Source organism: Pholis gunnellus (assembly GCF_910591455.1).
Source record: "Pholis gunnellus genome assembly, chromosome: 18".
NCBI lineage: Eukaryota > Metazoa > Chordata > Actinopteri > Perciformes > Pholidae > Pholis > Pholis gunnellus.
In genome coordinates, this window is record NC_136545.1 from 7,005,695 (window position 1) to 7,149,873 (window position 144,179).

General features: G+C 43.2%; 1 protein-coding gene across 1 annotated transcript; it reads left to right on the forward strand.

The window, feature by feature from the left end:
* Positions 1–24,257: 24,257 nt before the first annotated feature.
* On the forward strand, positions 24,258–90,411 carry LOC306710437 (ephrin-A5-like). The gene is made up of 5 exons (XM_079178998.1): positions 24,258–25,194; positions 81,582–81,874; positions 88,780–88,845; positions 88,968–89,048; positions 89,324–90,411. Exons 1-5 carry the CDS (start codon positions 25,070–25,072, stop codon positions 89,446–89,448), a joined length of 690 nt encoding a protein of 229 aa, XP_079035124.1. The 5' UTR covers positions 24,258–25,069; the 3' UTR covers positions 89,449–90,411.
* The last annotated feature ends 53,768 nt before the right edge of the window (positions 90,412–144,179 follow it).

Consider the following 144,179-nt stretch of genomic DNA (forward strand, 5'->3'; position numbering starts at 1 on the left):
CATCCCCTTTTTAGTATGTGCAATAAAATCCCTTAATTTGCATTCCAGCAATTAATTTGCACCCTCCGTAGTTACAAGCAAGATAGTCTCGTCTTATTTTCTTTTTTTTTTATATGTTTATTGTTAATTTTACCTATTTTAATTTGTTTTTACTGCCATTACTTGTCATAAGTGATATTTTTTTATTCAGTTTTACTAATGGATGAGTCTGTTTTAATATGCTGCAAGCCAAATTTCCCAAGTGGGACGATAAAAACTGAAATGAACCAAGCTTTTACAAGCCGGTCATATGTTTTATATAGGAAATCTTAACTGCGAAATAACTACCAACTATAGTTGTAAAATAAAAGCAGTGGAGCAAAAAGTCCAATACTTCCTTCTGAGATGTGGAGTATAAAGCAGCATAGATATTTTTTTTGTCTCTTGTCCTGACTTGCTCCATAAAGACAAACTCACTTTGTTAAATAAGCATTATAATCAAGTTTGACTCAACTTGACTTTCCTCAGTCTCTTCTTCTCCTTCCCCACTGAACTTAATATAGCATTTATTTGAACAAATCACAGCAGAAACATTAATAAATTCCAAGGAAAGGTTTATTTTGCAAACCCTGCCCTGCCGCTTGCTTGTTTTCAGAAACTCAATCTTTGCTTTTACATTCTCTTGCACTGTTTGGATGTGAAAAGCTCTCTTTGGTTTGATCACCGTTGCAGATTCTGCTCGCACACCCATGAGCCTCGTGATGACATCATGTGGAAAAATCCCAACTAGCAGCCCAAATAACCGTAAAAGTCCTGGACACACAAGCAGAACCTCAGATATCACACTGTGCATCACCGAACCTGTGGGGTTTTTAGACTTGGTGAGAAAACGTTCACCTCAAGGTTCATCCGTTCCTGGCTGTAGACATTTAAGGAGGGTTATGATGAGCCAAGCTGTTTTTGTTTTCTCTATGCCCAGAATAGTATGGTCCGTTCACTTTAAGCTCAGTTTTCTGACCCTTAACTGTCCTGTGTTGGTTCACCCTCACTTCATAGTGTTGTTTCCAGAAAAAAAGCTCTTATAACCCTCTGTACACTATCTGCCCAGAAAGAAGACAACAGATAGACAAAGTAAGCACCTAGCTCGTAAACATAGTGGAGCATAACGAGCCAGATATTTCCCTTAGGAGTTGTAGGAGACCAAAAAGGAGCTAAAAGTTAATATTGGACAACTCGCCAGGTGGCCAGAAACATGCCGCATTATGACTGTGACTGCTGCACTGTATCTGCTGTCAAATGTCAACTTAAAACGTATCAATATGTCAGGGTGGGTTCACGCCTAAAGGTCCGGTTCCTGAATCAAACCAATGCAAGGATGAGATATTGTTTAAATTTTCCCAGAGCTATGGGTCCCAACAGTCTGTCCGTCTCTCCCCACCACCAGGAGAACAGGAAGTTAACAATCGCTCTCCTACTGGCAAACTTGTGTGCAAGCAGTGGTGAGTGAGACGGAGAGACCACAGTGTATGCTAGCTAGTTATTGATCATCTCATCTGTGGTCGTATTAACAGTAATTTCATCAACTTCTAGTTCACCAGTCACTAAAACAGGAAAAAGGTGCAGGGTTAAGTGTGAGACGATGGCGCTCTGCAGAACTTTCACAAACTGTAAAGCAAAAATATTGAACAAATTGAAATGTCAGCCTGTCAGGTGGTCACCGAAGATATTATCCTGACACATGAAATATCAGGCACAAATGAATCAAAAATGTCAAACTGCCCGTGGCGCTCGATCCAGCGGTGATCCAGGTATTTCAGTGCTGGCCAAACCGTGCAATCCCCACATCCTGAACGGCTAGCGTGGCTAAACTATGGTTACTCCAAAGGGGGTGGGTGTTAAAGGGTTAATAGAGGGAACAAATGAATTAGAAAAAGGAAAGGAAAAAGCAGTGCGTCATCCTCTCTAAAGCGCCCTGCTCAGGCTTGGGGTCATGCCCCTCTCTCTGAGAGCTCTTTGGCTCTAAACAGAGCTGAGTGTTAGGGTCGCGTAAACTCTCGGGGAGAAAAGGCTCTTTTGAAATGGGGATGAGCCACAGCTTCGGGTTCAATCACCAGGATATCAAATGTAGCTAGTGTCCTCTCACGGAGCTAACGAGAGCCAAGCCACGACCTCTGACCTTAGTGTGCGAAAGTTCACCACGCTCATGTGAAATAAAGAGCTATTAACAGGGAGGTCATTGCTAATGAGGACCCCTGTCTGGATGTCCGAGGCAAGCACGGCCTGTGGAATGTGGACCCCTCATGTGCTCTGGGAGAAGTTAGCACCTCTCGCTCTCGTGACGCTGGATAGGGTGACATTGCATTACACAATACATTGCTTTTTAGGAATTTAGCAGGAACTGTGGGAGCATTAACGCAGTAGCTCATTACAGACATCATTTAGGAGTGCGAGGAGTAATAGCACCATTTTGAGACAAAAAACCCCAAAAACATCTTGATCCAGAGCAGGAAATCTTGACAGCTTCTGGCCAGATCTCTATGACAGTTGATGTGGATGATCATGTTTCCCAGCAGATGATTCCTAAAGCTAATGTTGACCTTCTTACCTTTCCTGTAGCGATATCATCAGGTCGTATATTTCTCTTCGACATACCCTTTGGCCTATGACAAGTTATCTCAAAAGCGGTTGCCCAGATTTCCACAAAACATGGCGTTGACATTCATGGTCCCCTGAGGTTGACAGATTATTTTGATGGCCCACCGACAATTCCTGTAGCACCACAATTGAGCCAAAATATCAACGTGTTCCAGCACTTTCGACAGGTCCTGCTGACTGAGTCCTTGTCCATATTATCTTTGGGTCGGGTCTGTGCATCTATATGTCTAATAACTGAGTGGATCCAAGCGGGCTCTCTTTCAGCTCCAGTCACAAGGTGCATCATAATCATTGCAGGAGGCGGACTGTGCAGGAAAAAATACATTTTGCTGCCCTGTTCGTTGATTGCTGAGCATTATGCCACCGCCAATATTGGTATTTTCTCTCTTTTAGGGTCTTTTCGGTCCAGTTTTTTGGGGGGCACTGGATGCATGTCGGATTTTTACTGGTCATGGTCTTTGATGTGCACAAGACGTATCAAAATCTAAGGTGACCTGCTGCCCGAGAGGTTTATGGTGGTGGTTGATAGTGGTTCTCCTCCATTGTTTGTCATTGCCCATCTCTCTCCCCTCATTTCTGGTCATCTATATCTACTGTCATCTCTCTAATAAAAGGCATAACAAAAAGATAAATGCCATGCTCCCCATGGATGGAGGTTGAATCCTTTGAGTGCATTCACCTTTACAAAATCTTACTTAAGCTTCATCTTTAAGCCTGATGTCAAATTTGTGCTCAAGATATTCAATAATCTAAACAGGAAAATTGCCATGAAATGTGATACTCAACCTAATTGTGCCACCCTGTACAAGTACTACACTTTTGTATTGTGAGGTTGAATTAGCATTAGCGTAGCATTTTTTGTTTTTACGAGTGCATTTGTTGGAGGGAGTGCATGCATGACTCAACACATCCACATGTGCCGCCGCCGCTCCGGGCCTCGCGCGGTTATGATTTAATTTGCTCCATCTGAATGTGGCTTCTGTCTATGAGCTAACTGGATTCCGAGTATCTCGTCGTGATTATTAGATTACAGTTCATTATCCTGTGAACTCACACCATCCTGTGCTGCAGGCATTCAAGCACTAGGAGGCGACGCAGGTCACATGGGGGCCTATGAGGTCTAGGAGCAGTGACAACGGGGATGTCATCTCTCCTTAAGCCATCATGGACACAAAAGTGAGAGCAACACTTGCAATGTAGATTGCAAATCCCATCCATTTAAAACGGTCTGCTGAAACTGTTAATCACTATTAGCACATACAAATGACTATTTGCTTCTCTTAGTAACTGAAACCTAAAGTACTGAACTAACTCAGGGCGACAACAACAGCACATTGGCTTCCGAGAGAGAGATCCTGAAGATGAAAACTTAAGACGCTGAACTCTCGACAAGCTCGGCTCAGTGCTTATGTGTAAAGAGCTGCAATGAGCCGAAAAGATGACGACGATAGCCCGCCTTTAGGCAAAACAAACAGTGACGAGACGATTACAGTCAAGCAGGAGGCTCTTGTGCTAGAACTTTGACCAGGTCGGCCGTATTAACACAGAGAGAAAAACAAAGATAGCAAACTTCCGTCTTCACAGGAAACCACAAAGTTAGTTTCAGGCAACAAAACTAGGTTTAGAAGAGATAGTATGTATAGTAAGGTTTAGGAATAGCTCATGAAAACATTGTTGTTTGGCTTAAAATAACCACGGAAGTGGTTCTATATCTATATATATATATGTTTGTGTGTTTGTGTATATATATATATGCATATATATTTATATATTTTTTTACACACATCAGATACTGAACAGAGCTGCAAAAAGGCCAAAATAGTTCGTACTCAATCTAAAAAGTTTAGTTTTACTTTGCCCATGAACTCTGAACACGAGGTACATATGCTATGTGTTAGCAAGTTAATCAAATTAAAATGCATCCTGTGGAGAACATAAATATCTGTGGCCAGTTTCATGGCAATCCATTAAATAGCTGTTAAGATATTTCAGTCTAGACTGAAGCGATGGGCCGAGCAACTCTTGCAGTTTGCACGCTCACCATGCACCCCGAACCACCCCTCTGCTAATTGTGCGCTGTACAAGACCTTAGCAACGTGGACAGGAAAGAAACAAACAAAGACGTTGCTAAAATCCAAACGGCGCGTTTCATCCAAACCAAATCAATAATGACCTAATCTTTAGGAAACAGGTTTGCGTCTTCACAACCTCTGCCCTGTTGTTACACCTTCCAGATTCAGGTGTATTTAACAGAAAACCCACAGCAACAGGGGTCCTCCATTCAGCTTGTAATGCAACTTCCAAAAGCAATTGGCTGAATTAGAGAGTCTTAGATGTCCATCTCCACGCCCCAGGGCAACTCTGACCAGTGTATCATCCAGTCTGTCTGCCGCTGTTGCGTCTGACGGTTGCCACATAATGGATAGCCGGGGGCGGCAGAGTAAACAGGGGGCGTGAGCTGTGTGCAGGGGAGGTCAGACATGCTGATTTATGGCCTCTGCGATAAATCACCCCCTCTTTCAGGAAGGAGGTCACCATCAGATCCTCCTGACTGGGGAGCATCTGTGGATTCAGCTGTGGCCTCCGTGACCTGCAGGCTGTGCTGCCGACGCAGCCCGGAGCCTCAGTGCCAACCCAGCGCTCCTCCTACTCCTTCTCTCTCGTCTCCTCCTATACATTTCAGATTCCTTCTACTTCTCCCCTCCTTCGCCTCCCTCCCTCCTCCTCCTCCTACTGGAGTGCTTTTCCTTTGTCATTTATTTCCCGCTCTTCGTTCTCGTGTTCCTCGTTCTCCTCTCCCTCTGACATCTTTGTCCTCCTGCTTTTATTTCTCTTCGAGTTTCTCAAAAACCTCTTTCTCCTCTTACACGTTTTACCCTGGCCTCCACCTTCTCGTCCTTTTTATAGCAGTTTTCGTCCCCCTCCCCCACTCTCCCCCTCCCTCCCCGCATCCTCTTCTTACTCTATCACCTCTTGCTGCTCCTTCACCTTTCATTCCTCATCCTCTCTCACCATTCACAACTGCTCTCCTCTGTCACCTGTCACCTGCCTCCTCCCCCTCTCTCTCCCACTTAATTAGATAACATGCATTAAGGCTCACTCCGTCACCATTTAAGTGTCTGCGGCAAACACCTAAACAGGACCGGGTGAGAACAACCAACAAAGGGGGGATTTTTTACACAGCCTGTTGCCAATTAGGGGTGCATTCTTTTTCCGCCTGTGCAATTTCTTTGTATTATTTTAATATATTTACTAAGACTGTAAATAAATGAATATCAAGATAAATTAGCCCATGATGCAGTTCATCTTATCCGTCCATTTCTTTTCTTCAATAAGTCCTGGTGGCAGGCTGTTCTGACACTTGTTGCACATGTCTGGAAAACACTATTTGGGGATTGAAAGTGTGCATTCATCCCTCAAGAAGACGGCGTTGTGCATGGCGAGAAATATTAAATACCGTAGTCTGATGCTGCCACCTCAACAAAAACATCGCTGACTGAATGACTTTGGGAAAACTTCTAAACTTCTGAGATAAGATAATTTCTGTAATAAATTACCGCCGACTTCATTTGTTCAATCATATCGCGTTGGACTGGAACTAATGTGAGACGTTCAAAGGCGGGAAAGATAAGCAGGAGGCCACTGCGGCAGGCATGAAGAAAGTCTTGCGTAGAATCACACCGCTGCAATTGTGTCTTGTGTTGTGGCGCTTGAGTGGTGAGCTTCAGCTAAGTAACTTAATAATGCGTCTTTTAATTTGAGTTTGTCTCTGTCTCTGTCAGTCTCTCTCACGCGGCGTGTGTCCAATGAAACAGTGGCCTACTGCAGATTTCACACCTGCTTTTCCCAGATGTAAAATTTCAAAATGCAATTTGCTCTGCCATGGGGGTCTGTCTGCAGTGATGAATCAGTTGCTGAGGGCATTTGTATAAACTTCATATTTTGCACATCTGAACAGGAACGCCTTAAGATACATATTGAATGAGACCAAAACATTACGGCTGTGTTCCAAATCGCATACTAACGTAGTGCGTAGCAGATACTCCACCAGTATGAGAACGATTAAGTGTGCCATTACCAGCACGCTGCTCACACTGAATCATCACGTCACTGTGGTGATTACGACGGAAAATTAAAATGAATAAATATTTTAGTGTTAAATATGTGTTCTACAGTACATTTAATAAGTGAGCTCATCTTTTTCCTCATAATTGAAAAGTAGCGTCATCATTTGTAATTATTTTAAGTAACTCATTATTTAAACCGGCCGCCTCACAGTCTGTGTTTTTGTTTTTTTGCGCTGTAACCACTCGGCTCCCAAGGTGCTCAGCAACGGCATATGACGGGGCGTCCATTTCTGATAACAAGGGCACATCTGGACCAGCTGTCAGGTGGATTAGACACTTAACTTTTGTTGGTTTTAATTTGCATTTCTATCGTATACTACACAGATTTACGGTACAGGGGTGTGTCGCTCAGGTTAAAGTCTGGCCTCCTGTATCCTCGCTCATGTTTCACATCGATGTAAAATAGAAGAAGGCGCAGGATTCCCTCCTTGCGCACCTAGCTGAGTCAACAGTGGCATCAGTGCTGCCACAGGTGGCCGAGAGGCTACTTTGCAGATTAAAAAAGGCCGTCCTCCCCGAAGAGAAACGGCTGTGTAGGTCGTCTGTGCAAACAGCTTATTACCACCCGTAAATATTCCTTATTTATTATTTTTCATAATCTTTTCCTTGACATGAAGTCGTTTTGTTCCCGTTTCAATTCACAATGTTAACCACGTGTTTAATACTGCAACGTGTGCCCGCCGCTGGTCCCCTCCAAAGGGGGTCATATAAATATCCATTTGGGAGTCATTTGCAAACGACCTATTCTGTCGTTTAGATATGAGGACGTGTGGGATTAAAGCGGTTGTCTCATTTACGTTATCTTACATTCCGTGATGAAGTGCTGCGACGGTTCTGTAACGTTGCTGTTAAAGATAATATTCCCTTTACTCACATTTGTGGAGGCTAATTGGGGTCCAAATCAAGAATAAGGGGGCAGTCCGAAAAATCAGTTTGTAAACCTCATGGTGTGTTCAGTCCCAGCCACTCAGCCACTAACACATTGAAAGTAGCACTCCGCGATCAATGTCCCTCATCAGTATGTAGCGGGGTGATCTCTCTGCCTCTCTGTCCCATTCCCCACCTCTCTCATTATCCCACATTCAAACACATATGGACACAACGAGGCTGATGGGAAGCATTCGCTCGGTATTCACGCTTTTGTGTTTTTCCTGCTGGATGCCGCATGTCTGACAGTGCTGGTATGCGCATGTGATGTTGGGATACGGAAAAAGCCGAAATCAGTGTTTGTTTGTCTGTTTGTGTGCGTCACCAGACCCTGTCATTCCATTACAGGTCACGCTAATCTAATCATCCAGCTGTGAGCCCAGTGTGCAGGCGTTTATGAAAGGGACTGTGGTGCTGCAGCACAGACCTCAGTCTGTCACCACGTTACCTTTTGCTCTATGACAAGCTGTGTCTGGGCCGACTCTGATAGCCTGCAGCTGTTTCCCCAGACTGATTACTGTGGGAGTGAGCGGCCTTTGCTCACCATGTGGACACCTCACCAGCTCCGGTTAGGCATGCACGTGTAAACAAGGGGGTCACTTCGGGTTCTGTCTGAAAAACCCGGGGGGACGTCCAGGTGTGATGGAGGACAGAGGCGTCTCAGAGATAAAGCCGTTATCAGAGTGACTTACAGGACTGGACAGGCGACGCAGCTCTCCTCCCTGAAATCATATTGACAGGAAACGCGACTCCCTCGGATGAACTGTGAGGCGTTTCGTCTGGTTTATCATTCCCGGGCCCCGCTTGGCAGTTGATACAGATTTTCTCAGGCTCAATCAGCTGAGCGGCTTGAGGGTAAAAGAAATCAATACTTTTCATTTTTAACACAAGAGGCAATATCGACCGCCTGAAGCGGCCTCTTCAGTGGGCACGGAGATGCTTTCTGCGCCGCGATAAGAGGCGTATTATTTTAATCATCATCATCTTTCATCCGCTCCTCTCTTATCTGTCGCCGTTACACAGGAAGATGGGTGAGGAGAGGGGTGGCAAGGTGGAGTGCGTGCGGAGTCACGTTGGGTTGACTCATCTCTGATCTTTTTTTTTCTTTTATATGCTCTTTGTTGAATTAAAGCTGCAGCTAATAGGATGACATGCTATGCCAGGTTGTGAAAACTCAAAGCTGCACGCAAGACGCTCATTTTAAGTCACTGATGTGTAAGCAATAATACACAGCAAGGTGTCATGCTTTTGCATATAAAAAGGTGCGGGTCCATGTGCGTTCTTTTCTGGGTTTGTTTTTTTTCAAATGGAAACATCCACTCAGCAATTAGCAAAGAGCAGTGATGGGGAAGGAAGCAAATCAGTAAGGTTATGATTAATGTGAACAGTGTCACTAGCTGAGTCAAGAGTTAATTTAGATTTATTTTAAATCGGGGCTGTGCGTGTATGCTCCCGTGTTGTGCGTGGTGTTTTTGTGAATGGAGTCTGGTGGCTTTGAGGACAGCGATATAAGGTCTTCAGCTCCCCATAGAACAGGACTGTCTGAAGGCAAGGTAAAGCAGCTGTGGACATGAGCAGCAGCATAACCAAGTTTAGCAACCTAAAACACGTTCAATTGTACGCTGCATCTAGAATATGTTCAACTGCTTTACCTTGAAAGCCCTTTCCGACAGGGAATTGCAGCCATTATATCGCTGTCTTCAAAGCCACCAGACCACATTCGCAAAAACAGTCATTTTTACCTCGGAGAACAGGAAGGTTGCTGGGCTACCGCTGCATCGATTGGATCGTTTGTTTGAGTTATTGTGGGACCTTTGGATCCAAAGTAAAATGGCGCCCACACAGCCATTTCTTTAGAGCAAGTTTGTCCAAACTTTGAGCATGCCGCCGGCCATCTAAGTCACTGTAGGTATACACACCGACTACAGGTAAGGATATACGTATATATATATGTAGAACGTCGTCTTGTGGAAATCTAGTTTAGGTCACGTGGGAAAATGTTTTTGGAAGGACTTGTGGAGAATAGCATTGTTCGGCAAAATGTGATGCTCAGATTTGATTACATGAGGAACACCACTGGGAAGCTACTGAATGATACAATAACCTAAAAAATAAAGAAATAATGGACCTCCTGCAAGGAACCCGCCCCGCTGCAGTGCCGTTCAGCAAGGCATTGAATGCCCTCCAGGTGTGTGAAGAATACTTTCAGTGTCACCATCAGCTGTGCCGACAGAGAGACGTGTAAACACACAGAGGAGCCACGGGACAATGTAACGGCCTTATTATCATGAGAAAAACATCAATGTATGTATTCATGACCACGTCCATACTCACACGGTGATGAAGCTGTAATGTTAGAAAATGAATCATGTGATCTTGTACCCTGATGGAGATCAGAGCAGCCGCGTTCCATCACAGAGAAAGAAACAAACTGGATATTGTAATTTTATTCATTGACCAAATTGGCAGATGAAATACAAACCATATTCATAAAGTGGCAATAAGAGGCAGAGGCAATACAAAGCTAATGGCTCTGCTAGCGCAGCAGGGTTTATTATTTCACTGCAGTAATAGACTCTCAAGGACAAACTATTGTTCAGAACTGGCCATTATGTTTGCAGAAAATCACATAATTATTCTGAGAGATGAAATGATGTGAACTCCAGCCTGGATATTTCTGCATTTAAAGTTTTCACGGTCTTACAAGTACTGGATAAACACCACAATCCCATAAAACCCATTTCAAAACATTACTTTTTTTTTGGTCAAAAGGCAGCAGCTCTAAAACATGACGTTTGCATTGCCATAAACTGATGCATTGAAAATGTACAGAACACACGTGGCAATACTAATAGCCCTGAAACGTTGAAAATGGATCGATTGATTCAGAAAATGAATCTTCTACATCACACATTCTCTTGTTCCAGCTTCTGAAATGTGAGGATTTTCTGCTTTTTCCTCTGTTTTAAAAGATTGAAAATTGAATATTTTGGGGTTTTGGTCTTTTGTTATGTATTAAATATTTGACAAGAAAACATTTGATATTGAAATGACAATGTTTCGCCCAAAATACTAAGACGGCTGAACGCGTTTCATTTGAAATGAGTTAAAAGCGTCTTTGGAAAAAATATGAAAAAAATACAGAATACCAAAAGAACAGACTTTGGGAAGTAAACGTCTATGAGAGTGTGTGTTAGTATACAAATGAAATAACATTTCATGATAATGAGTAAAGTTTTTTCAGTTATTTTTCTAATTGTTGGTTTATTTTTATGCTTTACACAATTTAATCTGATGAGACTCTTTGGGGTTCCATACATATAGTTGGCCAGTTATGGTAACAATGACTACTCTGTGATCAGGTTGACAATGCTGCTGCTCTCCTTGAAATTCACAGACGAATAGTCAGTCGGCCGTACTGCAGCCTCTTTATTGTGAGAATGGGTGTCATTGAGAAACAGCTGAGTCCTCTCGCATTATCGAAAGACAAAGAAGGTACTTCAGCCGCATATAGATGTGGCTCAAGGGAGTTGTAACAGGAGAAAACAGATAAAAAAGATGACTCATTTGGTCCTTTGTTTTCCACCAAGTTGACAAGAGAGACTAATTCCATGGGCGTGATTGTCATCATCACCAGTTGATCGTGCCTTGACCTCGTCCTCATCGCTCCATAAGACGGAGCTTTCACCCTGGAGGTACAACGATTTGAAAACGCTGCAGTTACGATGTTTTAACAACAGCCAACCTTCCTTTGTAGATGAAATAGATTGAATTCTGTTCTCTGTGACCCAGTGAACTTCAGTCCATTATGGAAGTCTTTTGTTTTCTCATGACATGGTTACAATAACCAGGCACCTCAACGCTGTGGAACGCTGATTACCTTGAGCTATCACTACCAGCTCCCATTCAACTTTTCTATGAGTCACGTCAGCCGCATCCATTCTGTGACACAAACCAGGGCCTGAGAGGAATTTGCTCACTTTGTATACTCCTGCTGTCAGGTAAACGTCAACGTCAACTGGTCTGTTTCTGTTGTGTCATTTTCAGATCGCTGATTTGCTTTCTTGGGCCAAAACGTGGTGAAGGTTTCTTCAACTCTTAACTGTAATCTTTCTGTTGAAACATGAACGATAAAACCGCAAAGATTTCAGAGAAGAGGCCTCTCCTGGCCCCTGCTTCCACTCCAGGCAGCCCATGGCAGATTTACCCAATAAACCTGGCTGACAATTCACCAGTGAGGGCTTTCAGGATTCTAAAGGAGATTAACTAAACAAATACTTCACCTCTAGAGGCTAAATCTGTCTTCAAGGAGACTGGGGAGGGATGAGCCTCTGTGTGGGGAAATAAAGGCAATGAATGAGACCAAGGTGTCCGTTTGTGACAGCAGGGTGATCCGATAGCTACTGAGGGCATCATGTGACATGGAAATCACACACTTCATCTTTACAGCAATCAATGCGTCGCTCACTGTTGAAGTGTCCTTGAGCAATATAGCTGCAAAAAACTGATTTGCTGCCAGGAGCCTCCACTCCTTTGGTATGTATGACCTTTACTGAGTAATACATGAAAATAAAGTATTTAGTTTGCTTTGCAAAGTGCTATGAAACTCTAAAACCTCAAATTGTCATCTTTATACATTGATTAACGTGTTGAGCTTTAGAGGTGTTGGAGAGCCGGTGCTAGCTTCTTCCCCTGTTTCCAGAATTCATGCTAAGCTAACTGGCTGCTAGCTGAAGTTTCGTATTCAACGGACAGACATAAGATCTAACTCTCCCAAAACATTTCACTCGATTTCTTTCATTTCTAAAGTTGTAGTCTTCAACACAAACCAACGCCTTCTTCAAAATCACTTGAGGCAATTTATCAGACTATATTTGATGTGTATGATCCCCCGGAGCTAAATAAAAAAAGTAAAGCCCATCCTTACTGTCAGGAGCTAAGCTCATAATTTAGAGACTGAAGGCAAACACCAGTTCCCTGGGCTTCCTTACCTTCTATTGTCCCTGCTTAATTCTTTTCACAATCACACCTACTTGTATCACATTTTGTCACGGGCGGATGCTTATTCATGTTGTTGTTTTTTCCAGAGTTCACTGTAGAGAGAAGATGTTTCCTTTGGGTGTTTCGGGATTTGCTTTGCGATTTAGTTCTCTTTATATCTTTTTTTTTATGCCTCACTCCGATGGAGGCGTTTCATTTTTGTTTTGCGGAAGCTGTTATAAGAAGCTCTGCCATCAACTGTCACATTGCTCTTTCTTGAATACTTCACAGGTGCACAGTAAGCCGGAATCCTAGGAAACAGAGCCATTTGGTTCATGAAATAATTGGAGGCATGTTTGAAGTTCAAAACTTCAATATACACAGAATTATTTTAGTTTTTTTCAGGGCTCTTTTGGAGGCCCTTTGCTGGTTGGGGCCCCCGAGCGATTGCCAATGGATTGGCAGTAAAGTATGTCAACTCCTGCTTTTGCCATTTTTGCTTTAGAATACTATATTGATATATTGAGCTGCATTGGTGAGCGGGTAATTGCGGGCAAAGACTACAAGAATAAAAGTCTCACGATACTTGGATTTAGTTTCAGCCACTATTGGAGGCTCAAAAGTCTCTAGTTTACAAGAACAACACTGAAAGTGTATAACTGATAGCCTTGATCAAAACTCCATCGTACCGGAGTGACACATAAATAGACTTCCAACTTGACTCACAACCCACACCTTATTGAATTCAGACTTCAGAGAGTCTTTCAAAGAAAAAGAAAAAAGGGGCCAAAGAGCAGGAAACATCTTACTCATGGTTATTTAATGAACTCACAACCGGCTAGCTTGCACGATAGCCACATGATGGGGTGTTGATAACATTACCAATTTTATTGTTTTCATACGCATGGTTGCAAAAAGCTGAGAGACAAATCCAACAGTTTTGCCCTCCAGTTTTTCCTGTTAAAATACAGCAACGGTGCTGTTAAGTCTCCAAATGTATTAGCGAGGAAATGTAAACAGTCTGTGGCAGAACAGAAAAAAAAGTGGATACCATAAAAGTCTGTTTTGTTGCAGCTCACTTTGTCGTTTGTTAATGATTTTTTTTAAACTCTCTTTCAGAAGTCTGGATAATAACAGAGATCCCTTTACTCGCTGCAAGATGGAATCAGTGGCCAACATGCAGATATTTTGCTGCTCTCTCTCTCTCTCCACTGAGTCCTGGCTGTGCCGCTCTGCTGGGCTGGCACAGAGGCTTGTGATCCATCATTACCAGCCACGGGCAAATGCAGAGTCACCTCAGCACACTTCTCTGCAGGCCGTCTGCTAATTAGGAGAAGCAGAGAGTTGTGAAGTATAGCTGCGGCGCAATAACATCGACAAAGTTACGCATGCGTGCCCAACATGAAGCCGGGATAATTCAGATTTAGCTCAGTGACGGGACGGTTAAATCTGCCGTTATATCAAAAGTTTTGTCCTGAGATGAGACCACTGGGAAAAAACATCAAATTAAATGTTTAATCCAGGAGATGACATTGAGGACATGATGACACAAAAATGTTTTATGGGGGGTATTTGCCTCATATTCATACAGCCCTTCATATTTGTGACAGATCAACACTTACAAGCTACATCTCAGCAAACCCACCTGTCAGACATCCATTTGCTTTTCCTCAGAACAGGGAAATGTCAGTCAATGTTGATGACTGCTTTTAGGGGATCTTCGGAGTGACATTGTCTGTGTCGCCCGCATACCGATGTTTTCCACTCGTCCCACCAATGGCTGAAACGCCACCGCTGCTGCGCCTGGCAGCTGGTTTTTCTGTTGGCTGTTTGACAGTTTCATGATGATTTGGTCGCTCGTAAGATGCTGCGCGCCACGGATGTACAAATGAGTAAGAGTATGGCCGACAACTCAGATTTGGTGCTCCTTGGACATGATCAATCCACACCTGTCAGGTCTAAATGTTGTAATTTGATAGAATCCTGGGAGAAAAACACGAGCGGCAAGCCCTTCTTCATTTGCCAGCAGCAGCACTCTGAGGTAGTGCAGTGATGTATTTAGCAGCTGAGACTACCTACTAACATGACAGAAACCATTCTAAACATGCGCTGATTGATTTATGAATGATCTAAAGTTGTATATTATATATGGACTTTTTCTCTCGTTTTTGAAAAAAAGAATATGTACCTTCTCCTGAGGCGCGATGCAGTGCACGTGTGTCCACGTGATACGGCCAGCTGGAGTTCCGGATAAACTTGATCCTAATTGGTTGGCCTCTGTGTGATGTGAGCTCTACTGATGTATGACACTGGGCTCCTGACATCATCAAGTAGATTGCCTGGCCTTTCTGCAGCTCCAGTATCAGATTGTGTTCCCTCTGTTGAAACAGCAGTGATTACTGCTTGAGGGCTGCATTTTATACAACATGGCCAAATATATGTGGACATGTGAACTTCAACCAACTTGTTCTCAGACCCAACTCGTCAGATATCGAAGCATGTCGGCCGGCCTGCGCTTTCAAATTGAACACTCGAGGAACCCCACCAGCGTCAGTTTTGTCAGGAATGGTGTGTTACTTTCTACTCGTTACACTGCTCTCTGTTTCAAATAAAAACAACGTTTTTAGGTTTACTTATGCAACAAACCTAATTTCTTAGGTTCAGGAAAAGTGGAAGGTAAAGTATAGTAAATATGTTTGTTACATAACTGCGGTTGGTAAAGTACGGAAGTAACCTTTAACAAAACTACAGTAAAATAAGTCAACGTTGTCTTGGTTTCACACGGGACACAAACATTGGCCTCCTGGGTGAAAGTTTGTTTGGCCATCCCATCCAACAGGGATTTGCTCTCCTTGCTCCCAGGTTGGAGGATAGGTTTGGCATATATGTTGAATTTCAGTTCATGCCAAAGACGTTGAATTGGCTAAAAGGCCAGTCAAGTTCTTTATCACCAAACTGAAAAAACTATTTTGGCGTCGATCTGGCTTTGTGTTCCAGTGCAAGTTGAAACAGGAAGTTTCTTGCCCAAACTGATGCCCAATTAGAAGCCAACTGTTGTCTAAAATGTCATAGTATGCTGCATACTATACAAATTTGTGTGCCAAATCATGGAAAACAGTTAAATAGTGTGTTTTCACAGTTGTTGTTTTTTTGAAAATGTATTAATCTCATCTTAGTTTTTCACAAGATGCTTCAAAAAAACACAAACAAACTTGGACTTGATCTTCAAACCACTAAAGTCAATATTATATATTCACAAAAGGTAAAGAACAATTTCATTTTGGCTGCATTTTTCTAGTACACCAGGAAGCTGTAAGAAAAAGGCTCAGTCTTAGTTGTGTGTAACATTCTTTTTGTAACGACACAAAATTTAATACAATACAATGCCCTATATTGCTTCACAATACTCATCATTATGTCTTGGTTTGAGTTGGAGCTTAAACAATCAGTTGATTCATTAATTTGCCACTAGCTACATTTTATCAATTCAATTATTCGTTTAAGTTTTTTTTTAAGCAGGTTCCAGCTTCTCACGTGTAAATATTTGCTCTGTCCTGAGGCACTAAGTCATGACTTGCTTTAGATTCTTGTAGTCATATCTCAGTTTGAGTTTTGAACTGTTGGTTGAACAAAAAAAAGCTGATTTATTATTTCAGCTTGAGCTTGAGGAAATTGTTATGAGCACTTTATCACATTTTTCTGATATATTATAGACAAAACTAATACTCATTAGCCAAAATGATAATGAAAATATGTATTAGTTTTGAGTCTCGTTGGGAAAACCAGTTTGTTTCCAAATTGTATCTCTGGTTCTGTTTGACTCTATAGTCCCTTACATGAAAAGTATCACATACCTTCATCAACACTCCGTATCTCAATAGTTTATTTGTGTTACCGAGTGTCTCTGCATGCTCTACCCTGATTTCGCTATGTATTATAAGTTTCCATTATGATTTCGGTGGCCCTTCCTCAGGCTGACCGAAGCACAAAAAGCCCACCGGCTTTATTGAAAAGTGTCTGTTCAATTTTCACACAGATTTTCCCAGAGGGGGATCAGATATCTGTCGGAAGCAGAGCCAGACAATGTAGTCCCTCCTGTCCCTCCACAGCCCCCGTCACCCCTCCCCCCCAGCGCTTCCATGACCATGTCAGGTCAAGATCATAACCCTCCAACGCACCATCCCCCTGCCTCATTTACCCGGCAGAGACACATGAGCTGATGAGTCCTTTCGATCTTTGGCGTCGGATCAATTTGACCATGCGCGGTGTCATTTTGTTTTGCCAGGGCTGATCCAACATCTACCAGATTTTTTTGTTATTCACTTCAGCTTGAAATGTCTCAGATCAAAGGCTAATGGATGAAAGGCTACGATAATCTCCAGACCTTTTCATTCGAAGAACTAAAACGTGAAAGTGCTGCGAGTATAATTAATCACTTTTAAAACAGATTTACTCAGAGAGCAACTTCAAAGGGTCATTTCTCGTCACGCTGATTCCTGATTTTGTTTTCAGGTCCCTCGTACTGTGCAGGATGTTTTCCAAGTGGGGCTATGACCTGCATGGGCACTGGCTACAAAATACTCAATATATGTAAATATCTTTAGCAATTTTCCATTCCGTCTATATTACTCTCCCCAAATCTAATCTGGACTCCTACGGTTTTAGAAATAAACTAATTTCAGGCTGACAAAATTGTGTTATGAGAATGGGAGTGAGTGGATTGATTGAAAGGGCAATAAGGGGCCAATCAATGAGCAGATGAGCACTGGACATTCAGCTCCACAGCGTGTGACTCCCCGAGGCAGGTTTGGCTTCGAATAGGTTTGGCTTCGATTCGGATAACACCCTCTCATTTAGTCACCCACAGCAATGACTCTTCCTGTCTCTCCATTGAGGTTGCAGAGGTGTGATGTGGGCAGAATGAAAGAGGGGCACACCTTCCTCCTCGCACAAGTTAAGGTTTTTTATTCATCCCAATGTCATAAAATAAGGCATTTGAGATATCTACTGGAGCGCTTTAACAACGTGTGGTTGTTTGAAGGTTCACTTGGCCTGATCACAGGGACACTGACTAGGAGCACTGATAGATATGGGCTGACAAACTTGTGCTTACCAGAGGGGCATTCTGTAGAAATGTTGATCAACCAGATGGGTGTTTGGGCTGATTAAAAGGGACACTTGGACTGGCCAGAGTGTCCCTTAGGGACATTTTGCTTGACAACAGGGGCGCTTGGGTTAGTCAGAGGGCATTTAGATGGTCCAGAAGTGCACTTTGATCAACAAGAAGGTGTACAGACCCACACTAAATCCAACCAACTTTGGGGCATGTTGATTAACCAAAGCACTTGGGAGCACTATAGTCTACCATGTGAGGGCATGTTGGTCGACCAGCATGGCGCTTGGGTTAACCGAAAGGACTTGGTTGGCGACAAAGGCGCTTGGGTTGACCAGACCAGAAGGGCAAATTAATTCAAGCACTGTGAAACCAAACGAGACTAAATGGAAAACCAACCAAAAGAAACCTATCGTGATAGGTTCGGGAACATGATTGATGCTTTTTGCTCCAAAGGGGTCGAAGGGCATAAGTAAGTATGCGTAAAGGTACTTGGGGGCACTCAAATGAACCACAGAGACACTGTGGTTGACCAGAGGGGGCACATTTTTGGTGTGCCATTACGACAAAGACATGCACATGTATATAAATGCCACAAAAAAAGGTGGAGTTCACCCCACCACCACCACCACCACCCTCTGCACACTCCACTGGTATAAATGTAGAAATCTGGTGGGCAACCCCACCACCAACATAGCGAGCATTCCAGTGTCAGCAGCCCTCTGTTTGAATGACTTTAAGCAGGGCAGGCTCCACGGGTCACAGACATTACTTGCAGGGAAACATCACAATGAAAACACTGATGGAGAGAAGTTTTTCCTCCATAAAAAAACACATGAGGTGTGCGTCTGTGTGTGTGTGTGTGTGTCTTTGTGGGAGCTTCCACACGCTCGTTGGCTATTGTGTGCAAGTGTGAGTTTGTGTATTTGTACTTGCAGAGGTCATGTATACAAAGAAAGTTCAACCAGGTGCCACACACAGACCTACAAGTGCAGATCGGACAGGAATAAGTCAGACCTCCCACGACTTTCTGGCTCTCAAGTCAGCCTGTCATCGTGCATCTTCCTCACATCGCTCCTCTCTCAACCCCTGTTTCACCTTAATTTGTATATTTTTCACCGGGGTCAAATCTTTTATAGGACGCTGTTCTTCTCACACTGATGTTTTAGACCGAGCGATGAAGAACAAGAGACACAGGAACAAACCGCTCCCTTGGAGGAGAGATAAACATTTACTTTTCCATGAGGAGATGTCGATAGCATTATAAGCAGGAGGTAAGGAGAAAAGAGGTGGAAAGGAAGTCAAATGGGCAAAAAGAGTAGAAGGGATGGATAGAAAGGGACAATGTATTCATATAACAGTGGCTGACCCGTGTTCTTATTTTTTCCAAAAACTAGCAGAGAAGGGCTTGTAGAATGTTAAGTGAGCATAACCACTACCAGACATGCATCTGCAGGAGGAAGAAGCACAGCAAGATTTAATTTGTTTTAAATGGAAAATTGAAAGAGCAGCCCAGTCTGATCTCCCAGAAAATACATTTGTAGGAAAAAATGATGTTTGCAGTGTTTGCAACTGATGCACCAACGATTCTGGCCTGTAGAAACTCAACCAGGGCAGTTGTGACCTTACTTTATCCTCGACAAAGTGCCTGAAGTATAAATTACGGCGGTATACTAACATGTGTTCATGTATTACATGTGAATACAGTTCAGGTTTTTCTTTTTAGAATGGAAGAAAGTGATAATGAATGAACTCACTGCTTTGCTCACTGGATGTTGGGGCTACAGAATAAAGAGCAGGACACCAGAGACTGTGGTTTGCGTCCTTTGTCCCCCAATGTGGTTGTTAACATTTTTTGTTTAAGTACAATTTCTGTTTGTTACTTTTAGTCAACAAAAACTAAAAACCGTCTCATGTTTAGGTCTTCTAATTATTTTGAAGCTGAAGCTTTAGCCATCTTTGTTGTGTGCAGTTAACACGTTTAACACACTGTCGTTCTCGTCTGTCGTGCGGTTACTTCCCCTTCGTTTATGCTTTCTTTTAGTATCTGTATTTAGTATTCTATTGGCCTAATTCAACAAAACAGAAGTCAGTTAACCCGAAAGTTATAAGAAAATGTCAGAGAGCATTGGGTTTTAAATTCTGACAAAATTGTCAAGTCGAAGTGATAATAATCTGTTTCAGCACACTTATTATCACATGAACAGTGACATCAAGGCCTCATACAGTGTGTATATACGTCCAAAACGATGAAAGCCCCCAAAAACATATAAACGAGAAGGACACTAAGAGAACACTGGCCTCCACCAAGGCTGTTTCCAAAAGTGATATAATAATGTGCGTAATTCATGCTTTGTATCTGCCCCGTGATTCCGATCTACTCCTAAATGGAACGGGCTCTTCCTCGGCCCATCTTACACCCAATCGGGCCGCTCGGTTTCCTGTAATCCTGCTGACTAACAAACAAACCAAACCAAACCAAAATCATGACCTCATTGGCTCATAAAAAACACCTGAGAGAAGGCTGTGTAAATATTTTAAGGGAATAAAACAAGATAACAATCTTGAGAGGAAACCCCCCCCCCCCCCAAAAAAAACTAGTGATTACAAAAGATATTAACTGGTGTTAAGATAAAGAAAACAATAGACAGGAATTATTGAAAACAGGTTTTTCTTTGCAGAGCCAGGGCGAGATTACAGTGCGTTTGCCAGCTGGAAGAGCACTGAGGGGCTGTAATGCCTGTGTCACAACATAAACACTCAGTGGCACTTTGATGGCGCTGGTTTATTACAGATAGCATTCATAAACAAAAGCACACAAAAAAAAAAATACCTTGCTCTCGCCTCGAAGCACATCTGTGATTCAGCGCTCTCTGGCAAAAAGCGTGTGCCTGTGATATACACTTCACATGGGAGATCTCGTTCCTCCATGCATGTGACAGTCCACTCATAAGGCCACGAGAAGCATTAGGATGCGCCGCTGTGCTCGCAGCCCAGCTGACCCTAATTTATAATGCCTTCATTGTCTTGGCGAACACAGACGTATAGCAGGCGTAAATGAAGTAGGACAGGCACTTTAGCCGGGGAGATGAGGTGATTATAGCTCATGGATTAGTCTGCCTGGGCGAGGTGGATGATCAGCCTGACGTGCACGCACGCGCACACACATGCGCAAAAGTGTGTGTGTGTGTGTGTGTGTGTGTGTGTGCACGTGCACTTAGGCTCACGGCCAAAAAAACAACAACTCAGACCTGCATGTTTGTGTATACACAATTCATGCATTTACGTGACACACATGTGCATGCACACACACACACACACACACACACACACACACACACACACACACACACGGCTTCACCGCAGCACCCAAACAAACACGGTGTGAGGTGGGTTTACTGTAAACAACAGCCCACGGGGAGATGATCATGCTGCCGGCCAGTTTGGATGCAGGTCGCTCACCAGTGATTTGATGGTTGGTGATGTACAGCAGGTGCATGTCGCTGGGATGTAGGCCTACATGGTTTATTTTTTAGATGGGTTCTGGTATGGATGGGAATTGTTGCATGTTTCGTGAAGCCAGATGACCAGCGAAGCCAGGCTTCTTTCAGTAATTCAGCCTTATTTTTAGGAACTTGTTTTATGAAGGTGGTGAAGTCTGGCCTAAGATACATTGGAAAACCATCTCTTCAGAATAGCCTGGTCCAGGTCAGGTTAGTTTTCAGTTCCTCTTTACTGCTGAATGTGAGTCAGTTTGCATTACATGTCAAGTTTATCACATTTTGACATGAACTGGACAAAGGTTTTTTTTATATGATATTCAGAGGATTGACATAGCAGCAACCAACTATTAGCTATATGTCAATATATAGTGGGGTAATGTCTACCTGAGCAGGAAATGTAGTTACTCTCTTGTGTGTTATCTGAGCTTCTCTGTGCTTTGTTTACATAGCCGGGCCCGCAGCGCATGCTCGTCTTGTGCATGTGGGCGTGGATAATGCCCTCTCCACCGACGGCATCCACCCAACTGTCTGGTTCCCCCTCATGTAAACACGGTTAGCTCTGTACTTTTACCGTTGTTGGCTCCGTTTGCACTGTTAGCTACGTTAGCTGTTAGCCGCCGGCTCGGCCATCTCCATGTTGAGAGCCGCGTAGAGGCAACAGATATGCTCTGACTCTCGTGTCGAGCGCCTTTAAAATCTGACGATTCTGTCATGATGTTTCTTTTTCCGCCTGAAGTATCTGCATAAAACATTAGTCAAGTCATGATTTTAAATATGCTAAAATAAATACTATGAGGGGGCTATTATAAAACCGTCCCATGTATTGAAAATACAAAGGGGGCACCGCCAATCTGGTATGACTAAGGCTGTTACCAAATGAGTAGCATATCCAACTGATGGAAAATGTATAACACAAAATATCACCTAGTCCTTTATATACGTCAAAGCTGTATCGTGACATCTTGCATCTAAATGACTTTTACGTTGCAACACTCTTGTTGCATGAATAAACCGCTCTTTATAGCATGTGGCATTAAGGAGAAAGCCACACATTTGAACTATATAGGTCTTTTTTGGATACAAACCCACTGAAGTTATCTTGCTCTGAGGCAGCACTGTGAACCACTTAGCCCTTTTCCCACTCAGTCACAGCCAGTAAAACTTTTGATACGATATATATAAAGCATTGGATGTGATGTGCCCTTTCTATTTCACTTCAATTTGCAGGTGATTAACCCAGAGCTTGCATAGTGGTCAAATAAAAAAACCTCATGATTTGAAAAAGTACCCATCCATCTTTAGTGTTGCTTCTATTGAAGCGATTTAATTTGGTGCCATGAGAGCAGTAGTTTGGGAAATAAATGTACACACTGTGGCATCAGGGGCTTAATAAATGGAGAGGAACCCTGAACCAGGCGAGATGGAGTTCAACGAGCCCGTTCAGGTGGAATAAATCAGGCTGTTTGTAAGGAGCGCCAGCGGCGACTGTTCAGTGTCTCTGTAACGTTTACAATCCTCCTGTTGAGCCCAGCAGCCCTCAGACGAGCTCCCTCAGTGGTACTGTTGTTATGAGGAGGATTAGACGGAAGTCTGTCTGTATCTGCTCAGCCTCACTAATGGACTTTCTCCAAACTCCACCTAAATACTTTTTTTTAAACGGTTGAAATATTCTCTTCTTCAGTGAGCAGTGTGTTGAGTTCTTGCTAAAGAGACCCTGTGGATCCCCAGACAATTCCTGATGGTTTTCCCACGACCGCCACTACGTGGCGCACTGAGTCAGGAACCCAAACCACTGCACAGCTCACTGTAGATCTACAGCCCTGGAACGTGAAGGAAGCAAAGTCTGAAATGCCTGTGAGAGAAATGTGTGGCTGAGAAAGCATTACATATTATTTTGAGGTAAATGAGAGGAAATGAAAGCATTTTGCTTTTGTGCCGATATTGAAATGTGTGGCGTGTGTGGTAATTTAGAGCAGAATGGAAATGTTGCTTCTCCCCACAAACAAGTGAAAACTCACGCCATGAGACACTTATGTGGTTTCAGGGCAATGTTGCCAGTTAAAAAGGACGGTCTGGAAACCAGTTGGAAACCATTTCTTGTGGCGGGGAGCACTGCATTTACTGACAACACAATTCATTGTCAGTCAATTACAAAATAAAAGTGGTTAAATTGCATTGAAAACAGCTGAACTTTGGTTCAGGCCTAATTGAATGAACTCAAATATGTGCAAACGGTACATTGATTGAGATCAAGTGAAATTACGTTGAAGAGGAGCTCGTTGTGCAGCATGATCTGGGATCTATCTGCTGGAAGCACAGATCACCCCCCCCCAACCCACCGGGAGGAGGGATGTTGCTTTTATAAACGAAACGCCCGTCACTCAAACCCCAAGCCAATGAGATTGTGAGCAGCCGTGAAACTGTACTCTGCAAGAAATGTCAGCGGCAACAAACAAACCCCCCCCCCCCCCCCCCTCCCCCCCCCCCCCACACACACACACACACACACACACACACACACACACCTCACAAGGATAGAGTTCATGACAGCGGAGAACAAATTTATCACTTTCTACACAGACAGAACAGTAAGATTCCATTGCTTCCTTCCTCGTGGAGTGCTACTCGTGGACTCTGCTTTGATATAGATTTTCTGCAACTTGTGAAAACGTGAAGCATCTCAAAGTGGAAACGAGGCATATAACACACACACACACACACACACACACACACACACACACACACACACACACACACACACTTAAATACATTTTGCATAATTATTGAATTCGCCCCAGAAGATTCAACAGTCTCAACTGCAAAGACGAGCATTTTTTTTTTTGCAGTGTGCCCCGGCTGGCACAGTAGGAGGGAGGAAGGGAGAGAGAGAGGAAGAGAGAGAGAGAGAGAGAGAGAGGGGGGGGGGGGGAGGTCGGGTGTGGAGGAGGAGTAGGGGGGGATTAGTCCGGGAGAGCATGGCCGCAGAAGCCGGAGCGCTGCAGACTTGGTTTGCTTCCTCCACGTTGACAACACCGCGTCTCGTGCGCTCTCGGTGAGGTGATGTTGCGGAGCCGCTCGTCAGGGTGACGTTTTTTACCCGGAGATTGTTGCGCGTTTACGCAGAGAGAGGTTTGATTTTTCTATTTGTAATGCGTGCGTTTGTTGTTTTTCGGCGGAGGGGATAGAAGCACCCGGGCAGCTGCGGGTTCAGCCGGAGCTGAAGAAGCTGCCGGTTTGAGTCTTCTTCTTTCGGGCTTCTTCCCGGTTGAGTCACACCGAACAGGAGGAGACAGATCCTAAACCGGAGAGCGCGACGCCACAAGGACTGCGTTTCTGCTCTGTTTAACTGTAGTGTTAACATTCATTCTCTGATTTTAAATTTTTTTCCCCCCACTGCGCACCTCCTCTCCGGGAAATTAGAGACGAGTTGGAGAAACAGTTTGCTGCGCGGAGCGGAGTTGAGCCGGCTGAAGATTGTTCAGGCAGAAACGCTGTGGCGTTCTCCCTGCTTCAAGTAGAACTGGTTTTCGAGTGAAGCGTTTGGTGCAAAGTCATTGATCTGACGGTCAAAACGCAGAGGGAGCAGTGAAACGCAGTTTTAAAAAAAAAAAAAAAGGAGAGAAAGACATTTCATTTAGTTCCAAACACCGAGCGGGGAGCTACACTTGTAAAGCGGACTCTCCTCGCAACATTTCACCGCCACATCCGTCATCAGAAACCTTAAACCTGATCCACAGGACAGGGACTGTAACCCATTTGGCTTTCATCGGAGTTCCGGAGCCAATATGCCGCAGGTGGAAATGATCCTCTTCCTCTTCCTCGTCGTAGTGGTGTGCGTGTACGGCCAGGACGCGGCTTCCAAGGTGGTGTCCGACCGCTACGCCGTCTACTGGAACCGGACCAACGTCAAGTAAGTAACAACTCGCCCGCTCTCACTGCAGGGACGCGCCGGCACACAGGGGGGGCTCCCTGCGCCGACGTTGCCCGCTTGGAAAGCTGCACTCAAACCGGGGTTACAGTAGTGTAATCGTTGAGTGACAGCACGCACAGTGTGTACACACTCACGAGCCCCGTTTGGTGCATCACAAGAAGCCCCCCACATTGGAGAAGCTTAACAAAACGTCACTTTATATACTTAGAATTTAAAAAGCCAACCTGCCATTTCATCAATTTGTAACAATGCATATATAGAACATCTGCTTTGCGCTACCACCGTTATGAACTCTTCTCCGGCACACACAAGGTTGACCAAACGTGAGTGTGTGTGTGTGTGTGTGTGTGTGTGTGTGTGTGTGTGTGTGTGTGTGTGTGTGTGTGTGTGTGTCAGCTCCACTACATCATTTATGTGCTGTCTTCACTGGTCGTTGTATTGTGATGATACAGTTTAATAATCTTCCGTATCTGAATCAGCACGAATCCCGCTTTGGATGTGCGCTATTACGCGTTTATGTTCAGTGTCATGCTGCACGTTCGGGTCGAAAAAATGAAACGTATGAGGAGCGCCCGCAGAGATGCATTCGGCTGCATAATTTGAGTCTCTTCCAGTCTGCTGCCACGGATTCGAATTGACAGAATAGTTTTTGTGCCAAATGGTGATACATCCTGTCAGACTATGGATATATTTAGTCTTTGTCAAGTTAAGAGTTGATGTGGTTCATTGTACAGCGGAGCGCTGCTCTTAAGAGTGCTCATAAAGTGTGTTTTGTTGTTACGGGTGACTCAAAACACGCAGTTCAAAACTTAAGGTTGCGTCGTGTTTTTTATAAAGCCAGTCCGTCCGTCCCCCTAAAAAAAGTTTGTTCAGATGAGTCCAGATCCTTCAGTTGAAATACCAAATTGACATTTCTCTCCTGAGTGTGTCAGGGCACCTCCCTGGGTGACTCAGTGCTTCACTCTTGGCACTCCAGCACATGGTGATATAATGAGTGTGTGTCACTTTTCAGTTGGAATACTTTCGCTGCTGGCGGCAGTTTCGGGCACGAGTTTATTAAATCAACAAACAAAAAAAAGAATAGAAGTGTACATCCGCGTTTGGTCGGGGACAATAAACTGGTCTGTTGAGCTGCAGCAGAGGAGTTGAGCTGACGGCATGTTAATGATGCGAATGCAAATGTTGTGGTGGCTTCAAAGGCCGACAGAGTTCCTGCTCCGCTAACAGACAGAGATCAGAGTCTGATAACAGATTTCTGTCCCACAGAGGCTGCAGGTTGTTCTTTTCTCTCTCCTTCTCCCTCTCTCTCTCTCTCTCTCTCTCTCTCCTGGCTTTCAAACAGTTCCCAGTTCTCGAGTCTGGTTTCTTGGTTGCCATGCTCCCCCATCCAAGTCCCCCCCCCTCTCCCTCCTCAATCTCTTCCTCCCCCCGACCCACGCTGGGGCAGACAATAAGGGGGTACACAGGGGCATTTCAGCAGCAGCCAAGGCACAGCGTGGCGCTCGGCCCTGTGAGAGATCCACACATGCTGAGGTCACACACTTGGTAGTAACCAGGCAAGTTGTGGGTTAAGCAGCGCAGAGGGGACCGTTGTCAGGGTCAAAACCGGGGCAGTACCGCCGGCCATGGGGCCCGGTGGCGGCCCCGGCGCGGCGCCCCGCCTGGGCTTTGTCTCTGCAGAATGGGGGGCTAAATAAATGAGTAACTCCTAAATGACTGTCTCCTTTTCTCATTCATGACTTTAATCTAAACCTGACCCCGGCTGTATAATGTGTAGGAGAGGGCCGTGCTTAAAGCCTGCCCCCCCCCCCTGACCTGTAGCAGAACCTAACAGTATTCCGTACGAGCTTGCGGGCCCCGGAACCCTGCTGTTTAATGTAACCATACTCAGTATTGGAGCCCCAGGAACCTGCTGCGGTACAGTCCCAACTTCCAGATGAGCTTTCTTACCCCCCTCTTCTGCCTTCTCTGCTGCATATTTGACCAAAGTGGGGAGAAATGGCATCCGGAGCAGCAGTCCATACTCAGCCATTCATGAAATCCCCTACAGGAGCTCTGGAATTGAAATGGGAAGTGAGTCGTGAAAAATGGAAATGCGATGACATTTTCATGTTTTTCTATTGTTTGAAAGGGGCTGAAAGAAACCGCTTTTTTGGGGTAATTTAGATAAACATGCGTCAATGTTTGCTGGGCTTTCATCTCGGGAGGGGGGAGGGGGGGGGGCATCTTCCTGCGCTGATGCTTGTTGCTGATTAGGCTCAGACGAGCAGGAATCTGAGAGGAGGAGCAGGAGGGAGATTTACAGCCCCGAGGATGGCGCTCAGCTTCGCCTGGAGTTTTGAAAAAGCTTCCACTGACAGCGAGTAGCTGTGCTAGTATAAGCTACTTAATGAAATTAAATGAAACTCCAGAATCAGCGAGCCTCGTTAGCAAGAAAGTGCAGAGACACAGTTGATTGATTGATTGATTGACCAACAGGGCTTCAGATAATTGTACCATTTCGGTATTTATCCGTAGTTCCCTCAGTGCAGAGGCTGCAGTAAAAGCTTTTGCATTGTTCGCTCTACTCTGAGTCAGTCCATTAGTCAAAGTGTGCACATAGTTGCTATGGAGGTTTGGAAAGTCTGGGCACTCTCCTAATTTGGATATATTCCTGAAGAAGATGTGTAAAGAGTGTACTTGGCAAAGCACTGTTGTGACTCCTTTAAGTCGTAGACCCAGAATGATTTCAGATATTGTCAGAATAATGAAGAGCAATGCGGAGCGGCCGTAGCAGTATCTACAAAGTTTATAAGCCGAAAGTACAGTGCAGGGTTACTGGGTTCTGCTTACAAGCAGAACATTTATTCATGTTTATAGATCTGTTAGAAGCCATTTGTAAGAACAACCTTTTTTTGAGAAAAAGTAGACCCCCGCCAGTGGACGGTTCCACCGCCTACCGTCTGAGAAAGAACTGCATTGCGCAACATTTCCAACTGCAGAATTTATGATTTACTAGCATTAACATTAAACACCTGATGGCTCATTAGAAAGTGAGGAACCCATTTTCAAAAACAAAAAATGAAGGAATTAACAACAAATTGTGTACGTGAGGAATAATGTGTAGCTGCTGGTATGTTGTAGCCACTGTCCTATTGACAAGGATAGAGTTAAGTTGTAATAAAATGGTGAATGAATAGTTTAGAGAAAGCTCAGAGGCTGTGGTGTCAGTAGCTAGTTGTTAATGTCTGATCTATTTAGTATTAATAACTTATTTATTAACCCTTTATAAAGTATTTGAAAGTTGGAAATATAAAAACATTCTCTATAAAGGGATTTAATATGAACACAATCGTTAATAGCTTCTTAAGGACCTTTGAAGTTTGAACAAATGATATATTAACGTTAATAAAGCCATTCATTACAATTGATAAACCTTTTTATATTGTGCCTTATCAGATAAGATTCAAGCAAACCAATCATTTTCCCTTTTTGTGTGATCAATAAAGTGCTATTAACCACTAATAAAGACAGTAGCTACTGCTTATAAAGCCAGTATGAAGTCTGCTGTGTAAGAAAGTGGCAACAAGACAGAAACCTCCCAATAAGCACGAGAAATCAAAACCCGTAGAATAATGAAAAACAAAAGCTGTAGCGTTTCGTGGTGGAAAAGCTCATGTAAGAAAAATGAGTCACAGATGTTCCTTGTCAGCTCCGCCGTCTGTGGCGGCAAACCAAATGATGGCATGAAGAGTATGAGCGGGGTATTTACTGCTGCTCTGACAAGGAGCTATTAGTGAATTCCCTGCTCACCAGCTATTTAGCTGCTTCATTAAAACCCACCCGGGTCCATATGGTCCGCACGCAGGCGTTGCCGAGGCCCAAGGTGTTTATTTGCTGCTGATAGGTGGGATCAACGGAGATTCGGGGCCGAGTTCCGTCCCTAATCTCCCAAGCTGTTTGTGTCTCCGACGCCATGGAAACTGATACCCCTCGTCATCAAAGAGCCTCATTGGGTGGGACTAAGGACCTGACAGCTGGGGAGAGAGGGATTCCAGCATTCAGCGAGAGCACCGTCACCCCAGGGGTTTCCTTTAATCCTTGATAATGCCCATCCAAAGCTTCCCCCAGCAGATGCAACATATTTCTCCGTAAGACAATCAAAGAATTGTTTCAGAGGCCTGTTTGCATGTGTGATATAAGTGTGGCTATTGACTTTAGAAAAGGCCTCTGATGTTCTTAAGTACGTCCGGAAGCTGAGTAGAAAAGACCGTTTGGTTTGTGCTTTTGGTGGAGGTTCTACCTCAGAAAATGGGAGCAAGCTTCTCGACTTGACACATTTCTTCTCGCATGCAGAGCGACCTCCGCTATTTGCTTTCCCTCCTCTGCTTCTCTTTTTAATCTCCACTTAAAGAAACAACACTTGATTTTTCCCTCGGTGGCGAGCCGATGTTGTGATAGTTTCCCAGCGGCATTGTGAGTTGCCCCGTTCGCATTGTTCCCACTGTTTACCCTCGCTTTCCCCTCTCAGCCTTTTTCCCGGGCTCCCTGCCGCTCGGTTCCGCTCGGATTAAAAAAAAACGGGACACAAAAAAAAAAAAAAAAAAAGGCAAAGCACGTCCAAATATTGACTGGGTCTCAGGACCGCGGCCCTCTCCCAGCGTTGGCACCCAGCGCCTGAAAGGCCGCCATTGTTCCGCTCGTACTCAGTGGCCCGTAGCTGGCTTTTAGCTGAGCAGGGAGACACACTGGGAGAAGGAGGGGACGGGCGAGGTGGTGCATATGTTAACTGAGGTGGGGGTGGGGGGGGGGGGGGATTAGAACAGGAGGGACAATACAGTCGCGGGGGTGAGAGAAACTTCCTCATAAGAGGCCAGAGGCTACGACAGGGGGACGGTGTGCAGGCCGTGGAGTCCCCCCCGGGGTGGGGTCAGAATGTTTCCACCCTGAGGAAGTGTCAATCACGAAAAGGCATCAAAGAGAGCCGACAGAATGTGATTTCCTCCGGAGAGGGTTCAGAAAGTATCAATAACCTGAGGATGAGAGGCTTCTTATCTGAGGTTTACCTTCCATTTTATTACAAAGTGCGGGAGCATTAAGCCTCCTCGCAGCACTTCAGTCTCTCAGCGCCTGAAATGAAAGAGCGCCACATCCCAGATAGGAACACCTCCTTCATATCGCGTCAAGTCCGCTACCACTCGCTGGACTTTAAATCAGTGGTACCTTGCAGAATGCGCTTAATAAGTCTGAGCTCCGGAGACTCGGCTCTCTGCAGAGGGGGGGAACAGAGGTCCTGTGGAGACGCCCGTCATTCCCCGTGCTCTCTACGACCCTGCCTGCAGAGAGGAGCTGCCCCAGCCCTCCCTTTTACGCTCCGACTAACAAGGCGAGGGCCCTCGGGCTGCCGGGGCGTGATTGACAGGAAGTAGTGGGTTGAGGTTTACTAATAAGTGTGGCCGCTTTATTGGTTTACGGCAATGTTTCTCTCACAGCAACTGCACTGTGGTTACAATCACCGAATTGCAAGTCGGTGCATTTTTCTTTTCCGTGACAAGAATTTCCATCTTGAAAGGTATTTTATTGTCACCGTACGAGTCGCCAAAGTCTTGTTTTCCATTAGGAGCAACAAATCCGCCAGTGCGGCACGATTCCAAGGGAAGTCAACTTGTTTCAAGAATTTTCTAGAATTTAGTGTCGGTATGTTGATGCCAGAATCACTGAACTTGCCAATACAGTATTCATTCCCCCAGCTTCTAGAACTGAGTCTCTCTCTATCTTGAAAGAACACTGAATAAGGTAAATCACCAAATTGTAAATCAAGAAAAAAAATAACATTACAATGTAGCATTATAACTTAATCAGGTTTCTGATACAAATCATTTTGCTTCGAGATTTTAAAAAGAAGAAATACGGCAGACCACAGCCCTAGAATGAAGAAAAGTCACATTTATATCTAGATTTTTTTTTACTTACAATACATTAAACAAATCTAGCAAGATGACTTCTTTCCAAAGGAAGTCAACTTGTTCTCTTCTTGATCTTGAAAGGAGAGAGAATGAAAGTAAATTGATGCACCAGAGTCACAGAAAATCACTTGTGAATTCTACGCATAACTGAATGTCAATGTAGCACACAATCTTCAAACTGCTTTGAATGGAAGTCACTTGTTTCAATAATTGTGTGGAACAGAGTATCCTCTTGGTCTAGAAAATGAAAATAGGCATAAAAGTAAAAAAAAAAAGATATTATCTTGAAAAAAGGGAAAATGTCCCTAAAATCTTGAAAATTCACTGAAGCCGTTAGGCAGGTGGAAACAGCTTGAAATAATTCCTAGATTCTTTTTGAAGTATTTAAGATTTTTTTTTAAACTTTTATGGCAAAAGCTACGCGATGAGACTCACTGTGTGAGTTTGGCACCCTGTGTTTGATATGTGCGACAGTCAATGGATTAGTGGGGGGAACTCTTTAGGCCTAATCTCACAGTCTCACTCCGCTGCACAGAGGTTCACTTTTCTGCCGTTTTAATCTTGCCGGGGCTTTCTTTTCTGTGTACCCTGTTTAAATGTGAGTGGTGAAATGGCATCCCCTGTGTCTTTGTAGGCACCGGTGAGGGTATTAGCAAAGAGGCTCTAAGGGGCTTAAGAGGTCAGCCTTCCCTTTGTGTGGAGACACAAAACACTTCCTGTGGGACCCTTCACCCCTCTCTGTTCTCCCCTCAGAAAGCCAGGCCCTGCCTGACCATTCACATTAATCAGCCTTAGCTCCTAATGACTGCAGTAAAGCTTTTAAAAACTGCCTCTAAAAAAGGTCCTAAAGAGCCACTAAGCTGCTAACAGACAGGGCAAGGCTGCTGCTGTTTGTCGGGCATCACAGAGTATCAAAGACTGCAGGGTGGGTGCTCGGCCGTGCTAGAGTCGCTTTAGAGGCTCCTCAACAGCAAAAAAAATAACCAAACAGGAGTTTTCGTAGTTTGTAAAGACGAGAGTGAAGGCTGTTCATATGCGCTTGAATCTTTGTACTGTAAAATATACAATTTTACCAAGAAATCTTTGAGTGCTATTCCCTCTTCAAGCTATTTTGCTTGATTGCAGTGCAACTATAGCCATATTGTATGTTTTTTTTTTCTTACTAGTAAATCCTAGAAACAAATTGATTTGTGTTGAAAACAGGTTGAACTAATACACTCTCTGGTTCCAGCTCTAAAACCGTGACAAAAGCGGTCGCACTTCACAAATAAAGTGATTTATTAACCAAAAAATTAAGTGAGAATAAGTCTGTAGTGAAGGGAGTGCATGCGTGAAAACGTGCTGCGTGGATGTTGTTGTTAAAAACAAGCAAAAGAAACCCAAAAGCCCCGAGACGGCCATATACTGTACGTGTGTGAGAGGTATGCCAGCTGTGGACGGCTGCTGGCTCAGGCTTTATGAACCGGCCGGGCACAGGTGTGTCCAATGCTGCTGATTACACTCAATCAGGTCTGCAGCCCTGGAGAAAGAAACAGCAGAGGAACCAAACAGAGACAACATGACTTTGATAAAAAGGAGATTTTTTGCAGTGTAGACGTTAAAAGTGCGTTTCAACTCTGTACTTCAAAGTAGAGAACATATGAGGGGGGGAATGGAGTCAACGGGACTGAGGGAAATCAGCAGTGTTTTCTCTCACATGTTTGGATTATTTAGAAGTGAATGAATCCTCCTGTAGCGATTGCTAAGCTTCATTTTCGACTTAATGCTGTTATACGTCTGTGGTTCTGACTTGTTGGCTGCGATGTCTCCTCTGCTTTAGGATAAATGGGGGTAATGAGAGAATTGGCACGTCGGGTCGACTGAAATCAGATACAATCACAGCTGAAATGTCAATTGGCTCAAATGCGACCATTTTGACAGCGAGGGCCAAACCTCCAAGTAAATGTTTCGGGAAGTATATGTGGGTCGCTGTGGCTTTGGAGGGAGGCCTGAAACGCCAAAGTATGTGCACCTCCTCGTCGGGGCGACGTTTCCTGATTTGAAACGGCTGCTGACTCTTTGCTTTTTGTGTATCTTGGAACAAATTTAGACAAAGCGTGATGCGCGTTGCTTTTCCAGTCAAGATTTGGTGAATCACGCGTGATTCACAGAGTCAACACGTACGACAGACAAGTTTTTCTTTCAGACACACAGACGAACCAAAACATGCCAAATATGCTTTGGTGGGAGACACCGCCGCTGTCTAATTGCTTTTATCCCTCCGGTTCATATGTCTCCTGTAATTATTTGGGTGTGAGGGTTTATCTGATCGTGGTTTGGAGCCGAACCACCGCAGACGAGACGCCCGTTTCGCTGTTTTCAGCCTCCCGCAATTGTTGTTATTGTTCTGTATCTGCGTGTGAAGAAGAACAGTTGTTGTTGCATGAACTTGGTGTGACTTTGCGAGACCTTTCGTGTGGCTCCCAGGTCCGCTGAGACTCAAAAGTGTTTCCCCCTGTGTGATTTCAGCACGCTCGGTGCTTTGCGACACATGAAATATTAAAAAAAGCTGTTTGTGATCTCACGATAGAGCTCGGACAAACCTTCACACGCAACCATGAGAAATCCAGGTCAGGACTTTATTGGAGGGGTCGACATCATGTCGGCTTTCCTTTTTTTTCCCGGCCTGCGTTACTTTGGTGATGAATGGCTGCGATTAAATAGTTTTTTTTTTTTTTTTATCATCGCGCAACTTGAGTTGCCGGGTCTTTAATTGAAATCTCAGACTGCACTGTGTACACTTTCCCCACACGTGGCTGATTTCTCCTCCTCTTCTTCGCCTTTTCAATGTGGTGTGTGGCGGAGCGGGGAGCACACGGGCAGCCATTTTCCAAATTCGACTCCATTTTGTTTCAGGAAAAAAAAAGAAGTAGGTTACGAATCCTGGGACGTCACTTGAGTGTTTTCTGATCTTTTCTGATCCCACACTCCTACTCCTGCAAGTAAATCTCCTTCTTTTACAGACACAAAGGACTCCGTAGGAAGTGTTTTATGTCTTCTACCAAGTTCTTGAAGTCTGATTTTCCCAAAATGGAAAAGAATCCGTATGAGAAGTTAAAATGTGTTTCTGATATCATGTCTTGGTTATTTTTCTTGAGTCTAGTGCAGTGACCTGCTAAATTATTTTCTGGTTTTCGTCAAGAGATTTTCAAAATACAGACATTAATTTCTAGAAAATGTTGACTTTTTTTGTATTTGTATTTCTTTTGTACACAAGTTGAAGACAGCTTTGACCTTTCAGAAGAAAATGTTGATATGAAGCTGGAAATTCTATGATTCTGCATCGCGCTGATTGAAGGGATCGCCTGAATTTTGTTGCCACTGAGCCTTATTTCATCATTTTTATATTATCTGTGAAAGGCAGACCAATAAAGCTATTAGCAGCACAACAGAAGAAAAAAATATCCACCTTTACAAACAAACCAAACATTCTGCTTTTCTCTTCATAGAAATTTGCTGACGCCAAACAATATGATCTGATTTTAAAAGTGGTCCGAAAGACGTGATTCAGCTCAGTTGAGAAGTTGACAAGACAATCTAGTTTTCTCTGAACGGATGTTTGCGATATGAGTGACACACTGAATCAATCGAACAATCAATTACCTTAAAACAAGTTGAATAATGTAACCCAGTGTGAGACAATTCGTCTTCGTTAAGAGTCGGACAATCCGGAATTAAGGTTTTCCCGACTTTGCTGAGTCGGCAATTTCGCTGGGACGCCCGTCGCTGATTGACCTACTAACACAATAACGAAGCCGTGGTGTGTTTGTGCACGAACCCGTCGATGTGTGCCGTCCCTGCTGTCCCGTATGCGAGCTGGCACCTTGGCCCGCTCGTATCAGCGGTAGCAGTGCGGCAGCAGCGCGGCGGGGAGCATGCTGGGCAGACGCTGCGAGCGCTGATGATCCCCTTTTATGTCTTGGCTCCATCAGGGCCCAGAGTTATTCTAGTGCATAATTGATGGCGGAGTTAGAATAGCAGAAGTAATGCGATGAGAGGGTGCAGCCAAGCGGAGCGAGGGATCGCGTGCGTGGGGCTGCAAACATTGCAGGGGACGAGAGGAGGGCATCTGGCGTAACAGGTCCCAGCGCTGAGCCGACACAGAATGTGCCACCGCCTCAGCCAATCGCAGCGCTCCCCTTCCCGCCAATCAGACGTCTCCACTTTGAGTGGAGTACTACGCTCTCATGAATCGGGCAAGAGGCTCTTCGGTTGTTAGTGCTTCTCTGATGGTTTCTCCTTCTTATTTGTGGGATTTAAGCCGATTCTGATGTATAATTGAAATAATGACATTTTACTATGACTGGTAAAAGGAATGTTGTAAATCACCTCGGGGGTGTTTCACTTCCTTTGTCCCTGTGGTGGATTCTGACGACGGCTTTGCGCTATCAGCAATGACAGGGTGGATATCGCACCTAGACGAGCACCTACAAAGAGAAACTAATGGCCCGACAAGCCGGTATTGTCTGTTTAACAAAAGGGACAAGGTCACCTGTCCCGTCCTGCTTCAAAGAGACTGACGAACTCCAAGGGAACAATAAAAAACAGCAGTAGAGACGGGTTTCAGCCCCCCTTTCCTAACCCAAAGTTTCACTCTGATTTAACGTCAGAAAGTTAGTTTTCTCATAAGCACAGAATTTGTGTGAAATTATCAATATCATTTAAAAAAAAGACATTTATTCACTGTAACAAATATACATATGTGAAGGATTTTGCCAGAGAATGAGAAGATAAGTTAAGAGTTAAATGAAAACGATAAACACAAATTTGAAAAGAAACAAAAATACTTAATGAAGGACTTAATGTAAATATTTAAGATTTGATGCACTTTTCAGAAATAAGTTGTTTCAACACACAAAGAAAAAAAAGCAATCAAAAAACACTTTAAACTTAAAAATTCTAAAATAAAGAAGAAAATCTGGTTTTGAGATGAAAGCACTTACTTTAAGTTAAAGCTTGAATTAACACACAATTAAAATCAAGAAAATGAGCTTCAAGCGTACGAATTTGTGCTGGAAAGTGAAATACTTTTGCCTCATTAGCAGATTTCTCTCACTTGTTTTTGGAATTACTTGCATTGGAAAATGAGGAGTTTTTTTTGCACAGTAATCACCAGACCTCCAAACAAAAGTGCTGAAAAAAATCTGGTCTCCTATTACCCAGACCATATGACTCCTACAAACAGTGTGTGTTGTGTATCCATTTGTTTTATATTCGGTGTCTTAATATGCACCGTGTACATTAGACCCAGCTAATGGGAATTTATTGTAATTTCACGGGCAGTGAAAGTGTTCTTTTAATTATCCAGCAGCCAGCGTAATGAAAACAGTGAGTTGTGCAGAGTTTTGTGTGTGGCGGTGCAGACAGTAGCCGGTGGTGTCTGAAGTCGGCTCTGAAACACAGACCTGTCCAGCAGAGCACTTAGAGGCCACTGGACCGGGACTGCGCCTATTAAGATCATAAAATCCAGCTCATAAAGATGTTTTATTTGTTTCCTGAGTGTGCCGGCTGCTTAGGTTTCCATCAGAAGTCTTTATGGCTCACTGCTCATATTTCTGTCTCTGGATGGAGGTTACTATTAAGTTTTAGTGGACTTTCGTAAGTAGCAAAAGCGTGGTCACCAAAAGTTCACTAATTGTTTTTTCTTTTCGTTAGTGGACTTTTTTTTGTTCTTTTTTTACGCCAACTTTTGGAAATTTTGGCCATTTTTATGGCAGCTGTCGTAATATCTACATTACGGGGAAAACACATTCAAATGCAAGAAGAATTTGTTTAAATTTATAGATAAATATTCAAATTAATGTTAAGAAAAATCAGTTGTATCAGATTTCCTTTGTCTGCCTCTACATAGATATTCTATATTTCTAGTCATGGCTTATACACGATCTCTAAAAATGTTATTTGTATTCTAAGTGACTTTAAAATGTATTTTTTAAACGCAAATAATAGTTTATCCTATTTTATTTTAGCATAAACAATATAATGTATGATTATACTTTTCTTTGGAATGAAAATACAACACAATTTTCATTACATTGTGATATGCTTTGTATCGGCATTTGCTTCAATTTGTAATATTGTAACTTTTCCAGTTTTTAATACGATGTTACAGTTACACTTACTTCAACCTATAATTAATTCATATTTTGTTTAAATGTACAGATTCTATTCATTTAACAGCATTTTACCAGAAAGAAAACAGATTTCAAAATAAAAAAGAATTCTAGTAAATCTATACATTTTAAATTTGTCGTAACGTAGTTATTCTTATTTTTATATCAATGTCTAATGCAATTTAAATGTTGCGTAGTTGTAGCCATAGTTTAGGAAAATGAATTCTTAGTTGGGTTTGAACCTCGCTGTGATTCAGCCATTTTGTCGTTGGCTGTGGGTTCCGCGTCAGCTTCACTTATTTCGGCCCGTTTGATTATAGGCTGGAATATAAGGGAAGAATTGATCGAAGAAGAAGAAGAAGAAAAAATGGGCCTGAAGTGTGGACGTTGAAGTCCTGTGACTGCTCATCTGGGTCACGTGGTTCTTCCAGAAGTAGCGCTGGTGAGGTCTAGACACGCGATACACGGGGGGGTTAGAGAAACACGCCGGCTAAGACGTCACACACATTTACCATCCACCAAGCCACTCCTGTATGGAGGCAGGCCCGTTCTAAATTTTGCCCAGCAACCCAGCAGTGTAGTGGGATTTGTGGTGCAGCACCACCGCTTGACACACTTCTCGACTTTTCCAATCAGATATCGTATTATTTTCCGATTGTTCCAAAGTACGGCGAAGACGCATGCCGGGGTATGAAGTTTGTGTTGAGATGATTCAAACGGTTTCAATAATTAGTCCCGTCTTAAATTAAGAGGTTTTTTTACGAGCAACTGTGGCGGCTAAAGCTGAGAGGTCTTCTTATTTACTTCATTTTTATTCATTTTTGGTGATATTTGGCATTTGGAGAGAAAAATGCCCCTAAATTAGGTTAGAAATTCTCCACACAACGGTAAAAATGGATAAATATGCAAATTTGTTGCAAACCCCCTTCCCTCCCAAAAAAAAAGAAGGAAAACCGTGGGGCGTGTCCTCTCAGAAAGTCACCAATCAGGATTAACCCACAACCCCGCGGCAGCCAATGAGCCGTGGAGCAGCTGCGCTTTCATTGGCCCGTTGAGCACAGATAACCAAAACTGTGCCACATACACCAGGGTAGAAATAACCCAGAATTCCTGTTGCCTGGAGGGAGCAAAGCTCTTAATGCAGCATGTTGAACTCGTGCTGCAGCAGCATGCCTCTTTCTGGGGGATATAAACTGAAATGCCAACAACTATCTGAATTAATCACTATCTGTATGGTGCCTATTCATCGTGGCAAGGACACACACACACACACTCTTGCAGAGACCGCTACAGTGAAAATGTTAGAAGGTTACTGGGAGCTGAGTTAGCTTTCTCTCGTTCGTGCTCCCCTGCTTGCTCATTATCTCTTGCAGTGCTTCTCATGTCTGTCTTTTTCCCTTTCCTCTCAGGGAAGCTCACACGTTTTTGTTCGCCAACAATTATCTGAAACTCATGACAATTAAAATCAACTTCTTCAACCTGTAAACTATACACTCCCTGATTTCGTTTGAGTGAATTCCCCCGTATCAATAGGTATTCTTGATCGTCCTCGAATTCAGTATAGCAGTACACTATCCCAACTCTTAATTTTGTGCCAATACCGCGTCATAGTACTCACAAATCGACCAATTGTCTTTCACAAAACTTGTAAAAGCATCCAGAATTTGTAGACGTGGTGAAATGACCCCGGCATATAAAATAAATGTGTTACAGAGCCGTTAAAATGTTCTTGGCATAATCCAGAATGATGTCATAGTGCATGCAAATAACCCACATTTGCTATAGTGTGAAATGGTGTTATGTGAGATAATCACAAAAAATTGTTGCAGTTTCAGAATCCCAACATTTATCGAAACAGCCTCGTTGGCCTCGTAAAATATTAATTCATTTAATTTCATTTAAAAAATATTTTATAGTACATGCTTAACCCGGAAAATTAGCTTGATTGTCCCAAAAATGTGTAATTTGTGACAAAATGTTTTTTACTGTGGCAAATGTGGGGATCCTGCGGAATCATGTGTCATGATCTCAAAATTTGTTATAGGGCTTCTCAAATTCTCCCAAAATATACAATGCTGCACGCAGATTCTAAAATCGGATGTAGTGTCCCTGAAATTTGCTATGTGTGATAATCCCGCTATTTTTTACAGCGTCAGAATCCACGCCATTTTTGTGCGACACAAAATCCACTGAAATATATTTGTAATAGTACAAATAATACAAATAATTATAATATCTCAATCCCTAATACATGTGTATATATATATATATATATATATTAAACATTTGTATAAAATACAAATTCTTGACTCCCACTTATTGGGTTAAACAAAAATGTATATATCAATTCCAATTTCTCTTTCTTCATAACACATTTTATAGCACCAGAAAATCCCATAATGTAGGAGAGCGCCCTCAAAATGACTCAAGCTAGCACGCGTAAGCACAATCAAGACGCATAGCTTTCATATTTCATCAATGACAAACAATTAACTGGGAAACCCAGAAACGGGTCCGCATTTTCTGCACATTCGCTGCCCCCCCTCGGTACCCTGAGCTGCCTCTTGATTTAGCTCTGCTAACCCCGGTGTCCAGATGTTTTTCATCCCGCTGCTGACTCCTGCTGCTCCGCTATCAGATATGAGAAGGGCGATTAAAGCTTCTCAGACTTCACAGCTTTGTTCTTCTCCCTCCAAAAATCCCCGTCAGCTGACTCCTTCACTCTCTCCAGGTTTGAGTTGAAGTCAACTCCTCCATGTGTGGACAAGCAATGGCCATGCGGCCTCTTGACAACACTTAATGTTTCCAGTCTGTCTCAGAATGTGGGCCTGTTTTGAGAGTGAGGACCATTTCTTTTTCTTCTTCTTCTTCTTCTTCTTCTTCTTCTTCTTCTTCTTCTGAGAAAATGGTTTTGGTTGTGACCCCGTTCATGAAAAAGGTTCATAGTCTGCACAGATGAATGTCGGGGCATTGGTGATTTTAATTCGGCGGTGTGTAATCTGCTGTGGAAAATGAGTCTGCAGACTTCGGGGAGACGACGTGATCGCACTCACACACGCACACACATACTTTTACACACACTAACTCACAGGCCATGCATGCATGCACACATTGGCAAGCGCACACAGATGCAGACGCACACTTGTGAGCAAGGGTGTCAAATGTTTATCCTGTAAGTCAGCTGTTTGATCATAATTTGTGATTAATCAGCCATGAGAGCTTTTGAATTAAGAGCAGCTTTTCATGTCGGAGTAACTCCAGCCTAATCCGTCTGGCCTTTCCCAAATGCTTTATAGTTTAGCAGAGCAGATGACACGGAGCGGGGCGGCTCGGTGCTGGTGCTGGTTATGGAGTGTCTTAGAACTGGAAAGTCGCCGGATTTAGTCCCAGCCGTGTCTGGAGCGCGATAAATTCCATCGATTTAAAGGTGCAACGAGGAGGATATGTTATTACTCAGAAGCATCTGCTGCACACAATCCGAGTAGGTGAGGATTCTGCACTCTCTTTTGTCTCCAATGAACGTCTCAGGTATGCAGGTTCAAAGATTTGCAGCAGGGAAAAACAGAACAAAAGGAACCAAAACCCCTAAAGGAAGTGATTCCATAAAGAGGTTAAAGTCTGTAAGAGAGTGGAGAATGTATAATAGTAGAGTTACTCCAAAAACCTACCGAGGCGTATTTCCTGTTTACTTTAAAACCATCATCAAGGGCAACAACAGCTAATATCTGATCAATTAAGCTGATAATGTCCCAGGACTAAACTGTTCTTAGGACAGAACATCTATATTACTATCTTGCTGCTGCAAACGTGATGGTTCTGGTTTCCTCCATATATACAGGAGCAGTCAATACGCTAACATGTTGCTAACACGTTGCTAACACGCTGCTAACATGTTGCTAACAGGGCTAACAGTTTGTCCCGCTGGTTAAAGTAATCAGGCCAGTTTCCAGTCTGAAATAAGTGCCACAACTGCTTTATTTGCCGGAGTCCGGGTATCTCTCGGGTAAAAGACTTCGTTTTTTGCCTTTTAGTTTTAAAGAATACTGGAATTTATTAATTAGATTTTACTACATGAAGCATTTTTGGAATCGCTGCAAGAGGACGTTTTTCATTGTGAACGGGGCTTTATTAAAGCAAAAGACGTCAAATTTGTGTGCGTATAAGATCGGAGGTGAAAATCTGTTAAATCTGTTAAAGATCTGTGGATATATTTTTTGCAGGCTTAGACTCGCTTAGACAGATATTTTCTTCTAGCGACACGTCGGACAAACGCTTCTAGCTTTTGCATCTTTGATGGTGTTTGTGCTGTATTGCTGCCGTACGTTGCAGGTTCAACAACACCTTCACGTACATACCCGCACGTCTGCCCGGTAGCCTTAATTGTGCATGTTTCCCTCCGTATGCCTGAAAGAAACAATTCCGTACTAATCTCAAGGGTATCACTGCCATTAAAATGCTTGAAACTCACCCAGCATGGCATGCCCTGGGCACGCTGTTCCCTCCCCGCAAATGTTTCTCCTACTGCCCTTTTGTTCCGCTCCAGAATGGAGTTGACGCGTGTGAAACCGAACGTGATACCAGGGGCCCGAGAGTTCATTATCCGCCGCCGTTCTCACGGGGCGAGTGAAAAATCACTCCTTTGTGCCTGGGAAGAAAGAGCCTTCCTCTGACCTCATGGTTGCGCAGTGTAATGTCAAAAGGCCCCGAGGTTTGTGCGGTGTAGCCACACCCACTCTGTTGTGGAGCCGTCGTGGAATCCGACCAGGGTCCCCCGTCCCGGAGAGAGAGCTAAGGGAAAAAAAAGAAAAACAGCCTCTTGTAAACAAATGTTTGGATCTCACATTCTATACCGCACTAATTGGACTTTGGCTGCTCAGAGGATCGTTTTTTTTTTTTATTCCTCTCCTGAATCTAAATAGTGCATTTTCTGCATTCTCTGTCTACTGTCCACTTAAGACCACACTCAATCTCCAATTAGGCTCTCTCTTTTAACGGAGATTTCTTTCATGCAGCGCTGTGCAGAATCAGACTGGAGTCGGAATATATCATAGTTTCCTCGGCGGCGGCTCAGTTAGGAGCTCTCCTCTGCTTGTCACGACTCTCAAAAGAGTTGACCGACTTCAAACGCGTTTCAAAGCGTCTGAATGTCCTTACATTAAGTGCAGATCATGCACTGGTGATGGATCTGAGTAGGCGTTCTCAAAGCTGACATAATGAGGTGTTAAGTGATGCTGTGTGTGGTATGTTTATATTATATATATATATATATATATATATATATAGCACATCTTATTTTGCATGAAATTCAACCCTACACACACTTAGATTGAAAATTGTATCAAGTGATGCTTGTCTGTTGTTAAGAAATGGACATCTTTCATTTGCTACAAGTAAAAGACTGGTTTCATGTACAAATCAGCTGAATTTTGCGACATACACCTATGATTTTCCTTTTTTCTAGTGCAGCGATCTACCTCTATCTGTCTTGTTTTTAGATATTGATGTTCGAGAAACTTCTTTCAAGAAAACAAGACTTTTAGGGCTTAAATTAACTTGACAAGATGAAGATTCTTTTTTTATTTTTGCAGTTGCTGCACAATCCTTTGGTACATTCTGTCCCGCAGCCTTATTCTGTCTCGTGACACTCATTTCTAGAACATTTCCGTACTTATTTTACCAACAAAACTCTAATAATAAACCAATATGGCTTGCAAAAGAGTGATTTGTTTCGCGGCAGCTGCTAAAAGCTTTGGTTCATCCCCCCACTGCTGACAAATCCAGACTCAACTTAAACCACAGGCACTGTTGGAGTTTTCATAGCAAATCCCGGTAACTGCGTGATATATGATATAGCCTGCTTTAATCACTCATAATTATGACACGGCTCGACCAAGCCGGCGCTCTCGTGAGGTTGATTTTGGATGCAGCTCTGATGTTCCATCCAGCTCCTCCGTCTTTCCGTCGTCTCCCACATCCCCAGATAGCGCCGCCTTGTTAGCCAGGAATGTGGAAACGGCACATTTCTGCTAAACTAAACCTTCATGGGAAAACGTTGCTTCTTCTGTGGACGAAGAACTGTTAATGGATTAAGTGGCTGCTGTTCCCCACCCGGGGGCCAAGCCTCCATGGTATCCTGCTTTATTCAAGCTAGGTGCCCCCCCCCCCCCCTCCTCTCCATCTGCGTGCAGGCTAATAGGCATGGCTAGCGTAGCTCAGCTTTAGACCCTGGTCCTCCGCCATGAACTTGGCTTTCCTGCCCCTCTTCACCCCATTCATGTCAGCAGGTCCTGGCAGTCTTGTTGGGCTTTTTTGAGTGTGTTCACTTTGGACGGCGATGAAAGGAGTCGGGGGAACACGGGATCTTAAATCACTTAATGAGGGGAGACAGGCAACGCTTTTGTCCAGCTTGTTCTGGAGCTGTGTCCAGCCAAAGGCCTCTAACGGGCTCTGACACCTCGCTCTGCTGCAGGCCCGAGAGTGTGTGTGTGTGAATGTGTTGGTGCTCCGCCAGCATCGCTCTAGCCTGCCTGGCTTCGGCGTTCGGACAATTTTTGCCCTATACGTCTCATCATTTCATTCGCATTTCCTCACCAGCTCGGCGTGTTTATTTGGTCTCGGCATATTCCGTGTCTTTGGGCAGCGGGAAGAATATTTATGTTTGTGTGTGTGTGTGTGTGTGTGTTTGTGTGTGTGGTTAGGGTTAAGTGGGAGGCAGAAAGAAGCCGCGTGATGTGTTAGGCAGCAGTGTGGAGGACAGGGTCGCTCCCTGCGGGTGTTTGGCCTCGGCCTACAGTTAGCGTGTGCTGACTGAGTCGGCGCGTGAAGGGAAAACCCAGAGAAGGAAATAAATAAACAAGTGGCGGCTGACTTTGACATGTTTGTGTTTGGCCATTAACTCGGCCTTGAAGATTCTCACACGCACTCCTGCTGATCCAATAAACTACTCAGACGTATGTGTTTAATAATGGGTGTATACCATCATTAAACTTTCCTAATGAGCCCCAAAAGTACCTGAGCCTGTTCTTTGGTTTATTCTCTTTCCACTCTTCCTCTTTGTGACCGCTGCACTCTCACCATGTTGGCAGAATGTGACAACGGCGAAATAACGTCACAATGCTATGAGCTGGGAGCCTTCACACAATACTCTAAGATGGTGTGCTGCACTTGCGTATAGTGTTATTGTATTGGATGTATCTATTTATTTTGGCCACCAGTTTGTTGACATCGTTTTTCGGCAAGTGGAAAGTACCACAACTCAACAACAAGATTTCTTTTTTTTTTTTAAACCACTGAGCTGCTATTTAGAGTTTGTACGGTAATAGGATTGTGAGCTTCCTTTTGTTTAGTTTTTAGCCTCATGAGGGTTACCTCTAACAGGTTTGGTTAAAAAACATATTCCCCATAATAGAGCCTCTGTCAATACCAGCTGAGCTCCAACTGTATGAGAGACTGTCTGGATCAGAGTGTAGTAGCACTACTTGCATGATAAAGATCATGAGGGCCCGGGCAGCCAGGGGTCAGCTTTGTAGTCGAGGCCTACACCCTGTGACATCACAATCCAGGAAATCCCTCCTCCCCCCTCTGCTTCCGCCATCTTCACATCAGCCGCTGGCTCTCTCTCTCTCTCTCTCTCCCTCTCTCTCTCTCTCTCTCTCTCTCTCTCTCTCTCTCTCTCTCTCTCTCTCTCACCTCCCCGACACCCACTGCCCCACACTCCGCCAGGCTGGAGATGAGCTGCTCGCCCTCTCTGCCGTCTGCTCCACTGCTAGTTAAATCTGTTCACCCCACTCAGTCCATTTTCACCCGTGCACTGCTCTTAACACTCTTCACCCCCATTTTCGTCTGACATTTCAAGGTGCGCATCAGCGCCGGGCTGGCTGTTTGGATTTGACACTGGCTCGCTCTCTCGCGCGCGCGCTCATTGTCTCTCGCCGTCTACCACCATCTCCCTCTTTCTCCCTCTTTCGCACACGTTTCGCACATGCTCGCGCACACACCGACTATCTGGCAGACTAGCGTTGAATCACAGGACACCTCTTTACTGTGTCTCCTCAGTCCCCGATGTGTAAATGAGTTTCGTGAACTCCCTTTTTATTAGAACCGGTGCTTTTTCGGAGGCCAGTGCGGGCACATAACTGGCATCAACTTGGTTGAAACATTAACATATCAGCTGTAAACAGTTGTCGCTTGCAGAGCTGCTGTGCAAGCATGTAGTTGTGTGTGTGTGTGTGTGTGTTGCTGGCTGAAAAGCCAAGATTTATATGGCGTTCTCAATTTAGCTTCACTGCAGCCGCTCCTTGGCTGTTAGACCTCACTGTTCCTTTCAGCTGGCTCAAGTCCGATTCTTTTCACAGGCCTCCAAAACAAGAAGAATGCTATGAAGTTCCCATGGTAAATCACATCCACATTTACATTTTAGGCCTCATCCAGAGAGCAACGAGTACTATGGGAGAGGCTGTGCTCAGACCCACTTAATGGCACTGCATTAAAAAAAAAAACATAATGGCTGGCACTGGTGTAAAAACACACCAGAAATTACCGTTTGAAGGTATATATCAAACACTGACATATTTCACAGCAACAATTTTGAGCCAAGATTTTATGACTGTGGAAAGAAACAGTCGTTTTCTCAGCTCTCTGTGTTTATGAGATAAAGAATAGAGCTAGCTTATGATTCAAGAGAGCTTCATTTTCATTGTCTCCGATGATAGATTCAAACTATTACGGTTAGTCAGTTAAGAAATAAGACAACACCAAATAGAAGAAAAATTAAATAACAGTAATTATTAAAGTAGTAAGATAAGAGCCATACAATGCTATACAGGCTATACATTACAAGGTATGTGCACCAGCGCTATTACATTTGATTGTTCGACACAGTGAGTGCAGATGACCCAAAGTTCAGCCAGGCTCAACTATTTTGCAGACGATGACACCGTGTTCTTTGCTGTGGCAGCGCCCTGCTGCACTCTCACAGCTTTAAATCCCCAGATTGCTAGAAGTGATCCCTCGGCCCCAACGCTGGCCTTTTGAACAACGCCCACAAAGAGTCCACAGACTAGACAAACATTTGATCATTTGAAATGGTGAGATAGGTTTTACCCTATGAATTATAGATGTTAAAATGTAAGGTATTGATGTGGGGCAAATCGAAGATGTCTAGACACCGAGCTTAAAGTCAGCCTACTCTCATTTGAAAACTTCATTTAGATATCCAGTTGACATATAACTGTAGTTTAAGAGCATATCGGTGACTACATTTCACTATAAAGGAGATTTAATGAATTGTATCATTATCAAAAATGTGACGTTTTTCTATCTTTCTAAACCTCCCATTCCCACCATACACATCAAAATACCAGTAAACCAAACCTAAGAATGGTTTATTTCACGTAACTAACTTTCAAAACAGAATACTTTTGATTAGAGCTTAAAAACAAATACATTTTGGAATTAATAGGACATTTGTTTAATTTGCAAAATTGTCATTGTTTTAGATTTTTTATTTTTGTGTATCCAAACTTCAGGCCCTTCTATACCTTTATTTTAGATCTCACTTCAACAGCTGGACCATTGAGAATCATAGTGGCAAGGGTTATCTTTAATAGGGACACAGGCTTGGAGATACAACCATTATTAATAATCCTGCAGCTAGTGTCATCATAAAGTACTTATATAGTATTCATCATTCAGGCATTTGCCAAAAAAAAAAAAAAATCTACTTTTACAAATTCATGCTTTTGCACTTTTATTTGCAATAAAACACACGACAAAAATCCTTATTGATCTCAATGGATAATTCTTGTCAACACTCTTTCATTTGTGAGTTATTTATTCAGTGAGCATGTGTTCAATAACAAATTGAAGTAATAGATAATGAAACACTCCTGTGATGTGGATCTCTGGTGCAAGTGGAGGCAATGAGGATACTGAGCCCAGTTTTTTGAACCACTGGTCTTTGCAGGATGTTTACTGCATTAAATGACACTTTATGTCAAAAAGAAAGCACATACCGAACCAAACCACAGTCCAAGCGGTGGCTGAGGAACAAATCCCATTGCCAAACGGCACACTGCCAGTCCTGCTACATCTGTGCCTCCTCAACTACATTCCTCTCCCCGAAAATATGTATGTTTTCAATCAGAGGTTCTTGAGCTCAAAGACAATAAGATCACGATTGTATCAGTTTTCTCTCCAATCAATTCAAGCTGAGATTTTCTCAGGCTCTTAAATTCAGCTTTCTCAAGTTATACGACTACTGTGTGTGAGGAACACCTTTTGTTTTGCAGTTTTTGGCTCAGATACTGCACTATATGACACTTTCATTTGTGAAAAGGAAAAAAAAAAAATCACAAGAAAATAGCCGTTTCGTGCTGCCAGCCCACATCAAAATGTGCAGGAGTGCCCGTCAATGCGCTCAGATAAATATGGATTCACGCTTATGTGACCAGACTACAAACAGACATTGTGTGCTTTGCATGGTGTTTGAATGGGCCACTCGATAGGCCGTTGGCCCATGAGAAACCTCCGACATGAAAGCCGTCGTCTGCGCACCAAGGAAATTCTGCTGACACCTAATCACAAAAAGAGAGGGGTGAAAAAAAATCAGCCGGAGCCCACGGCGATCTCCGCGGGTTATCTTGAGGGAGCGTAACCTTTGTGACATTGATAGGATTGTACACAAAAGAAGGCGGCTTTGCTTGTGTGCACAGCAACACACACACAACTTCACCAACTTTCTTTCATCAGCTTTCTTTGGGGCGTGCGTTGCCGGGCTCTTGAAGCAACGGAGGTGATGGATGTCAGGTTGCCCTCTGTCGCTGTTCTACTCGACTCGCCTTAATGGACCTTTTACAGACTTGAGTGAAATTGATGGGAAAACTAATCCCAAAAATAAAAGCGAGGCTCTTTTCTTTGCTGCTCTTTTCTCAGGCTCTCAACCGCAGGGCCGCCTTATCAACACCCAATGTTTTACACCCAGTAAAACCTCTCATAAAAATCTGGTTCTCTTTACCTCTCGCCTCGCTGGTCGTAGCTTACTGAGCTGGGAGTGGAAGTCGTGCTGGAGGGCAACCAGTGCAACCAGTCACTCCTCTTCTCCCTCACTTATTTCTCAATGTCTTTCTTTCTTTTTCCTCATCTGACAGAGCCTTCTCATGTCAGGCCAAACATGTGATTCCCTTTAACCGCGGCCCCGGAGCAGCTGATAGCCCAGAAATCTTCTCTCTGGCCAGGCAGCCCGTGGAAGCAGACGGAGACACAACTGTTTATTTTATTTACTATATATGGAAAGCGGCTATTTCTGGAGGAGGTGTAAGGCCGGCTTGATGAGGTGTTTAAATAAGGGGGGATAAAGGCCAAGCTTAGGGCTCGGTGATGGCTTCACTGTACCGTTGATGGACTCGGTTTATCTTTTCTCCCTCAGGGAGTCACATTTCTACTGGAAAAGAGATGTTTTTTTTTACAAGGGCACATGCGTGGGACAAAGGCTCCAGACAGGGACAGAACCACACTAGTGTGGCGGGATGAAAGGACAATGTAAAAAAGCATTGAAGTACGGCTATGACTAATGATTATTTTCATTATCTGTACTTTGATACATTTTTGTTCTATAAAACCTGAAGAAAATAGTGCAAAATGCACATCATAATTTCATCCGTCCAACAGTCCCAAATTCCATTTGAGGAAGTTAGGATGTTTAGCTCGATAGCTGACCGTCCAACAAGCAAACCTCTGACGGCGCAAACTGACGCCCCATAAAGCCGTTTCATTGGACCGTAAGCCTGATTTTTTTTTCCCAGCAGCTATTTCATCTGCGTGCATTGTAGCGTACGTGCAATGACGAGGGGCACGGAGAGGGGAAAGAGGGAGGATGGTGGAGGAAGAGGAAGGAGCAGCACCTGAAGGCACCAGAGCCGAGTGCATCCATCAGGTCTTCATCTCTGTGTCATCATTTCCGTTGAGACGCTGAGTCACTCTCAGCAGAGAGAGTCCGAGGTCCCGCCAGCCATGTGCACCGAATCAAGACCTAATCTCTCTGCCGCCACTTCACCCATACTGCTCAGACTGTGTGTGTGTGTGTGTGTGTGTGTGTGCGCTGGATGATTTGACTCTGAAGTGCGTTTGTTGGTATCAGCGGCAGTCCTACCTGAGTCATCACCTGTGGCGAATAACTGCGACACAACACAATTGGAGTTACTTGAATGTTTGCACATGTGTGTGTGTGTTATGACCCTGTGTGTGTTTATCGCAGTGATCAGCCTCTGGTTGAGAGATAAGAGGACAAACAGGCAGCTGGAAGTCACTCAACACAGACAGCCGGAGACAAACTCCTTTGCACACACAAGGGTTTGACTCTCAGCGTGAATGGATGATGTGTGTTGGAGTCTTTGCGTGATCATTAGTGCGTGTACGAGGGCTGTAAGGCTCCTAACCACAATGTTACCACTTAAAGTTGAGATTCATTTTCTCACAATTCTGACTGGGAATTGTGGGAATCCGCTTTCTTGCCGAGAGTTAGATGAGAAGATTGATCCCACTTCCAAGTGTCTACGGTAAATATGAGGCTAATAGCTAACAGCTGCTATCTTGGCTTAACTCAAGGACTGGAAACAGCTCGCCTGGTTTTTCTCAAAGGTAAAAAAAAATAAATCTGTTTGTATGCCAAGTTATTGGTTGTACTCAGTGACTCTTAGCTTCGTGTTTACCGTGGAGACAAAAGAGTATCTTCGATCTTCTCTACAAGAAAGCAAAAAATCATGAATCCTTTAAACTAGATCTTTGAAAAATGAAAAGGCCACAACAACTCAACGTTTTGTTATGACGTGGTGCCACGTATCCTCATACAACAGTTCTATGGAAAGTTATTTTTCCGAACGAATGTCCAGCAATACATATCAATGTCTGCTTGTTACATGCATACAGCCTTGTAAAAATAAACTTTAGACGCAACTTGCTTTGGTTTAGGAAAACCCAAAATGTTTCAATCCCATTTGGGTCTTTGTAATATTGTTGGAAACTTTACAGGAAAAGGAGAACATTTATACAGAATAACGACTTGACAATTATTCACATTTGAGGCATGTAGCTCATGCTATACAGACTAACATTGAAAACACATTAGTAGTCAGAGCAGCGGTAACAATAGGACATTTGGCCCGTTGATGGCAATGCAAAGTTAAATCACGAGGCATTGGGTGGAAAACCAACATCAAGGCTTTATCGGTTCCTCTCTCTGAATGCCATTCTGTGCCCTGATGTCAGCAAAGGTCACCCGGTCTTGACCCGCTGACACCCCCCCACCCCCCCCCCCGTTCTTCAGCCGCGCACAAAAGCGCCGGACGTCGCTCATACGGTCGCCGCCGACAACACACACACACACACACCCTCTCCTCCCTCCCGTCCTGCAGCCATTGTCTAAATGTCATCTGGCAAACAAAACGCCTGTTCATACAAAGCCGGAACAAAACACAGCATCCTCCATTCACACTGTGACTGTCAACCGCTGCCACCTTCTCCAAAACCCGGCTGTCTCGTTTGAGAGAACTCCTCACCCCAGATCAAAGAGGGTATCATAGCAAACATGGCAGAGAGCCCAACCCTGATACCCATCCTGTTTGAGTGCGTGTGTGTGAGAGAGAGAGAGAGAGAGAGAGAGAGAGAGAGAGAGAGAGAGAGTGATTTGTGCATGCATGGTATAAAAACGCCCATTGTGGTCGTGCCAGTGTGCCTAATTAGTGTGTACACAACTATGTCAGTCGTCCTGTGATCTCCTCTTGTTCGACTGTTTGTGGGGCTCCATTGTGAGCCGAGTGGGAACGCCGAGGGATATGCGGATATCTCTCTGTGTGTGTGTGTGTGTGTGTGTGTGTGTGTGTGTGTGTGTGTGTGTGTGTCCTGTACGAGTGCGTTATCAGAGACACACATCAGCATTCCTGTCTGTCTGGTTGCGGTCTCGTCTTCGTGTCACCCGCGAGCTCAGCATCTCGAACGCCTCTTGATTTACGGCGGCTCCAGGATCGAGTGGCGCTGCTGCCCAGTGTGCCAGCCAGGGAGCCAGAGGAGTCGAGTTCAGCCCCGTTGTTTGCTTTATGCCCTTTAATAACTTTAAACTTCACGTCCTCATCAGCTGGTCCAGGGCCAGTGTTTTTATAATGCAGCTCCGGGACGGGATTCCCAAAGGTACCTCAAGGTCTGACTTTTATTTAAGAAAGCACTTGAGTTACTCAGATGACACTTGTATCAGACAAAACATGTCAAATTTCTTTTTTTTTAATGCATTTCTCACTGATTCTGACATTTCTCAAACTGACTGTTTTCCTCTGTCAAAGCGGGTTAAAGATAAACTTTTCTCCGTCAAGGGTGACGAGAGAGTTTAGGGAAAGCTATTTTGAACAGTTATAAATCTGATATTTAGAGTGAAAAATCATTTTAGCTGTCATTAAGAGGCATTTCTTTTCCTATACAGAGATGTGTTGACAGTTTTACCGAGGACCAAGGGGCCTCACATATGCTGAGTGCAGTGCGAGGCTCCAAACATACTGTACACATGTGTCTACCACACAAATAAACACAAGGAATTCTTGCTCTTCCTCGTGTCGTCTTGTAAATTATGAATTAATGTCAAATTCATAGACAGACCTGCAAGTGTATGGTGGTTTGAAAAAGCCCCCCCCCCCCCCCCCCCCCAAGTGCCAGATGTGTCTGTAGATAGAGGAAAGAAAATAACGAGACTTTGATATACAAATTGCACAAAAATGCGTTTTAAAAAACACCCAGGGACACCAGGTGACAACACAGAGAAGACATGTGTCTTTTCGGTGGGACTTGGTGAGGGTCCCATTGTAACAAAGCTCGGTGAGTTCAAACTGTTGGAAGATTAACTTTGACTTGATCAAATGTTTTCTGTCCCCCCCCCCCCCCCCCCCCCCCCCCACACACACTGCACTGTTTGCGCAGATGAAAGAGCTTACTGAATGGGCTTTGTACTGGATGAGGGATAAGACTATTGTCTGGATTGAGCTCTTGTAGGAATGCCCGAGGATTTTCAGTTTACCTTGTCGCTGGTTCAGTCGCTGGGTTTCCACCACGGAGGCAAACAGTTTGACTTTCTTTTTTTACCAGCCACAGCTTTTAATTACCGGATGCGTTCAACGAGTTCATTTGTGGGAGAAATGTTCACTATGGGGTCAGAAGATCCTTCTCTCCCAAGACACAGAGCAGTGTTACTTTGCCACATGAGGCATCGCTGCCATGGCATTACATGCTCAAAAAAACTAATTTCGGTGTTATATACGAGAGCAAGCCAAGGAGTTAAATGGGAGGCGGAGTTACAATTCTTTGAAAGGAATCTTTATCTTCTGCTATTGATATCGGTGATCTGTTTGATTCTGTTTTTTTCCTGTTGATACACATCTTGTTTTTGAGCAAAACCTTTCATCAGAGTAAAGCTTGATCTCCTGTAAACACTTTGAGATGGCTCTGCCCTGGTATTAAAAAAAAAAACAACCCCAAAAAACGAGTATGTGTGTTGCATCCGGAGAGACAAAGCCACAGGAAGATAATGCCGAGGTGTGTTATCAGTCTTTGATGCTTTGGTATGGCCGTCTGAGTGTGTGTGAGTGTGTGTCCTGCTTTATCAGCGCACAGAGATGTAAGGGGGCCCGACCTTATCACAGAGTCCTCCCCTTCGGCTCTTGAGATCGTCAATAAAAACACACACACACACACACACACACACACACACACACACACACACACACACACACACACACACACACACACACACCTAAACAAAGCAGATCAGAGGAAATGCTCCAAAACAGTTCAATACATCCGTCAATGACACTCTTTGAAAGGACAGTGTGTGGTGACCCATCCAGACAGCCCATGTCGATGAAACGCTGGACGTCAATATGGTGGAGGGAGTGGGATTGTCCCACCATTGACCTGTGGTCACTCAAGTGATTGAGTGGGATTGTTCTGTAGTTGTGTACAGGTCAGTACTGTACAGCAAATATTCCACGTACTGAACGTATTTTACATCGTGGCAACAACAATAACAGCAAGCATTTGGTAGTACATAAGGATTTGTACTGCATTCATCTCTCCTAGAATTGGGCATTATGATGTCATATACTGCGAGGTGATGTCAATATTTCCGCCGTCCGAGATTGTGTCAAACTTTACATACAGAGGTAACACCCCCTGTAAAATCTCTGGTTGTATTAGGACATAGTGGACAATAATCAGCAGGTACTTAAAGCAACATTGGATTTAAATGATTTCAACCATTTGATTGTGAGATAATAAGATGTTAGATCTTGGAAGTGACTCACAGAGTACTCGGCGTGCGTCGCATCGCCATGGATGATCGTGGACGGTTTGCACATCGATGTCTCCATCGTTAAACTGAAGACTGTAGCTCAGACACAGTCACGTTGGAATCAAGAAGATTCCACTCAATGCACTTTGTACTTTGTTGCAATTCAAATGAACCGTTAGTTTCATCGTGCTTCACTGTAATGGTGTTTCTTCATTTCATGTTACACCTGATGAACACCTGATGTTACACCTGCTTTTCTCTAAATGTTGGAATCAATCATCTGGACAAGAAATGGTATTTGTTGGTGCATAGGAAATATGTCATTACTTCCTCCCTGAAATAAAGAAACCACAAATTAAGCTGTTGTCATAAGACATCATTAGTCATTTTATACGTTCTTCAGTGAGCCAGTTAAACATGTGTAGACCTGGTACACATTTTTTACAAATATCAAACTCAATATTCAAATTGAACTGAATCTCAGTGTAAAGTTTCATTGGATTTTTGCTGAGAGACTTAACGTGAAATCACTGTGTGCTTAAATGGTTAGAGAGAATAATTACAACTGTCTGCTCACTGAGCAAAGAAAAAGGTCTGTGCCCTAAAGCGCACTGCAAACATCTGAAGATTTCTGCCTAATTATATTAAACATATCAGATGTACAGAAGTCAGAGCACATGTCATTGCTGCCTTTCCTCCTCTGAAGCCTTTGTAAAAGTATCGGGTTCTCATCATCACCCCTGCTGGGATGTGTTGCTTCCCAGAGCTGGATGAAGCCTGCTGCGGCGTTTGATTTAAGACCGTTATTCTCTCCCAACACTTCACCAGAGGAGAAGGCTTTAATTTACGTCCTGTTTTTTTTTGCAGTCATAGCCCTCATCTGTTTTTAAAGTGCAGAGTGGAAGTCGTTCTCTAACCCCTATGCACGTGTGACTCGTTAGCTACCATGGCTATTAGCCATAGTTAAATCCTCCCTGTCTCTTCGCTGAAGGCCTACTCGAGAGACACATAAAACACCCTGAGTGGAAAACTAAAAGCGAGGACACGTGACTCCGGTCGCTTCCCGAACCACCAGCTGCCCAGCTAAGCACATTTTGGTTCATGACAAAAGTCCTTGACATGCCTCATGGCCGCTGACACCGCGTTGCCGTGGAGAAAAGGGACGTTCCCGGCTGTCACTGGGTCTTGATCAGCCTGAGATTTACAGTGACCCAGGGAAGGCCATCACGGGGTGTCTGGAATTATCCCAGGTTGACTCCTCCGGGGAGCACTGCTAGAGGTCAGGGTGAGGGATGTAGATTTATATAGCCGGAGCTACATGCTGCACATGCTCTTTCTCCATTTAGCTAATGGGCCTGCTGTCATAATAACCGCACTTTCAGGGAGGAAGAGTTATTGCCTCATTGTCTTCCTGCTGGAGTGGTTTGTGTTTTCTCTTCTTGGAAAGTCGCGGGAGCTGCGAGTCTGGTGCTTATGTAAGGGGTGTCGGGATGGCCCGACGGCCTGTGGCTTCAGTGTCACATCATGTTGTTTGACTCCTGCACTGACACTGAAGACACCGGGCCTTACTTACATGCTGTAACATAATCATGTTGTGGAAATGTGTCCGTTCTGGAGGGATACGCCCGCAAAGAAAGGCCGCTAGTTCTATATACAGAGTCCCATCTCTCCCAGCAAGCCTTTGTTTAACTGTAAATCTGGAACGCAAATGTGTTTTCTCATGTCGCTTCTCCTCTGTCGGTCTTTCAGCTCAAACATGTTCCTGGGGGTTTGTTTTCAAATTTGGTTCTACTGCTGTTCTGGAAAGAAGAAATTAAATACACATGTCATTTAACCATGAAAAAAAGCAATAATTGTGTTAACAGCCAACAACTACAGCTCCCATGGGCTTTTCACAACATACCAGTAGCTGAAGGGCAACACACACCAGCCGTGTCATCCGACGCCCGTGGCCCACACCAAATGTGCCATGAAGACAGAAGACGTAGTCAAGGCTCAGCTGCATGTGCCCAATGTGAAAGAATTGTTGTTTTTTCTAGATTTCTGTCTGGACTGACATTGTAACATGTCAACCCGAGATGACAGGCGATGGTGAGTGGGCTTACATAGAAAACAACAGCCCCTGGTGTTTCTGATTCGTGTCATACTACTGCTGGTGCGTGTTGCCCTTAAAAGGTTTCTCTGTGCAACATTCAGAGCATTAATATAGCAGCAAACAACTATTAGCTATGTGGAGATATGGTGGAGTGATGTCTGCCTTGAGCAGAGAATTAAGTCACTCTCCCTCTGTGTGTGTGTTGTAATCGGAGCTTCTCTGTGCTTTGTTTACATAGCCGGGTTGGCCATGTGTGCCTTTTAGCGCATGTTAATGCGTGTGAGGGTTAGCTCACCGCTGACAGACGGCGTAGTCGTGGAAGCGTAGCTCTCAAACTCCGGTTCCCCCTCAGGCGAACTCTGTTAGCTCCGTTAGCGCTGTTTGCTACAAGCCACCAGCTCAACAGATATGCTCACAACATAGTTTTATCTTAGTTGAGATGAGCGCTTGTGTTTTCCTAAAACGTTTCACCGCTGTTTTAACAGAGAATCCTGATAGACAGCACACATGGGCCGTATAACAACAACGCCATGTTAGAACAAATCGTTGCAGTTTAATACGGTCACACAGGTTAGTACACACTGACAGTCCGTGTCTGAGCCCAAGTGCACATGCAGTCCAACAGCCCAGGTCCACACAGCGAACATCTGTGCCACATTCCTCTCCCATTCACACAAGTGTAAAGACAGCAGTGTGGTAGCCTCCAGCTAACCCCCGAACACCACGGATTAGCAACGCCACGCTGGCTAACGGCACAATACAAAAGTGTTGAGAGGAGCTAACAGGCGGTGCGCTGGTTGCATGTGGAGCAGGTGTGCCGGAAAAGCATTAAAAACACACACACACACACACACATTCATTCATGCACTTCCTCGTGTGCACCTTCAGATTCGTAGGCTCATCGCAAACGGCACGTATGCCAGATGGGTGGTTACGGATCGACATGGGCCATGTGCCAGCAAGCGGCACGGTCATTAGAGGGAAGAGGGTGAGGGGAAGAGACGAGTAGGGAGGAAGAAGGAAGTAAAACTGCGAGGGGAAACCTAAACCTCCTGGGAGCCATTCGTCTCTCCGGCTCTTTGTATCACATTAGGAGGAAGATAAAACTTTATATTGTCTTAGATGAGATTTTAACTTTGTTTCAGACCGAGTCTCGCCCCCAGAATTAATGTCGGCCTCCGGACAAGCATCGAGCTGATGCGCCACTAAAAATCTCCACTGAGACCGATGCTAATTAAATTCTTTCAGGCAGTGTGACATCTCAGGTGCAGACTGCTGAGGCCTGAGGGATGCTGGAGCGAATGCAGGTTTTCTGCCAACATTACATCTGTAGGAATAGTGGATAGTATTAAACCTCTGTAATTTCCGTTGTGATGAAATGCGTCACAGATTATCCCAAAGTGACAAGCGTCTTAGTCAGATCCGTAATCAGGTTCACGTGTTTTTTGAAGGATTGGATATTATTGGTGTCTTCAATCATCAAATCCAATACAAATTTCTACTCATTGAATCCAAATCCTTTTCACAAATCTAATTGGGTTAAGCTGTTTGTATTTGCAAGAAAAGTGTAAATCAAATGACAATCTGTTATCAGCTTTTTGTTGGTGCAGAATGCAGAAACACTGCGCTTTTGAGTGGTAGCGTAATTAATGTTACAACCTGAAAGTGAGAAGATACAGTAGAAGATCTTACTTCTTCCAAATATTGGACCTCTAATTACCTTAATTAATTGAGAATGAATTAAGATGACCAACTCAAGATAGTGATATGATATAACGTAAAAGTTTAAGAGTCTCTTAAAATTCGACATCACCGCTGCAGTGAGGAGTCGGCAGTCTGTCGGTCTGTAAAAACCCACCTTCTGTGACATTTGTTAGCATCAGTTTTAGCAATTTAGCCAATCCAGGTGTCCAGACAACATTTATCATTTCGGAACTCTGCCTCCTTTAAGTAACTGGGGGACAAATCTTTGAAGTAAGGAAATTGCAAAAAGTATTACCAATTCTCAGGTGTCACGTCGGCGGCATAATCTTTTTCTAAATCAAGTTTCCAACGACATACGCAGCCCTAGCAACAGATGACAGTGTGAATTTATTGCTTCAATTTATTTTTTATGGGCGTGTGTTTCTGTGTATGCGTGTGTGTGTGTGTGTGTGTAGTGTTTATTTAGGTAGTAAATCCCCAGCGGCAGGGCCGAGGCTGGCAAAGCGGCTGTGTGTCAGGACTTACTCATCGGTGTTTGGGGAAGGGATTATGAGGGATGAGAGACCCACATCCACACAAAACACGATGAAGGGGAAGCACAAGGAGAGAGAGAGAGAGAGTCCATTTACTTACTGCAGGCGTGTTCTCCTCCTGTCTCTTCCTCTCTTTTGTTCTCCTGCGACATTTAGTGAGTGCTTTTATCTAAAGTCCCTCACCGTACCAGGCGTGCACACATTTTTAGCACCGCTGGCTCCGCTGGGAATGCACCGCCAGCCCCCTCTCAGCGCTGCCACCCCGGCGGAGGCGGTGCCATGCCGGGACCACACACTTCTTCCTTTCCTCCTCGTTAGTCTTTCTTCTTCGCAGAAACGTCTGTAAATTATTAGAGTAACGACCTGCTTTTTGGTGGCAGCTGCCTCGGTCACGGCTGCACCACATGTCTCCGGTGCGTGTGTATGCGTGGACTGTGCGCACCGCGGAGGGGCTTGCTGTGTGGTGAAAAACTTTCATTTGTAGATTCAGTTTTTCAGAGTTTTAGACTTTCATCTGTCTCTAATAACAATGGATCAAATGGCTGTGTGTAATTACCAGCCGCGACGCTGGTATTGTTATCACCTTGTTAGTCTGTGTGTGTGTGTCATCAAGGCAAAATGTGGTCCTGGAGACGCCTAGTACCGGGAACGACCACAGAAGCAGTTTTGAGTACTTTGACAGGTGTTTATATGTCTGTCTGTCTGTCTGTGGACAGAGCTTGTCAAGATGCAGTCAAAAACTTTACTGGTGTGTAGTTGAGAAAAATGAAAGCCGAGCATTTCGTGGCACAAAAACCCAACATCAAGTGATATTTCCTTCAGTCGCTTTGTGGCAGGAAACGAATGAATGCCAATGAGTAAAGAGGCTACTTTGCTAACAGGTTAAAAGTTTTCAGACTGAAGTCACATGATGAAATGAGCAAGTTCTTGTCCGTGATGAAGTGAGGTGCAGCTAAAAACCTCCAACAAAGCTGATAAGTGAATCTGGAGTACATTATTCCTTGTGACTCAAAATCCACTCCATGAGATGCACCGTCACTCCCATCACCGTCCTGTCAGTAGTGTCTGATGCGTGGTGGACAGAGTGGAGGACACTGCCAGTGCCAACATGCCAAACAACAAGGTATGGCAAATGAAAAGCCATGTTCTCATCCTCCATCACTCTATCGCGGGTCCTCCACAACTCACCCCGAGCTGTCAGGCCCAAATCGAGGTAACAGATGAGAAACAAATGGGTTTTGTCTGGCACACATGAGGGAGGGAGATACGCTTATCAGGGGCTTCGGTGGTGGGCTTCTCCCAACGCACCTCCGCGGCCCTCAGCTCTCCCTTCCTCCTCTTCTTCTCTACCTGCCAGTTTATCTGAGGAATGTGGGAATGCAGCGAGGCCGGGCACGGAGGGAGTGACAAAGAGGGATGAAGGGAGGGAAAAGGGATAAAGGACAGAGGATGGAGTCCCCGGGTGCTGACAGGCCCGCTCTCCACACCGACACCTTCTCCTGAGCCCGGGCGGATTAGAGCCTCAGTGGAGGGCCGGCAAGCCCCTCCTCCATGACTCCTGCCCTCCCAGCCTCACACCATCCTTCACCAGTCCTCCCTCCTCTCCTGCCTTTAAACCAGCCACCGTTTCCTACTCTCAGGGGTACAGTAGGTCGTGTCGCAGCTGTCACGCTAAAGAAAAGAAATCATGTGCCTGTGTTTTTTTTAGCTGTAAACTGAAGCTGGCACAACATGGCTGAAATGAAACATGGTTCTCATGGCTGGCCAAAAGTGCCCAAAAATAGGTCATTGAAAAGACTAGGTTTTATTTTTGCCACACTTCCTGAGCTTTGTCTTTTGGGCAAAACAAGACATTTTTAGTGACATCGTACTTGAGGCCATTCCAGCTTCATGCTTGAGGAGCATTTTTTAAAAGCATCTCTAATCTCAAAACGCACGATGCGGTCCATGTTCCCGATTACCTCCTCTTGTAGTTTTGTGATACTTGTCAGAACGTCTTAATGTCTTTAAATCAATACTGGTATCCAAATTCATTTGGTGTCATTGGTTTGTGCTCCTTCAGTCCGTCTCTACCCCCTCCAGGCTCATGTGCGTTCTTCTACCACCGCTGACGGTGTCGGAGCAACCGTTTGGACAAGCACTGACGCTCTGTGCTGAGAAAGCCACTCGGGGCCATTTAAGAACTCATCGACTGTAACACCATCCTATTGTGCAGCGTTCGCTGTCAACACTGTCCACTTAGCGCGGCCACAGATGCCCATATCGGCCGTTGCTGGCACCAAATCTGCGACTTGTCGTTGGCGGGACGGTCCCGCTGACCGCCGGGCCACCCCGATGCTCTCATCCATTTTACGACGAGGCAGTGAGTGTTTCCGTCATGCGGAGAGGCCCAGAGGCAGAGCTGGCAGAGCCCAGGAGTGTTTGTGAGAGTACGCTAGTGAGTGATTGAACGCAGCCCTCTGTGATGTGCGTGTCAGAAGCAAAGAATTGTGTCAAATATTAGCGATGTGCGTGCTGACTGAGTCTGATTGAAAGAGGCCTCGTTTGCGAGCTTTCAGCGTGTGCACATGCAAGTGTGTGTGTGTGTGTGTGTGTACGCGTCTTCGTATGCATACATCTGTGAACTTCACTGCAGTGTTAATGAGAAGCAGAACAGCCTGGAGGTAGGTGTGTGTGTGTGTGTGTGTGTGTGTGTGAGCATGAGCTCTCATCTCCGGTGTCAGATCATCGCCTCAAAGAGAGGAAGCAGAAAGGTGAATATTTATTCCAAAGAGGGGAAATTCCTCTTTCTGAAGACAAACACAGGATGACACAACGCCGGAGAGAATTTCACAATTAAAGACCCTCTCAAAGATTCATTAGCGGTTATTAAGATGCACTAGTTTTCCCGTTTTAATCATCTGCGTCGTGATCTTCCATCTTGTGTCCTCGGCGTCACATTGGAGAACGACGAAATGCACCCTGACAAGCGAGCGTTTTTATGATTAAAGCGTCAATTCATCACCAGGAAACATTAAATAGGCATGAATTAGTGTTAATGACGCTGCCATAGGGACTTCCTGACGACAGTATATACAGAAACATATGGTAAAATATAAACAGGAGCCCTCACGCAATATACAAAGGCATGGCAAGACAAACTGCTCCATGCTGGGTAGACTATACATACACTGCTACATATAAATATTCAATATTCTGTAACAGCGTGCTTATTATAGCTTGTGTAAACATTACAGTTGACAGGGGCTGTGAGCTTAAACCACCGAAAAGTCAATTATCTCCGCTCCTTCGTCTACGTGTCTCCTCCCTCCCTCTGTTCTCTTCCGAACCGATGAAGCCAAGTGAGCACAGCTGGTTTGTGACCCTTCAGTGGGGTCTCCCCCCTAGAATCCCCCTCTCTCTGTCCATCAACTGTGTCCTCTTGAGAGTCCCGTCTCAGAGCGAGCACTTGGATTCTGAGGCGGACACTCGTGTGCAGGTGCCAGAATTTTACCAGTAAACAAGAGTATGCGATAGGACTTTGATGGCATGGGAAACCGCATCGGTGCCAGTGGAAATCCAGAGATTCACTGCAGAGACAAAGACAATGACTATATTGATATCACTTTCTGTTTTTTACAATAAAATGATCCACCATAATAAATAAGAGAGGAGACACAGATCTGACAGGTGAGAAAGGTCAGATAGGTAATTTGCATTCCCCTCATGTCCGTCTGAAACCCGCTTCACATCTGCTGCTAAGCTGAAAAGAGCAATGTTGTTCCTTCCAATTAAGACCCTCCGACACACGCATCACCACAGAGCGCCGCGTGTCCGTCTGCCTGGCTTCGGCTTTGTCCGCCCAGATGTCACCGTTTGTCTGTCTGTGCTGTTATTAAACAGAGTGAATAGATTTATATTACGGCCACATTTCACTCAAACAGGAATTATTCGTCCTAATACAGGCTGCATTATCATTGTATAGCCTTGCATATATATATATATATATTGTGCTTCTTTGTTCACTTTTCAGTTTCTAAAGGAACACTAGTCTACATAAAGTATTCTACAAATCTTGTTGGGCCCTAGTCGTAGTATTAAAAAAAAAGACACAAAACCATTTGCTGTTTTTTTTTTAATTTAAAAGCATTCAATGTAATATGTAAAAAAAAATGTATTTTCTTAAAATGTTCAATTTCCCGTGCATTTCAACTGTAAACTGTCACGCACAGGACAAATGACGCGCTCTACTCTAGCAAGCAAATTTAAAGAATCCATGTGAAAACTATTTCTTTCTGTTAAAAACAAATGTTGGCCGTAAATGACTTTCAATTTTCAAAATAACAATATCAGTTTTGGCCTCAAAGATCCAGGATATAGTATAAAACAGTTACTTTATGAACAGTTTCGGTTTGCAGGCGAGTATTTAGCATTTTCGAGCCGTGATTTAGCAGGTTTAGCCGAAGCGACTTTGTTTCCCCCCTCAAGACGTAGTATTTTGGAAATAAACTCTTTGAGTGTTCAGGCTGCAACAGCCAGCAGCCTCCATCCAGCCCTCGCCTCTTGTCACCTGACACCATCTGCATGCTAACAGGCCTGTGAGAGCCTCTTCAGGCCCAGGCCGGCACACACTGCAGAGCCCTGCTGCGCTGTCCGGTGACAAGCGTGGGGGGACGAGAGCCAGAAGGCACACAGGAATGCAGCAGACACTCTCTGTATGTGTGTTAGTGTGTGTGTGTGTGTTTCTCCCATTCCATGTACGAGTTAAGAATGGAAGAATTGCTCTCACTAGCTTGTTGGGAGCTATTCTTGTTGTTTTCTTAGTTTGTTTGCCTCTAGCTAACCAGCGTCTCTTCGAGAATGTCAACCAGCCTGCTGAAACAAAAGCCTTTCACTTCTTTTTTATCTCACACCAGTTGCCCCGTTGCCTATTCCTCCTTAAGCATCTAAATTCTTTATTGCGGAAGAATTTGAATACCGACCAAGTAGTCTCGTGTCACCCGAGTTCATGTCAGAAACACTAGACGTTTAGATAAGAACTCTTTTGCAAGGAAAAATAATGAAAACAGAATCAAATGGACAGTTTTTGACTACTAGTTTCGTATATTAAGTTACATAAATGTGATTAAACCAGAGCCCAGGTTATACTCTCTCGCTTTGAACGGGCTGTGTGAACGGGGCTACTGTCCAAACCGATTAATTGATCCTGCTGTGCCTGATACGGCCTAGTTCTCCCCGCCATTGAGCTCCTGCTGCTGTAAATACTCACAAGAGCACCAAATGTGTATAAATCCGCTGATGAAAATAGTCAGAGTAATGTTTGCTAAATGCTACAGTGCCCAGCTGTTTTTAAGAAATTACTGAGTTCTTTTTTAAACTGAAAGTTTGTATTCATGAGCCGTCATTAAAGATTTGATTCTTCGGTAGGAACCGATGGGTTTTGGGCTAAATGTCACAGATGGTCGGGAAGCCAACACATAAACATTAACACTAACCCGTGGTTGAAGTCGTTTTACTACCCTTAGTAACTTGTAACATGGTATGAAGCGTCATCAGCTATGCCATATTTATCTGCGGTTTAATATCTTGACGTTTGTTTTGTGACAGAATTATTATGTATTTTGTATGATATATTATACGATACAACGTATCACACTTGTTGGGGATGAAATTGTAAAAGTCTTGGACTTATTTTGATTGTAGTCTTGCTGCAACAGACAACGACAGAAGCAGAAAATCAATACTTATTGAAAAATCAGATAAGATAGACGGTATCCTGGACATGCCAACGGTTACGTTCCACCATGATTATATTACATTATTGATTAACAGGCCTATGCAATTTAATGGACCCCTAATGATTTATCAGAAACAATGACACTAATCTAAAAGCTAAAAAAATGAGCTGTCCAGTTATTGTTTTGTTTTTTTACCTGTGTGTCTGTGTGTGTGTGTGTGTGTGTGTGTGTACTGTCACTCCTGACCTGAGCTTAATCATTTGAGGGATTATGGGGATTTGAGTCTTTACCTGCAGTGAGAAAAGGCGACCCAATCAGTCAGTCTGCCTTTGACGGCTGCAGCCTCGGACCGTCTCATGCCGTAGGAAACCGAACTGGTCCGGGCATGTCACCCGCTCTGAACCAATCAAACGCACAAACACGCTGTCGGGCAGAGACACACAGTTTATCGAATGCGTCTCCTGCGACCTCATACCACCCCAACACACACACGCACACACACCTACTCAAACACAGAGCGGTCAGTAAACCCACCTGTGTGTATAGTGGTCAGGCCGGAGCAATTTACTTTACCTGACTGATGATCGCTCAGGCTGTCAGAGGAGCGGCGAGGCTTTGTGGTGGATTAGCCGCCTGCAGGCCAGGGCTCGGGTTACTCCTCAGGCCCGGCTAGCGCCTAATGACACAGGAAAGGTGCACACTGTGACCTGTAGGTGTTAGACTGAGACCTCCTCTCAACTGTGATGACCTGGCTCTGCCACCGGACAGGTTGAATGTGAGAGATGACATCTTCGCTCTCAGCACAGAACTGCTTTTCCCACGCGAGTGACCTCAAACACCAGCAGCAACGCTGCAGTCGCTGTGAATGCAGGGATGGAAAAAAAAAACTCAGAATTGCTCCTCTGTGATACTTGGCTAAAGAGTAAGTAAAAACAGTAGTTTATATCTATTTAAGCACAAATAAATATAAAGAAGTTCATTTAAACTGAACTCAGTGGCTGCTGCCTCTTGGTCGATTACTCAGCTAATTGGTCATTAGGGTCTTCACTCGACTAAGATGCGGTTAGTCTTTTTTTTTATGTTCTTTTTTAGAGGGACCGAGCTGTTAGTCAATAGTCATTACAGGAAAACTAGATTTTAAGGGATTGATCTGTGAAATGGGCCATGGTGTAACACACTATGTTAGGGTCTCCCACCAACTGTTAGGACGACTTCTAGAAAAGATGCCACAGTACGGTACAGTTAAGATTGAGACATTGTTCGGGTGGTACATGCCAAAATAATTAAATACAACTTACTTTCTATCGTAACCTAGAGAGTCATAAGTCAGTGCACAGCAGGTCAGCAGAACAAGCAATGATGTGAAAGTAGTCTACAGGGAAGCATGCAATTCATTCGTGTGGCGTTTAAAAGAATAAATGAATAATGAATGTTTATCTCGATTTGAATGGCGCTTCAGAAGCATTCAGAGGGAACTAACTTAACTGAAACTGTCTCTAATTTACCTATAATCAGCACCATATTACATAGTCCTCGAAAGCATCCGGTTTTAGTTGCTGGTTTGTGCAGATTTAACTGGAAATCTGTTTGGGAACATGCATGCACCAAAGCACAGTGTCAACAGACTTGACATTGAAAATGTGCACAGAGAGTGGGAGGAACGGGACGGGGTTTAGTGGGGGCCCAGCAGCTCATTTTTTCCCCCACACCTCCTCAACATTCTCTCAGTCGTCTTTGTCTGACAGTTTTCACCAGACCGCCGCAAAATAGTATAAAGAAATTGAGAAAATAGTAGATTTGATAAATGTTAATACTGACAGAGGTCAGACGTAGTGTATGTAAGCCTCAGTTCTTTTTTTTTAACAGTGTATATACATATGTCCATTGTGATTTATGTTCTCTTTGATATTATTTAGTTTAACCCAGACAGTATTGTGCAAAATAACATCCAAATATTTGTGTCCCTTTGACTATAATGGCTCTGGTTAAACCGCTCAAAGCCTCCCTGTCCATGTAATTGGCTGTTGTGCGGAGTGTAAACACTATCTGAGAAGTGTTGAGCCTGTGAAGTGTTCAGTGTGTGTGTGAGTGTGTGTGTGTGTGTGTGTTTGGGTTATATCGTGGTGAGTGCTGTGTGTGTGTGTGTGTGTTTGTTTGCGTGCTGGCTGTTGGTGGTTCAGAGTGATTTTAACTCTGGCTCTCTTACCTAAACTGTCTCTTTCACGCACACAGAGGTTTTCTTCCAGTGGTCGTAGTAGTTCACTTGGCGGTTTTTGGTAACTGAACGTCAACCGACTTTACACAATTATTGCTAACTTCCAGTGAATACCATAATGTTTGAGTTTTCTGGGTATTTCCTGATCAAAGACGTCTCCCAATGTTCACATTTTTCATCATTCACTCATGTTGATTTTACTCTACGCTGATATTTGAGGACATTTTGGAGGCGTTTTATTATTTAACCTTATTTTGAAAAGCCTCAGCCTCAGAAATACAGCCACAGTTTTAATTGAATTTAATTTAATTCACAAAAGCTTCAAGGACCCGAGCTATGTTTGTATAATGTCGATTTTTGCATCCATCAAAATTTGCCAACATGTGCGAAACGCCACGATAGGTAAACAAAGTCATGTTATTTGCACTGGGCAGCATGGAAATATAAAGTGCACTCAAAGTCAAGCTTTATTAGTCTTCAGTGGGTTTTATGCTGTTTACGTGGGAGGAATAAGTTTGTGTTCATGGCGTGAGGAGTCAAATCATGACAAGTCGACACCAGCACCACATCGTGATTGGATTCTACTGAAACACGATCACCAGTTTATTGAGTTGCTGCCACGCCCCGGTCACATAACGTCCGCATGGATTCGGCTCAAAAACGAGAGCTTTGCTAATTGGTGCAGCGATCGAACCCGTGGCTGTTTTTATAACCGAACGGCCTCTCTCACCGCTAATCTGCCCGCCCTTCGGGTTCCGACGCTGAAGGACAGGAAGGATGTGCATTAAGGGCCAAAGTACTCGCAGTCGTAAAAAATAATGACAGCGTCTGCTGATGCTGGCGAGCAGCTCCAGTCCAACTGTGTGCCTACACTCCATTATTCCAAGACGGCCGCGTGAGTGGTCGTATCTTTTTACAACGTTCCTAATGGTTATGGATGAAAATGATGGCACACATGATGACGCCGCTCTTTCCGCGAGGCGATAATGGCGGCCACATGCCATTTAGGATGGAAGAGAGAGAGAGAGAGAGTTTAGTAATAGCTGTGAAAGGGCAGAGAGGGGGAGAAGGAGACAGAGGGTAAGGGGTTGTATTAAACCGATTAGAGATGCGGGGTTAAGATGGCAGCCCTGTGCGCGGGTGGAAGAAGAGCAGGCGGAGGGATGAAGAAAAGGGATAGTGGTGTAAAATGAGCAGAGAGGAAGGGTTAAGATGGCAGGTCCAGCCCTGCTCTGCTCCCTCTCTCTCCCCAGGGGGTAGATGAGAGATGGGAATGCCTGTCATTCAGTGAGGGGGGAGTATATTTATCCAATCCTCCACCCCACCGTCTCCACTGACTCCCACTGAATATGTTACCCTCTTTGTGCTCTTTCCTTTCCTCTTTTAAATCTTTCATTTTCTTTTTTCTCTCTTCATTTTTTTCCCCTCTTTCTCTTTGTCTTTGAGACTCCCGTCGTATCCTCCTGTGAAGCACTGATTTGGTGTTTTGCAAGTGTAATAAAACCAATTTCAGGATATTAAAGGGGACAAATTATTTAAAAAACTCATTTTCAGTGAACGTACATTTGGGTTTCTTGGCCTTCCAACCCACAAACTATGAAATAAGACAACCAGTCAGTTTTTTTTTTTTTTTTTTTGCGAGCTGCCTGACAAGCCATTCAGATTTGACTTCCGTTCCTATGTCACATGCAGGTTCATTAGAATACCCCCCCCTTCCCCGTCTGAGTATCTCCACTCACGGCTTGAGAACTGCCTTTGCAAACGTGCACCACATTTTTCTCGGGAAGCCAATCAGAGTAGACTGTGCTTTTTCAGGAGGGGGGGCTTAAAGAGACAGGCGCTGCAACAGAGCGTTTCAGACGGAGAGGGTGAGTACGGTTGGTATTCAGACAGACAGTGTGAGAAAAGTTTGGTTGGATTTTGGTGTTGAAAGGTCGAAGGCCACTGTGACCACACTGTGTCCTATTCCCATGATAAGCTGGGAACTCCTTGAGCGAATTTCTTCAAATTTGGCACAAACGTCCACTTGGGCTCAAGGTTAAACTGATTAGAATTTGGTCAAAGGTCACTGTGACCTTAAAAAACACTTTTACACAAACGTCTAAGAGACTAAAATGATGATGTAATGACATTTTAAACTGACATGGATGTAAACTGCAACTTGACTGGTTGGCGGAGGCTTAAAACCATGAACCGGTAATTCTAGTTTGAAGATTAAAGATGTTCCAGTAGAAACCCAAAATACGTTATAAGTATGAACCTGAAAATGAGGATATGTCCCCCTTTTAACATGGATATTTTTCTGATAGAGGCCTAATGTATGTGACAACATGGTAAATGTGTGCACTTCAAACAGTCAAATATCTATTTAAAACCGTGAACAGCGTTTGTAATGACAGCATATTTGGCCTCCATTCATACGTTCTTTGAGCTTTGTTGCCAAATCGTTTTCTTTCTTCCTCTAATCTTCTGACTCACAAACAAGGGCAGGTGGTGACGGTGTCGCCAGCAACTGTCAAGACTGAGAAAGAGAGAAAGAGAAGTGTTGGAGTTTGAACAGCAGGCTAGTAGCTATCTCCACTCCAATAACAATTACATCAAGTGGTGTGTTAAATGAGGTGGCCCACGGTTCAGCGGCTGGGGCTAATCGCTGCAGTCTGCTCCCTAAAACACAGCGATAATGGCGGGCAGAGGGAGGGAGGGGGGGGACTCGGTTGCCTCGAAATGCTTAATTTAACACGGGTGCATACTGTACATTTAAAAACAAACACCAGCACGCGGGGGCGGACAGCGAGCGAAAAGAAAAGGTTGAAAAGAGATACACATCTGACTTAAGTGTCCTTCCCTTCGCTGAGGTGTGGACGCGAAGGAGCCGTCTGCTTGTGTTCCTCAGAGATGGAAACCGGCCGGCGGTGAGGTGATCTATCAACAGCGGCTCTATCTCTCCTTTATGGCGCCCTCCATCATCACATCGAAGCAGTAAATCCTTCCTCAAACTGACATGCAGCTGCTGACATGTGGTTCCCATCTAGCCATTTCACAACTGGCTTGGATTCAGCCGAGGTGACGCTCATCGCGGCGGGGAGCGCGCCGATAGGCGATCCGGGGTCAGTCGTGAAGTTCAGAAGAGCGGCGGGTAGAGAGACTGGATGTGTGTCAGGTGTGGCAAAAGCACATGCGGAGGAGGACGTGATGTTTCCGTGCACGGGATGTGAGTTTATGCAAACATTTGAAAGGCGTGTTTCTGCATGCAAGCGGGTTCGGTTTGCTTTAATGCCGATCAGCTGTTGGATGGCAGCTGGTCGTATTTTGTTTGGGGCCGTGCACCCTGTCCGACCGGTCTGTTTTCGCCTGGGCCAGATTTCTGCTGCTCTCCGCGGCCTTTTGCTCAGAATAATCTGAGCTTGTGTCTGCAAAGTCTGTGTACATGTTGGTGGATGAATTTGTGTGTGTGCCTTTTTTCTCAACTTTTATTTATCCAGGGAGCTTTTGTTTTTTTTGTTGGCAACGCCCTGCTTTAAACTCACAAAGTTAGACTGTTCTGTAGACGATGGCAATGTGCCTAATCTTTGTGTTCCGAGGTGGATTATTTTGGGATATATTTCCAAATAATCTTACTCATTAAAGGGCCAGTTCAGCCAAATAGCATTTTTTTTTTGTCTCTTACCTCTTCTCTATCTATACAGATATTTCGGGTTTTGAGAATCCAGGGACAATGTTACAGTTAGTTTGAATAATGAGCAGATCATACCATCAGATTTTACTGGAACTTTTTTCTTCTAAAAAATAGTACCAATGGAAACTATTGACAGAAGTACCTGGAACATAATTTGGGTCAAATTACGGCTTTAAGGTCCTACATTTTTCTATCTCCTCTTTCTTTGTCAGCATAAAGCAAGCATGTTAAAATGTCAAAAACGTAATTAATAATAACGTCTGCTAGTTTGAATATTTGACAAATTAAATCCTTTTAGATTGGGAAAGGGATTCCAGAGGATCACGATGTGATGACTAGATTTAATACTGGATTCATATGCACTACATTGAATTAACTGTCAGACTGAAGGCCCCAGTTTTTTTTGAAGGAGTGTGTTTGTTATTCTCCCTCCATATTGGATCCAAACTAGCAAACTCTCAGTCATAAGTCGTAAACTTTCCGTTCCGGCTCCCTCTGTGTATCTGCAGGCGCTATATATATTCACATGTTCTTGAAATTTTGGAGCACCTCTCAGCTCCGCTTATGCTCTGTAGCAGTGGGGAACCGTTTTATATGCATTGAAATTTGCCCACTGGAGGTCCCAAAAAGACGGGGCCATTACCTCACTGACTGTACGCCCTGCGCCGCACTGAATATGTCAATGAGGAACACGGCCTCCGCCGGCGCTGACACTGGAATGCTTCAGCCGGTGTGAATATGAAATACAGCATCTGAAGGTGGAGCGCCTGAATCGGAGCCCCCGGGGCTTCTAAAGGTGGCGTGTGTGAATCCGAGCCGGGCCTCTCTTATGGCGTTATGTGCAGATCTGAGATCTCCGGTTTGCAGGCTGATGGACGAGACTTTGACAGACATTCTGTGTCAAGGGGTAGGGTCTGGGTGGGGGGGGGGGAGGGTGGTTGACGAGGCCCTACGGGGGCAGATTGAGCGGACCAGGTGGTACGGCTCGGAAATGGCATGCGGGGCGCTCGGAGGGCGCCTCTATGTTTAGCCCTTACATGATATTACATGTGCTGTTTTTTTTGGACCTGCTGTAGGATGTGAAGAAGACAGAGCTGTCCGCCTAAGTGGTTCACCCTCTGTAGCCTTTTACAATGGAGACTTTAGACTTCTTTTATTAGATGTATAACATTGGTATTGGTCTGTACTCAAGTGTCACACTTGCACTGTAAAACAGAAGTTCATGATTAGCTTAATGAAATCAAACCGTTTCGTTCATTTCAAGCTTTTGTTTCATTTTCAGACTCGAAACTTCCTCAGACTTAAAGTTCAGTGAACTCATTCAATCAAGCAGCATATTAACTGACAAGCGTGCGTTGTTTGCCGAGTTAAAACTCTCCAGCAGAGATCCCCCCTTTGTTCTTACATTATGCAAACTTGCCGTGTGCCTCTAATACATTGCCAGTTCAAAATGTGCCCGCTCAGAACGGGCCTATCACTCGGCCTCCGGTGTAGCTGCTTGCAGCTTTCTCGATAACTGCTCATCCAAACAACCTCACACTGGACACCGCTCTTTCTTTGGCCCTGAGCAACACACGTGCCAAGTTTGAAGTCGTTCGGATGAACGGTTGTTGAGTAAATGACTAATAAATATGTCCCTTAGATCTCCGGTCTCTCTTTATCTGTTCTTGAAAGTACCGTTGCGGTGTAACAGTTACACGACACAGCGTGTGCATGACACACTACTAATAAATGTGTCCCATAGATCTCAAGAGCTCCCACTCGTCACTGGGTCCTCAGCAGAACAACCGCCAAGTGTGAAGTAGATTTGATCAACGGTTGTGGAGGAAATCGAAAGACAGACGGAGTCCATTTTAACTAGAATAAGTGTGATGATCATGGCTGTTTCCTCTGATAGCAATAAAAAAAACAATGTAGGAATACACTGGCAATTTGACAAGAGGACCAAACTATGTCTCCTGAAAAGTTGAGGTTTTCTCACCGGGACAATCTCGAGGGACCACCATGATGTGCTATGACCATAGTAATCATTGTAATTATAGAAAAAGCATAGAGGTGGAAAAAAAAGCAGAGAAATGTGACGGGTTGTTTAATAAACCTGTCCCTTATTTTCCCTTTCCTGTGAAATGTAATTAGTGTTTAAGTAAATGTTGGATTCAAGAATAGTTTGGATGTCCTCCTCTTCTCTTTGTATTGTCTTCATATACAATATAACAAGTGCTGGTGGTTACTTGCATGCCCTAGTTGCCCCTTAAGAGACTCCATGTTGTAAAACCAACGCTGTGCTGCCATGCCGGCATGTTGCCCCCATGTTATGAGTGACTTTGTTCCATTGAAACGCATAGAAACGCACTTTGGACACTTTTTTTGGAAGAGTTTGTCTTCTTTAGGAGCTCTTGCTGGGTTGGGAGCCGTTGGGATGTTTTGACCCAATAGAAGCCGTTGAGACTTTGCATGTGATAGTATATTGGGCCATATAGGTAAACCTCGCAATCACACACAGACCTCCGAGCTCTTATATAAGACCTTTGAGAGTTGTAAATCAAGGATGGGCCCTTTCCCACTCCCCTCTTTCACATCCCTCACATTTTCTCACATCATTTGGGCTTCTTCTTTCACGTCTCTCTCACTAGTCAATCTTTCACTCTTCTATCCCCTCCCCCCCCCCTCTCTCTCTCTCTCTCTCTCTCTCTCTCTCAAACCTTGAATATAATCCTCTCTCACCCTCTCTTCTCAGGGCCTTGAACACAACAAATTTTTCCGAGCTTGAGTTTTTAGCATTTCACCATCTCCCCACAGAACGCCTATTACTCAACCAAGTCAGTTCCACCGCACTTTGATGTGTGTGAGACCTCACTGGTGGATAAGTGCTGGTGTTGGTGTGTGTGTGTGTGTGTGTGCACATGCAGTGGTGGTGTGTGTGAGAGCTTTGCAGGCTTGTCATGGGCGGGTGATTGAGTCCAGACGTTGTGGGTTCCTCTCTTCACCGCCGGCCCACCTCCCCCCCCCTCTCCCCTTCCCCCGCTCGGTTGTGGTTTCAGAGTGTGTTGGGCCGGGGGGGGCGGGGCCACAGCTCCCTGGGGTGCAGTAAAGTGATAGGGCAGTGCAAGGGGGCTCGGATCGCCCCTGGGGAGGGAGGTCAGGGGTCGGAGTCTCGGGCCCTGCCGAGCGAGGATCGGGGCCATGTTAGTCAAGCGCGCTTCAGGTGGGGCCTTCCTGGAGGACTCATTGCTGCTTGGGCTAGCTCGCATCTGGGTTTCTGTGCGAGTGGGTTTCCTCTGTGAGTTATCATGTTCCTCCTTGTGTCCTTTTTCTGGGACAATTTAGAAAAAAAACTTGCTAATTTAACAATGTAGCAACGAATGTTATTCATAGACTATGAAATATTATAATAAGTTATCGAAAAAAGGAAAATCAGTTGGGAACATTTTCTTTTTTTTAATTACCTGCAGCTGTTTCTTAAATAATATGTCTCTTTATTGTCTATGCATTTAACAGTCTCCTGCAATGGGAATCAGAACTGATGCATGGGAATATAGCTTTAGGCAAAATGATGATACAATGATTTAAATCAACTGTTTCTTAAAATAAATGATTATAAACCAGAACAGAAGAAAATCCACTGTATCACAATATGTATTAATGTTGTGAAATGGTATTACCTGTGTTCAAATGTTCTATCTATATCACCCATTCCAGTGGGAAAGTAAACATTCAAACCAATCCACTTAATCAGAGAAAAGCTAGTAACTAAAAAGGAAAAAAAAATAGCACAAAAACAGTGATGGACTTTATAGAGACTACAGCCATGAAGCAAGAAGAGGACGATGAGATGCCTGCTGAGCAGGTAGACAAAGACAGAAGGGATCAAGTTATCGTTATAAACTTCACCTTCCATCCCTCAGCAGCTCCTAAGATAGACGACAGCGAGGTCAGGCCATCACCTGGGCTCAGACACTGGCCAAACACTGGCTCTCGGGCTGAATAATGGGCTGTCACTACCCCCTGACCTCAGCTCCGAGTCTAAAGTGTCAGATCGATATCAGCCGAGCACGGCGAGCAGCTCGCGTGACGGGAGGCATCCTGGGATGCTCTGCCTCTCTCCCCGAGGTTACGCCGGCTGTGTGCTCTGCAGGAGCGTCCGCATTTAGCGAAATTAAAAAATCATTATCATCATCGCTCTGCGTGTATAACAGAGATCTGCAGCACCCTGCGGAATGTTCCCCAGTATACAAGTCCGGCAGGTGCTGATGGGAAATATTTTAGTCTGGGTTATTTTAACAGGAGCCGCTCTGGGCCTCCCTGGAGTTATGTGGCATTAGGGTCGGTAGAGGAGTGTGTGTTCCATATACATGCGTGCCCGCATGTATACACACCTGCAGTGTACGAACGCTGTGTTTGTCAAAGGCTGCAGATTCTATGGCTGGAACATTGTGTTGTTGTAAACAGCCGTCATGGCTACGCTAAAAAGCAGCCATCTTTGGCACAGAGGGGGTTTATGACTCGCTCTGTCAGGCCCCTGGGGGTTTTACACTGACTGAATGACGGAGCCCTGCTGTGTGTGTGTGTGTGCGCGTGCGTGCGTGTGTGTGCGTGTGTGTTGACTGACACTAACCCCATGCTGCTGTTGCTGCTTTGACCTATTTGACACCAGAATAGCGTTGTCAGTAATTAACCTGCCTCATCCATGTAAGACAGAAGGACAGTCTCTTGTCGCAATCAGTCAGTAACGCGTCAGGAATATTCGTCTTAAAGGGCCACGTCACTCAAACCCAGTAGCTCACGGTCTGATTTCCTGCTATGTTTTTGTGGAAATAGACAATATGACAACTGATAATGTAAGTACAGAGGGAATCAATGACGTATTGAAGTCTGTTTGCTTTCTTTGTACTTTTTTTCTTCCACTTTAGGTGGAGGCTGTCAGTTTGATGTCATTGAAAGTGTAAGACCAGGAGATTTAATACTTCTTTTTAACTGCAACCAGTTTTATTCAGTGAACAGCAGGTCAGCTGGACATGCAAACATGAGACATTTGTCCACAGGTCAGCATATATATGGTGAATAATATGACAAATTAAAAATAATGTTTTCTGGCGATGGCACTGGCGATCAACTTGTCATGGTTAATAACACTCAGTAAAAACACTTTCCAAAGTATGGGAAAATAGCCCTGATGATGTCATAGTGATGTCATCGGGGTAATCTTAAACTGGCCATTAACTGGGAGCATTGCGTTTGAATGAAATGGGCACATACCAGGCAAATGGGGTCTAATGAAACAAAAGTATTTGGTTGCGTTATGGGAAATGTAGGATCCAGTGCTCACGGAACTTTACCCATGCTAGGGACTAAAGAGTCAGGATAGCTTGGCCTCTGCTGCTTCAATTTTGACCTCTCTTGTGAGTCCTCCAACTTCATGAAATAGACTAATCTCTGGAGGACTTCTTTACATGCAGCTTTTCTTTCAAGGAAATTCTGTTAATAACAAAGCAATTCAATTACAGTTCATTCCAGGAAACTTCTCCTCAGAAGCTAAATTATGGACCCAAATACGAAAGCCTTAGAGTGCCTGTGTTCAGACAACATTTTACTTTTGAGAACGTCTTTTTTTTTTTTTAAAGTGAAAAAAAGGGATTTCGTAGAAAGAAAAGTATTGTTGTGTCAGTTTTTCTCCTGGCGAAAGGCCCGAAGACAACAGGGCCTAGTTTTAAAGAGATTAGAATATACATGAAGCTTTACATAACACGGTCTCTGTCTGTGTGCAACCAGCCTGGCACACACTGTGGCTGCAGCTGCATTGAAGGACGCGTTAGCGATTGGCACAGTCAGGACCACCAGGATCCATAAATAAGACCATCCGCTCTCATACTTCTTGTCTCTGCTTCCACTCTCTCTATCTCCGTCCCCAGCCTCTGTTTTATTTTCTAACTACCCAAGGTGCCTTCCCACAAGCGGCAATGTGTTTCCAATCTGAGGCCAATTATTCACCTCCCCTGGTTGTGTTCCCAGCTGGAAAAAAACACACAGAAACAGAGAACTGTCTATACTTTACAGGCTCCATTCCCCCCCCCCCCTCTCTCTCTCTGCTGTCAACGCCCAGTTGGACTGAGCCCCCCTGGCAGACACATTATGTGTTCAAGTACATTATGCGTGTACGTGTGTGTTTGTGAGTCTGCCGACATATGTGTGTATATATAATTAGCCTAACTAAGTAATAATGGCCTTTAACTTCCCGGCGGCGAACCAGCTATGAATGATGGGACAGGTGGAGGGGAGGGTGATCGAGACCTCCCCACCCCGAGGGCAACGAGATAGACGGACCCCATCTGGTGACATCACGTCACATGACCGGGGGCATGATTACCCCTTCTTTGCCCCATAAAGAGTTCCCCCTAGAGGCTGTAATCAGGAACTACAGACAAAAAAGGCAGTTAAATGTTTGTGGTGGAGTAAATTGAGGGACTTGATATAGAAGCAGCTTGACGTCTGTGGTTTGTGCGCTTTTCAGTGCAGACATTATGAGTGTGTTTGTTTGTGTGTGTGTGTGTGTGTGTATGTGTGTGTGTTAGGACAGGAGCTTCATGTGTTTCTGTGGACTGAAAGCATCTCCTCTTTTCTCTCTTTGTGGAATAACCCTGGGAAGCTGCCCCTTGTCTGACCCAAGTGTGTTCATAAGGAAAACAACAGGAGGGCTTTATCCTCTTCTCCTCCCTTTTACTTTTTCTCCACATTATTTTTCTTCCTCATCTCTTTTTTTTTTGCTCCCCTCCCTCCCTGCTCTCTTCTTTCCTCCCTTCCTTCCCTCCTCTTTTGTTTCCTTTCCTTCTCGCTTCTTGTTTTGTCCATCCTTCTCTTCCCTTGCTTCACTCCTTTTTTGCTCAATGTTCTATTTTCTCCACCTTTCCCCTCTTCTACTCCTCATTCCTGCTATTTCTTTTCCTCTCCTACTGTCTTCCACCATCTTGTCACCACCCACAATCTTCCTTTTTTCTCCTTTCTACTTCCTCTCTTCAACCATACAGGGACGTATAGCTGTGTTCAAGTCCGCTGTATTTTGAAATATTTCTAAATATTTTTTGGCTGAATTTTTCGACTCTTTATAATATACAAATGTGACCACTCCAATGGCAACAAAATACTAAAAAAATGTTTTTAATAAGAAGCACAACTTCCTAAAGTGCCTCAAAAATGTGTGTATATTTATTCGTGGATAAATATGATCAGTTGTAGAGGAGACTTTGTGAAAGTTGTTGTTTTTCTCATAATTCACACCAACAAAATAAAGAAAATAAATACATAAGGAATTCAGTATTTCTACACCAGAACATGGAGAGAGAGTTTAAATCTATGTAATCTGGAACTAAACAGAGAGCAAATATACACCATTCAGGGGACGTTTAAGGGCCTTGAATTTAGTTTTTCTGAACACTACAGCCGTTCGTTCTTCTTCCACCTTTCCTCTATTTCTCTCCTACTGCCTTTTTACTTTCCCTCTTGTCCCCTACATCCTTCTCTTCCACTCTCCACTTGCCTCTCCTGTCCCCTATCCCCCTTTCTCTCCATACTGGCTCCGGCCATACCTTACCTGTGCCAGGCCACAGAGTGACAACAACACAGCAGAAGGGGATGAAGAAAGCAAACAAGCTGGGGAGCTCGCTGAAAAGAGGGATTACTCGTAGATGTGTGCTTTGTTAAGAGCTCCAGTTACTGATTCATTGATAAGCCCCTCCAACTGGCCGCGAGTAATTCAGCCAATCAGGGATCATTAATCCCCAAGACAAATGGATTGAGGTGCTTTTATTTTGTTAATGGCTCATTATGACACATTTCAAACTGACACAGAACTGCTGAACCGTGCTCTTGTTCGTTGGCCTGATCGTTCTTTCTGCCTCCTGCCATCAAACCCCCCCCCCCCCCCCCCCCCCACACACACACACACACACACACACACACACACACACACACACACCACCACCACCACCAACCCGAACCCTCGATCAGCTTTTAGCGCGTCCTGCTGCTCAGAGTGACGCCAAAAGGAAAACACAACAGTTGAAATTGCCTCGATCAGCCCCGTGAAGGCTTAATGACTCACTAAATAGCCTGTAACAACAAAGGCATTTTCGAAAAAACAGATGAATACATCTCGCTGGTAATGGAAGTGAGGAAACCCTGTTGCTTAGGCCTGCGAAGGCTGTCGACAGTTTACAGCTCGGTAAACGAATGAAGGTTTCTCACGCTTGGGTCCAGGCCACGGCAGGGGAGGGACGGGGGTTAACAGATGCTCTCAGAGTCTCAGGGTGCAGATAGCGGAGCTCACAGTAGAGATCAGCAGGAGAAAGTCTCCGGTTTGGCCCCTCAAAAGAAGAAACCAGAAGACATTGGGAAATGAAATGTCATCTTATCCGGCCACATCTTGAGCCGGGCTGTGTGTTTATGGCTCCGTGTCTTATCAATATTTCATTGCTGCTACTCAAAAACATCCATACAGCAGACATCTGGCACACATCTGGCTCATCTGTTGGCGCTCTCCCGCTACTCTCACGGTGCGTTTTATAGTCTTTTTTTGTAACAAACACCTTCGGCCCATATTTCTAGATTTAGGTTGTACATGTGTTTGGCCACATTTGAGCCCCCTCAGAACTACCATCCAAATCCCTCTCTGGTGAAGCGATCATGAATGGACAGGGAATATAAATATGCCTCCGAGGCAAGAATGAGAAACTGATCGCCTATAACTACATTTGCAGGCAGAGAGGGATGCACTGATTTCACACGGAGACACGTCGCCCTCAGCCAAAGCTGCAACCCCCCCCCCCGCCCCCAGGTGACCGAGGAACACTTGCATTTTGTTTTTGTATCGTCATTCTTTGTCTTAAACCCCACTTACACTCCTCTGTCCCTGGCTGCCATCCATAAAGTCTTTTCTTATCGCGCCAGATTGTTTCTATAATATTTTGGCATGAGCGGTGACTCGGTGCTAGTCCATATAGGTATCTTGATGACTCAAGAAAATGCTCTAACTATGTGTGGTTCAAGATTTGATTTACGTTTGGTAACATAATCACAATCATAAATGCGCTGCACGCACAAATTAGATTGAGAAATGATTGTGAATCTTGCTTAAGGATCGTAATGCAACAGGTGCAGCTGCTTCTCAACAAAATGATAATGAACTAATTCACCAATGTATCCACCAATTCCATCCAGCAATGTTGTTAAACTACAAACAGGAAATACCAACAATTCTTTGTTAATAAATAATATTTCTTGTTTCCTGATCTTATCTTTTTTTCTATTTGCTCATTTCCTTAGTAATATGTCCTGTGCTCAGAGGACTGAAAATCACAATTACAATTCAACAGCAACTTTCATAACTTCTCTGAAAAGTCCCCAGAGGTCACCGTCAATCATTTTATGAGAACCTTTCTTTGGATGAAAGTAGTTTCAATGAGCTACAGAATTATGAAAATTAGAACTAAGTGTCTGCTCTGAAGCACAGAATGAAACCCAATCAGAAGTGGTCACTGGAGACTGATGATGATGACAGGAGTAAACGCTGTTCCAACTCCAAATCTGGATGCATCTGAATACAAGTATCTCGCTCTCTCACAAAAGCTTTAGTTACAAACTCTTCTTAATCCTAACTAATCTTTACTGCTTCTCCCGGGTGAGATTTGATTGACAGCCACTGACACTTGTGAGGTTGAAACTAACATTTAAGGCTTAGTAAAAACACGGGGGAGGGGGCGGGAGGGACAAAGCAAGCTACCCCATAGTGCTTCTGGCTGAGGACATGATACTGTGGAGCCGGTTGACCCCTGGTAGTCATAATATCAGCGAGCAGCTCTGAAACTGGAGGCTAAGGGAGGCCATGCTGTGCCTGCCTGGAGCCAAAGCGCCCAGCTGGTGCTGAAGGGGGAAAGGGAAAAACTGGAAGAGAAAACAAGGACTTTGGTTTCACGTTTGACCAGACTATAATTAGAGAGAGGAAAAAGATTAGAATATGGCCATGAGACACCCACACACCCCCGCTATCCGGCATGCACACACGTCATCCACTCATTTGTGGCAAACCCAGTAGGACGGCCACTAATCCCGTGGCACATTCACAATCTGTGTAACGACAACATGATACCCCCAGCAGGCCGCGGCGAGCGCACACCTCCCCTTCACGCCGCTCATGCTCCCCCCCCGACATTTACATGTCAGCAGCAACAGCTGAATCTCCCTTTCTCACCTGGCCTCAGATCAGCTGACTGGTGCTGCCGTTCCCCTCGGCAAACAGCAGGAGTAGTGCGTAATGTCAGATCCGGTTGTAGCGTCCCGTATCTAGTCATCAGCCACGCTGCGTGCTCCAACACGGTATCTGGCATGTCTCCCCTGTCGGCCCCTCACTGTGTCAATGAACAGAGGTGGAGTATTGAAGACATCCGCAGTATGTCAGTGATACTGAACCGCGGGCCATTAGCAGCTATAGAGACACGACCGGTCGGCCGTCCAAGCGTAATCCGCCTCCGCTAAAAGCCTCAGAAATGCAACCTTACACGGCGCCTATGGGAATATGTGTTTCCAATCACTCTCCTCAGGAATGAATACCTGGCATATCTCGCCACTGCTCTTTTCTTCCCCCCTCACTTCTGTGTCCACTCGGTTTACAGTAAACACCAGGCGAAAATTCTCGGGGGCCGTTTCAAGGCGAGGCTTGAGAACAGGCCTCATTTTCCCAGACTCGGGAGATTCCACGAGGGGCTCCTACATCAAGCTGTCATATCAGGCTAATGAAAATCTCATTCTACAGGGGGATCCTCTTAACGCTGCTAAAGGCACATGCTAACCAGGGGATTAGCCCTGTAACGCTAGGGGACTTTAATTTCAGCACCAGAATAAGTCATCTCTGCCGAGCACCAACATTGATACATGGCTTAGAGCTGACTCGCGTGTGTCCTGCGAGGTTTCTGGCGGGGCGGGTGTGTTGCAGGGGGTTTCGTTTGAGTCTCACAAGAGGCTGGCGAAGATTGAGACTGACATGATGAGATCGTGTAAACGGAACCAGAGCCGCAGAATGTCTCTTTCACAGTCCGGCCTGAGTTTCCGAGCACCTGTGGGAGCTTTTTCTTCAGCGGCGGCCTCGCTAAGATGCTCGAAGTATCATCTTTTGTCATCAGGTGTTGGGAGCACTCGCAGGTCTTTAGAGGACGCGTCATCGTGGAGCGTGATGGGGAGAGACTCCCCGAGCAAATCAATGAGTAACCGTCCACCCACTTAAGCAGCTGCTGCCAATGTACCCTTGAGCAAATCACCGCTTCTTGAATGTTCGCCGAGTACAAAACATAAAGCAGGCTGCAGCAGAGAGAACATGCACGCTCTGCATATTTTCATTGGGTTAATAAATCATTAAAAAAGGTCAAGTTCAGAGATCGCATGGGAATTATCATTGCATACGTAAACATAAAGAACGATCACTTCACCAATAACAGATTAATCATGGTGTTATTATTGCTGATATACAGAAAAAATGCCCTCACTGTGGATTAGAAACAATTAGAACCAGTCATGTAGGCTCACATGCTTCTTTGAAAGGCACATTAATAAAATCATGTTTGCATTTACATCAGAGCTGTAGACTTGAACAACTTAAAGGTGCCCTGGGAACCTTCAGTGTTACTCACTCAAACACAACGGGCACAAACATAGTCATTCTCAAGTGGCGCACTCGTTGGAGCCCGTCGAACAAAGAAAAAGTAAGAGGAAGTTAAGATAAGAATACGAAAATGTTCTTGCTTGAGGTCCTACGTGTGTATCATTCAAGTCTTGTATACGTGAAGGCATTTCTTTCGTCAGAACATTTGCAAAGACAATTTTTTGATCTTTTTTCCTGCCTTTTGCTAGCGCATTGCTGTTCAAATGTCATTCTAACAGTCAGTAACCACAGTCCTGAAGGACGTTTTGCTTTACAAACCACATATTTACATTTGCCTCTTTTCCATCTCTCTGTCCTCCAGGTTTTACCGGGGTGATTACCACATCGACGTCTGCATCAACGACTACCTCGACGTCTACTGTCCGCACTACATTGGGCCGGTCTCGGACGACCGGGCCGAGCGGTACATCCTCTACATGGTGAACTACGATGGCTACAGCTCTTGCGACCACACCGCCAAGGGCTTCAAACGCTGGGAGTGCAACAGGCCTCTGTCGCCGAACGGACCGCTGAAGTTCTCAGAGAAGTTCCAGCTCTTCACTCCCTTCTCCTTAGGCTTTGAGTTTCGCCCCGGCAGAGAGTATTATTATATCTGTGAGTATGCCTATCTTGTATTTACAGAAATTATTGTACTTTTGACATAGACCAAAATTTGAACAGAGTAAGAGTTCACTCATTGTTTGATTGAATCAAAATGTCAATTTTACATATTTTTCTTGTACGGCTGCTTGCTTTAAAACAACATTTATCATGTGACAACTTTTCCTGTGAAAGAAAAATGTTTAAATTACTGAAAGTATTGTTTTGGTATCAGTACTGAAACTCAGGTATCAGCAGTAGAAAAGTCATATTTATGATACGCAACTTTAACTGGGAGTTAAATCAGAAGATCAATATCGATTTCATTTTTTAATCTTGCAAAAAGACAGCAGCCATGTTCGGGTTTTGTTGTTGCAAGTCCTTGGAAGGAGCGCCAAGCCAAAATACAAGCCAGAGGGAGCAAAACATCTCTACTGTCGAGGTCTTGTCTGAAGTGTCTTTTGTTGAGGACTGGCAGAGCTCAGTTTTCTCCTCCTCGTGAGAAGACTCGGGGAAAACAAACACCTGGGAAGTCTTGTGTTTTCATAAGTAAAGTCAGAGCCCTACGGGGGACTAAAGGAGATACAGGGCTCTCCATGGCAGATTTGTGGTATTTAGCCGACACTGGTCTGACAAACTTTATAGTAAGAAGTGGAAAAGTCAATGAAAAGTCAGCGCAACCTTGGCATTACAAACAAAGTACAGAATAAAGATCAAATCCAGAAGGGACGAGGAAGAGAAAGTATGGAGAAAGTTTTTCTACATACAGTCATTGCAGACTTAGTTTAACTTTTTAGCCTTGCTTCCTGACCCAGAACAGGTGTTTTGAAAAGGTTCCTGAAACTTTGAGCCAAACTCTTTTCTCTTCTCCATCTTGACATAATTTGCAACCTTCACTTTTGGGGTTTTTAATGAAGCTCAGGGGAGTTTAAGATCACAAAGAGAATTTGTTCTCATCGTGTCTTTCAACACTTTCTGATCTTGGACGGTGTTACACGCGTGCTTCTGGGATCACACAATCGCCAAGTTATGTCCTCATGCGACATAAATCAAATCTAAAGCTGCGTTTCTGTTTCAGTATTTTGTATTGTGATGTATTGCCCTTCACTAGATGTTTCGGTTGGATTTCTGCATCCATTGGCTAGTCTACCTGTCTCCGTTTCATAAACATAGACTGTATTGTTTAGGGAAATTGTGGTCTGCTAGCCGTGCCACAGAACTGTTGATGTTTTTCCAATTCCTTGGATGTCGATAAGAAAAATTCTGGAAGACGATGTTCTTGTAATATTTGATGATGATTGATCAACCAGAGAGAGAAAGAGGGAGAGAGGCAGAGAGACAGTCCTTATGACTTTGAGCAGTTTCAGGCCATATGGACCATGTTGCGCTGACTCAGATTGATGACTCATCCAACAGATCCTTGTCCACTAAAGACACTCGTCTTCCCTCTGGGAACTCATGATCCGAGCATGGGAAGAAATCACAAAAGACAGACACCTTATAGTCCTTTAAGGCATCATACCAAGGCCGTATTGTCAGAACATTTCACATATTATCCAGATTTGTCTTCACATTGTACAGAGTTGTGCAGTCGGAAAGAAGAGACGTTTCCCCTTTTGGAAGTTTTGTTTTAATAGTAACGTCTGATTTCCTCCACATGGAATGCAGGTTCACCTGGATCATGTAACAATACCATCGATTTATGCTGTGGCCAATAGCTATATAAATATTTTAATTACATTTTTTGAGAAATCATGTTTTCCTGTCTAACTACTACAATACCCATGAGCCTTAGCTGCCGTTGCTGTAAAGAAGCTAGTCAGAATCAGCAGTTGCAACAAATTCTGAATGTTTCATGGTAGCAGCATTGCCTGCTTTTTTGGCCACTTGGAGAGATGCAGAACATTGACATATTATGATTTTATTTCATTATAATTTATGCAACAGTAGCATTCATCTGTAGCCCTGTTTTTGGTAGTATCTGGCACTTTAGCTGCTAAATGCTACTACACTATATTCACTCTAGCCCGTCACTAACTTTAATGAACCCCCTATAATATAATGAACCTGGCCCGCAGCAAACGACAGACAGAATTTCTTTTTAACTGGAAACAGCTGGGTCCTGCGGCAAACGAGGTTGATAGGAATAAAGCAAAAAAGTTAAGTTCTTCTTTGATAAAACTAAAACAAAGCTATCAGCTAAAAGCAGCTAAAATGCTGAGTGGAACTGCTCTGCAAGTGTTCATTATTTGTAGGGTCCTCATTACGAGTAACCCCTTTCACATCACAGGTAGTCATTTTATCCATTGTTAGTATCGAAATATTGATGCGTGCAGCTTTAAGTTGCCGAATGTTTGCAGTCAGTGGTGACATTTTTCTACCAAAACGGTTTTAATGTCCACAGCTAGGCTTGTGTCTTTGACTTATCAAAGAACCAGATATTTTCTAATGCAGTTGCCGAAGACTTTCTTAGTTGGTCTCTGGAGCATTGAAGCTTACATTGGGGGTTTGTGAGAAAACAAGTAATGCTGTCACACATAAAAATCACATTTTTCCAGATGGACCCTTGTTTTTTTTCTCCAGTGGCGTCATCCACATCCAGGATCGCTGGTTACATTACAGTAAACTGTGTTTTATCAGCTGCCGGTGTTGGTGTCAAATTGCGTGTTTACTGTATCTTGCTCTAACAAAGCCTAACAATACCTGATAGTTCATACCAGTGTTGTACATATAATATGATCTTGAATCTCTAAGTGGGCATGTAAATGACACATTGAAGGGGAGATTCATGTCTGCTTTTTCTCAATGGAGACAGACACTCCTTTGTCCTCTTCCGTGGTGATCATCGTTCGCCCCCAGGCAGGGGGAGGAGAGACGTCAGATAGACACCTGCAGTTGGCCAAGGGCCCGCCCGTCTAGCAGACAGACAAACACCCAGAGGAAAAGCCGCCCCGGTGTGAGGATCAGTATTGCGGCTGGTCCGAGGAGGTCAAAGGTCACCGAGATGACGACGAGGTCTGCGCTGCGAGCTTCTCGTGGCCTCAGAGGGCGGCATGTTTTTCTAATAGAGCCCCGGCGGAGCGGGGAAAGCCTGATCCTAATCTCAGGGGATAGAAATCCAATTTTCAGAGGAGACAGTTGAGAGTCTGGCTCTCCCTGTGTGAGAGAGATGACTGTCTCCCTGTAAAGCCCTCGCGCTTCAAACGGCCGGGTCCCGCTCCATACAGCCAGTGCAGATCTACATCGATAATGACATGAACCCCCCCCCCCTCCCCTCCCAGCACAGGGCTCCGACAGTTTCCCTCTAGCTTCTCGGGGCTGAAGCAAAGACAAAAGGGCTTTGTTCCCCAAGATAAACCGATCACCACAAGAAAAACATCTGATCCCACAGTATTTAAATCAGGATCTGTCTAATTCACCTCACAGTCACACCAAAGCCTGGCCTTACACAGGCATCCCAGCCTGTTTAGTGATCTACGATGTGTGTTGCCAGTACCGAATGTGCGATCGCGACGCTCACGCGTCCCGCAGCACATGACGGAACGTGTAAACATGTGTCTGAGCGTGTGAAACGACAGGTTTACCGTTGTCATGGTGAGTCGGCGGCTGGGTGACCTGACTAACGCTGGGTCTAGAGTTGCAGTCAGAGCTGGAGTTACAATCACGGCGAGGCACGGCTGCGTTGCTCGAGGACAGAAAAACCCAGACTCTGACCTCCGTGGCAGACATGAGAGAAAGGAAGAGAGACAGTCGGGTAATTGTGTGTGAGTTGGAATCTGTGAGGGGATTGTGGTATTGGGGGGGGGAGGGAGAGAGGGTGAGAAAGTGAGACGAGAGGAAGACAGTGTGACACAATGTCAGCGAAAGATTAAAAAACGAGAGTGAGTAACAGAAAAACAAAGAAGGAAGAAAAGATCCGGCACGGTGTTCGCAGCTGCAACTAGGATGTTTTATTAACAGACAAAACAACATTTTGGAGGATGAAGGATCTTCCTCAGATATTTCAAACGTCTTCTAAAAGTGACGAATCCAAACCCGACCCAACTTGTCAAGTAGCGCCGGTTGGTCAGTGGCAGTGGAGGTCGGAGTGGACGGTTGGGTCAAACAAACACAGGACTTGACTCAGGAGACCGCTGTTAGTGTCCTTTGACACTCACATAGCCTACTTATAGCCAGTTACGTAACAAGCACACTTATTTTAACCCAAACAACATTTTTCCCGAAACTAAACAAGTAGTTTTGAGTAAACTTAGTCATAGTTTTAAGCGTAGGGCCACTGACCAAGCATCGGTATTGTGAGCGTGTTGGAAATGTATAATGACCTCACACCTAAACAAATGATTGGCCAAAGGCACTGAAACACAGCGAAAAGTGCTACTTTCTCTCCACATTAAAAACCATCAAAGCACTAACAAGCTGCCCATGGCAGACAAGAGATAAAGCATGACGAGGTCTCCCGGTATATGACACCCTAGGGGACAGTACCCTGCTTGTAGCATGGTTGATTACCAAAATAAAACAAGAGTGGCTGTGTTTTATTTAAAATCTGTGTTTTTAATACTTTTAATTTGGCTTTTTTACCATCTGAAAAAACAACGGCAGCTACTGTTTCTGCTAATGCGTTACGTTTTACAGACTGTTTCCTTCTAACATATGTCGAGATATGTGTGGAGACATATGTTTACTGCTCTGGTTACTTGCAGATTAATACATCTTGCTTGCTGATGCATTTTGGACAAATTGATGTGTGTGATTCAGAAAATTACCATTTAGTCTTTTATCAAGCGCTAATTCCTTCTGAAATGTGACAATTGTCTGCTTCTCTCTGTGTTTTTATTAATATTTTTGGTTTATGGACCATTGATCGGACAAAATATGCAATTTGAGGATGTCAGTTTTCGCGACACATTCTATAGACTAAAATATCAATCATTCAAATGGCAATAGAATCAAGAGAAAAGAATCTAGATCGGAGCTTTCTTTTGTCCTACAATGTGTCTTGATACATCGGTCCCTCAAGACGTCCGTGCAAGACTGCAGAAGTACACTTTTTATAGCAGTCAAAGAAAGTTAGAGACAGATAACGGCAGTCAAGGAAACAGAAGCGTGAGAGGCATAAAGAGAGACAGAGACAGGGGTTCTGGCCAGTCGAGTTCAGAGGCAGAATCTGAGACGGTGAATTCTCCCGTCTGTTCCTTCCACCGTCGGAGTGTGAGGTAAGTTACTCGATATCCGCTGACACAGACAGAAGCGGCCGTGATTGACACCGACTCTCTCTCGTTTATTTCCTCCCTCTGCTGCTTCACTTCCAATATTCCTCTCGTGGTGAAGTTATAAAGAGGATTTTTATCTCCTCTCACAGCCCGCGCGGCATCTGATAAAGTGCCTTTTGAAATGAGAGCCGGAGTCATCTGCGACAGTGGAAACACTGACATGGTTTGCTTTTATCGGGGAATTCACCGTACTGCCAGAATCCATCACGCGAAACGTCTGGGCGGAAGGATAGAGGGGTGTCTGTGGACAAACTATGGACAGGCGAGCGTACATGCCACACTGTCACCCTCCAGGTTGTGTGTGTGTGTGTGTGTGTGTTTGTTTGTGGTCAGATTAAAAGCAGTTTGAGAGACTCGGCATGGCAGCAGGGGATCACAGAGGTCAGAGTGTGGAGGCCCATGAGGAGGGAGAAAAAGAAAAGGAGAAAATCTGAAGTGGGATGAACATAAGGTCAGACAGGACATAAAAATGTTCTTGACAAAAGCGCACACAGAAGTCGAAGTCATTCGTCACTGCTGCAGACACCCTCGGCGCTCTATTAGCGACTAGGTCCCCTGCCCTACTTGAAACTAATTTGTTTTGTTAGTTCTGCAAAACAATCACAGCAACCCGGCAAAAAAAAAAATTAAAAAGTTTTTAATCTTTGCCTTTCACAATCAGGAAACAGAGGAAATTAGATTTTGCAGGTGGGCATAACAGCATGTCACTCATCTGCAGAAATGACTGCCCCTGGCCAAATTAGACTTGGAAATGCGAGGGTGACATTGAGTTGTTTCATATCATAAAATATGGAGCAGAAAGGCTTTCACATCACGATGAGAAGGGGAGTACAGAAGGAGAGATAAAGCTCTTCAGACTGTATTTAAAGGGGATAAGTGTAGAATACCGCTTATGGAGCAAAAAAAAGAAAAAAAAATCGACCTTGTCAGATTGTTCAACTCTACAGTTTAGCCGATGTTTATGAATGAAGGTAGATTTTAGAGAGTGAAGAGGTCTCAGGTGAAGTTGTGAAGTGGATGTGAATGGGGAATATTGAGTGGGTTTTCAGAAGTTTATAGGACCACTAAACGTAGGCTGGAATCGGACTATGCAATACTGTTGCCTTTGGAGATGCAGATCAGGTGATCGTGGGGTCTTGTCTTGGCCTAGAGACATGGGCGATCAAAGATCGGTCGAGATTCAACGTGTGGTGTGCCTTCTTTCAAGACTTTCATTGTACACACTCTGTAGTTAATGCAAAGAAGACCAGAAATGTCATTTTACCTTCTATTAGGACTTTTAGGAAAAGTCGTCTGTTTCCTCTTTGAAAAGTCGCCAAAGTTCTCAAATGTTCAATGTCTAAAAACGCAAGCAGCCGTACAAAAAAGTGAACGAAACTTTGGAGTGTTTCGATTTAAAGGTTTGTACATTAAAGAGATTTCCTTTACACTGTAAGCTTAGTAGAATATGAAAGTGTTTTCATTTGTTCTTACAAAACAGTTTGGTTTCCGGAGGATGAATGTCATTGAGCGAAATTCGACAACTGCCATTATAAACCATAATCACACAACCCAAGATTTGATCAAGGAAGGCATTTTAAAATGAAAAAAGTGTGGGTAACATGTTTAAAGTGTTTTGTACTGAACTCCTGCGCAATGTCTCCACAGCCTCCATCACGGACGACAAGGGGAGAAGGAGCTGCCTTCGACTCAAAGTCTTCGTCAGGCCTCAGGGTGAGTCGCAGATTGTTGAGTCTAGGCCCGTTCTATTGTGCGCCGGCCTGTGATCGGGCTGTGTGCGAGTGACGTTCGAGTTCTCTAATCTTCATATCCTCTCTCCTCTTTGTTTTTCAAAGACAATTGTGTGAAAAGCCCTGGCACCGTGCAGGAAGGGGTCGATTTTGACGACAACAGTCAAAACTCCCTAGAACCCAGAGGTTGGTGGGAAAATATAGTACATAATAACATTTGTGTGTGTTTGTTACCACTGCTAAAAAGCTTTTATTTATTATCATGATTTGTGAATCTACATGCACATACTGCCTGTTAATAGCATACAATCCTGTAATTATGCATTTATAAACGACTTTTTATAGCAAATATGTAATCTGCAGATGTTTGACTGTTAATCAAAAGAAGCTGCCCTGCTCTACCCTTCCTGCTAAGCTAGGCTAACCATCACCGGTTTTCATTTTAAATTCTTTCCTTTCAGACGGCATCGGTCACGAGTCTCCAGAGCCGGCTCGAAGGAACGTGAACGCCGTCGGTCGGCGCCACACTTCGGTCCTCCTGCTCAGCTCCGCCCTCATACTCCTGGCTGCCATCTTGTCTTTATAGCGCCCAGTCTGAGGAATCCCCCAGAAATGGACTGTCCTGATTGGACCAGAGGCCACCCTACCCTGCAACCCCTCCCCTCAAGGAGCACTTTTTGAAATAATAATAATACAAATAAAAAAAAAAACCACTGACAATCTCTCTCAGTGAAAAGAGAGAGGAAGGGACTTCGACACTGAAGCCTTCGTTGTTTTTTGACTCGACAACTAGAGTGATTCTTGACTTTTTGATGGGTGCCGACGGTCGAGGCGCCCCGAGGTGAGAGAGGCGCAGTCTCTTACGTGTTTGTTCTGCTGTTCACAGTATGCAGATATTAAAAGACAAGCACACGTACATGCTTTTCAAACATATACACGCGCAGAACACAAACTACACAGCCAGTGAGTACACCCTTTCGCTTGAATGGCAAAGAAGCACAGCAGGATCCCTCAAAAGTTTACAGACTTTTAAAAAATTTCTTTTTTTTTTAGTTGTTTTTAGTTCAGGAAGACATCACGTAACTCCCTGACATGCAACATAATTACAATCTCACATCAAGGTGGAAGATGTTTGGAAGAAGATCCGGGAGCGACGCATCACGTACAGGTCGATGGGAAAGAAAAAACGAGACGGATGTTGTCACTAAGAGACGGTTGCAGAGGGCGTGGGCCTCTGATGACTTAACCTTCCTCTCAGGTTATAAAGGAGTCGGATGTTGAGAGTAAAGAAATTTAAAGAGGCACTCATCTTTTAGTGTTTGGATAGGGCCGAATTAATGATCGATTAATGCGTTCGTTTTTGTTTTTTTAACAAATCACCTAATTCAATTGTAGCAGCCAACACGAGTGTACAGTAAAATATTTGAAGTGGATATGGTATTTTGCCCGGCAAAATGTATTTTCCTATTTATTGTGAAGTCCTCGTGCTTTTTTTCTGTTCTGGTTTAGTCTGTGAGTACAGTAGAAAGGCAATAAAAAAACAAAACAATTACACTTACCCATTAAGTTAGTTCATCTTACGCCGTTGTTTTGATACAATCATACGAAAAACACTGAGAACGGTCTATGTATCTGTTTGGCTTGATCGCTGATATGTTCTTTTAATTGTTTTTAACAAAGTCCAGAAGGAAAAAGAAAAAAAAAGTCTGATGTGCTATCAGGGTGTAGTGATCGTAGAATATTTCTGTTTCGATTATGTCATTAAAAATGTCACAAATGTAGTTTTACTCTTTACACTATTGCTTTTGTGAATCACTGTCATAACACAACTATTGTATATAGAGATCCTACAACGTTCAGGGATGTGTCCATGCCTAACATGAGGCCATTTTTATTTTTTTTTATTTTTTAAATCAGGAGGGTTACTCTTCCTCGACTCAAGCAGCACAAGTTTTCTGTGGCTAAAGATGTTTCGGTGAGACAGTGACCGAGTTACAGAGCAGGTGGTAGTAGTGTGTGTGTGTGTGTGTGTGTGTGTGTGTGGGGCAGGGGGTGGTGCGTGATTCAGTTGCCCTCTTTGATGTCGTGTAAAGTGGCGTCTGTACAGAAAATACACCGGGGGCACCCTCGTACCGGTTATTTCTGGAATGAAAAAAAAAAGAAAAAGTAGAAATTGACCACCAGCGGAGACGGCATAAGCAGAGCGAGGTGTCCTGTTCTCTTAGGGCAAACTGAAACTCTGCACTGGTGGACCTGAGACAGCAAAGAAAAGGAGAGCGAGATGTGAAGCTTTGAAAATGCTCCTGTTGAGATCCGTAGTCATGTTTTCCACGCAGGAGCACGCGGTAAACATGTATTCTACATCAGCTCGACTGTCGATGCGATCGCTTATTATTTTGCATTTAGAGGTTTCTGATGGAATGGCGTGTCATGCGCAGTGATGATCACTTTTAAATTAGTACATGTTGCTCTTCTCCTTAATTTAAATCAACCTGGTTGTGATCTTTTTTTTTTCCTCCAATCGACCAATCCTGACAATGCAATCTGAAAAAAAACCACCTTCCATTCTCCTGCTCACCAAAGCTTTGCTCAGCACGTCCAAGTCCAGGGTCGGTGAGCCACGCGTGACTCTGGCTCTTTTCCTCGCTCCGCTATCGTTATGCACTCACGCCTCTAAAGCGTCAAAATTCACTTGTGAATGTATATAAATGTCCGTAATTATCGACAAGCCGACTTCAAATTCATTTTGAATCATGCATTTCATGTGTTGTAAATGCTAGGGCCACTCTTAGGGTAAATAACACTAAACCTTGTCATTTTTAAGGCAAAAGTCATAATGAGAATAAAATGAAATTTCAAAAACAACATCTTAGTAGTAGAGTACAATTCAATTTTAAAAGGAAAAGTAATGATAGGAGGAGAATTGAATTCTGCATTCACATGGAATCAGGCAGACGGCAAACCAAATATCATATAGTGGAAAAGAGCAGGTCGGTAAAATTAGATGAGGCCGGCAAAGAATATTGAATATTGAATATGAAGAGAAAGCTGCATTCCACAGCTATGTGCATTACTACACTTGCGTAAAAGTCATCAAATAATTTGATTTAATGTATTTAATTCCATCACTATAGCAACATATATCGTCATGCGTGTTTTCACAGGCTGAGGTCTCGCTGTGATGAGTTAACTGAAGTTGATTTGTAAAATCAGTGCTCTGCCCCTTTAAAAGAAAAGGTAATTTATGCTCTCAAATGTATATATAATTACATCTAATTCTGTACTGATATTTAATTATTTCAAATGTTTAGGTCTTCTCTCTTCTGTTTCACAGACAAAAACGCAAAGACCGTTCATGTTCACTGAACGTCTACATAGAAATGTAATTAAATCTGAGCAAAGAGTGTCCGGGAGGCTTTGGAGGAATCGTTCATTTAAAAAGGCCATCGTGTAGCATTTCAAGGGATTTATTAGCAGAAATGGAATATAGTATTCTTGACGAATCGTTGTGTTTTCGTTAGATTGGAATGAACGCTTCAAATCTACGTAAACAGCGGGTCGTCTTCACTTAGTCCCCCATGTTGATGCCACCAAATCCTACACACTGTCCCTTTAAGGAAATAAATGATGTATTTTGAGGGTGAGAATAGTTGTTGGAGCAAATCATTTTCAATTTGAGGGCACAAATTAGCACATTAGCAAACATCTTGTCCTCCTCACACCTACCAGCCATCGTGTGTTTTAGTTCACCATTAAGAGTCCACTGTCACTGTAATCATTGCCTCTAGCCACGCCACAACGGCAAAAAACAATCTGTTAGTTTTGTGGATACTGTGTATCCAACAATGAGTCTGTTGTAACACACAGCGTTAGATACTTTCTCTTTTTTCACACCTCTTTTGAAGGGCACATTAATGTTCTTAGCAAGAAAAAAAAATTCAATGTTTGATATATTAAAAAAAATGCTTTGTTTCATTTTATATGTCTTTTATACAAAAAAAAAAAAAAAACAGGATCAACATTGCACCCCCTGTCTGTAAATGTGTTTGTGCAAATATGGCACATATCATGCAGTGTGGTCGGGTCACAATCATGGATCAAAGGGCCTGAAGAAAGAACCGACGGGGCAAGAATACCGGTTTTCCCTCCTTTCCCCGCCACGAAAAAAAGACACTCTTGTTTATTGTGTTGTTGCATCGAAAGTGTCTTTAAGGTGCAGGATGTTCTGTGTGTCTGCTCGTGGTCTTTCGCTGATCTTCACCTCCAACTGTTTCCGAGCCAGGCTGCGGCGGGACAACTTTGTTGCAGGACTCAGGAGACGCTTTTATTGGTGTGGAAAGCTCAACGTGTTTGTTTGTGGCAGCGGCAGGAAGTCTGTTTTCCACCTCCAATGTTGGTGTTTCATGTTCTCTGGAGCTAACTGTGCTACAAGGAGGGCGAGTGATATGTTCTAAGGACTTCTTTCTTCACCTGGTTTTGATACCATGTAGCCTGAAGCTAACACCACGGTGTCCCTGGTTTGTAGTGTCTGTTTTCCATCCTCTGTATCTTAAAAAAGAAGAAAAAAGAAAAAAAAGGATGTGCGCTTTTGTCAGTGCATCTAGCATTGGGGAGGTTTATTTGCTACTTTACTAGACTTGGATGTGCCACAAAACTGCACATTTCTTTTGACCTTGTAGTAAGTGTAACTTGTGCCTATATGACCCCCATCCTCTCCTGTACTCATCTAAACTCTTCTAATGTCTGTTTCCTGCTCAATCCCTCACTAGAATTTTCTACAAAAAGGCAATTTCTTTGTAAATACACGTGTTGGAGCAGCTATGACTAACAAAAAAAAAAAAGAAAAAAAAAAAAAAAAGGATTTAATAAATATTTCTTTGTCGTTGTAATCATCGTGTCTCATTTGTTTTATTAAATTGTCACGCAAACGAGTGACACGTTTGCTAAATGGAGAGAACATCAACAAAGGGGCGGGAAGGCTTCGTCGGAGAGAGCGCTGGATGTTTGTCGCTGTTGTCACTCGACGCATAATCACACAGGCAGAGTCCGGGGGAAGTGGCTGAACAGCTGTTTCTCTGTAATCGGGAGGCAATTCGCTGACTGAAAAAACCCCCCAAAAAAACAGCTTCAATTAATCTTGCGGGAATGTGCAGCGGCTTCAGGGAGCTCCGCCGTCTCGCACACTCATACGCTTCGCTCTGCCTCTCTCTCTCCTGCTGTCTGCTTCAATTCCTCACTTTGTGTTTCTCTCTCTCTCTCTCTCTCTCTCTCTCTTCCTCTCTCTCTCTCTCTCTCTCTGTGACTTCACCTCTCAGCGGCATGCTGTAAAAAGTTGAAGACATCCTATCTCAACATTCTACTGCGTTGTCACAAACACATTGCCAGGAAAAGGTCAAGAACACACCGCTCTTTGGTCCGGTGTGACAAGCTGTTTTGTCAGGTGTCTGGATTAAAGTGTGCTGCTGGTGGGAATGGTTTGGGGCCATGAACTTGCTCAGTGGTGGGAGGAATTATTTCCACTCCCAGGTACTTGTCACAAGAGACAAAATTATTAATCAGGGGCCAAAAGTGATGAAACACGAAGGGGGTAAAGTTCCAAAACACTTGATCCTACATTTTCACTACAATCTCCCTGACTGGGAGAAATGATTTCAAACGTCATGCTGCCAGTTTGTATCGCAGGCTTCCTATCATAGATTTCGCAAAGCCCAAGCGAAGATTACATTACAGTCATTTAGCAGATGCTTTTATCCAAAGCGACATACAATTCAGTATCTATCTATTCACCGTATAGGCACAGCTACGGGAGCAATTTGGGGTTAAGTGCTCACTAGTGGAGCAGGGGATTGAACCGCCGCTCCTCTGATTGCAGGACGGCCCTGCTCTCCACTTAGCCAAGGTCACCCACCCCCAAAGATAACTGATGACATCAATGTGACATCTTGAGTTATTTTTGGGATCTTCCAGAGCTACAGGAGACACTGTCCAACGCTTCTCACAGGCCGAGGAGGAAGCTCATCTTCATGTGTAAAATGTGTGGAGTGCAAGCAACACCACACTGTAAAAGTATTACGTTTCATGTAGAAGCTTTACATTGGAAATCTTACTAGTGAAAGAAAATAAGTATGAGCAAAAAACTGCACTCAAGTATCAAAAGTGAAAGTTCGGATAGTGATGACGAGTTTCACAGTTGGGTGAAAACTTTAAAATGTATTTAAAAAAAGAAAATTCATAAAAAGAAAAATCATAAAATGCAGATGGAAAAATCCCCAAACATCAAACCTGTGTATACTTGAGTAAAACTATTTAAGTTACTTTCCACGTCTGCAGCTCTGAGGTTGGATATTTTGACGTTCCTCCAGTCATGTCTGCCCCATCGGGAACATGATGTAAGGAGTATTTGTCCACTTTGGGAACAATGAAACATCCAGCTGATGTAAAGGCCTCTGAGGGCTGGTTCTCTCTTCTTCCATAACCGCCGGTGACACCCAAGTCCACCGCCGCCCTCCGTCTTGGTCCTCAGGAGGCCACGTCTATTCTCAGGCGGCCCTGTGGTCGGGTGCTATCTGAAGGACACGCTGCAGTCAGTGGAGCTCCAACAGTGGTTTACAGACAGAAGAGAGGCCTTAGTGGCTAGAGAGACTTCACTGCAAGCACAAGGGCCCACTTCAGTCTTGAACCCAAAGTGTCCACCCTGCTGAAGTGTCCTTGAGCAAAATGATTGAGTCATAAAATCCTGTCTCGTTTCAAGATATTAACACTCTTAGCATTTCTTGAAACGACACAATTTGCCTCAGAAACAGACTGAAATCATCTCGCTGCTCTGGCAGATTTCATTAAATTATTTTAAGAAAAGTATTTTAGGACCATTTCCACGGCAACCACTGATTCTGTAAACACAAAATACACATGGAGAGTTTCATATGCAGACACTGATGTGGTTTATCAGCCCTGTCTGGTGTACTCCTGACTTGCAACAGAAAGCACATTTTGCGAGGAGCATAAAACTGTCTGGATTACATTTTCATCAGTAAAATATGGAAGCGTCAATTAAGGCATTTGGCAAGTCACAAAATGTCGCCACTGAAAGCATCAGTAAATGTTTAATGGCCACATATTTCACTTGTTTTTTTCTGTCACAGCAACTTCAGCCATGTTTTACCTTTTTATGGTGCAGCACTTGGTTAAGTTTAGAGATCATGGTCTTAGTTTTGATTCATAAAAGTCTGCAGTGACATGAAGCATGAGACACAAATATTTAATAATATATGACCCAAACCAATATTGCTCAAACCTCTCATGGGACTCAAGCTGCCAACCCCGAACTCCTGCTCTTTGCACAATCCATCCCAAAACCACAAGCCCTGTGCGGTAAAGAAATGTTGTACTTCCTGCAATCCAAAAAAACAATGCCACAGAAGATGATCCAGGAATCGATTACGCATTCATCTAAAACCTAATTGGCTTAAATAGCATAATAGCATATGAATGTATTTGCAGGAGCAAGGGTTGGTTTTAAACTAAATATATTTGAATTTCAATGATATTCGCTCCCTCTATGGCAGGCATGTCCAAAGTCCGGCCCGCGGGCCAATCACGGCCCGAGGTCAGATTTTATACGGCCCGCGCCTTCTGTCTTAAAATGCATTATTTATGGCCCGCCAGCACAGTCAAAACGGAATGAATAAATCATACAAATTCAACATGCAACTCCTCTTTTCACCTCATGGTGGCAGCACCACTCTGTAACTGTCTGGCTTTTTTTAATTGTCTCTGACCCTTCAACTGTCATGGCTACGGCAAGTAAAATAAGGAAAGTCGATACCGAGGACCGCCGCTTTCATAGTTTTTCACCGAAACCCCCCCCCCCCTCCGTTACAGTTCAGACTTGCTCGGTTAAGGATAACGTCCACTGCATGCGGAACTTTGTTTGTTAACATTCGTCATTATCGCGATTTAGGAGGAAAAAAAACGTAACGCGATGAAACATGCCCGGTTCAGTTCACGCGGTCACTCGTTAACGTTAAACCGGAACACCGGCGGATCTGCTGGCAGGTTGTTTTTTTTAACTCAAAGTAGAATGAGGATGATTTCGTGGTGACAATAACTTTTAAGACCACGATGATGAGGCCCAGATACTGATGAGATGATGAGGTCAAAGAGCTTCAGGGAGAGGACGCTGTTTGTGTAGCGCAGCTTGATGCAGGGCTGAGATGTGAAGGAGCTGGGCCTGGATAAAGGTGGAGCTGGGCCTGGATAAAGGTGGAGGTCTACTCTAAACAGACGTGAGTACAGCTTCCTGCTGTCGCAGTGTTTTAGAAATATTGATAAGGCAGGGTATGCTAAATGCTGCCTGTGCTCCAAGGAGATGAACTACAGTAACAAGGGCTCACGTGCCCTCTCATCACACTGCCAGACACTGTTCACTGTGATGACCACAGCCAGGGTACTTCCGGTCCCAACAGGGCCCTGAAGTAATGATAGAGAGGGTTAAGGTGCCTGTATCTTCATTTCAGCAGGTTGCTAATGCAGAGGTGTGTATAGATCACAGCTATTACTTTACTCTTCATTCCAATTTAAATAATTGAACTGGATTGAATGCATATTATTTGCAAATAGAAGATAGGCCACAATTCTAACAGCTTTACAGTAACAGTGGAAGTTAATACAGTAACGGGGTTCAATGAAAACTAATCACTTTATTTGTACAGGCGATGATTCTCGCTACTCTTGCTATCTTTGTTTTTAAATGACAAACTTTTGAAAATGAGACCTCATTCTCAATGGATTTTGTCTACATAAAAGGTTAATAATAATAATAGATTGAAAAAACTATCCAGCTGTTCAACCAGAGCTGAAATACTGATTAATGACTGAATAATAAATTAGTTTTTTGCTTAAAGTAAATGTCTTATCACTTAATTTTCTTGCTACATTTTAAAGATCATATTTAAAATAAAATTATCCTTGCTGTGTCATTGAAAATATAATTATTAAATAATAGTGTATGTATAGGCAACTTGTATTGTTTAAAATAATGTCAGCAGGGACTGTTGGCCCTTGGGCATCTTCACATTATCAAATCTGGCCCTCTTTGAAAAAAGTTTGGACACCCCTGCTCTATGGGGACTGAGGGACACCGATTCAGTACTGGTAGCTGGAGTTCACATCCTGAGCGTGGTGCCCTTAAACAAGGTACCAAACTCCTAACTGCTCAGGGTGCCAATATTTTTCTATATTCATTTATTTTCCTTCTTTTTCATCTACAAAGCGAGTATTTCAGTTCAGGCTAGGGTCACATGAATGTCAGTAGACACGTCCTGCCTCATGCTTCAAGTCACTGCTGCAGACCTTTTCTGTCGTAAACCAAGTTGTGCTATAGTGCCTAAACATAACCACCTCCTCCTCGCTATTTATTCAACATCACAACCCATCTTTATGGACTGGTTTTGTAATTGGTCCTTTCACCCTGAGCTCTTTCCATTATCGTGGCTATACCTCCATGTTGACAGACGTTGGTTTGTGGGAATGTCTGAAACTGGACTTCCCACTGATAACCAGCCTCCGGTTATCTGTGTTTTGGGTCTGAGGGAAACATATCTGTCAGACATTTCCACTTCCTGCTCTCCTCTGCTCTCCTCTCTCATTTAGTGACCTCATCTGCGTTTGTGTGAGTTGCCAGTAAACCTTTAGGAACACAGTGTGAAGCCGTAAACATGCGATCACTGTTACCAACCGCTTTCTGGAGGACGCAATCAGTGTTTAAGACTGTGGGATTCCTCTTAAATTTCAACTCTTACTGTAAGATTACGGCGGATAAATCCTGTTCACATTGGCAGGATTAGCTACAGGCAGACTCACTGTATCCGCTCTGCTGTTTGATAGATCAATTTAAGGCTGTGAAAGCTGCTGATTATCATGAGGGATGTATCCCTTACAACTCATGCCTGTACCTCCACGACGTCAGCTTTTTTCTGAATTAAGAAAAACCGCCTTGTTCTAAGCATGTTTTTAAAGGGTTTTACTAGACTATGAGGAGTATTCCCACACCCTGAGCTAACTTCAAATTTGGTGACATGGTTTTCACTGGACAGCGATGTGACCTCATGGGAAACGTTTGTGCATGAGCTCACGGCTGATCATCTGGGTTTAATCCTGAATTAGAGCACGTGAGAGATCGAGGGGGCGAGGGGTTGGGAATAGAAAGGCTGCTCCATCACTTTCTTAAAAACAGTAAAGACCTAGAAGCGGTTTTCTGTCACTTTCTCCATCTGCAGCACAGGACACTGTTTGGTCAAGGGCTGTTTTTTTTATTGGTTCTAAGAGGCAGAAAATGTTCGTAACCGATTGTGTTATCGTTCGCTACTGCGCGGTAAATGTTATTTGTTTTTTTAACATCATGTTGTCTTGTTCATGTGCTAGCTGGCTAACTAGCGCCTTGAATCCGTCCCGTCGCAACAAGAGCAAAGATAACCTTTGTTAGCGCGGCATGAACTGTTCGTGTTAGCTTCCTGCCCTTGTGTGTCTCCTGCCTGGGTGAATCGTAATTTGTTGCAAACGTCATTTACCGATGTGATCTTCCGTTACCCTTTCAAAATCAGCATTCGCGATCATGTGCAATGCGTGACAAAGGGTCGCACGTTGAGCTTTTTCTCAAGGGGTCTCTTGCCCAGAAGGTTGCAAACCACTGACATACAATATGGTTGTAATGTTTGGATGTCTCCGTACTGTTTACCATGTAGCATCATCTTCTGTCTTCACCTTTACACATTAACAGATTTTTTTGCTAAATGGATGAAAAACAAAACAAAGAATGTCATGACCAACCATTAAATTTAGACATGAATAAAATTAAAAAGCATTGAATAAATCATAATAAATAACAAAAAATAAAATAAAAAAAAAATAAAAAAAGAATAAAAACGGAAAAAGAAATGTATTAAAGGGAGCTTTTTCACTGCCAGCTCCCATGCTGACCTGACCATGAAGAGCAATTTCACTGTTGACAGGTGCAGCCCGAGGTCGAACCTCCAAACCTGTGATTAGTGGACAACCTGCTCTGAACTTCAACTTTATCTTTTTAAAATGTGTTTTTTCGTGCTAAATTTAAATACAAAGCGCTTAAGAATAGAATGAAAATGAACAGCAACGCATGGAAATGATCATTTAGGAAATAAAGGATATGATGAGAGACCAGTGGGCTGGTCGCTGCTGGAGGCCCCCACTGTAGTCTGAGCTGAAGGAGTTTCTGGTGAAGCTGCATGATTTCATTTGATTTAGCACGAATCGTTTAAGAAGGCACAGCGGCAGGCATTAAGAATAACCTTAAAGAAATAGCCAATAGTCTCACTGATGGTCTCGTTTACTGATGTCGCTCAAAGAGCGACATCAGTATTACATTGAGACTGTTTCATGACCAGCTCACAATTCTGTGTTGTAACTTTAAAATATTATGGACAAAGATTAAGAAAATGCTAAAATATGGAATGTATGGACGTCTATGAGAAAACGAAAATCTCACTTGATTCATTACCTCAGTAAACATTTAAAACATGACTTTATGGTCTCAATCGCTAGTTTCAAGTCTTCTTCAATACAGCATGATGTTCATTAGGTAAATGATGGTCCATTTAGAGTCAAATAGACCATAAAGAGGAGTGAGGGCGGGCTTACTGTGATTGACAGGTTGATGCTGCTCCCAGCAGGGTCACTACATCACTCCTCCGCATTCGAAACATGGTAATCTCCGTTCATTAGTTGCGAAAACGCTAAGATGGCGTCGACAAAATCAAGGATTCAAAACGGCAGTCGACAAACGAATGGGTGACGTCACGATGAATACGTCCACTTCTTAAATACAGTCTATGGGGGGCACGTACATTGAGGGCATATCCCACAGGTATTCAGGCACTAGTCCACACCAATAAAAGGAGTCAGGCACACCCTAGAAAAAGAGCATTCCTCTGTGACCGCCTGATCATCATGGATGCAAAGATATCATGTAGTCTGAGGAAAATTAGTGGAGAAAAAAAATAAATGTGCTCATAGATGTGGATTTTTAGGAAGTACTTATGTGCTCAAAAATAAAATAAATCAGAGCTGTAGGGACACACTGACAGCCACCGTGGTCAAAATGAGATGGGAGACTGCGCTGAAATCTCCAGCAGTATTAACAGACTACTATGTTACTAGTTTGACACCTTCCAATTTATAACCCTTCATTTTCTGATTAATTTCCTGTCGTCTTGGTCTTAAGAACGTCTCCTGTGGCTCGTGTTAATTTGATCTCATGGGGAGAGCCCCCCCCCCCCCGTAATATCTCCACTTTAATTCTCAACGCTTCCTCTTCAAACTTATATTCCCGTCCTCTTCAATTTAGCTGAAAGGCTCAGGCAGATGGAACTGGTTCGACGGGCCGCAGCAAATGAATCGTTTTGGGAGTGAGATGAAATAACAGCAGCCAAACAATCGCGCCCCCCTCTTCAGAAGCGGCGACCTTCGAACTGCGTGGCAGCGCGGCTGCAAACCCCGAGGACAAACCCATTTCAGACTTCATCATGGAAAATCATGTTGGCCGTGTGTACGGACAGCGAGGGACAGGCTGAATTACTAAACTCCCCCGTATTCCCATAATAGAGACCACACAATGGCACGCCGGCCAATTCTCTGGCCCGCTGTTAAAATGAAGCCCTATTCAGTTTTATGTAGGCCATCTGTAAGTCCACTCATTCCTAAAAATAAAGACTGAGTGGAATAGGACATATTCATCGCTCTCTGCTCTCGCTCGGAGCTGAATGGGATCTCTGAAAGGAGAGAGAGCTGAGCCAGAGAAAACACAGAGCACGGCAATGTGATTGACTCTAGACCTGTGAAGTGGGCTAAATCTATTATTCAGACAGGACTGTAGGGTAAAGCCCTTACCTTAAGGGAAAAGAAAATCAATATTTGCAAAAATGGTCTTGAGCTTTACGGCAAACAACGCTGTTCAGCAAAAAGGTTAAAAAAAAGTTGAGAAGTTAGTCAGCCAAACTCAACAACAAACGCATGCAAATCTTCACCAAAACCTCACTATTTAAAAGCACTTTAGACTTTAGCACCGATGAGTATACCGTGCCTGTGCAAGCGCGAGACTGTTTATGCTCAAGCATGAATAAAGGTTTTAGTGAAGATGTGTTTGGGAAGAAGTGAGCACACGGTTGGATGAATGATACTTGGATTATGGCCTACTGGAGGAGTTATGTGAGAGATTTTAAACTGATGTTTTGATATAGTTTTGCTGTTGGTAATGGCGGCCCACATTTACAATTCATCAAGACTTTTCTCCGTTTTTTGATTTGTGGAGGCATGCGAGAATAACGTCTTCTTCTTCAAAGATTTAAGGTAACACCATCTTGACCATTTAAACTAATAAACTAGTCATTTTTCCATAGTTAAATACATTTAAAAAGGTATATTCACCACATCAACTGATGTGAATTTGACTAGAATAGAGAGGCTGAGATGAGAAGTACTGGGTCTCAGCTAAGCAAGGCTTGTTACCTTCAAGCAAGATTAGTCTAGCTGCTTATTTAGGATTAGACTGCCTATGTTTAAAGATCTCAAACCAGTTATTTATCAAAACGGTCTACAGTGAGGTCAAGATAATCCCGAGAAACATATTTGAGATCAAATGATGTGAATTTAGTCCGACACACAGGTTAAATGTTTTCAGTCAACTCAAGGTTTTGGCATGTAGGACAAAACTGTATTCATGGATGTGATAAAATGTTAAAAAGCCCTTTGATGCAGGCTTCAGCGTAGATCTAGCAGACAAGTGCTTGTTAGTGGTAGGCAGCACTAGCAGGGTAGATGAAGTGTATACGGTATTGTGTCGACGCTGATGCTTCCATGCAGCGTGGTACAGTAACTGTTACACAACAACAACATGAAGCTGAAACACATGGGACAATACGGAGCTGCAGGCGGTGCAGAGGCAGGTGTTCTCCCAGCCCGGGGCCTCGGAGGGCCACCTGGCACCGAGGTACGCACACGGTTACTGTATGAAGACACACACTTCAACACTGTAACCGCTTGAGATCCCAGGAGGCAGCTCACAGACAGGGCATCTCTACAACACACACTTTAACATACACAAACACGGGTACACACAACCAGTCGCCACGGAGATGACCTCTATAGTAGAATTAGTAGCGACAAAGTGGTACAAAGTAACTGGAGCAGGCAGCTGGTTGCAAATTGTTGATACGCTGATAACTTTGACAAATATGAAATATTTCTAAGTTTAAGGAAGTAATCTGCTGCCTTCAAATCAAACTGAAAATACTTCGAAATGAGCAGTCAAGAGCTTGGTTTTGTTGGCGTTGAATTGGTTTTGAGGTGAAACAAGCTAAAAAAAAACTAAATAATGGACATATGAAGTATAAGTTAGCGATTCACAAATCATAAACTCAGAGCTTTCAGAAGCTTTGCATGTACTAAGTCATGGGAGCACATTGCCGGGTCGCTGAATGGTCTGAAACACAACCCAACTCGGAGGCCCCAATAAAATGCATGACAAGATTTATGGGAATAACAAATGGACGCATGGACACATGCCACAGCATGTAGGCCAGTCTGTTATTTTCTACAGCAGGAAACCTAGTGCATCATGGGTCTTATTCCATGGCCGCTAACCAACTTATTGTTTCTGTTTGAAGTCATTTTAAAAAGACCAAGTCACATCAGGGAGAGAAAATAAGGGAAAAAGGCTCTCCGAGCTAACACACCTGCAAACTTTTGGCCAATTGTCAGTCAGCAGTTAAGTGCGGGTTAACTTGTAGTCAGTGTGCAGGCTTGTCAGCTTGGTTGCTAACTTGGACAATAACTTCATACAGTTTATTCAACAGATGTATTTTGCACCTTAGGCCTCTGGCTCATACTGTAACTGTTCCCGCTCTTTGCTCACAGAGCCGCTTGTTCCCTCTGCTCCATCGCTAAAAGCCGCTCCACTCAATATCGCTCCGTGTTCAACCTGCTCTACTCAATCGCTCACCGCTCGCTCTCCAGACAAAAGGAAGAAGAAAAAAGCTGAGTTATAATTCAAATAGGGCAGTCAGTAGGAGACCCGGATGCCATTTGTTTTACATTTGAAGCTTCTAATGAGTTTTTTCGAATTAAGTTTTGAATGACAAAAAAAAAAAAAAACAGAACGAAATCTCCAATTTCAATGAAGTGATTCATCCGATTAGATGAGTTAGACTTTTTTTATTAAATCAATTTTCTTTATTGAATATAACTCTTCAGTGTCGGCGAGCCTTCCTTTCTGTGTGGCAAGTGGGAGCAAGAGGTTTTGAAGTGTAGTTTCTCAAAGACTAAACGCCAAGAAATATAGAATTAATCAGGGTATTCCATTAGATGAAGACATGATGTGAAGTTTGGAAATGAATACGTCAAACAATGTTACGCAACCACCACTGGAATCAAATTCTACAAACAGCATTAAACTAATAATATTAGTGTAGCATCATCTTTATCTGCAACCAATTAAAAACGAGGACTACATCTTTTATTCATATAATCACAGACAAAAAAAATTGTTCCTCTGCGGAAGATAGACAAATAACTTTTATTCATCTTAATTAACATATGCACAAACATGTGCATACACGTGAAACGCTGAGAGGGGTTTTCTCTGTACAAATAGTGTGCCGTTAATGTGGACATTTTCACTGAAGCCATTCCTCATTGCTTACATAACGATCTTGAATACTATAGTAGTCTTAGTCTGAATCGCTAGCAGCTTTACATAGACCGTTATAATAGAACTGTTGACTTACTACATGTCACATGTTCCTTCTTCTGTGGTAACGTGTAAACATTCTTGTGCTAAGCCTTTCAGCCTGAAAGTCTGAAGCGATTTATTCTGAAATACATCCAATGTTATTGTTAAACGGTGAGAGTAAGGTATGCCAAAGGCCTGAAGTACCAACCTCTCATAAATTCAGACTGAATATAAACTGTTGTAGAGAGCTTGTGTTTACACATTTGGAAGCCTGGTTATTGGTGAGGGGTCTGCAAATGTCAGGTCCTTTTCTGTCCGCACAGAAAAGGACCAACGCACCGAATAGCCACTGAACTGCTGATGCTGTGTCGCCTTTAGGGGAATGTGTTCTGTGAATGAATATCTTAACAGTTGGTAAACACAAATTAAAGTTATGAAATATGTAAACATTCATTTTAATCATGCACTTCTAATTGTCCGACTCAGTTGGCTTAATTAGCAGACATTATCTTGCACTGCATTAAGGACTTTTATAAAGAACTAAAATCTCCTTTTAAAACAGCTTTAAAAACAATCCGCATCATTGTAACATTTCCGTGACATTAATTTAATTTTCCTTATTTCTAGTGCAGCTATCTCATTCTTTAGGACTCTGAATATACAACCATCGTTGGTGAGAAAGGTTGTTTTGCAAGTGTTTAGCTGCTGTAGATTCTACATAATAAGAGGACGCCACAGCTGTCTGGTGTCTTCTGTGTGTGAATAAAAGGGCTGATAATTAGGGACGGCATTTAAGAAGGCATCTTTATATTTACGAAAAGAGCATAAAACCCTGTACAGCTGACAGGCCCATGCTGCTGCTTTTGAACTGGCAATTACGTCACTGCAACCCCAGCTCCGTTTTCAACAGTTGTGTTTGTTCAGTCTCTAACTGTTAACTGCCTCATTAGAAGCAATCTTTGTTTGTACTTTTAGTTCTTTCAAGTTTCCCTTTAATGAAAAGACAAAACACCAAGAGCACTTCAGGATCTCTAACAACTCCACAGGTCCCCCCCGGGCTGGAGAATAGTGGACAAGGTCGACATGAAAAGAGCGGGTGGTGTTCACAGCGAGAGGTTTTGCTCCAGTTTTTCGAGTTGAACGACGTTGTTTCCGCCCCAACAGTACATCCCCGAAACATGTTCAACCTTCGCTTTCAATGTTTCAAGACTTGAAAGAAAATAATTTCCAACGTTTTGCTCAACGTGCTCAGGCACATGTGCACATTTATTAGAGCGCTCAACAGAAAAACCACCAACACTCTGGCTGGTTTACAGAGCAGGAAACACTCGGGTCCTTCAAAAAGGCCACACCTGCAGGCAAACAAGCGCGATCGTGACAACTGATCACAGGTGTGTGTCTGGTGAGTTTAACGGATCACAGTTCATCATGAGCAAAGTGTTTCTCTTTGTCAGGTGGAATAATCAGGTTGAACACCGTCTCCAATATGATGAAGTAAGTGTCTGGAATGAGATGAAGACAAGACAAACACAGTCTGAGGAGGGAGGAAATGTTAGCTTTGGCATTAGGACCAGAAGAAGTAGTTCAAGAATATTCAAGGACTTTCAGAAAGGAAACCTGGAAATGAGTCAGCATTGAAATAAGGTGTGTTGTTAACACAAGCTTAAAAGATTTGAACATTTTGTTCTGCGACATAAAATATGTTAGTAGTTACCCTTCTCGTGAATTTTGAAGCTTTGTGTCTAAGAAAAGGCGGTTGCTAACAATCAATAGTTCGCCTTAAAGCTCCGTGGTGCAGTATGTTTATAGCCTGGAGATTTTATTTACTTTTCAAAAATCATAAACGTGGTGTTCATTTGTGAAAATGATCTTGCTGAACAAACATGTGTAAGTATCATAAATTGCCACAGACCTTACTTCCTGCAATAATCCCAAATCCATTGGGAAAGTTCCTGTGACTTTTTGTCGAGGGAACTGGTGCGATGCTAACCTCCAAACCTCCAAACCTCCAAACCTCCAAAATACGTCATCCCACAGCCGCCAATCTAGCTGGCTTGAACCGTCACTTGTCAAGCTTTGCTAGCTCGGGACTGTAACAGATCTTTGCTCTCTCGGTTCAGCGCGTATCAAGAGTTAAATGAAGTTTAACTGACTGTGAAAAAACTCCCCCTGGATTTAATACAACCCATGACTGTGGAAATTCCATTGAAATGGATAGGATTCACTGTGTTAAATGTTGCCGTGACTGGGATATTTTTTCCACTTTGTCGTATTCTTTTCTTCTTAGTGTCTTCATCTGATACTGTTAATCATTGGTTCCTAAATCTGGGGGTTTGTAGCCACCAATTGTTCACAAAATTAAACTGACGGGTTGCGATTACCAAGATGGAAAAATAAGTTTTAAGAAGACGCATCGGTGTATATTTCTGACTTTTCTCTAATCTTCCTCCTTTTTTGTAAAATAGAGAGTTTTACCTACACTGCAAACGTGTGATCTCAGAGGCTTCAGCAGTCTGAGTCAGAAGTCCCTTCATAGCAGTAATCTTTTTTTTTATTAAAATACATGTTATTGATTCCTGGGGTATCCTGGATAGGCTTTTGCTGCTGCTCAGATCAGACACACGTGTGATCAGTTGTCACTTAAGTGTTGGTGGTGTACGATCCTGTTTGTCTCATGCGCTGTAAGACTCTCACAATGACTTTCAGCCAGAACATGCTGGCGCTTTTACCCCGCTCTCATAAAAACCAACATGTGCCACACACGGATGTAGTGGAATCCAGAAGTTCTTCCTGTTTTTTTACATTTTTTACAGTCTATTTCACTGCTTCACGTTAATGCAGCTTGGAGTTTGTCGCGGGCAGCTTCTAGAACAGAAACATATGGTCTTATAATCTACTATAATGTAGAAACTCTCCTGTGGGAACTCCTGAAATAAAACTGAAGACGCAGCTTGTGGTGGCATGCAGAAATAAAAGAAATGTTTTAAAGTCCTTGTCATCTGTTAAATATCTGCTCCAGATTTACATTGCAATATACTTTAATAACAATATTTTCAGATAGCTGTTTGACATTTGTACAGTTCTCTTTTTGAATGTCTCAGTGTAAAGTGATCCCCTGACTCTTCAAACGGCACCAGCAGATCAAAGTTTGCACTAATCTCGGGCAATATCTCCAAATGTTCCAGATGGATTGCTGTGAAATTTAGTTCCAGACATGCATGGTTCTAAGACAATGAGTCATAATGACTGAAGTGATTTTCTTCTAGCAAAGACGGGTCAAAATTTCAAATTGTCCATAATGTGGCTGTAGACTGATAATAGGGTTTGTTATTTCACTTTTATTTCAAGGTAACTTGTATAGCAGCCAGAGTAACTGGCTGATGACTGGATTGGTGTGGTTAAAGTTCATTTAAACCAATAGGCAATACAAATAATCTCCAAAAAAGAGAGGTCAGGGCAGGTTTATATTTTAAGATTTTAAGTTTTATGTTTTGTTTTTGGTTAACATCGTGGAAATAGGTGTTTTAACTTGCATATGTTATCCCTTGGAGTCTTGTGTCTTGTAGATTACTAAATAAATAATATTGAGGGGGAAAAGAAATCTGCCTGAGATGGCAGAGCCTGAAAACTGACCCCAGAGATCATGTCAAAGGGCTGGATATTCTCAGACGTCATGACCTCTGCCTACACACACACTTTAACACACACACACACACACACATATAAAACCCTGCAGACAGACAGGAGCATGCTCAGCACACCCTCAGCTGGTGTTTGTTCTCCTACATTCCTTCCCTTTGTGAGCCGCAGTTTGAGTCCCCCGCCCTCCCCTTCTCCTGTTTGACATTCCTTCCTTTTATATGCCTTTTCTTTGTTAATTAGCCAGAATGTTTTTATTGCTTGGCTAATTAACATAGCTTTACAGTGAGGTGACACCTGGTTCTGTTTCCCATGCCTGCTATAGTACGGAGCCATTAACCAGCCTCGGGATCAGGAGTGTATGGTGGCCACCAGACGCCTGCTCACATGGTTTGATGGATGAGTAACTTTGGTCCATTAGTCATGCAGTGCCACTAACTCCCTGGGCTGAACAGGTTTGAGACGGCCGATTATCACCAATGAAAAATGAAACCGCAATTACTTTTTTTTCTAAACTTTGGCAGGGCCTTGTTCTCTTTCTTTCACTCATAAAGAACTCAACTCCTGTTCCTTTTTTAGCAATTGTATTGGCTAAACACACACACACACACACACACACACACACACACACGAAGATATAAGAAATCAAATACCTAACTTAAAATGTCTTACTAAAGACTGAAAAACTAAAACATTCAGTGTCAGAAAAATGTTCTAAAATATATATATATATATATATATGCATATACTGCCCATATTAAAGGGATTATGGCCCCTGGCACACATTCATCTGAAAGAGGTGAATTGTGGGTGTGCACAGCACAAGATGAAAATTTGAGGAAAAACTTCCCAAATATATAATTTAATATTTAAAAAAAAGGCTCGGTAATTTCCTAAAACAGCTCGGCAGATTTGTATCAAAAGTTACTCAAACAGCAGTGATTAGTGCATTTTCTGGGGCCTATTTTCAGTGGCGGATTAACACATACAGTATTTGGTGCAGTGTGTGCAGGACGGTGTACGTATGTGGCATTGAGTCAAAATAAACTACAGTGTGTGTGCTCATGTTAATGACAGAACATGCCATCCAACAACAGTGTGGCTCATTGATGTGTTTTTGATTGAGGGCTTTGGACAACTAAACAATTAATATAAGATCTGGAGAGATGCCACCAAAAAAAAGGCTGCAAGAAGAAAATCGTCAGCAGTAGTGAAATTGAGGCAATGTTAAACTAAGTAAACGTGTGATTTTCCAGAACGTTACGGTGTACCAGGAAAATCAAAGAGCATCAAAGAGCATTATGTGATACATTCAGAAGCTCAACGCACACAATATGTCATCAAAGGGTTTTTTATATTTTAATTAGGGATCAATGGACCAAAAGTATTTGTTTTGCCCACAAATGTAATAATCCAATTATCATTATGATTAATGTAAAACATATAAAATTATAAATTTGATTATATGATATTCCTCCATTTCTTTATGTTCCTCAAATAAAATAAAAAACTTGTTTGACGAACAATTTGCGGACGGTGAAAACAAGGTGTTTTGGTCTTGCTAAGATTGCTCTTGATCACTCGTAAAATGTTCTCTTACATTACATTACAGTCATTTAGCAGACGTTCTTATCCAAAGCGACTTACGATTCAGATTCGATCACATTCATTCACCGTAGACACAGCTACGGGAGCAATTTCGGGGTTAAGTGTCTTGCTCAAGGACACGTCGGCTAGCGGAGACGGATCGAACCGCCGATCCTCTGATTGAAGGACGGCCCCGCTCTCCACTTAGCCACGGTCTTACCCAAGAGCAAATAAATAAATAAATAAACATTGGTGAATCCCAGACATCGGTGGGTGCAAACAACATGAGAACAAACCCTGGATAGGAACAATGAGGCGCGTTACTGTTGGATCAATTCAGTGTCCATTTTGGTCTCTTAATGGATTTGTGGATGGAAAACCTGGAATATTCCCTGATTTATCTTTTGATACAGAGTCTACTTTTATTATCTGTGTAACATGTTAAAGGTTTGTGTTATAGCGTTGTACCGAAAATGCAGAAGGCTACTACACAACACACATACTAGCTAACCTAAGTTAAAGTGGACGATAGCAACTGAGTGCAGCTGTCATGTAGAAAGAAAATGTTGAAAAGCCTTCAGGAGCAATGCTTTCTACGTGTCAGAGAGTCGGCTGTGAGACTGTTCGTCGAAACGAGATTGAATGAGATTGGTGGACCACAGACTGAAGTCTGTCTCTGTCTTATAAGTTAAATGACTGAGAAAAAAATGTTTATATGAAATGATCTAGGATTCCACATCTCTCTCTGCCACCCTATAAATTCATCAATCACACACAATAAATTGCTTAATGATAAAATAAGCACATTTCAGAGCATTTGGCAAAGCAGCTAAATGCTCAAATTATAGTGCACGCACTCAAACTAGCAAGAAATGTGTCTGGGTCTGGTGGTCAAAAGTTGAATCCGGAGGGTGTGGGGTGTACAGATGTTATAGGGCTTGATTCTCACAGTGCTGGAATGTTCTGGAAATGTTTATAGTGTTTACTCTGAATCATGCCGTCTCGAAGACATGGACACAGCCATGTCCCTCACGTCACATGAAAGTGTACTTAATGTCCAAAACAATGATGTTTATTTTTTTTTCTGATGAGTCTCAGCAGTCCACCGCAGTGGCAAAATGTTCCAGTCCGCTGTTTCCATACTGTGCTGTCAAACCTCCAGTCTATAATCTAAACTCGCACAGCAGAGTGAAAGTGAATATTTGTCTTGGCTTCTAATGTGTCAGGGAGAAAATTAGCCATGTGTTAGAATAACAGCGTGCGTCAAGGCCTCGCAGTAACGTACAGGCCCAGCTCCTCTGATGGAGAGAGCCGAGGTGTGTTTGAAGGGAAGTTGGAAACACGTCGTGCGCTGTCAACCCTCTAACGGTTAGGAAGCATGTAGCCGGGGTCAAAGGTCAACCATTTCCTCAAACCAATACTTCCCCCTGCTGAACAGAGACCCTCCATCTCCAACTATAACAACCTCCGGTTTAGATGGCAAAAAGATCTGAGGAAAAGGTGCTACACTGTACCAGAATAGATACAAACAAGAGAGTAAAAACACTGTGAAATCATTGATGTACATAAAGTACAAATAAAACATTTGAAGAATTTAAAAGAATAAATACTTTTTATACTTTTGTTTTCGAATCAAGTGTATAAGAAAGGGAAGGAAAGAGGGAAAGAATACATGTAGGGCAGAGGAAAGGAAGGAAAGAGGAAGGGAATGTAGGAAAAAAGGGGAAGAGGGAAAATAAGGAGAGAAAGAAAGGAAGAGACAAAGGATGGAAAGAAGGAAGGAGACATTTAAGCATGGAAAAAAAACAAGAAAGGGGTAAAGACCTAAGGAAGAATACAGAACGAGGGAAGAAAAGAAAGAGGAGAGGAAAAAAGGAAAGATCCGTTAAAAAAAATGAAAGACAGATGGAAGTAAAGGAAAAGGACGAAAAGGGAAAATCATCTTAAAGCACAAGGAGTTGTATTCAAATAAAAATGGAGATACAAGGAAGTGAAGACTCACCCACCAGGGACAGAAACCTAAGTGCACAAGAGTAACATTTCATTAACCGTCAATGGGGAGAACAGCACATTTTCCTGGAAGCTGCATGACTAAACACGTTTCTATCCAAAAGCTCTGAATCACAGCAGCATGCTTTTTTTTTTTTTCGCCCAAAACACAATAATGTAAAAGAGATGAATGTAATATGAAGGAGACACCGCTGGTTGTTGGACTGGATTACAGTCCTCTTCTCAGACAAATCATTGATATTTTCAGTGAGGTAGGCAGGACTCCCAGCCACCAGCATCAGAGACTCAACGCCAGATTTAGTGTCAGTCTCACGTTGCTTTTATCCGGCCACAAAGAACAGAGGCAGTGTGTCTATGAAGGCAGGTCTCCCCGGCAGTATCAAAGATGCTGCTGGCTCTTTGTCAAGACAAAGACGTAATGAGATCTTAGCTGTTCTGAGTCGGCCCCAGAGAGTTTCCCCCCGCCAAACGTCCGGGGCCAGCAGCAGGTCAAAGCCTCTCCTTGTGATTTATGTTCTTCTTTATCATACATAATGAGTGTTCTCACAATTAGCTGGAGACACGCTATCAAAAGTCCAGCTCCGCGTCAGCTCTGACCCTCGTAGACGCAGCTGTCTCGTAACGACGAACCCGGGGGTTTCGTTTTTTAATGGGCGGAAATCTCAGCTCGGCCCGCTGCGGCCGCCGCTCGTTACGCCGCCTCGAGAGCACGGCTCTCGCCTCGTCACCCCAGAGGATCAGCTCCATCTTTTCCCGGGCCCGCATCCTGCTGCGACCTTTTGAGGTTTAGTGGGCTAGTAAATCGGGTTTATCAGTACCTGCTCCCTGCTCATAGATGTCAATGGTGGTGATTAAAAAAAAAAAGTGTGAGACACAGCCTATTACAGGTGTCCTACACCAGTCTGAAGCATAAAAAAAGCAACAGAACGCGTGAAAGAGGTGTCATGACCTCCACCTGTATCATTTGAATTCAGTAGACTGGCTAAGTATGCTAACAAAAGTATTGTCTATGTTTTTCTTTTTAAAACATTTCACTCATACATGTGAAACAGTACAAATGCAAAACACCTACAGTAACTAATAAATATACTGTAGCCTTACGTGTTGCAATAGTGCTCAGGACATCAACATAGGGGAGACCAGAAAACTAGTTATGAGCAATGCCAAACAGGACATGACAGCCACTCTGTTGATAAGTACCCTACCTAGTAACTGTAAAGGACTCTTAAGAGGTTATGTGATTATTTCCTCCAAACCTTTTACTTTGCTCGCTACACTAAGTTAATCACTTCCTGCGAGCTTTTATTTTGTAAGTGCCTTTTTACGTTTTGGGTCCTTTATTTTGAAGTAATTTTGGCTAAATCGGAAACGGATCTAAATCTCGTCAGAGTATTGTAACTTGACTTCGCATAAGTACTAAAATTGACGGTGCAGACTAAAAGGTGTTATAAAATATATTCTTCTGAAATAACAGTTTCTTAATTAACGGTTAAGCACCTAGCTGGAACGGGAACAAGGTGTGTGTGTTTATTGTTTGTTTAATGCTCCCATGTACATTTAAATGTAATTTCCTGAATGTTTAAACTCGTAAGAGCTCATTTATGTTGTATCTGTTCCGTAGCTCTTACGGTGTTTTTCTGGAGAAACATATTTCTGTTCACCAAAGGAAGAATAAAGGTTGAACAAAAAGAAAGGCCTCTGGAAACATCAGTAAGCTTCACCATTGTCCGGCTGGGGTCCGCTACAGTAACACATCTGGATATAAATAAGAGTTTTGCTGACAGTAGTATCTGTAAAAAGTATATACATTGTATTTACCTAAAAGTGTTGTAGCCAGAATATCCTGGACATTATTAATAAGGAGCAGGCAGAAAGAGAACTGAAGGATAATTTAAGGTCCTGATATTGGCATCTCAGTTGTAAATAACAATTAAAACCACTTCAGCTGAAGAGGCTAGGAAACCTCAGAGCCAGCTAAGGGGAGGTTTGACACATTTTACCCTCCGTATTGTTTGAATTGCTGCCCTCTGGGAGGAAGGGACGATTTAAGTAATGCTGGGCCAGAATCACTGATGTAAATACCGATTCAGACATTGAAACTCCAGCTGAAGCTACTGTGAGGCTTCAGCTGTCTGAGTCAGATAAATCAAGTGGGTATCTTTAAGGTATAGTCTGTACCAAATTTCCTGTTTGCGTCCTCCCCAGACAATGTTTCCTTGCTGAGCTGCGGTGCAGCGATAGTGAACAGAAGATGGAATGTTATATTAAAAAAGACAATTACTGCTCATATTTTATTGGGCTGAATGTAGGATTTATTATTTTCATGTAATCTGACTGTAGAGTTTGTCTTTGTTGCTGTGCATCGGCGCACACAAATCGCTCTCCGGGTGTACAGTCGAATGTTGTTTCACTCTGCGTGCTTCCTGCCTCTCAAGAAGACGTTTTAGTTCAGACTTTTTTTGGATCTCCGCGTCCTAAACCGATGCTTTGCCTAAAGACGTTCCGTATGCTAACCATAAAGTGGTTACAGTAACTGGTTCATCTGGGCAATTGATTCACCACAGGATGCATACTTTCATGTCGAGGTGGCTCCGAAATAAAATATGTTCTTGTGTTCCACCTTCCACAGACTATTGAACAGGGTTGGATGTGCATTGGTTGTCTTACACCTGAACCCATCTTCTGGGCATTTCACACCTACATGTTCTTGTGCTCCTTCATGAACCGGGGGGATGTGGTGTTGTTGGAGCCCTCTCCGCTGTGGAGGCCTAGGTTATAAAGAAGTACCTAGACTGTGTGGTTGGGTCATTGTTATGTCATTGCAGGGAGTGCATTCATTGGGATCCAACCTCTTTACCCTTAGAGTCCAGTAGAGGGCTCCGCCTGTGCTTAGAGAACAAGGGTTACAATGGTTACCTTATATATATACGAGCTCCAGAGGAACAGAAGCAAAAAGAGAATATTTTCTCTACCTTTCTCCAAAGAAAACAGGCACTGATGGGACCTTTTCATTTCAATAGCATTCATAAATTATTAATTGATAAGCGTATTAAATAAAGTCACAAATAATTGGGAACATTTATTATAATCACCCTTGTTTCTTATCTCTTCATAAAACCATCATTTATTTAAAAAACGATCTAATTCAGTTATAATTCTGAGTAATAATGTCCTCATTTCAAACCAAATCCCTGACAGCGTAAATGAAATATTAATGTTACAAAATAAAGATCAATTTATTCACCACAGCAGATGAAAAAATGATGATGTGTTTGAATTCACTGCTCAAAGAATTTCAATTAATGTTTAGTGCCTGATGGGAAACCTGATGTTGAACGGCACCACCCACTCTTGGAAAACAATTAAGGAGCTTGTAATGAAGACTTTTACTCCGAGTCACATCGTGGCACTTCTGCCTTTTTAATACTTTGTAAACAAGCTGCTTTATTTGTTCAGGGATCTCTTCACAGAGCGACATTCCCATCGTAAATGTATTATGAGCTTTTCATGCTCTACCACCATAAAAATTACAGGTGGTGGAGTTTTTCATCACAATAGACAAAAGAAACTACTCTGTTCAAATTGCGGTATGTACATAAGATATTTAATTTAGTTCAAATGAAAATGACCCTGTTTAAAAGTCTACACTGTGCTCTCTATTAGCCAGTCATCTATTGTTTCCTCTGAGCTAATTAATATCTCTATGCCTCAGGCTCCCAGCATGCATCACTGCCTGTTACCCACAGAGCTAGACTTCCTGGCATATTGGGAAAACACAGGGACACACCTATTCACAAATATGCACAAACAAAAGCCACGCACACACACACACACACCCACACACCGAGTTGCAAAAGACATATATTTCCCTGTGAGTCCTCTGCAGGTCTGCCATGAGCTGCGGACATCAAACAGTGAGGGGAGGTATTCATATTTCACATTTATGTTAGACGTTCAGATGCAGTGCTTGAGATCACTCACAGCTGTTTGCTTGGCATCACTGATCCATCCTTAAAGAAACAATCCTCGTAGGAAATAGCATCATGACTATTTTTGTAACAATTTTTTTTACCAGTTGGTGCTCCATCAAGCACACTAGAATGTCATTAAATCAGCTGTAGACATTCATTGCTTCCAGAGGATGATCCCTTCTGTTCATAGTGACATCCTGACCTTACTTCTATTGCACCACCGTCACCCCGAAACTTGTGGCCAAGACATATCCAAATTGGTTGGGGCCCATAAAGTTCCCATGCCATTTTCTGAACACATTCATGTTCCCCACAGGATGAGCTGCAGTTTTTCCATCCTGGACAATCTGAACCTTCCTTCTAGTGCAGGCATCAGGCTAAAGAAAACGTTTTATTCATCAGCTAATCTGTACAGCACAGCCAAACAAACAAATTGTTTTAATATATAAGTCAGACAGTAATGAGCCTTTTTCCATCATGACACTAACCGCATTCTAATTTCATAATACACAAGGTAGTGTTCCACAACGATATAAGCACTAATAGCTCCAATATAAACTCAGCACCAGATGCATTACGTTTTGAATGGTTGCTCCACAATAAAAGTCGCCCAGAGTTTCACCGGTTTAACGCTTCAAACACCGGCAGGTATTTTTCGCATTAGCAGTAAGTTAATATATAGCTGACACTAATGTGAACAGTAAACAGTGAGGCTGATATTAGTGAAAAAAATATTACAAACAGAACATCTGATAACGGCCCCCCAATGCACCCTTAAGCGTCTGTGAGAATCACCAGGCTTTCAACTGACTACACTGTAAACCCATTCACAGCGTTATTAGATGGTCAGAGCAACTGATGCAGTATGAAGAACAAGAAAGTCTGCTTTGGGCAGTTAGGAGTGGTGGTTGGACGGGTCAAACAAACAAGAAGACTTTCAGCCAGGAGATCGAGTCCTGTGGGAAACCAAGTCAATGTTGACCTAACTAACGTAAGCAACTAACGGCAGTTATGTTACAAACATTTATTTGAACACAAACCGCAATCTTTTCCTAAACCTAACCAAGTAGTTTTGTCGCGTAAGAAAACCTAAAAAGCTAAATAAACCCGATGTTGGAAGTTTATTTTGAAAAGAGACTGTAGGCAAGTAGCAAGCGGAAACTGATACGTCCAAAACTGGCGCTAGAGGTTTTTACCTAGAGCCATAGTTTAAAGCATAGGGCCACCGACCAAGAGCCGGTATTTGACGAGCATGGGAATAGTATGCGTTCCTCATGGGTAGGCCATTTGAGGCAATCCAGCGGTGGTATAACAGGCCAAATAATGAAAATGACTAGATTGGTACTTGTAGAATGAATATGCTGAAAAACGGCAACCATAAATATTAACATGGTTTAGTTTTGTCAGAATCTTAAGGACTATAACTTTAATCTGAAAGCTAGAACAGTAAGTGACTGTGCCTGAAAGCCTGTAAAAAGAAAAGCAGGGGTTCAAAGGGTTAATATTTTTTCTAATAAATGTTAAGTGCAGCACAATAATAAAAAAAAATGCAGCCATAAAGAAAGATCTTAGGAGACCTGCTCCTAGTTTCTCTCTTATTAATCTCCTGAAAAGTAATACTCGGTGTGTTCAGGGTGGACATGAGCAACATTACATTACACGGATCGATGTAATGCCTGTTCTGGCTTTCATGTGGGGGACTTTCTTTGTCCTCCTGTGACTCACTGCCTCCTCTATCTCATATTTCCTCATGTTTCCAGGCCGGCATTACCCACAGCGCAGAAACTGCTCTTTATAGATCGGCCCAAGCTTAACCAGAGCCATCAATTATAGGACGGTCTGACACAGCCGATATTTGGCCATAACTCAGCAAACCGGCCACGCAGGCAGCGGACCCCTCCTGCAGCATTTAGCCAGCTAATAATGATTTAATGGACGGGCTTTGACAAAGATAAACAGTAACCTTCTTGACAGGAGAAGCTACTAATTACATCATGGAGTACAGGCAGAGAGTCACTCTGTCTCTACATGAGCAAATAAGCGGGTGCATATGTCTCCCACATGGAGGAGCTGAGCCCCCGGGGCTGCAGCTCTGCCTCTGGAAACAAGGAGACGGCAGACCGCAAGAAGGAGAACTTCCCCAGGGAGACGCGTTTGAGCCGACTTTGATCATTATGAGCAGGAGAGGAAAGAAAAGGGGGGGGGGGGTGCCGGCTGATAATCAACAAACTCGTCATAATGAACTCTGATTTCATTTAAGATCATCAAAAGCAGCTCATCACAGCACGCCCATTGTGCACTTGACAATAAACTCAATGTCGCCGAGGAGAGGCACAGACAAAACATGCCAAGTTTCATTATTTGGATGCTCTTCTCCACTCTTTTGGTAATGAAGCATTTCACGCTCTTAGCAGGGGCACATGCTTTAGTGTCAAGTGTGGATATCTGGTATAATTTTACTCTTGAAATGTAATGATTATACTTCTGCAGTGATGACTGTATTATGCAGTTGGCATCTCTGGATAAGTAATCCTTTCCATCTCTAGATGCCCTGGGAGAAATAATTTCAATTTGCACAGATGATGATGATGATGATGATGATGATGCAGTTTATAAAAGTGCAGTTTGAATGTTGGAGCAGACAGTTCATCATTCTCTGCTTCTCTCTCATTGTAGGGGTCGTACAAAAGGTCACAAGATAAAAGCTTTTCTTACATCTTTGCTTTTTTTCTTGGAAAAGAGAGAGTTTTACCTCTTCAAGAGTTCTGAAATGAAGCAATGTTAGAAGAAAACGTCACTCTTTGGTTGAACTACTCACAGCTAAACAGGTGCAACCTGTGACAAGGGGAGTAGGCATCACTCGGCAATAAAGGGTTGGGAACCAGTTCCCTAGAGCAGTGAATCTCATAAGAAGCTAATGCAGTGTTACAGTTATCTTAAAACTGTTAGTGTGGTTAGATCAATTGAGAATAGGACTCAACCGACCACATTTTCTCTCTGTGGCCATAACACGGTGCTTCCTGTAAAGATAAATCTGAACAAACGTTACAGAAAGTGTTCCCTTTCATTTCATTTCCCTGCTCAGAGATTGGCGTTGCGCCGGCCTGAAGCCCATGGCTGAAGACATGAACCTCAAGTGCTGTGGTTTGGAGCTCCAGTTGGTCATTTTCTCCTCTTATTTGTCTGGGCTGTAATGTTTTTGACATTCGTACCACCCATGCTGCAGTGTTTTTCATCCAGGGAACACACTGTTGTGTTGGATACAGTCAGTGTTGTGGCTGAACATTATTTTGTTGGGCATTTATATTTTTGCACTGACTTTGTAAACATGTAATTTCACACGACGTTCTGTTCTGTGACTTGTGTTTTGGTTGTGCGCGAGTGAGAGAGGGGGGAGAGAGAGAGAAACTTTGTTTTGCATGGAGCCCGGCAGCTGTCTGGAGCAAATTTTATTTTAATTCATACTCATGTTTTGGTTCGTGCCCTGAAATTAAGAAATTGTGCAAATGAGTCACTTGCTGCACTCTTTTTTTTCTACTTTATTTATGTATTTGTTTTGGTGGTTTCTGTTTTGGTAAATGTGTTTTCTGAAAATTTGAAAAATAAGTCCATTTCCACTCTTTCCAAATGCTTTACTAGTTCCTGATGCTTTAACTTTTTTATGTTTTGCTTTGCACCTTAAAGCCGCCACAGTCTGAAATGATCAAATTTAGCTCAACTTATGTTTAAAGTTTTAAAGCGCTGTTCAGATGAACAGCACAGTCAGTGGCACAAAATTGTCGACCCAAAGTATGTCACTCTGTCCAAACAGCCCCTCAGAGACTCATTCGTAACAAGTGACGTATGCGTTTATCGATGTGGCCCACAAACTGGCTGGTCATAGTCATAATTACAAGACAAAATACGGTGAGCTGAGGCCGGTCTCTGCTGGCTGCTGTGCCTTCTCTCACATTCCTGGTTAATCCCGTCATGTTGCAGTGTTTGCCTAACTAACACGATTTAGCCCGTGTGCACTGGGCCAGAGCCCTCACTCCACGCTGCAAAGGGCCTGAGTGGCATATTAAGTTATAAACAGAACCAACACATGGAATTTGCCATTTTCCATCTTTTCTTCTGCCCTTGTGCTTCCCTGGAAGTCGTCCCAGACAGTGATGTCTTTCAGCAGGATTACCAAGGACTAAAAACACCCTTAGAAACCAGAGAGGGGGCCTGTTGCAGGCGAATCAGACGTGCTCTATTAGAGAAGTGCGAGGGATATTTATTACAACTTTAAGCAGCCGCAGTGGAAAAAAGAAGAGACAGGGATGTAGGGGATAACACTTTTTGAAATATTACTCTAAGTGGAATTAATTCCTGCCTGCTGAGCGCCTGGACATCCCAGGTGTTACTGTGAAAATACCATCTGGCTCATTAATTGGAAGTTATTCCAGACGATTACTGATACACCCGAAGGGCCGCGGGTCCACACTCTCCGCACGCATATTGAATTGCATAAATAAGACACCCCCACGCCTCGCCCCGGGGAGCGGCTCAACCGGGTTTTTATGGGTGAACATTGATTATCAACAGTTCAAGGTAGTTTATGCACACTGAGCAGAATGCACAGGTGGAGGAGAAAATGAAACCTCTGAATGAAAATAAGAAAGAGAAACAAATTCAAGCTTTCGAGGTCTCCAGACTGAGTGAAACTATTATTCTAATTAAGTTTATTTCCACAAAAGGCTTCTCTGCTCTCACTGGAAATGAATTGTACTGCAACGTGAAACTAGGCGCAGAAAATGAGTTGGTTATTTTAAGAAGATTAAATTATTATTTAACATAGATAGTTGAAAATTGACAGTAATATTCATATGCATATGGACTTACTGGTAAATGGACTGTATAGCGCCTTTTCTAATCTTCCGACCCCTCAAAGCATTTTAACACTACATGTCATTCACCCAGTCATACATTGATGGCAGGGGCTACCATGCAAGATGCCACCTGTCCACCTGGACTAACTGTCCCATTCATAGCCGACATGTGCACATACAAAGAAGGTGCAGCCTAATTTGGGGTTAAGTGTCTTGCCCAAGGACACATCGACATGGACTGGAGGAGTCAGGGATCAAACTGCCGATCCTCTGGTTTTTTACAATTTGGAAATTCAAAATAATGTTTAAAGTAATGTCAAAACCAAACTTGATACCCCTGAATGAATCTCTTCTTTGTGTAGATAAATCGGTTTGGTTGACATAGTACACAATTTACCATGTGTGCATCTACATGTATATTTTATAATTGTTCATTTTGACTGAAGCAATTTAAAAAATGACTTTTTTACATTACACCCATCAATCAATAAAGGATAACAGATTGTTTTGGCCACTTGGGGACAGCACAGCAATAAGCTACATACACAACATCATCGTATTGCTACATTATAAAGCTGATATGGCAAACGTGTCAGCAAACGGTTGCCTTTTTACCCATCAGGCAGACACGGAGCAAAATTAGCATTCATTAGGAGTTGTTTGTGTCCACCTGATGAATCGAAGTCCGACATAAACACTTTTTTCAGCTCTGGATTGGTCTCCACCAACTTCTGAGGGAACGATATCGCTCTTTAGCTGTTAATTCTTCCACTATGTTATTCAGCTATAGTCACTGACTTTGTTTGTCTGCGGTTTGCTGCTTCTGGAAATTGTTGACGAGAGTGAGTTAATAAAAACAGCAAAGTTGTGTGCTCCCTAAAGCTCCCTAAAGCTGAGGGGAGCTGCAGAGTACGGAGGTAATTCTCTGTGGGTTCGTCAGTGCCAACGCCTCCTTCCACCTTAAACATAATAATTTGATCCATTGTTATTAGAAGAAAAAAAACACATTAACGCAGTTTTAAATAATAGGAGAAAAAACCTCGTTAAAAAATTTGAAATTAATTAAAATATCATTGACTTAACCCAAATGTTTTTGGAATGCCTTTATGAGTCCATGATTGTTTGTCTCTTCAGCACAATCCTTGTGTTTCCTCTCATGTGTCTCACGTGTGTCCTGTGTTTAGATATTGTTTTGCTTTTATTATTATTTTATTTGCAATTACTCACAAGGTGTGTATCTGCCCAGTCATTTTAAAGTAATTGGAGTTTGTCGAATCAGAGCAAGTGATTAATTTTCAAACGTAAACACTTGAAAACCAAATAATCAACTCCATGTGAAGTCAAGGGGGGAGGGATCATTAGTGTCAGCTTGATCCTCATCTCAGTGGATCTAATGTGTTTGTGGTCTAAACTCCCATGCTGAAAGCTATAGTTCCCATTGATTGGAAAGAGTCCTGCCCTCGCCCCCTGACACTCAGGGCAGGGCATCAGTTCTACGCACCTCTAACCTCACCACTTAACTGTGACCCCTAGAAACAGACTTCCACTGTTATGTTTCTGCTTAGTTCACAAGATGGATCCTTGTTTTTCTTCCTTTTGCGGGCAAAGATGCTGGGAACAATTTGACTTTTTCCTCCCACAACAGGATCTTCACTGTGTTCGACTTTAGAGATTCATACAATTGCGCAGTCTGATAAACCACATGACACAATCAAGAGGCAAATGTTGTCGATGTGGTGGCCAACTATAATTTATAGTTTTCTCCCCAAATTTCACAGCAATTACTGACAATGAAGTCACAATTTGAAAGAACAACTGACACCTGATGGCTGATGGCTGCTGCTATCACACCGATTACAAATCTGTTCTGGCATCAGGGTGACAAAGTAAATAGCAATAACGGAAATAGACCATTTAAATGTGTGTTAGGAACAGAATGGGTGTGAGGGAACGCACACGAGGACGCAATAAAAAACGGGTATAGATGAGTAAAATAAACAATTCAAATCTAGCCTTAGTTTGTGAAAGGCTGCAGGTTCAGTAGATCTCTCTTTTTCAGGCTCACACTCATTTTAGGACTAATAATAACTTATTTCGGAGACAAGAAACATTGGAACAGAATGTAAGAGAAGAAGAAAATTAAAGCCATTTTGGCTAATAGACGAAATGAGCAACATTTTCATGATTGAGCTTATACACATTAAATCATTTTAAATGTATGATTTACATGGCATTGATCTTGCCAAAATAATTCAGAATGTTGGGTAAAAACATGTGGTTAATGCTCTAAGGTCCCGTGGAAACCTCCTGTCTTCGCAGAGCGCAGAGGTGTTCAGAGATGAAATGTCCTCAATGATGGCGGACTTTGGCTGATTTGCAAGGAATAACATGATCCCTGTACAGCTTCCCATCCGCAAACACAGCCAGTTGTGTTTTGTAGGTGCACATGATCAAGTACCAAGTATTTTTATTGATGGAGCCAGTTGGTCAGCATTTCCTTAAAAACCCTTTAGAATTCACAATGCTGCCAAAAACTCTGACGTCCATATGTTTCGATTTATTTGGCTCTGTTGAAATGTTGATTCAGTCCCAAAAATCATGCAGGTCATCAAGAAGCTAAGAGTTCTTTTTTTCTTTGAAATGAAGAAACACACAAAATCCCCTCTCACATTGGTTGATGTGTGGTTTCCACAAATATGTTGTTTTTCAAACCCCACTATGAACCTGAAGTCAAATATCTTGGGTCTACTTTTAGCATCATGAAGTCTCATCTCCCCGCTCAGTTTAAATATTAGCTCTTTGGAGCCTGATTTAGGAGTGAGTGATGGAAACTGTCGGTCGAAGCGTTTCACGGTTAATCGATGCGATCACCCCGCAAACAACCAATCACTCGTCCAGATCCCCGCATCATCCGCTCCATCCACCACCGTGAGTGATGGTGACACCTGTAATTGGATTCACTCTGTGAAACAACGGAACAGAGGAACGGTCCGGAAAGAAATGAGACAATTATACACAACAGTAATGCAGGATTTAAACAAACTCATATTTATTCTGAGGGGTGAAGTGAAGCAGAAGGCGCGGCGGTCTCCTCAGAGGTGTTTTATTGAATTTGTCAGGCTGTTTCCTTCTCCGCGGCCCAATCCTTTCCTCTATCTGTTCTATCCATCACACACACACACACACACACACACAAACAAACTCAAAATGATGGGTTTCTCCCTGCACCCCAGGGCTCGGTCGACCCCTGCAAGAGATTAAATCTGACACTCATGACCAACTCTGACAGGGGGAGAAAATACTGCGGGTGAGGAGGGGGATGGACGGGAGGCAAGGGTGGGGGAGCTGAACGGTAAGTTTAGAGTGACACACTAATTAGGGCTTTCCTGCGCGAAGCTTTATTTTCATATTTACTCCAGAGTATCAGAAGGCCAAACAACTCTCTGACCGGACCAGCTTGGATTACATAGCACACACACAAACACACACACACACACACACACACACACGCACACACACACAAACACACACACACACACAGGCATACACACACGCACACACACACAAACACACATACACACACAAACACACATACACACACAAAGGGAGATTTTTACCATAGCTGTTACACAGAGCTGACAAAAAGCTGGCAAAGATAAGATCGACAATTGTGCTAAAACCCAGAGAAGAAACTTGATACCATCAAACTGAAGAGTGGCTCCCTCTGTTGGTTGAGAGAAAAACAAACACATCCTCACTGAGGCACGATATGTTGAGCAGATATATTAAAACGTGGGGTAAAACTGCCCAAAACACAAATGCTGTTTCCTAGAATAAAGGACCATCCTAATGGGTTGCTGGTAGGGATTGGATCTATCTCTCTAAAAGTTAAGCAGTGAACACCAGTGTGGCCTGACTGTGGTGTGTTGTTGCATTGGTTGACCCAATGTTTTGTATTGATTCTCTACATAAAAACAGTAAGAATGTCATTGAGACGTCACTTTTTTACTTACAAATAGTTTGGAATCCCAAAGGCTCGATCATGCTCATGTAATTCTGAATCCCGAATCATACAAAGAGTGAAGTATAATGTCCATTTAAAGATTTAAACATTTACTTTTAATAAAGTGACCACATGCAAATTGTCAGAACAGTATACAAAGCTTGGTATTCGTCATTTTGAAAAGTATTCTAACTATACTCATTTCAGTGCCTTTTGGCTTCCCTACTCAGTCTGTGGCACTCAGCCAAAATCTATTTTAAATGATCAGGTACTATTTTTTAAAAGGGCTACTTACAGTACTTTAGCTTTTTGTGGGAGTGAATTGTGCTGTTTTTAAAGGGACTACTTTTAGCGGCGGAATAATTTTAATTTGGAGCTCCGGTAAGTATGTGGGGCAGCAGGACGGTGTACGTTGGATTTGGTTAAAATAAACTACATGTCACCCAGTGCAGCAGCGTGGCTCATTGATGCTTTTGGTCTTGTCATGGCTTCACAGAATAGAACCAACCTTAACCTTTAAACATAATGTTTATCTTAAACCAGCTGCAGCAGCGTAAAACCCTTGATACAGCTGACATCATTTAGTTCATTCAACCGAGCTTGAAGCACATTATTATTGTGAAGCTACCACTTAAAATATTTTTTCTACCATTAAAAGGGAAAAAATGTGATTATACAAGCACATGAATTACCAAACTGAGGCAATGTAGTATATTTGGGGCGGAAATTTCACGATACAAATAACCAATTTGAAGAACAATTTCAATATACATTTTTAAAAAAGTTTTCCAACAAACATTTTTTCTGTCTGAAATGTTCCCTCAAGAACATTTTCTATACCTCACATCGTATACTACAAGTTCTCACAACAAGCCTACAAACTTGCATTTTGCCACATATTTACCGATAGGGATCTCACACTCTGCAAAACAGCAACACATTTCAATCAAGACGATATATTCCTCCACAAACACTGTTTACACACGACATCATATGGGCATGTACGTCAGGCAGTGAAGCTGCAGCTGCGGAGGAAACAGTGGTGAGTGGTCAATAGTGTGCAGCCCAGTGTCTCCTGAGAAGTGAAATATGGGATGAAGTCATTTGAATAATATATCACTGACAAAAACAATCCCTTGAGAAAGCACACAAAGGGGCACAAGCATGTGAAGGTGGCATCACAGCGGAAGATTGAATGTAGAACATGTAACTTTACCATGAATCATGATACATCCTCTTCCTGTGTTGTAGTTCATGACTGATCTCTCCCTGAGGATAATTACAGCCTCTACAGTTTAGCTTTTTCTCCAGTGATTTCCTGCCCCGTGAAATTAGGCCTTGCTGAGTCCATTTATCATCCCATTACCACAGTCCTGTTCTTTAAATATAGATCCAGGTTTGGAAGAAGTGGAGCCAACGGTGCCAACAACAACAACGCCAGCAATCACACAATCGGTCACCGCCGCTTGATTACTGCACTTTAGATAACCCACAGTTTTGAAAAGAAGCTTGACCTTTTCTTAACTTTGGTTCGACTAATTGTAATGAGCTCAAAACTGCACAAACAACTGTTCTACAAGACCGTTTCATCTAGTAGCATGTCTAAAACTGTATCGATAAACAATCGATCTCTGTTAACTATCTTTATGTTGTTTCTCACTGGGCCTGTTTTTCAGCCGTGTGAAAGAGGAAGAAGGTGGCGACACTAGAGGAAAGGTCATGGAGTCATCAAAAGCATTCACACTCTGGGGTGTATTCTTCAGTGAATGTCATGGATATCTGGCAATATCAATATTTGATGCGTAAAAGTGGACATTTTGGACAAAGAATGGTGCTAGAGGACATGTGAAGGATTGCTCCTCTGGTGACCATGAATGTTTACAAATGTAATGGAATTTTAGCCATCAGTTTGTTGAGATGCCTTGTCATGGACAATGTGTTAGTTTAGGGGACATTTTGTGATAATTGTGGAACAAGAGACAAAGTGTGACATAAAAAATCAAGAGGGTTCATCCTCTGGGCAGCATTGATGTTGTCAATGAATTTCTTGAAATATTTTCCTTAAAATCGTAATTTCTGTTAAGCGTAAGAGCAAAGTTTAGGTAATTGAAACCATGACGAATTGTCCACTGGGGATCATAAATATCTACTACAGATTTAATGGGAATCTAGTAATGGTCAAGAAGAACAAGGGACATTCAAAAAGGGTTCATCTTCTGGAAAGCATGAATGTGCTTAAATAAAGTTAAGGGCAATGTCCCTCCTCTAAAAGTTTGATATTTATTGGGCAGAATGTCAAATCAACTAATTATTCCAAGACCTAAAGGTGGTGTGGCGGAGTGCTGACGTGATAAACAAAGCTTTGGATTAGCAGTTTGTCCTCTGGGGTTAATAAATATCCACAGCAAATATCATAGAACGGTAGACTCCATGTCTTGGGACAGTGCGCTGGTCGAGGTAAAATTTGTCCCGACCCTGAAAAATCAGGGGATTAACAAAGTTGTAGAGTTCATTCTAGAATACTAGATATATATATGTGCCACATTGCATTGCATTCCATCCAATAGTTGTTAAGATATTTCAGTCTGCACCAAAGCGGTGGAGTGACCGACATTTCCATGCCCAGAGCCGTCCTAAAAACTGAGGCAAGGCAAGTTTATTTGTACAGCACATTTCAACAACAAGGTAATTCAAAGTGCCTCACATAAAACCATTAAAAGCATCAAAACATAAGGCAAAAGAAAAGGAGATTTAAAAACAATTAAGAACATTCATTGAAACACTAAAAAGCAGTGTAAGAAATAAAATACAGTAGTGAAATGTAGGAAATTGATTAATATCCTTGAATCTGGTTCAATTAAAGGCAGCAGCAAACAGAAAAGTCTTCAATCTTGATTTAAAGGAGCTGAGGGTCTCAGCAGACCTGCAGCTTTCTGGGACTTTGTTCCAGATATGTGAGGCGAGGGAGATGTCCTTTAATAAAGTTGAACCTCTAGCCATGATGTTGCTACAGAATAAGAACACATATGATAAGCTCTACTAGGTCTAAAGTTGTATTTATTTCAGCATGGCACAGCTGTTATGAATAATGCAAAAGGGTGATAGATATTGTGAAAGAAAAAAGTCCTTAGAGTCGGTGTGATGAACCCTGTGGAGGCAGCACATTACTCACAGACGTATGATGGCCTTAAATACATATCTGGGGAGATGTTATGTGCATCTCTAGAGCTTTTTTCTCCCTTTTTTTCATGGTTAAAGATGAAATTTATCAGGCGTTTAAATTATACACCGCTTCATTAAAACAAGAGATCTTATTCAGCCATTTCTTCCAGGAAATATGTTTCATGAGCAGTCATTAAAATTCAGTTAACATGTTCGACAAACTCTCCAGAGAGGTGCGCACTAGTAGCATGAGATATGACCGGCATGTTTGTCTTTTGTGGGGAAATAAGGGAACAAGCGCTAACACTTAGCGTGATGTTTATTTGACAAGGTTGTCACTCCACAAGGGACCTCTGGACTGACCTATAAACACCCTTCACCTGCAGTTTAAACAATGTCTTAGCTTTAACACTTCGTTTTTATCTGAGAACAAGCCTTCCTTTTTATTCTCTTCATTCTGTCACTAAAACAGCGGGAGAAGAGTTTATTTTGAAAGGGACAAATAGGAAAACATCTTTGAGACGACTTTGACCTGTGGCTCTCCGTTGAGTTTAGATTAAATTAGGTGGCGGGGGTCGTATCAAAAAGGCCTCCGAGGCCATCAGAACTGCGTCATTATGTCGGTGGGAAAATGCGGAGCGGGAAGTGAGAAGTGATGAGGGTCACAGCGGGGTCATGACATGAGGAGCGGGGCCGATTGAGTGAGAGGGCCCCGGGGGCTTCCGCCCATGCAGGAACCTCCTCAACCAAACAAAATATTTCATCCGAGCACCCGAAGACCTCTGTTCCAAAACACATACATATATCCAATATGTGGCCATCCAAACAAGTCAAATCACTCAGCACACTGGAAATATCCAATGCTAGTCAGTGAACAGCGTTTTCATCTCCAAAACCAAACATCTGCAGGTTTCCTGGAAACTGAGGAAAATACATTTTTCAGCGACATAATAATTACTTGAAGGAGAAACAACACTGACATAAGATATTAAGTCAGAGCACAGTCAGAGTGGTGCATGGTCACTTACCTTTTACTCTAAAGAGCTAGATTGAAGTCCCAACGGGCAAAGTTAGAACTTTTAACTATATGACTGAATACCTAAATTGCAACAATAAACATCTTTTGAAAATAATTTCAACTCTTAAACTAACTGTTTAACTCATATGGACTTTCTATGAACTCACTATTGAAGGACTAAGTCATGGCTCTTGGGATGGCAATCAGCAAGACAGTCTGGACACCACTTTGGTCCAGACTGAAATAGCTCAACTATGACTACATGGATGGCCATGACATTTCATGGTTCCCACAAGATGTACCCAAATTACTTTGTTGATTCCCCGACCTTTTCTCTAGCGCCACCAGTTGGTCAAAACCTTCAATTACACCCTGGAATAGCCCAACATTTACTCGATGGATGAGCACAAAATGTGGTTCGGACATTCACCATAAACCCAAAAAGGAGTGTTTTGATCCTAAATTGATCAACTCTGGAGATACATGTTTGACCAATAATAATCTTTTCAGGTGCTTTTTCATTGCTTGAGTTTTTCTGTGCATGAAGTATGCTAAAAATACCTGTAAGTCATCGGTCCGTCTCTCCACCAATGACCACTTCCTGCACAGTTATCGTCCATTTCAAACTGATCCCAGTCCTCTTGTGTGATTCCCCTTCAGATACACACCCTTCCCTATTGTCTTAACGGGAGCGAGGACTCGACAAAACCTACCATGATGCTCTCTTCCCTGTAAATGTTATTCCTGCTCTCATCGAATTTCCCCCTGCAGTATCTGTGTCGCCTCTTCCTGCCGAGAACTAACTCAAAACATGTTTGCCTGTGATCCGCCATACTGCGCCGAACCGTTATTTATTCATTAAACAGAGCGTTCGTTTTGGCTTGGAAGAAGATCTCGGAGGTTCCGGGACGGGATCAGGTATCGGTCATCCCCTGAGCACGGAGGAGACTCTCCGGGTCCTCGGGATGGGAGAATTCCTGAGAGGAAAATAATGTGTCCATGTGAATGCCAGTCAAGTGTGTCAGCTGATGAGAAAGCATGTTTTCAGTTAAGTCTTGACATAACAAACAAAGAGTAAAGGCCTATAAACAGTCTGACTTAAAAGGGAACGAGAAAAATATTATACTCTTGGTAGAGTTTAACTTTTAATAGGATTTATAGGGGAAAAAAAACAATATTTATACCAAACTGACCCTGCAGTAAAACGGTAAAATGGTAACACATTGTATATATTGAGGACACTATATCTGCTATTACCGCCATACTTTGAATGACCCTTCTAACTTTTACAAAATAGTAAACCGAGTGAACAAAAAGGAAGGATGGAAAAGTGCAAAGCCAAAAGCTGGGCCTTTTTTTCCACAGAAAACTTTTTGTCATGACAAAGTCCGAAAAGCGTCAATAGCGTCAATAATCAAGTCAAGTGTAAATAATAAAAACATGAAAGATGCAGAGCAAAAAACTTGTGTTAAATAAACGGTGATGGAGTTTAAATTGAATCCACACTAGTCATTGTTAGTGTGAAACCGTTGAGGTTTTTATGTTTTTAACACTTGAATAGTGTCATTTCACACCACCAGACAGTGTGTGTTTTTTATCGTGTTTAAAACCATAATTATATTGACCCCACACGCATCTCTAAAACTGTTTCAACAAAAGCTGAACATTAGAACCATTAAACATTGAAGGATTTATTGCAGGACTGTTGTATTAGACTAAGAAACTGGCAACTGAGCGTGTTTGTAGGATAGTGTATCATGTAGTGATGTGTTGACTGAATTCTATTGGCTGCTTCAGATTCAGGCTCCTTCTATTGTGTTTTTTGGCTCAGTCACCCCCGACTGGGACACTTGAATAGAACAAAGTCATTGTTAATGTTATTAGTAGCACCTGTGCTTTTCCTGCTGTGCGGTATGAAAAAGTCTGCTGTGCAAAATATTTTTGCTTCCCGATGGATGTTGCACCTGTGTCAGCTACCAAAGGAAAAGGGGAATGAGGTCTAAGGGGGACGATTCCTGAAAGACTCTAAATCAAAGGAGTAATATTATAGGCTAGATAGATAAAAGAGAGGTAATGCGAAATGTTTAAATTCTTATAATATTTTTTAAAAAACCTAGATTTTGATAAACCACAGTCTGAGTGTTAAACGGGTATCTGTAAGGAACTGTAAGTAAAAACAATGTTTATTAATGTGCACGGTCCCGCTTAAATAAACCAATAAATAAATAAGTTTGTAAGTAGTCCATCATTACTTTGTAATTGTCTTTCCTTTAGCGTTTCTTTCCTGTAAACGCCAAAAGAGAGCAGAAATGTATATGCGATCATTCAGCTGCATTCACACCAAATCGGGTGAAGCGACGATTAGGGTTGTTGCCAGGTGGGAGCGACACTTAAATAATGTATTTTTGTGACATCATGTCTAACCCTCAATGTAGTCCAAATAGACTTTATACTTCACAAAAGTTGTTTCTATGACCTTGACATTTCCAACTGCACTTGAAGGCAGCTTCATTCATCTTACAGCAGCGGGACAAGAAAAAGACGGTCTGTGACTCGTGCTCGAGCCTGTTGCAGGAAACGTGTCACGTTAACTTTACTCTTTTTCGGGGGGACACAGCAGCATTATTAGAAGTATGAAAAACAATAAAACAACATGCTGAACTGCAGAGAAAAAAAAATCATTAGCTTTAGACCAGTGACAGACCTAGGGCTGAGAGATGACGTGTTGTTCTGTGTTACTCCAATTTCTGTTTGTCCTGGATGTTTAATCCTCGTTAACAGAATGACGAGCAGCTTCCACAAATCCATTTACAGGCCTGAGCTAAAGGACCACATGAGGAGTTGTTTATCCAACTCAGCGCTCGCTGAGAAACGCAGACTGGTCAAGGTCTCTGCTGCAGCTGCACCTCGATGTTTTATTGAGAATGTTTAGTCTGTCTCGCAGGGTGTCAGAATTGATGTGATTTTTGTGTCCGTTGATGTCAAATGAGGAAATGTTATCTCTTCAAGAAATACCTCACATACCATCCAATCTGTACTCGGCGACCTCTCTCCTTCCTTCTCATGTTGCTGCTATCGCAATGAAAAAATAAACCAGACTCTTACGTCCCTATGAATATGACAGAAATACTTTGCCATTATGTGAGTTCTGTGGCTTTGACCCTTACAGTGTTTGCTTTCAGCTGGTTGTAGTTGTTATGATTGTAGCTTTCTGTCATTACACAGTCATTACACAGTATGTCTTCAGAGACATAGACTCTGGATAAATGTCCTGGTATTTCACACTGTCGACCACTCATTTGACTCTACATGGGTTGTACATTTTATTTCATTATAACATGACCACAAATTGTCAAAGAGACCACCAACATAAAGTTTAATTTGAGGATTATTTCATGGCCTGAAATGTGGACGTATAGCTTTCCTGTTAATCCCAGTCTGATCTGTGCCATTATGAACAGCCAAACTAAAGTGTTGTTATTATAAATAAATCCCAGGGTTAAGTGTATATTATTATAAATCACTCCATTTTGATTCATTTCGACATATTTAACAAGGGAGGAGTTCCCAGATATTAAGTCCTAATTTTCTACACATTAAAGCTGCAATATGAAGTCTTTTAAACCACGCGGATGGCAATGTAGGCCAGTTAGTCGGTCCGCCACTTCTCAACAACTCAACTCAACTCAATTCTCAACAGAATTCTCCAGAAGAAGCATCCTAATGACTTTGGTGATCATGACTTTTCCCCTCGGACCACCAGCAGGTCAAGCGTAGTGACTTCACTTTTCCGGTGAAATATCTCAACATCCATTGAATGGGTTGCCTTAACAATTACTTCATACTGTACAGTCATGCCCCCGACCCGCTGGATGAATTCATAATCATCAGATCAAAATTTAAATTGATTCAATATGACCTGCATTCCCATCATCCCCAGCTGTACTCTGTGTTTGGTTTGATAACTGTTGGGACGCTAACACGCTAAATTTTTCGCACGTGAGTTTGGTCGGACATTGTCTGGAGTTTTTTTTTTAAGCAAAAACAGTGCGCAACAGCGTCCTCGCCGTACTGACAGCAGCCCGCTAATCTCGTCGTCTCTCCAGTTCGACATTTTTGTTGGCGTCTTTGTGTTAATGACCCTTATTCTTCCAGACAATGACTTGCTCTGTTCACATATGGGCTCAATCGGACATTACACAGACTTTGTGCTAAGGCAGCTCGCAGAGTGGAGTCCGTTTAATGACCGGTCCAACTGATTTGGACATTTGCATTCTCATATACAGCTCCTTTGGGTAACGTTTAAATAAGTTCAGGGTTGCAGTGCATGTGTATGAGGGACATAAGATGGTGTTCATGGTAAACATTACACATCAGTATGTTAGCATTGCGATTGATAACATGTTGGCATGCTCACGTTAGCTCAAATAGCTACTATGGCCTTTATACTCACAGAGCCACTAGCATGGCTGTAGACTTAGTCTTTTTCAAACTGATTATTGTTTATTGTATGGTGGCATATCATAAATATCCTGTAACCAACCAATGTTTCTGGACTCGGAACCCCACAAAAAGTTCTTGCAGGATTCAAAGGTCCAAGTATTAGTATTTAGTAAGTTCAAAAGAAATTAAACCGTAGTTCTATTTCGCCGTTTTTACTCAACAGCAACAAGCACTTTCAAGTCTTTTCAAAACCCGGGGCCTACATGCAGAACAACCTCAGGGCTAAGGAAGTGCTGGCGCCTTGGGGCTCGGCGCTCCTAGTCCTGATTGATTCTCTAATAAGGAACGAACAGCAGCGCCTGGTACTTTGGGTAATTGTCATATTTGTCACCCTCAGCAGCAAGCCGAGGCAGCGAGTGTGAGCAGCTTCTGTGATCTAATTGGACAGAGTTATCAGACGGTGAACAGCGGCGGCGGAGCAGCGAGCGGTGGTGATCCATATCCTGCTCCAAACGAGAATGAGGAGTCGTTAAGAGAGACGGAGAGACATTAGGAGCATCTCACACATGCGTCAATTCACACACATCCTTGTAAACACTCACACACACACACACACGCACGCAGTGTATCATTTTGATTTCAGTGCCAATATGTCTGCTCAGATTTATAGCCAAGACTGGTTTACAAATCTGCACATGGATAATCATCCTCACCTGAAATTCACACCAGAAGCAACACATCACTGTGTACTACAAAAGCCTCCATCTTCCAAGGCACAGAGACAAAACATTTCACTGCTTCAACACTTTTGTTTCTGCTCACATTTCCTTCATTCGAGAAAAGCCAAGGAAAGTTATATTTTCTCATTTTTAATAAAAATGAAAAATGAATCTGATTTAGCTGCTTCAGTTTCAAGGTGCTGGCATTGTTCAGGCTGGCCCACTGTCACCGTGTCAAGGCTTGCTGTGGCACTTGAACAGAGCAGAGCCATTGGGGCTATTCAAAAACCATGAATATCCATATATGAGTGAGAACCCGCTGTTTTTTGCACAGCAAGTGCAAGTTGTGAACACAACACCTTTGATGTTGACATGTTGAACTTGTTCAGCTGCTTATTTACACATCCGGTAGTTACAGCGCTACATATGCATTCATTCAGAGTCACGTTCGGATCCACCTGATGAAATCGAGCCTTCAAGATGAACTCGCATGTTTTTGGTCTCTTGCCACTCCATAGCGCTCTCTTTAGCTACAAAATGAACCACTATATTCACGTGCTAACTGTGGCAATCGGCTGTTCTCTCTTGAGCGGGTGGTGCACAGTAGGTTTTTAGATGCTATGAGAGCGGTAAGAGTGAATCGAAACAGTACATTTGTGGGTCGGGTTAAACAATGAGCTTGAACTCCCAATTAAGCTCTTTAAAGTTCATCACTACAAGTGATCCCTTTTGTATTGTGTAATTGCTTTTTGGTTGTCATTATATACATTATTTATTCGGTTGTAGCCACTTTAAGAAGAGAATACAGTTAGGTCGTGGCAATGCAACACGTCCTGTGTTTGTCCGTGCCGTCTCAAACGGCCCACAAAAGCATCTTTTCGGATTGGACGCCCCTCTTGGCAAGATGGCATCATCACAAGAATAACACTCATGACTCTGTGGATTTCTGTTCAGATATGGAATAGGTAATATTGCTGGCCTCATCTTCATGTTAAATTGATGGCTTTGTGCCATTGAGACGGACGTGACTTCCATGGTCACGTTCCTCTCTGTGTCATTCAGACATGACCGGACATTTACAGGAAGAGCTGCGTGCTCAGGCAGTTGGCTGGATATTAATTTATTCACCCTCCAGAAATGCTTCAAAACACACTCTGGGTGTTGACTGACCCTCAACACTTTAAGCCTCACATAGTGTAAAGCTATGAGATTGCACATTTACTGTAATAAAATAAGAGATACTTGAGTATAAGGGCGAGGAGAGCCTCCTCCACAACATGCGTGGAGGGAAGAGGTTTGAGAACTTGTGATGAAAGAGTTGTACTAAAGTGCGCGTGTCATCTTCAATAATTTATGGCCCCCTGCAGCTGTGCAAATATCAGTGTTGAGCAACATTCCTCACTGCAAATGACGGCGTGAGTTTCAGCATTATAATGACATATCAGCGCTGGATAATTCATCTCAGCGCCTTAAAATATGCAATTACTCTGCAGTTGCTCCAGGTCCATCTATCACGGCGCTCAGCGAGCCGCCTCGAAAAGGCAGCGCTTGTATCCGCACAACGGTAAGTGATAGCAAGTTATGGACCCACGTGTTTTTTGTTGTTTGTTCTTGCTGAGGAAGACAAAGTTGAGAATTGAATACACAACGTGAAAACAACACCGAGGGAGGAAAACATCACAGTTCCGCCGCAGCCAAGTTTTCAGTTTTGACCTCTGAGCCCAACGACAAGGACGAGTGAATGAACATTTTCCAAAACACCATCAATCCATGCTGAAACAAAGAAGGATTGTTCCCCGAAGAAATCTAATGTCCGTGTCTGTTAATGTCTCATTATTCTGTCAACACAAACTCTTGGCCCCTGCAATCCTTTGGAAAAGTAGCGTGATTTCATTTGATTTTCATTTTTATTGCTGTCTGTCAGGAGTCCAACGGTGGGTTTCAGATGCCAAAATTCCAAGATTTTAAAAAAGAGACTACTCTATCTGTTATAAGCAGAGGTATCAATCATCATGTTTGGCAGAAGAACTGTTTCTTCCTCCCCTCCTTTCCTGGAATTAAGACTGGAGCCTGTGATTGAGATGTCTTCGTATCTCAGTGGGACCTGCAGAATATGAAGGAAGGAAGCAAACTCTTTGTTAGTGGAGCCAACCCCCTTATCCTAGGTCAGTGAGAAGACATGTCATCCGACTGGAAACAAATTCAACTTCAATCAACCGTTATCGGGAGGATGGGGAAATGAGTGATGTAACTAACAAATATTATCACATGACAGGTGGAAATAAGGGAGGAAACAAAAACCAAAAAGGTTGTGGTGGCAGTTAAAACAAAGCTGCAAAAGAAACATATTTTCTCTCTGATGTTCTTGGCATATCACAAATACATTACCACGTTACGTACGCAATTTAAGTTACACAACAAGAGTTCATATTTTAAGCCAAACCGCGAGCTTCTCATAAACCTTACATAGAAGTTTCAATTTACAACGTTAACCTCGTGTTTAATTAAAACTGCGTTTGTTCCAAACTTAAGGGTATGGTAACGTCATTTCGTAGGAGACGGGGTTGACATGACCCCTTACACACCACAAATCTGAAAACGAACACATTGTACTCACATGTAGATGTTGTCCCTTGTGTACAATTATTTACAAGCAGATCCACTCATGACCTGTATTGTGTTGAAATGTTTCGGCTCCTCCAGTAAAAGTCACATATATCACTAAATGTAATGTTTGTTTGTTTTTCAGAGGCTGCCATAGATCCATAAAGTATTTGTAATTACCGTATGTTTTGGCACTGAGCCCTTACAGTCGAAACGTCTTGCCAATTGCTGTTTCTTGCTGAGAAAAAGAGGTTACAATTTCATTTGAAGCATGAGTAACAGGTTACAAATTGTACTGATGTCTTTGTCTATATGCACGACCAAATTATATCTATTTACAAGTCCAAAAGCAATGCAAGTTCCAACTGCCAGTCTGTGTGAAAAGGGAAATGACAGCAAGTAAGAATGAGGGACTGCAACAAATCTACCCTTTATACACTCACGATATAAACTAGTCTGTTCAATCACATCTAAAGGCAAAAGCCTGCCAACAGTGAGAGGGGTGGGACGTGATAATGGTTACTAATAAATAAGGATGACAGCGCACACTTTCTGGAGACTCTCTCCTTAAAGGCAGTGACTGTGAAAAGTAACAGGAAGAGTTGAAACCATGCCAACTTTAATACCTCTGCACAACTGCTTTAGGTGTGTTTGTCAGATAATAGGTTCCAGTAAGTTACAGAAATTGTCAGATGCAGCCTCCATCGTTCTGAAGTCTTAAAGGTGGGAGTATTGGAGGTTTCAGACACTGTTTGGTAATCCAACAAGCACTTCCGTTGAAGCATACTAATCCCATGTGGGATGGTGCTCTGTGCTGCAAAGATTCAAGTATTTCAGTATCCAATGCAGCTCAGGAAGCTGTTATAAAAAAAAGGAGTCAAACCTTTAATTTATCAATGTGAAATGGATTTCAAGTAAATGATCCAATCAGAGAATGGCAAGAAAAAAGGTCAGCTAGTGAGTAAAACACAGTGAAAAATCAAACACATATAGTCATGAGGTAAAACACCACAGTGTCACAAACGTAGAGAGAGCCAAAAGGCCAACAAGGGCACACAGCTGAAATGAAATCTGTTAAAACGACTGGGTTTCTTTCCATACATCAGTGTGTGTGTGTGTGTGTGTGTGTGCGTGTGTGTGTGTAGCTCTGACCTCCGTGGCATCTCAACAGCGCTGTAGGACAAAAACAGCTCATCAGCAAACACATCACAGTTTATTTACTCCCGCTAACCCACTCAGCGGCGTCTTCATACGGCAGATGAAGCCTGCTCCTTTGATATCCATTACCGTATTATTCGCCGGTAATATCTCTGCCACCATTATGACTGTAATTATGACTGTCATTCAAGCCGGGCTTTTAACATAATTGAGTCATAAGAAATTAGCATAAAGGCTAATTTGTTTGATTATGCATGAATTTGGTGGATTATGGGGCCAAATGGTGACGGCTGTGTGGCAGGTTAAAAAACGAGCTGTGGGGGAAATTGTTTAAGGAGCTCGACGGAAGTGCAGCGCCGCTGCCGCTGCTCGTAATGTGTCCGTCATGCCTGCACATCGCCACCGTCCTGCTACAACCTCAAGACTCCAGTCTTTGACTTTCATGGTTTAATATCGGCTGAAGGATCGCACGCTCTTATTGAAATCCAGCTGCTGGTGACTCTCAAAGGTCATCAGCTGGCATTCTGTTGACAAACACACCCACGTAGGTTAACTACCTCGAAATGACATGAGCCTCTCAAAAACAAGATAATTAATCTCCCTAAATTTGAAATTCATAACGAACACCTCCACACTGGATGTAGTTGAGGTTCGAAAACAGACTCTAAGGCATTTAAAGCTTTATATTATAATTCGTACCTGTAGTGCTACATGTGTGAAATGCCATGTGTTGGCGATACCGACCGTAGAGATGTGAGGCCTTCTTTCCAATAGGATGGAACTAGATGGCACTCAAAGAGTTTCATTCAGAGAGGGTAGTGATAAGCTTTCCTTCACTGCTCTGTATCAAACTATAACAGGTTTGTACTGTTGTTATTGAGCAGCGTTTTAATGAGAACATGTTCACTGGTGTCTGGAGGTGCTCTTTCTTTCAAATACAGGTACGAGTAGATCACTACACCATGAGTTCTATATTGCTTTAGAAAACCATGGAAACACTTTATTTATTTTTTTTATTCTTGGATCAAAGTTCAGCTCCTGAAGGGAAGATGTATAAGACACTTTAAATGCAATTACTTTGTGTGGATGAAAGGCAGTTTGAAGAAGCTACAATGTTTGTAGTTCAGAAAGTCTCGAACAACTTATCAAATCCATTACGTGTGGTTTATTACTGCTTACATACATGAACTCAATCTATAAATGGAAAGAAACCATATGGATTAGATGAGATTAAGATGGATGGATAGATCCGCCTCTCTGTTCACACAGAGGTTTTCTAACAAACGTAATTAACATCTGGGCTGCAGGGCAACAAAGTAATGAAACATATTACAACATTCCAGCAATATGAGCTGGGAAATGAGGAATGAGCTGCTGAGGTTTAGATGTAACAGGACTTTTTACCTCAAGGGACAATTTCTGAAAGACTGTTGTAATCAAGTTATTTAGAGTTGTCCATGTTGTTTGGTACTTCTCTATGAAAAATTATTCTGACATAATTCTGAGATATATATATATGACACAGCGTGGACATTTTGTGTTTTACTTTGACAGAAAAACCTTGTACTGTTTTTTTTAAATAATAAAAAACAGCCAAGACAAAAGCTGTTCTCTAATTATATCCCAAATATTTCACCATAAACCCCCCAAAACCTAATGAAACACAAGTGGTAACCATTTACTAATCTGAAAAGTTATATTTATATTTATTTTTCATAACAGCACATGGTTTGCTGTTGAAATGCAGATTCAACATTAAGGTTTGTCACACAGAAATTACATCAAATAATCACCATGCACAAACTTAAATGTTGCAAATGTTGCAAAGTGAAAATGCAACAACATGCAATGTCAGCTGGCCAACTGCGTACTCTTGGTCTTTTTATTCTCATGTTTTGGGCTCTTCAGCTCCAATAAAGGCAAAGCTAAATGCTACAACACAATGATATTCTAGATAATAATGTCTTCCCAACGTTGGGGTAGCAGGAAGGGTCTTTGCTGTTTCAACATGCCAAAAGTTTCTCCAATTTGGTGCAGAAAATCTGTATGGAGCCCTAACCTCAACCCCATCCAACACCTTTGGGATGAACAGGAACATCTGGAAAGTCCTCTCATAACAGCAGAGACTGTTATAGATTAATGCATGTGGTTTTATACTCGGGTGTCCACATACTTTCGGCCATGAAGTGAACTAAAAGTAACACAGAAAGCCCAAAGAAGCAGCCACGCACTTCCTCTTTTTTGGAGAGTTTAGCAGTGTCAAAGCGCCACCGCTTCTCCCCTGAGTCTGTGCTTCTCACTTGCTGCAGGAGGCTTTGTGTCCTGCAACACACTGATACTCAGAGTCAGTGAAGCGCACAAATCCAATTTGCTGTGTGGGAGCATTAGAGTATTAGACTCCTGTGTTAATTTCTTCCTGAAATGACTTCCAGTCTGTTCTGTGTTCACCTTGGGACCGATAGAGGGAGAGAGAGAGAGAGAGAGAGAGAGAGAGAGAGAGAGAGAGAGAGAGAGGGAGAAGACAGAGATGGAGACATAATCTCAAAAAATCAACAGGGATAAAAATAGGAAGAAGTTGTGGGAGGGACGGACAAAATGACTCAAGAAGTAGATGTAAAGTACTAATTCAATTATCAATGCAAAGACAAGAGGAGTGTTTGGAGAGAAGGTGGCTTAAGAAGTGTGTGTGGGCTTCATTTATATACATGAACATCAATCAAGCCAACAGCACATTATGAAGACATCTTTTACTACATTTTGATAATTGTAAACTAAATCATTTTTTAATAATGAGGAGGAGGCATGGGGTGTTTTCAGCCCATGACCAGTGTCAGCAGATCTCTCTGTATGCTGCCCCAACAAGCCAACAAGCTCCAGCATTTAGAAGGTTGGGCAGTCTGTATAGCCTGAAAAGTAAAGAAATCCACAAAACACTCACTGCCTATAAAGCTCACTACTGTAATGTGAACACACGGTAACAGTTGAAGGTCACTCTGATGAGCGAATTACCATTTTTATCAACCCAGAGCTTCTCTCATCTGGATTTTGCCAGCTAGACAGTAAGTGTTTCCATCTGTCTGTTTTCGTGCACATTTTCAAATTGAGCGTAAAAACAATTTGTAGAAAGCTGGAAATTCGTAAAGTTTAAATATTGCAAAAAAAGGTGTTTTTTTTCGCTTGGTTGAGAATGAAAAATTGCTAAATAAGCAAAATGCAAGAAGGTGCAATCGAAACAAATAATAAATAAATAAATCATGAAGTATGTGACTTGTACATCCACTGAAGCTTGGAGTGGAGAGAGAAAATATCTGATCTCTGTGATGAGGGGACTGTAACCTTCACATTAAAACTTGAAAGACATTTTTATCATATTTTCCACATGGATTTTCATTCGTTTGAGGTTTGATTGGCACTCTTTCAATGACGACATGTGTCCTCGTCTTCTATATATGTGCTTGTTTCCTTGTGTTATTCACTTTTTTTAAACAGAGTCATGCACCCATGAAGTAACCGACCATGTCTTTACTTTGCATCAATCTTTCCGGGTACTGAGAATCTATTGGAAGAAAAGCTGCTGGGCGTCTGACAGAGCGGGGGGGGAAAAAGGGGGAAAGTGTGTTTCTCAAGTCGAGCAAAACATGGCTGTAAGTCCGCAGAGTTTCATGGTGCTTTACGCTCACTCATCCGCCTGTCCTCAATTTAATGGACAGTATGTGAGCTGAAGTGCTCGAGCATGTTAAGGACTTAGTTTGTCGCCGCGTGCTCCGCTCTGAACAGCAGATCTATGTGAGGGAAACATGGATGAGTCTCTATAACGCGGTCCTCGGACCACACACAGATCTTCTATTGGCTCGGTAAACACTCTCTGTGAGCTAAAGAACACGGGCAGACTGATGCGTCCTCGCCTCAGCGCCGTGTGTGGGTGGTCTGCTTGTTGGAACACAGGAAGAGGCAGGGAGAGGCTGGTTTCCCTGCTTCCTGCCGCAGCTGACATCAGCAGAAAAAAAAACTCAATTCTACAGCTTTAGAGCTAATCTGACATTAAATGAGAATACACATAAAAAAAAAAAAGCTCTGGTGAAGACTGCCTGGATGCCAACGTAGCACTGTAGGATCGTGCGATTGCATTGCATCGCACAGCCAGAGCCACGCCCTGTGAGGGCCCTCTGTAATTAATGAACAGCTGCTGTGTCCTCCTTATGTTTATTGTGCGTACAACATATTGAGGCAAATTGTGCAGAAGGCAGAGTTTGTGAGACATTTCTTCTGCCTCATTCTGATGAGGCGGCAGGAACAACCCGTCAAGAGAACATTCGGAGTTCGCTACGGTGTAAATGAGGAATTTGGCGGTAAAGTTGCTGCGATCCATCCTCTCTAATAGTAAGGCAGAGCGGCTGCGTACGCTTTCACTGTTGAAGGGGCCAAATTGTTATCGACCAACGTTTGAAGACACGGCAAGCATGGGACATGGGGATCTGAGGCCCTCTCCACACACCAGCACTGAAAAGCAGACCATCCACCTGCGTAACAAGCTGTAGTAGGAGGGACTCTGGAGCTCAATGAGTGCACCACTGCAGGGGGGCCACTCTGAACATTCCCAGCGCTCCCGTTCAGCAGCCAGCCCCATAACCGTTGGCCTATCTTGGGGAGGTGGTGGGTCGCACCGTCGAGCTGTGATGGTGAACCAGATCCACCTTCACACTCCCGAACCTGTCCTGAATTTGGGAGTTCAAGACCCAGTTTCCACTCTTTCTGGGATGGACCTGCAGGAGACATTAAGTCTGTGGCGCAGCTCTGATGTAGAGTAGGTTGCTTGTCAGACCGCAGGCGGAAAACTTCTTCTTTAAAGTCACGAAAAGGCTCCGTCTGCGTTGGCGGAGCATGCTGGGCCACAGGATGTGGAGCCAGAAAGAAAACTCGCTATGGAGGCAGCTGAGTCAGCAGACCCGTGCCCTTCCCAGTTGGTCCGTATTCCAGGATGTCCAGGAAGTTGCAGTTGGAATAGTCCAGCGCATTCGTGGCTGTCACTGCCACCCTGAACACCGAGCACAGTGAAGGCCATGCTCCTCCGTTGGCCAGCAGCATGCGAGGTTGGCGCTAGCCCAGCGTGGACAGCGCCGAGTAATCTTTCGCAACAGGGGATATAGGTCAGGGTTGATGTAACCGACGCTGAAGAATGCATGGGAGCAGAACTACGGTTGCGCGGCTGTGTTGCATGTGCAGACGTAAGGCGTGAGGCCCATGCAGGGCAGAAGGGTGCAAATCTTCCCCAACTGCGACAGCGCTTAAAGGGAGACGCCGACATGATATAGAACTGTTTGTGTTAGTGTACTTGTTAACAGCTGGGAAGCATCTGGGGAGAGGTGTGGGGGGGGCAGATAAGGTGTAACGAAGAGGGGAATGTCTAAATGTGTCAAGACAATATTTTTGAGGAAGCAGTGTCCAAACATTTACTTTACCAACTTCAGTGGCTCTGGAGGAGCTTTGTCAAGTCTGAGATAATAACCCTTATGATGCCATTGTGATTGCAATGGTTGAGCTATGGACCCTGACACGGAGGTGCCGAGGGGGGAGAAGAGATATGCAGGAGAGCTAATGAGCTGATAGCAGGAAGCTGTGGAAGAGCAGGGAGCGCGGGGGAGAGGTGATGAGCAGATTGGTGGCCGCAGTGTAGGGTCGAGCAGGGACACGGGCACGGCTATTAAATGAAGGCTGGGACATGGTGTGTGATCCCGTGGGAGCTATGGGGTGTGAGACGTGAGCAGTAACTGGAGCTGCGATGTTGGAGGGTTCCAGAAGACGACACTAGAAATAAAGGATCCGGATTGCTCACCCTCTGCTGCGTCATTATTGATCAGTCTTCCCTGAATCTGTCTCTTACGAGTCCCCCAACTTGATCAAAATCATTCATAAGGAAAAACATAGCAAGTCAAATAAAATTTATACCATCTTCTGTTTTTTTTTTTCTTTTGGAAATCAGCAGCATGCAGGAGCAGCTCTTAGCCACTAGGCTGAGCTGTTGATCAGGCTGAATTTGAGCCATTGCCATGAAAGCGTTACAGCCTCTGATACCACTGTTACACCACCGGGTGTCACACCACTCACACAAACAAAATCATTCAGCTGGGATGACTTTTCCCCCCTATTCATTCAGGGCAAAACAAAATCGATGCACTTCTGACTCAATTATTTACACCAGTGGTTCTCAACCTGAACATGAGCGATGTATGTGATAAGAACGTAAACAATTCATTTCAGGACATTTTGCTAATAATACTTCTGTACTTTAACTGTGGTAGGATTTTGGATGCACGGCTTTTACCTTTAGAGTAACTGTAGATAGAGTTGTGGTACTTTTACTTCAGTAAAATACCTTTTTGTCTCAGCAGT

What these genes read in the sequence shown, in the direction of transcription:
- LOC306710437 (XM_079178998.1), top strand. Translation starts at nt 25,070, where the DNA reads ATGCCGCAGGTGGAAATGATCCTCTTCCTCTTCCTCGTCGTAGTGGTG. An exon ending in CAGAGAGTATTATTATATCT is followed by an intron (nt 81,875 to 88,779) that starts GTGAGTATGCCT and finishes ATGTCTCCACAG; the next exon opens with CCTCCATCACGGACGACAAG. An exon ending in AGTCTTCGTCAGGCCTCAGG is followed by an intron (nt 88,846 to 88,967) that starts GTGAGTCGCAGA and finishes TGTTTTTCAAAG; the next exon opens with ACAATTGTGTGAAAAGCCCT.